This window comes from Peromyscus maniculatus, chromosome 9 (genome assembly GCF_049852395.1).
Source record: "Peromyscus maniculatus bairdii isolate BWxNUB_F1_BW_parent chromosome 9, HU_Pman_BW_mat_3.1, whole genome shotgun sequence".
NCBI lineage: Eukaryota > Metazoa > Chordata > Mammalia > Rodentia > Cricetidae > Peromyscus > Peromyscus maniculatus.
In genome coordinates, this window is record NC_134860.1 from 10,304,310 (window position 1) to 10,448,488 (window position 144,179).

A 144,179-nucleotide genomic window follows, 5' to 3' on the forward strand; every position below is an offset into this window, starting at 1 on the left:
TGGGAACCAGGAACTAAAACTCAGGACATCCTCAAAAGCAAGCAGCCAAGCCCTCAAAACATCTGCTACAACCCCAAGGTGACACAGGAACCCACAACAGCTGCTTTGCCTCTGTCCAGGGATGTCACTCACCATGGTGGTGAACCCATGAGGTGTGAAGAGAACTCTGTTATTAAGGCAGCGATTAGTGGAGGGGCCAGCTTTGTATGGCTCCAGGTACACACATGCTGGACCCCAGGGCCCACAGCAGATTCAGTGGGGGAAAGAAGTCAGTCCAAGGACAAGGAAATCAGAAGGGCTAGAGGCTCACACTGGGGGATAGGGGATCTCAGCCAGGGTGGCCCCAAGCCCTGGCCTAGAACTTCTAGACTGGGCATGGACTCACATTTGGGCTCAGTGGTTATTGTCTGTGCATCTTTGTATCTGTCTGTGACATAGACGTGGTGTGGTGGGGACAGGACAAGAGGTGACCGTGCCCCACAGGTAACCAAGCGGGCTAGGTAGAACAGTGTCTGCCAGCCTTCCACACAGGGCCAGCAGAGCAGCCGTTATTACTCTCTGTTCAGGGGCAGCAAGGTGAGGGATTTCTATAACTTCATCTCATTTGGATGTAGCCTTTCTGTTTTACAGGTGAAGAACTGAGGCCCACGGAGCTTAAGTTCCTGCCCAGCTCACATAGCCCATGAGTAGCAAAACTGGTTACTACCACAGATATTTCTGTCACTGAGGGTCCCCTAGGGAGCTCCTCTGGAGGCCATGGAATTCATCTGAGGCAGGATGCTCCGGGCTGCCTGAGATGAGGCAGAAAGGAGCTGTGTGTGAGGCTCTTCAGTGACAGAAGACCAGGGACCGGAGCCCAAGAAAACACTCTAACAGTGTGTGTGTGTGTGTGTGTGTGTGTGTGTGTGTGTGTGTGTGTGTGTGTGTGTGTGTTGGGGCGGGGGTGTTCTTCAGCGGCTGCCTCGGAGTCTTTAACTTGTTTATAACCAGCTGTGCAGAGTGACCAAGGATCTGTGGGTTGAAAGCAGGCTGATAGTCCTGGAGTCTACACACAGTGTGGGTCATCTGAGTGTTGAGACAGCTCTGGAGACTTTGAGCCCCAAGACTGTGGTAGAACTGGAGAGCAGTGTGTGGGAAGGGGGAAGCCTCTTGCCAGCTCCCCAGGAGGTCCTGGGTGAGGGTAGGTGTTGGGGATACTTAGGTGTATGGGTCATAACCATGGTCTACAGGCCATATTTGTTCTGTTGGTGTGTTTTATTTGGCTTGCAGAGGGCTTCTCAAAAAAAATTGGATTGTGTCTTGACATTTTTGTAGAAAAAAATCCAGACCTGCAGTAGTTTGTCTTGAAATTTGGAGGTTGGGGCAGCACTGTGAGAGGGGGGTATGGCCATAGGGAGCCTGGGGGAGCCCCCAGAGACCTGCTGTGCCCTGCAGCTCTCCTCTCTACCACAGTGCTTCCGGCCTGGCTCCCTCTGAGCTCGGGGGGACCAAGTCCCTGAAATGATACAGGTATCCTCTTGAGTCCGTGGCCCTTTTCCATGACTACAATGTACCTGTGAGCCTCCACTTCGGTCTCTTGTCCAAGCGGGACACATTGACAGTCACCCACTGTCATTAGCACTCATGATGCGGGACTGAGTTTACGAACCAAGGGAGGAAGGCTTTCCCTGTCCCCAAAGCCACTGAGTCACAGAGTTTGGGCAGGTGGCTTCGGGAGCAGCTGCTGTGGGTTAAAGTGTTTTGGAGGTGCGCCCTTCTCTCACGTAGAAGCAGGCACAGCATGGCTCAGAGGCGTCAGAATGAAGCCTGGAGTGGGGCAGTATGAGGGCAAGCATGGGGCTGGAGCTAGGCATGGTGGGACAAAGGGGAAGAGTGGCTATGATAGGATCCCAGAAGGCCTTGCGCACAGCTGCTGCCCGGAAAGAGGGTCTGACTGAGAAGCAGTGCAGAGGGGAGTATTTGTCTTGCTGCGATAAACACCATCACCAAAGCAGCTTGCGGGAGGAAAGTGTTTGTTTAGTTTATACCGCCAGGTTACAATGCATCGTAGACAGAAGTCATGTCATGAACACAAGCAGGAACTCAAGTAGACATTGTGGAGGAAGGCTGCTTACTGCCCTGCTCCTCTGCCTTACCCAGCAAGCTCTTTTTAAATAGAGCCCAGGCCTATCTGTCTAGGCATGTTCTGCCCACAAGGATCTGGACCCTGCTCCATCAATTAGTAATCAAGAAAATGCCCCACAGATATGCTCACAGACCAATTTGATGGAGGCAATTCCTCAGCTGAGGTTTCCTCTTCCCAGGTGACTAGTTTGAGCCAAGTTGGCAACTAAAGCTGACTATGTGTGCTGTCTAGTTTAATGTTAACTTGATATAAACTAGAGTCATCTAGAAAGAAGAAACCTCAAATGAGGAAATGCTCCCACCACACTGCTCTGTGAGCAAGCCTTTGGGGCATTTTCTTGACTGATGTGGGAGGGTCTAGCTTACCGTGGGAGGTGCCGTACGTGAGGTCCTGGGAGCCATGAAGAGCAAGCCAGCAAGTAGCATGCTTTCATTAATTGACTCTGCTTTGGTTCCTGCCTCCATGTTCCTGCCCTGTTTGAATTCCTGCTCTAACTTCCTTTGATGATGAACGATGATATAAAAGTATAATCAAAATAAACCCTTTGCTCCCCAAGTTGCTTTTGGTCATGGTGTTTCATCCCGGTAATAGAAACCCTGAACTAAGACACAATGACAGGGAGAGAAAGAAAAGGAGAGAGGGGGAACAGAGCGAAGGTGAGTGCGGGGAAGGGAAGAAAAGGGGACGGAAAGGAGGAGGTAGGGGTACGTCACTGGTGCGGCTTGGATTTGGAATGTCACTCAGAGGCATTCTCTTGGCCACCCAGGTGACTACTTTGGAGGCTGTGGAGCCTTTGTAAGGGGTGTCTAGCTGGATGAAATGGGTCACTGTGATGACATGGACGGCCTTTTGATGATGCCATGAGCTGGGCTGCTCTGCCGTGCCTTCCCAATGGCGATAGACTGAAGCTCTCTGTACCCACGACTAAAATGACTCTTTCTGCCTTTGGTTGTGGTGACAGGGATGGCAAACTAGCTAATTCAGAGAACGGCCTGGAGAAGCATCAGGAGGCAGGAAAACTGGACGGCTGGGAGGAGGCAGCTGCGCCTGGCTGTGGCCCTCATCTGACCCAGACCTGGGCCTTAGCTCTTCTTTCCCTCATCTCTCCCCGTCCAGAGTCCTACTGCCCTTGAATAAACAGGGCTAGGAGGTACTCTGGGCTGAATATGTTGGCTTCCGTCTGGTGCTCAGGGGCTTGATGTGACCATGGCTCCTGCTCTGTCTCCCAAGAGAGACCCTGGCTTGCCAGAGACAGCGTGTGAGGGAGTACCGGTAAAGGAGTGTGTGATGGAAGAGAGAGCCAGCCCGCACAGAGGTGGCCAATGGCCTCAGCATCAGGAAGGCAGGTCTTTCTGAGCCTAGGCCTCAGCCTTGGTCCTATCACAGAGAGTCCTCCAGGCCCCAGATAGCCTCCAGCAAGATACCACAGGGGCTTTGGGACTCACCGATGATAAAATCAGAACCACATTTTTCCTTGGAGGAAGGCAGAGCCATGATAAATTTGGAAAGTAATAAATATCAGGGCTTGCAAACCATTTCCCAGCATTTTCCAGCTGACTGGCTTCTTGTGGCCAGGGTGGTGTGCCCCGAAGCATGTGGCCTAGACCTGGGGCTGCAGTGATTAGGGAAGGTGGAGATTTGGCCAGGCCATGGAGTCACTTTGTCAGAGGTGATGAGGCCCTTCCAAGTAGATGGTTTGGAAGCCCATGCACAGGCCATGCTAGCCAAGCCATGCTTATTCATGGTGTGTCCTTTTTAGCTATTTCCAAACCTGCCTTTGCCAACTGGAACTCTGCATGAGTTAAGCCCCACCACCCCACCAAGGGACTCAATACTAGCTGTTCTTCTGTGATCTCTGAGTTTGCCAGAATCAGCTATGAAGGCTACCTATAGAAGATTCTGAGCCATCCTTAAAAATGAAAAGGCTTAAAGTCTTTATGGGCTCCCAGAGGACATCTGCTCTCTCCCATTTTTATGGCTAGTGATGGCCTTGGCAGGCTGTATACATAACACACACACACACACACACACACACACACACACACACACACACACACTTAAACTCCTCTGATGAATTATGAAAACAGAACAACAAAAAGCACCTTTGGGGAACATGCCCAAGGTGAGAAGAGGTTAGAAAATGTGAGGTACAGAGGTCTGGAGAGGCAGAGTGGAGACTTCACTGGCTCAAGCACCCAGTTTGAGGCCCTCCTTCCTTGCTGTTGCCTCTGAGGTGCCCTGTGCCCAGCACAACCTCTTGGCCCACCCCGGAAGCTGTTTAGATGGTACACAGAATGAAGTCTCAAGTTTGATTGCTCTGGGTCCCCCTTTTCTCTCCAGGCAGTATACCCTGCTCCCCTTCCTGAGACTGGGCCTCAAGCAGGCTCTCTTGTGATGTTGATTCCCATGGTAAGGTCCCCAAATAGAGACAGGTTGGGATGGGGACTGTCACCATGCTGCAGAGTGAAGGCATGCTCTATGAGGTGGTGGCGTCTGCCTGTTCCCTTTCTCTATCCTCTGGAGCTCTGAGGCAAAGGCCAAGCTCACAGACTTGTGCCTCCTATACACGGGCTGCTGGATGCCACAAACCCAGATATAAACCACGCAGGCAGAAGGTGCAAAATGTTTTTTCCCTGCTTCCTTCTCCATCATGTCTGCTTAAAACATGTTGTCCGCAAAGAACATGGAGCTTTGTCCTCACAGAACCCCAGCCTTGTTTCAGGGGGTTTTGGAAGGTCTGAGTGGCGCATTTTGACGTTAGGATTTGATCAGTCCATCCAAGCTGGTGTGGAGCGATGCCAATCCCAGCAGATGGAGTGAGCGCCACCTTATCATCCTTCACACCACGCACCACACCAGGTGGCTCTCCTTCACTGAGATGTAGATGTGGATGAACCGGAGAGGGCTCACTGACTGCTCAGAGAGCTCGTCCCCATTTTACAGATGAGAAGACCAAGGACATTCAGAGGGGTGTGAGTTCGTGCATACGGGCTGCTATGTTTGGCATCTGCACTGTGACTCTTCCCAAACACTTAGGGACTCGCTGGCATGGCCAGGTTAGCCACCTGGCTATGCACCTCCGGACTGTGGTAGAAGTGGGATGACTCCACGCCCCCCCCCCATTAGAACACAAGGGTTATGACTGTTCTGTGTTTGGGAACATGGGGAATAGCTGGATCAATATGTCTGAGCAAAGGTTCTAGGTTCTCGGCGAAATAAAGAAAGAGGGTCTTTGTTTTTAGTCCATGTGGCCATTTATTGTAAAGACTGATTGATGGGTACCAAAGACATTTCTACCTGAGGAGTGGGTGTGTCGGCCTCCCAGCGCAGGAATCTCACCAACTTCCTTCCGCTGGGCCATTTCAAAAGCGCACTTTCTTCTGATGGTTGCGGTTGTACATAGACAGACAGACAGACAGACAGACAGACACACACACACACACACACACACACACACACACGAAAAATCCACTGTCTCAAACTGTACCACTCAAAAGTGAATGTGTGCAGTGCTGTCCTGCTGGTTAAAACAACGGACAACGAGGAGGACATAGTTGTTAACACAATCTTTAGTTTACCATCATTGTGCTGGGTGGTGCTGTGGAGTCTCGTTTACTTTTCTGTCTGCTTTTCTCGTTATTTCTTTGAACAGATTCCTGGAAGGAGAAATGACAGGCCCAATTGTGTGTGAATGCTCTGAAGCTTACTAGCTGATTTGTTGCTAGAATGTTTGGATTACTTTATTGGCTCTCTAGAAGGCTGGCAGTGCCCACTATCAGTCTTCAAGAAAAGAATCAGAGCTCAAAAAGAACAGAAGTCAGTCTAGTGAGTGGGCATGAAATGACCAGATGCTGTAGTAGTACCTTTTGTTGTGACTGCCAGCCTGCAAATAACAACAGGGAGACTGACTATTAGTTATGAAAGTTTGGCCCTTAACTTAGGCTTGCCCCAACTAGCTCTTATAACTTAACCTGTTTCTATTAATCCACATTCTGCCATGTGACTCAGTTACCTTTCCTCTGTCTAGTATGTCCAACTTGTCCTGCAACCCAGTGGTGACTCCCATGTGTGCCTGGATTCATCCCTCTGACTTCCTCTCTCTCTGCCAGAAATCCCACCTATCCTCTCCTGCCTGACTATTGGCCATCCAGCTCTTTATTACACCAACCACAGCAACACATCTTGCCAGTGTACAACTAGCCCACAACAAGATGCCAGTGCAATTCTCATTGGTAGCAGCGTCCCCTGGCAAGGGCCTCTCAGCTTCAGTGGGAACTTCCAAAGCAGGGAGCTGGATGGGGCTCAATTCTGTACGCTTTTCGGTTGGCTCTGGGTTTTAAGGCCACCAGAAAGCTTCCCACCCGAGGCTGTGTGCCACCATGTCAGGTAATGCCCATTCTCCTATTTTGTATTCAATTCTGGGGACTTCTTTGACAAAAATAATACAAGATTCAGGATACAAATCTAGGTTAATGTTTATTTAAATGTGATCAGAGTTATAATGAATGACACTTTAGAAAAGCTGATAGATATCAACGATGTCACCAAATTCTTCTGAGACATGCTGACTTCAGACAAAGTTCAGTGACACTTTCCTTCTCACATTTTTGCTTCTGACCTTTGAATTCTCTTCCAGTTTCTAGTGTCAGACTAGACAAGTTATTCAGTCCTTCCTCTGGTAGGGCTGGTCAAACCATTCTGACTTAAGAAACGAAACAAAACAAAACCCTTGTCATAGTGAAGTTTCTTTCAACTGCATAATGAATTGTAGATGCCATGTGAACTATAGGGTCTTACTGTTGAATTTGAGGGACATTTATATCATGTTTCTACCTTGGCTGAGATGTACAATTCTAGGTGCTTAGGGTTTTCTGCGTGACCATTTATCTTACACGGTCTCTGAAGGATGGAGTTCATACATATAGACATGTTGTAATGAAGCTTGCCAATGTTGTCCTTTGTTACTTCCAGGTTGGTTACTTTGGTGAGAAATTTAAATACCTTCCCAATGTTTTCATAAGACACACTTCTCTTAGCTAATTATACCATTAAATATTCCAACAGACTGCTTATTATTTTTATTAGCAATATATCTCTTCCTGTCCATGGTGAAATTCCAACATTTGAAAATATAGTTTGTTCCATAGTTGTTTTTATTGACTCCATGGCTCATTTCTAGGACTAACACTTCCCAAATCTCTATCCGGATTTATTTTCCGTTTTTTAATTGAACACTTAAGTATGATGGAATCCCATCTCCATCCAAAGTGAAAGACTAGAGCTCACATGTTCTATGGCAATGTTTCAAAACACTTTCCTAACTTGTGCATGAAGAAGAATGCTCCTGATGAAGTTTCTCTGCTCTAGAGAAACGCCAAGTGATGAGGCCAGAGGCTGTGGTGGTTTGAATGAGAAAAGTTGTCCATAGGTTCATATATTTGACAACTTGGCCCCCAGTTGGTGATACTGTTTAGGTATCTAAAGGTAGAGCCTTACCAGAGAAAATATATCACTGGGGGCAGGCTTTGAGGGCTTATAGCCTCATTCACTTCCTGTTCTCCCTCTGTGCCTCCTATGTGTGGACGAAAATGTAATCGGCCGATTTCCTGTCCCTGACTTCCTGTCCCTGCCACAGTGTCTTCCCTGCCGTTATGGAATTGCGAGCCAAAATAAACCATTCCTTCCCTAGGTTACTTTTGGTAGTGGTATTTTATTACAGCAACAGAAAAGTAACTAATACCAAATATCATAAAAAACTGAGGGGAACAGCTAAGCCCCCTGGCAAGAGTGGAGAGGGAGCCTGAACTGGCCATCTATGTAATCAGATTGGTGACCACCCTAACTGTCATCAGAGAACCTTCATCCCCTAACTGATGGAAGGAGGTGCAGAGATCCACAGCCGAGCACTGGGCCGAGCTCCTGGAGTCCTGCTGAAGAAAGGGAGGAGGGAGTGTATGACCCGGGGTGGGGTGGGGGTCAAAGTCATGATGGGGACCCCACAGAGACAGCTGACCTGAACTAGTGTGAGCACATGGACTCTGGACCAACAGCTAGGGAGCCTGCATGGGACCAACCTAGGCCCTCTGCATGTGTGTGACAGTTGTGTAGCTTGGTCTCTTTGTAAGGCTCCTAGCAATGAGGTCAGGACCTGTCCCTGGAGCTTAGCTGGCTTTGGGGAACCTGTTCCCAATGCTAAATTACTTGGCCCAGCCTTGATGCAGGGGGAGGAGCTTGGGTCCTACCTCAACTTGATGTGCCATGCTCAGTTCAAGCCCATGGGAGGCCTGCCCCTTTCTGAATGAAGATGGAGGAAGAGTGGATGGGGAGCGGGGTAGATGAGAACTGGGGGAGGGGACAGGAGGAGAGGAGGGAGGGGAAACTGTAGTCAGTATGTAAAATAATAGGGAAAAAAAACTGAGAGGAAGTTCCAATGAAGAAAGGAAGAGAAAGCCCTCATATTACTTGAACCTCTCCTGGGGCTTTCAAAAGGGCTCCCATAACAGTGGCTAGTCCTGGACACATCACTGGCCTCAAGGTAAATCTGTCTGACATCAGTCCTGGGTGTCCTCCTCCCGTCTGTGGGGCTCTCAGCCTGATCTCACCTCTGCTGTGTTCTGAGGAGCAGTCCACAGGTACAGGGTGAGGAGAAGCTCCACTCCAAAACAGATCACAGGCAGCTGCTGGAGAGAAACTAATAGTGTTGTGCGCAGATGGGCTTTGGTGCCCACCATTTACCCTGAACTCTGACTGTATTTCCCTTCCTTTCCCAATACCTAGAGGGTCAAATTCTTAGTCATCTTGAAACTGGTCTTCAGTTCTGTTGCTTTACCTTGTCCTTGGGCCCCTCAGGGAACTCAGGGGTTGCCAAAATCACGAGCCCCAGTGGCCTGACAAGGTATGCTCACTGAACAATGGTAGCATGAATGTTATGGGAGTAACCAACCACTTTCTGATTGGATTTAAGGTTGATCCACAGATGGTGTTCATGCATGGTACCAGTAACTGGCCTAACTAGGACCCAGAGGAGAACCTAATGTTACTCTGCAAAATGGACATAGTAACAACTATTCCCTATACTCTTATCTTTATATACATAATATGTGTATATATACATGATATATGCACATATATATATATATATATATATATATATATATATATATATATATATAATATATCACTTAACCCTAATCACAAAAAAAAACCAACTTCTGCAGTAGATGGTGATTTATAAGGAGACCCACACTGGCCAGTATGAAGATCATAAGAGACTGTGGAGTGCTCAGCTCTACATGGAACATCCCATGTCCCACAACTCCCAAGCCAAGGGATCATTGAGGAAGAGAAGGCCGAAAGACTAAGAGCCACAGGTAATGGATATCATCAGCAGCACAGTATTCGCCCAGCATGGCAGGCTCATTGTGTGCATGGAATCGCAGCAGGTGGGGTTGCTTACACAATATGACCGACCTGCATACAATTAAGCTAGTCAAGATCCCAGCAGGGGTGGGAGAGGGGTTCATGAAGTCCCTTATCTGAGCAGCTACTGGCAATTGATGGCTGCTAAGAGAGGGAGAGCCAGTTTTCTCCAGCAATGCTGTCCAGAGAGGTTGCCACACTCTAGCAGATGGCCCTGTATCCATGCACATCCAGGCAGCACTGGATGGACTGACTTAGTGGCTTTAAAAAAGGAGCTCATGAAGTTGGGAGGGAAAGGTGACGATGGCAGATTAGGGAGTTATTGGGGGGGAGGGAATGGAGGCTGGGCCTGCTAAAATACATTATGCGCATGCATGAAATTCGCAAACAATAACAAATTGAAGGAAAAACAACAAATAATGGCATGGAAGATAAGGGAAGAATGGAGAAAGAAGTTTTACACACTGCTAGTAGAAATAACTGCCAGTCACCATGGAAATCAACGTGGTGTTCCTCGAAATCTGAAAATGAGAGTACCAGGAGGCCTGGCTATCACAACACTACACATCTGGGGGGTTCTCTGTCAGCAAAGTCTGGCTATTGCAACACCACACATCTGGGGAATCTCTTTCATCAGAACACAGGCATCCCTGCACACCCCTGTTTCCTGTTTCACTTTTCATAATATCCGAGACACAGAGTCATCCTCAAGATCCGTGAGTTCATGAAGAAACAATGGAGTCTTAACCATAAAGGAAAACAAAATTATGTCACTTGCAGGAAAACAACAGAACTAGAGATCATCTTTTTTTTATTAGTAGTAATTAAGCAATTTCTTTTACATCCCGACTTCAGCCTCTCCTCCTTCCTCTCCTTCCACTCCCTTCTCCCCTCTCCCCCTTCTCAATCTATTCTTCCTCTGTGTTCATTCAGAAAGGGGCGGGCCTCCCATGGGCAGCAGCAAAGCGTGCCATATCAAGCTGCTGTAAGACCAAGTACCTCCCCTGTGTTCAAGCTGGTCAAGGCAAAGCACCAGCGATAGCCCTGTTTCCATTGCCAGGAGCTGCACAAACAGAACAAGCTACACAACTGTCACATATATGCAGAGGGCCTAGGTCGGTCCCATGCAGACTCCCTGGTTGTCAGTTCAGACTCTGTGAGTTCCCATGAGCCAGGCTAGCCATTTCTGTGGGTTCTCCTTCAGTGTCCCTGACCCCCCTGACTCCTATAATCCCTCTTCCCTCTTCTCAGCAGGAACCTTTTCAGTTGTCCAATAATGATCCACAAGAGTGAGGAGTAGAGACTCCAGGCTGGTATGAAAGGTAAAAGTAGCCCTGAGAGGGAGCCAGTCCAGCAGAGGGAATGGAGAGGCCAGGCCTAAGACACCACATGCAAGGCTAGCATGGGAAGGGGAGGGACACTGTGAGGAACTTCTGGAAAAGTCTGTGACAGCAGGGATCAGTCCCGCAAGCCTGGTTTCTCTCCACCTATGGCAGGGAGATGCAAAGCACTTTAAGCAAAAGAGTGAGCTGTCAGCTTTGTATTTGAAGACATTGTGCTTTGATGGGCATGTACGTGGAAATAAAGGACTAGTTTGTGGGGTCATCAAAGTAACCCTGGCAAGAAATCACATCAGCCTGAGCAGAGGCCCTGATTGAGCTAGCGACATTTATATGCTATCCCCGTAAGACTTGGGTCAGGGTTAGATGAGGGAGTTGAGAAAGGAGGCGCATGTCCACAGACAACAAGGTGTTCTAACATGAGACAGAGGATCTGGGAGGAACAGCAGGTCAGGGACAGCAGATGAGGCCCAGGTTAGCATGGACCTTCTGACGTTCAGAGGGAGAGGGAAGTACGTGGGGGTTGAAGTGTGCATCTGGAGTCAGGGACATAAATCTGAGACAATAATTGGAGCCATGCAGCAATGAGATCATATACGGGGAACGTGTGGGCTGAGGAGAGCAAGAAGCAGGGCCATGGCCACCACGCATCTGCGGCCATGGGGAGACAGCCAGACCCCTCCTGCGACTACAGCTTGTGATCGAGCATGGTCTAGAGCCCACGTTTTCTTATGCTTTCCAGTTGGGCAAGACCCTAGGGATTCTCCAACCCAGCCAGTGACCTGAGAACAAGTTCCCTCCTACCCAGGGGGCTTTGCATTTAAGGGACAGAGATTGACATGGGAAGTCCAGAGAGCCAGGCTTAGACTCATAGGCTGATTATCATAACCTCAGGGAATTGTGGTGATCAAATGTCACGGCACATTTGCAGAGCACCAGGCATGGCGCCTGCCACATGGCTGCTGAGGCTTTAGGGGACTCATAAATAACACCCCATTATTCACCTCTTCCACTCACATCTAGCTGAGCAACAAGGCACTGGAGATCAATGGAGTCTGTGTGGAGGGGGAGGGCAGGGCCTTGCCGGGTGTCCTGGCTAGTTTTATATCAACTTGACACAAGCTAGACTCATCTAAAATGAAGGGACTTCTATTAAGAAAATGCCTCCATCAGATGGGGTTCTAGGCAACTATAAAGCAGTTTCTTGATTAATGATTGATGGGGGAGGGCTCAGCAATTGTGTATGTGGGGTGTCTTAGGGTTTCTATTGCTGTAACATAGGACCACAGCAGCTTATAAAGGGAAACATTTATTTGGGGCTGGCTTACAGTTTCAGAGGTTTAGTCCATTATCATCATGGTGGGAAGCAAGGCAGCGTGTAGGCAGACATGGTGCTGCAGAGGTAGCTGAGAGTTCTACATCTTTTTTGGTGGGGGTGGGGGGTGGGGGGGTGGGGTGGGGGGGTGGGGGGGTGGGGGTGGGGGGGTGTTGGTTTTTTCGAGACAGGGTTTCTCTGTGTGGCTTTGGTGGCTGTCCTGGATCTCGATCTGCAGACCAGGCTGTCCTTGAATTCACAGAGATCCACCTGGTTCTGCCTCCGAGTGCTGGGATTCAAGGCATGTGATACCACCGCCCGGCTGAGAGTTCTACATCTTGATCTGCAAATAACAGGAAGTGAATTGTCTCCCATACTGGGCATAACTTGGGCATATGAGACCTCAAAGCCTGCCCCCACATGACATCCTTCCTCCAAAGAGGCCACACCTACTCCAAAACCATACACATCTCCTAATAGTGCCACTTCCTATAGGCCAAGCATTCAAACACATGAGTTTATGGGGGCCATACCTATCCAAACCTCCACCTGGACTGGTGGCCCTGGATTCTGTAAGAAAGTAGGTGAGCAAGTCATGGGAAGCAAGCCAGTAAGCAGCACCCCTCCACGGCCTCTGTATCAGCTCCTGTCTCCAGGTTCCTGTCCTGTTTGAGTTCCTGTCCTGACTTCCTTTGATAATGAACAGTAATATGAAACCATAAGCCAAACAAATGCTTTCCTCCCCAAGTTTCCATGGTCACAGTGTTTCATCATAGCAATAATAGCCCTAAGACAGACATTGTCACCAAGAGTGGGGTTTTGCTGTGATTGCCCTGACCATGCTGTTATTTGAAGGAATATGCGAGACTTTAGGACTTTGGACTAGAAAAAATGTTGAACGCTTTAAGTGGGCCTTAATGGGCCATGCCAAGAAGCATGGACAATAGGGCTGAGGGCAATGTGAGCTATGGGGCCCAGCTCAAGGGGTTTCAGAGGGGAAGAATATTAGTAAGTAGCTTAAAGACTCTTGTGATATTTTGGCAAAGAATTTGGCTACTTTTTGTCCTTGTCTTAAAAATCTGCCTGAGGCTAAACTGAAGTTTTAGATTAACGTCTCTGGCAGAAGGGATTTCAAGACAGCCTATTGACTATGTCATGTGGCTATTAGTGATCTCAAGTAAATGGAAGTTTCTCTCCCACCTGCCTGTTTCCAAATACCCAGCAGCTGCTTCCCAAATAATTGACTTGGAGGCTTAATATTACTTATAAATGCTTAGCTGGTAGCTCAGGCTTATTTCTAACCAGCTCTTACTCTTAAATTAACCCGTAATTCTTATCTGTTTAGCCATGTAGCTTGGTATCTTTTCTCAATTCGACTTTCTCTTCTTGCTTCCTCTACATCTGGCTGGCAATTCCTTACTCTGCCCTTCCTCTTCCCTGGATTCTCCTAGTCAGGTGGCCCCACTTCTACTTCCTGCCTGGCTTCTGGCCAATCAGCATTTTATTAAACCAATAAAAGTGACAAATCTTCACAGTGTACAAGAGCATTCTTCCACAGCAATCTCTCTCATGCAGATCTGTAAGGAAAAGGAGCAAGTTGGACAAAGAGAAACATAAAATGTACAATTTGAGGAGAAAAGGAGCACCAGGAAATGTAATGGAGCTAAATCCTGTGCTCAAGAAGACAAAAAGTTTAAAAGATAAGCCTGATGCTGAATGGAATTAAGGGCAGGCAAGTGGTGACCTCAGGGCAAGACCCCACCCAGCTAAACTTCCAGCTTGTGAAAGGGGATTAAAGGAGAGCTTAAATAGCAACGCAATCCATCAACAACGGACAGCTGATGCAAATGTCATACAAGGAGTGGCCCAGGCTCTGTGGTTCTGGCTTTACAGTCAAGAAAACAAGAGAGGGGATGGTGGAATCTCCCGCTATGGGTAAGGAAAGCCACCCAAGCCAGGCATGTGGTAGGGCAGTCCCCAAATGGAGACCTATAGAGGTCATTATGTGAAGCGTGAAGGTGAGACCTGGATTGTTTCAGAGGCTCCAAGATGTTAGAGATGCCACAGTTGTGGAATACCTGCCATGGAAATCTGTAGATGGGTGTGGAACCAGTCCAAGAGAGAAGTGTGTTGCAGTCAATGAAACTAAAAGGAGCTGGAGATCTGAAGAGTGCTTTAAACATCAGACACAGAGATGCAGAGTTTGGAGTTTGTCCTGCTGGATTTAGGCCTGTCTTTGGTCTGATATTTCTAACTATGATCCCATTTTTTCCTTTTGGAATGGTAATGTATAGTCTATACCACTGTATATTGGAAATATGTGATCTGATTTTTGATTTTTGATTTTACAGGGGATTTCAGTTAAGAGACTGCCATGAGTCTCAGGAGAGACTGGACTTGGAGTTTTAAAAGTCTGTGAAAGACTATGGAAACTTTGGAAGTTGGACTAAATGCATTCTATGTCGTGAGCTGGGCATGAGCAGGGGACCCCTATGGGAGCCAGGGAGTGGAATGTGTAGGTTTGAATAAGAATGGCCCCCGTAGGCTCATGTATTTAAATGCTTAGACACCAGGGAGTAGAATTGTTTGAAAGGATTAGCAAGATTATGAGGTGTGGCCCTGTTGGAGGAAGCAGGTCAATGGACTGGGGATGGGCTTCGAGATTTCAAAAGCCCACACCAGGCCCTGGCGCTCGATCGCGCTCTCTCTCTCTCTCTCTCTCTCTCTCTCTGTGTGTGTGTGTGTGTGTGTGTATGTGTGTACACACACGTGTGCATGTATGTGCACGCGCACACCCATGCACCTGCAGATCAGGATGTAGCTCTCAGCTACTGCTCCAACTCCATGTGTGCCACCATGATGATAATGGACTAACCCTCTGAAACTGTAAGCCAGCCCCATTTAAATGCTTCCATTTATAAAAATTGCCTTGATCATGCATAGCACAAATCTTAAAGGGTCTTATTAACAAAAACAAACCTGGAGCCAGGTATTGGGGTAAAGCTGAAAGATCAGAGAAGCAGAACAAGCCACAGCCACCTCACCTCGCCAGTTCCTCAGCTGATCCTGTTTCCTCAGACTGGAAGCCTCTGTGTCCTCATCTGAATGTGTCTCAGCTGAACTGCTGCTCAAAAGCCTAAAAGCTTAACCAGCATCTAGTTCCTCATCCTCACTGTTGTGCCCAGATCGTGACCCCCAGAGAGACCACCAAAGACGAGCATGCCGGAATGCAAAAGCAAGGTTTAATTCTGGATATCCAAAAGCAATACAAGCCTAGGCAGGGACTTCGTCCAATACATCCAACGAAGTGGAGGCTGGAGGAAGCGCCCACCTGTCTGCAAGCTCAGTTTTTAAAGGGAAAAGTCACAAGGTTACATCATTTAGGGGTGCTAGTATGGATACAATTCTGATTGGCTCGCTTCTAGGGACTTCTAGAAATTACTTCTAAGGGAGTGGTTGCCTGCCACCATTTCTCATTGGCTGCCCTCAGGTGGGGGCATTTCTGTGGTCAGTTACCCTGGAAACCAGGGAGAGGACATTCCATAGTCTGGCAGGCATTACCTTGTGACTATCTTGTGACTCTGTACTTTTACACTTCCTGGTTTCTGGAATCTGAACTGACTGGTTTCAGTAACTAATGGTCTATTCCTAAAAGGAGAAATCTTAGGCCTTAGTTTTAGGGTGAAAGCATTTTGGTCTTATTTCTAAGATGGCTCATTTTGGTCTCACACTCACACCTTAAATACCTTTCTGCTTCCTGCCACCACTTCCTGGGATTAAAGGCGTGAGTCCATGCCTGGCTGTTTCCAGTGTGGCCTTGAACTCACAGAGATCCAGGTGGATCTCTGCCTCTGGAATGCTAGGATTAAAGACGTGTGTGAAAATACTATTTTCTGGCCTCTATATCTAGTGGCTGTTCTGTTCTCTGACCCCAGATAAGTTTATTAGGTTGCACGATATTTTGGGGAACACAACACCACCACAGTCATGGTGTTTCTTCACAGCAATAGAACACTGACTAAGACACTGTGGCATTGACTATGGTCATATGACTTCATCCTGTTTCAGCCTCCATAACACTGAGAACAGCCTGCTTGAAAATGTTGGGATTGGCAGCTCAAGCTGACCAAGAGAAGAGAAAGAAAGCCATAAGAAGTGAGTCTCATCTCAGAGATGAGGACCCACTCAAAGCAGTACTAAAACCAGAACCGTGACTTACCATTGCTGAGGGTAGGGGGACAAGATGACAGAGTATCATTCTGATGGACACGACATCAAAAAGCCAGGGAGAAGTATTCACCTACAACCAGCCATCTTCCAACAATAGGGAATTATAAATACAGACTCCCTTTCCCTTAGTACATATAGCTGCAATGGGGGGAAAGGAGGGGACCAGTGAACATGGATCGATCACGTTGAGAGTTTCTGCCCAGGGCTTCTGACACCAGGTCAAGCTGTAGGCGCCCACAGTATCGAGAGCTGCTGACTTGGCTTGGTGACCACTTCTTCTCTAATTTCCTACCCTTGTGTAACACAAATCTTAAAGAGTTATCAATACAAACTAACCCAGAGCCAGGTATTGGGATGAACGCTGAAGGTTTAGAGAAACAGAACAAGCCACAGTCAACCTCACCTGGCCAATTCCTCAGCTGATCCTGTTTCCTCAGACTGGAAGCTTCTGCGTCCTCACCCAAATGGATCTCAGCTGAACTGCTGCTAAAAGCCTAAAAGCTTAAAAAAAAAAAAAAAAAAAAAAAAAAGGCTCTAGTTCCTGGTCCTCACGCCTTATATACCTTTCTGCTTCCTGCCACCACTTCCTGGGATTAAAGGCATATGTCACCATGCCTGGCTGTTTCCAGTGTGGCTTTGAACTCACAGAGATCCAGACAGATCTCTGCCACCTGAATGCTAGGATTAAAGGCGTGTGCTACCACTGCCTAAACCTATGTTTAATATAGTAGCTGTTCTGTTCTCTGTCCCCCAGGTAAGTTTATTAGGGTGCACAATATATCAACCACACCCTTATGTCCTGGTCCTGAGGGCTTGTGTGAGCTGGAGTAGTGTGGAGGACAATATGTCTCCTGGCTTAGCATGCTTACCCCGGGAGCTCATCCTGCCCTCTGCTGTGGGTCTCAGCTCCCAGCCACCTCTCTCCACTCTACTCCAAGCAAGGATGTCAGATCCCTCACTGCTCATGCCCGTCACACCCTAGAGGTTTTTCCCTTCTTTGTGGTATTTGGGTCACTTGGTCAGGGTCATACGTATGCTTAGGACACACTGCTTGAACATTTTGGTGGCCGCACTTAGCCATGCTGGTTTGTCTGAAGCTGGATGGAAGTCCATGAGGTCCAGTCAGCCTCTGTCATAGAAATCCCCGAGGCCTATGATGTATGTGCCCTCCTCTCCTCTCCTCTCACCCTCTTCTCTGTCAGAGGAACCTGGCCTTTGCCAATCCCTCACTGGGACTGCGCATTTCCCTCAGTGCAAGTTGGGACTGCAGGCTCTTGAATCAGCTGTGTAGAGTAAGAGATGCAAACAGAGGAGACATGGAATTGGTGTTGGGGTCAGGACATGGGAACTGTTTGGGGAGCACCCAACTGGAACTCCCCACACTGGCCCGAGCTTAGCCGGGGACTGAAGCATTTCTCACCTGCCTGGAAGCCATCCAAGCCAAATAGTCACCTCACTAGAATCAACGCACGGTTCATTCAAAGCAGAAACAAGAATGACTTGGGTATAAGAGATCAATGTGCTCCCCAGAAACTGTTGGCTTTGTTTCTATGTGCCTGGACAGAGTTGCATCTCTGTAACCATGGAGACTCCCTTTGCATCCTGGCTTAGGAAAACCCCTGGGTCATTAGCACAGCAAATGAGTCCTGTGTTGCACCTGTCAAGGCGCAAGGCGATGATGCCCAGGGCCCTGCCTGCATGGCCTCCTAAGGCCGGGGCCCCTGTGTGTCTGGACTATCACAGCTACCCATGTGAGATTGGGAGACCCCATTTCTCCCCCCACAGAAGCCTTCGGAATAACAAAAATCAGGAATTGGGTGTATCCGGGCAACTTCTCCCCACCCTGTTGCAATCAGGAGAGAGGGAACGGTGCGGTGCGGGGGGGGGGGGGGGGGGGGGGGGGGGGGGGGGCTTCTATCATCTCTAGACCAGAGTGGGGCATTGAGGGAACCTACCAGAGGCACACTGCTAACATCTGCCCATCTTGCTTGGTTCTGACAAGTATGAGTCCATTGCTTTCCCTTAGTCATTTTTGTCAGATTTTAAATTTGATTTTATGTGCATGGATGTTTTAGCTGCATGTACATCTATGTACCACATGCAGTCCAGAAGAGGGCATCAGATGTCCTGGAACTAGAGTTACAGACAGCGGTGAGCCACCATGTGGGTGCTAGGAATCAACCTGGGTCCTCTGCAAGGGCAACAGGTCCACACACTCTCCACCTCTCCTGACATAATCTCCCTATCTTAATCTGGACATTGACCCTCTAGGTAAACTTTGTCCATTAAACACTGTAAAATAATGAACAATGAAGAAGATCACTGCATCTTCTTGTGTGCTTCCTTATTTTGTTTTCAGACAGACTTTCACTACATAGCCCAGGTTGCCCTTGAAATCTCAATCCTGCTTCCCTGGTCTCTACATGCTGGAATTGAGGCATATGCCACCCCTCCTGGCTTAAAACACAGCATATTGTTGAAACCTCTTGTTTAGAGAAACTTCCTGAAATGTCTGCTTGCTTGCTCAGAGTGCAGATTGACACTGACTCCAGGGCTTGCCTGGGCTGGAGATGGGTGGGGAGCTCTCCTGGGCTGGAGTTGGTGGGGGGCTTGCCTGGGCTGGAGTTGGTGGGGAGCTCGCCTGGGCTGGAGATGGGTGGGGGCCTCACCTGGGCTGGAGATGGGTGGGGGCCTCACCTGGGCTGGAGATGGGTGGGGGACCCGCCTGGGCTGGAGATGGTGGGGGGCTAGCCTGGGCTGGAGATGGGTGGGGGGCTCGCCTGGGCTGGAGATGGGTGGGGGGCTCACCTGGGCTGGAGATGGTGGGGGGCTCACCTGGGCTGGAGACGTGAGGGGGGCTCACCTGGGCTGGAGATGGGTGGGGGGCTGGCCTGGGCTGGAGATGGTGGGGGCTCGCTTGGGCTGGAGTTGGTGGGGGGCCCACCTGGGCTGGAGATGGTGGGGGGCTTGCTTGGGCTGGAGTTGGTGGGGGGCTAGCCTGGGCTGGAGATGGTGGGGGGCTTGCTTGGGCTGGAGTTGGTGGGGGGCTAGCCTGGGCTGGAGATGGTGGGGGGCTCGCCTGGGCTGGAGATGGGTGGGGGATCCGCCTGGGCTGGAGATGGGTGGGGGACCCGCCTGGGCTGGAGATGGGTGGGGGCCTCACCTGGGCTGGAGATGGTGGGGGGCTCGCCTGGGCTGGAGATGGGTGGGGGACCCGCCTGGGCTGGAGATGGGTGGGGGACCCGCCTGGGCTGGAGATGGGTGGGGGACCCGCCTGGGCTGGAGATGGGTGGGGGGCTCACCTGGGCTGGAGATGGTGGGGGGCTCGCTCCTGAGTTCTTCAGAACCAGCTATTCTGTTTTCTTTCACTGCTGTGAAGCGGCTGTGACTCTCCCGGCTTCTAAGGCATGTTTCCCCATCCTGGACTCCAGCCTTCTCCCCCTCACAGCCTTGTCTGCCTTGGGTTTCTGCTGGTAGGACCTCCATCTTCTACTGGTGGAGCCCCAGCTTCTACTGGTGGGGCCCAGCTTCTACTGGTGGAACCCCATCTTGTACTCATGAAACCCCATCTTCTATTGGTCGAGAATCCCATCTTGGCCTCATGCTGGGCCTCATTTCTTCGGGTTTCTAGTACTCAGTTGTGAGATGTCAGACCTGGACTCTGAGGTAAGCCGATGAGACCAGAGGCTTTTACAGTGCTTGCCCTGAGCAACTGAAAGACCATGTGGTGTTTAACCCCCTCTATTAAATCCTTCTGATGCCCACTGGGTCTTACTGGACTAAAAGAATGAATGTCTGTCTCATCCAGGCCTTGTGTGTGACTGAAGAAAAAGAAGAAAGGAAAATCAGCAACAACAAAGAACCATGTGCTCGTATTGTCGAACAATCAGACACTCAATGAAGGAGAGCGAACAGTATGAATCTAAAGACAAAAAAGCAAGATTTCAAAGCATGTTGTTGAGGATAGCTGTCGTTTTTTTTTGGTCTGGGCCCCGGAGTGCCCAAGTCACTACTCACTTGTTGGAAATAAATTGGTCTGACAATCAGAACCATGCTCACTTCACCAACTTAATTTTTTCCTTGTTGTTTCTTTGGTAGTGTTCAGAACTATATGTTTATCGAAGTTGTGCATGGTTCCGTGAGGCTTATAATGCAAACCAGCGCTCCCCTTCCAACGGAGCCCCTCTGCGGAGGCTAAGAATGCTTGCTGGTTTTTTTTTTTTTTTTTTTTTTTAAATGATACTCCCTTCCTCACTTGAAAATAGCCTGCTTAGACTGTCATTTCTTGATTTTCCAGTTCCTATGCTAGTTAATGAATTCCTAGAATGGAAGGAGGATTCCGCCCTGCAAGCCTCCTTTCCTGGCCCTTATGCACGCTTTCCTCTCCACTCAACCTCGTCATGGTAGTTAGAGGATAATGTTTGGCTACATCAATATTCACTATTTACATAGTTATGACTATGTTCACATTATTCACAGCTAAGCCGTGGGGTGCACGTTTCCTATTTTGTACAACTCTTCGCTTTCCCTTTGTTTAGTGTTCTCTTACTATTTGGCCCCGGGCTTTGGGCTGCGAGGGGGCTGCTGTTGTTGGCTGGGCTGTCTCTCCTGGTGACCTCTGTCCAGGGCCTGCCTGCTCCAGTGCAAACAGACTGCTCTCCACCAGGCTGCTCGACTGCTGTCTCAGGGTCTGGGAGGCCCCTTGAATTTCCGTGCACTGAGTCCCTAGTTGAGGACTCACTGGTCCCTTCTTGGTTTTTCCTAGCTTCAGTGAAGCATTTTCTCCCACAACGTCCTGAGAACTGTGTTGTTCTAGGACAATATTTTAAGAGCATGTGCTTGCACGCATGAGTTAGTCCATGCTTGTGTGGCATCAGAAGCTTGGATCAAGCAGGCTGGGGCAATGTCCATGCTGTGCAAGCAGGAGGACCGGAGTTCAGATCACCAGCATTCACATAAAAGGCCAGGTGTAGTGGCGTGTGTCTCTAATGCCAGTGCTGGGCCAATCGAGCAGTGAGCACCCAGAGAGGAGGAATCGCAGGGGCTTGTTGGGCAGCCAATCCAGTGAAAACACCAAGCTCCAGGGTCAACGATGAACTCTGTCCCCCAAAATACTGTGGATGGTAATAGAGAAAAGACATGTGATGTCAGTCTGACCTCCACACACACAGCATGGATAAGTACACACAACACACATGTGTGTGCACATGGCAGGAGATGGGGAGCATGGATTTTTGACCAGACTTCCAGCCAGCTCTCAGTACCTTCTGACTGGTGGGGCTGCTGTCTGGGGCCTGGGAGTCATTTTGATCCCATAGTAAGAAGACAGCATTCAGATTTTCCCTTTTCCCTTGGAGTTCACAGTGCGGGTCTCATTCCATAGGGGTGTTTGCTGTGATTTTTCTTTCCTCCTCCTCCATCGCATCCTCCTCCTTGACTTCCTTTTTTTTTTTCACTGCTCACAGCTAGGATCAAACCCAGTGCCCTGTGCATGCTGGGCAAGCTCTCCACCACTGAGGCCAGTCCCCAGCCCTGGGTTTTGTTCAGAGAAAACCCTGAGTGTAGCCCAGGCTATCTGAATTTGTGAGTCTTCTGCTTCGTGTCCCAAAGGCTGGGACTACAGGCATACAGCACCTACACCAGGCTCAATAGAGTTTTTTTTTTTTTCTTTTTTTTTTTTTCAAATGAGGTCATGATCCTCACAATCTGGTAAATATCCTTTACTTATTTTATTTAATTATTGACTCCCTTCCACAGATTTTCCTGTTCTCTTTTGTGAAACTCTGCTTCTCCGCTTGGGGGGTGGGGGAAGGGGAGGGGGGGCAAGGACCGAGCCGCTGATTTTTATAGCCGGTCTCTCCCAGGCGCCTTCTCTTTGTTTGTATTCTATCTTTTGGAAGATTTCCCCTGGTCTTCGAGCTGAGTTTGCTTTAATGCTATTGTTTTGGATGTTTGCCATCTTAATTTCCCTGAGCACTTTTGAAATTCAGAAGGATCCTTTTAACGTTTATTTTATGGCTGTTTTAACAGCAATCCGTTCCTACTTCACAGAGGCAGTGTCCCCTTGTTTCCTGGAGATTTGCTGGCCGTTTATTTTCCATTGTTTCCCCCTTGCTCTTCGAGATGTCCCAGCCTCCTCCGAATCCTTTTTCTCTCTTTGATAGTTTCCATTTCTGGCTTTATGCGAAAATCAGCACATTCACACTCTCTGCGTGTCTGGCTAGGGCTCTGCTGGAGGATGGCGGGGCGGAGCCATTTTCCTGAGGTCTCCCACAGCCTTTGTGTGCATGAATCTTATTGAGCTGTCAATGTCCTCCGAGAAGAAACACTCACTGCCGCCCTTAAGGGCTGTAAGCGGAGCCCCTGCGTCTCTGACAAGGGCTTCCCGTCTCATCATGTGGGGGGTGATTTCATATCACATCCATTTTCACCCTGGAATCCTGGCCTGTATCTGTGGCCCTTCTTCGTGGTCCATCAGCTTGGTTTCTTCTCAATAGTGTAGAGCTCTGCAGACATATTTCCCTTTTTATCTCCACCTGCTCTTTGCTCTCCTGTCTCTGAAAGGTTGGGATGTGATCCTTGTACACTGGGTGGCCAGAGTAAAGCATGGGGAGTAAACTCTGCCCACTCAGGCCTACACCCGCTCGCTCCCTCCTGCCCTCCACGGGCCAGGCACAGCTCAGCTCCTGCTCTGGTCTTCTCGCCTGCACGGTTCCTATAGCACCCCAGTGCCTCTCCTCCCAGATTTCCCTTCGTCCAACCCATTTTCCACACTAGCCTTTCTCCTTTTGAAGTTGCTCTCACCTTTACTAACTTTCATCACACAAATGTACACATTGTCATCACGGAAGATGCAAACAACGCTAACACTTGCTGAGAGCACATGACAATCCCTCTTCAGCAAACCTCTTCTTCCCAGCACCCACGGCCTCTTCAGATAGAACATTCCACTGTTCTCTAATTTACTTTCTCCATATTTAATTATGTGTGTACAAATGTCCAAATATAGGTATATACATACACCACTGATTTTGATGTAAATAATATTCTATATTAGATACAATTCTATGGTTTGCTTTTTTTTTTTTTAAACTTAACTCTGCCTTAGGAGTTTTTTCCATAACCACAGCTAAGGACTTTTGAAAACCAGCTTTGTACTATTCTACATGTGGATGTACTAATAATGAGCTTCACACGGATCACTGAGTGTTAAAATCTTACGGGTAGCACTGGACTGAAATGGCCCCACACTTCTGGGTCCTTCATAAGCACTGAGGCCAGTGTAAACAGCAGAATCAAACTAGAGACTCCCTAATCAGAAGCTTCCAGCTCGTGACCGAGGCGGACTGTGGACTGCAAGGTTGCCCAGCTGGCTTTCTTTGTCCCCTTCCTCTGTGCTTGTCACAGTGGAGTTCTCTGCATGACCTGATGCACATATTGTATGGTTTCTTTGCTCTGTAAAGTCCACTATGTTTATTTTGTCTAAATCACACTTTTTTTTTAGCAATGGGAACTGGGCTTCTAAACTTTCTCTTTTCTAATGAAGTGTGTATATATCTTCACTTCCAGGCTTGCATATAGCAAAATCTTAGAACATATTTCTAGAAGTGGAATTTTTTAAGTAGTGTATTTTTAAAAATTTAGGCAGATGAGCAATTTGCTTTCCAGGAGGATGACTTCCATGCCAGTCCTCAGAAATGGCTGGGCTGCCCTCTATGCACTTCCTGACCTCTCTGATAGGCTTGTTTGCTCCCCTGGAGGCAGGGCAACATTCTTTGGATTTGTGTTTTGATGATTGTTAATATAGGGGGATCCCTTCACACATGTCAGGTGAGATCCCTGAGGATCAAATGGAGACAGCTCACTGCTCCTCCTGGCTGCCCACTCACATCCAGTCAGGTTCCTACAGCGGTTACCAGCTGTTTTTTACATTCCGTCTAACCTCACACAGCCCACAGCGTAAACATAAAGCCTTGGGTTCTAATCCTAGCAAAGCATCCCCATCCCTCCACGTGACTCTTCTACCCACAGAGTGGATGCCATCGACCAAGCTTCTAGAAAAAGAGGGAGCTAGGAATTGAAGCCACACAGTTGTGGAATTTGAGACTCTTGGGTTGCTGAGTTGCTGTGACGCCGTTTCAGAGGGAGCTCACATTTATGATTTTCTCCTAATGGGGGGAGGACCTCTCATGCTGTGGGAGTAACTGTAGTGCTCTCCCAGGGCTATCCTCTGCTTGCCTTGTGCCCTACTGAGCAGATGTAGCCACATTCTGTCATGTTTGGTTTCAGGACAGGAGTCATTCTCCTGGGCCTATCTTGAGGTTCTGCTCACATGTGGTTCCCTGGGCTGATAGGCATGCACGTGCAGGCGTGGGTATGTGCCCGTGTATCTCAGAAAGTGCTCAGACTACAATCTGCCCTTCTGAGGATTCATGGAGCGCCCCTGCTCTCACAGAGCTGGGAGACATGGAGGGCCAGCCAGTCCTTTAGGCAGGGCCCACATGAGGCCCAGTGCCCAGACCCACTGTTCTAACCTTGAGGTCTCAGACCAAGCAAAGGCAGAGAAGTCATACCATCTGGCATCAACCCATCTCCACCCACTTTTTCTATTACGTGCTCTCTTGTTTCTGATTTGTAAGAGTTATTGTGGGCTTTGGATCCTTTGTCTGTTAGAAAATTTCAGATGTTTCTTGTTTTCTAATTTTTATTATGTGTTTTGGTCTGCGGAAGTGTTTAATTTTCATGAGATTGGCCTCTCAGCTGTTTCCTTTATGGCTTCTGGGTGTTGGATCTTCCTTCCGTGGGAAGGGATTCCCCACCTTAAAGTTGTAAAAATAATAGATTTTATTCTTTAAAACTTTTATGATTTAATTTTTTCCACTTAGCTCTTCTAAATCCTTATTTTTATTACAAAATATATCCTAACATGCCAAAAAAGACAACCCAGAACACGTGACCAGACAGTAGAAAGACCCCTTTCTGCTTTGTTCCAGCCTCCTCAGGAAGCTTTTTCCAGCTCTTTATAGTTCGCTTTTTTCTGGACACATCCAACTCTGTTTCCAGAGTTGATTTGATTTCATTTCACCAAGTAGTAAGATGATGTCTAGGTGCTCTGAAAGCATTTTTGTCACTTTATTGTGGATTTTATAGGGGTGCCCTTGAAATGTTAAAATTTACCTCACTTCAATCTGAGGTAAAATGAGGCTGTAAAAGGTAACACAGAGAGATCCTGTGTACCTTTTACATAGTTTCTTCCAACAGAATCAGATTACACAATTGCCACACAGTGGTAGAGCTAGTCTACCAGCTTCAGTATAACCCAGTGTGTGAGTGTGTGCATGTGTGTGAATATGTGTGAGCGTGTATGTATGTATGTGTGTGAATGTGTGTATGTATGTGTGTGAATGTGTGTGTGAGTGTGTGTGAATGTGTGTGAGTGTGTGTGTGCAGAGAGAGAGAGAGAGAGAGAGACAGAGAGAGACAGAGAGAGACAGAGATAGTCCTGTTCAGCACTGTTCCTTGTTCCTAGGAGAGCACCATGTCTAAACAGTGAAGAAAGGAGAAGCTTGGGAAAAGGGATCTTCAACCTGGGCATGGACAGGCCAGGTGAGTGTTATAGATCATTGGTTCTTTCTCCCCCAAGATTTAGTAAGTGGGTTAGCATTGGTTTGTTTTTATTTTTCCATATGAAAGAAAAATCATGGAAATTTTCCTTTTTGCTTCGCATCATCTTATAAGCTTGGGGGCAATCTGTGGGAGGATGATGTGTAACATTTACATTAGGTTTGAGGAAGGTGTTTATTTTTATAAATCCATCCAGTTGTCCATGGTCTCAACGGACGTGCCTGGGTTCCTGGTCCTACTCTAACCAAATGCCATGGCTTCTCATCTTGGTGAGCATGAAGTCAAAACAAGCAAGGCAGACGAGATGCCAGAGGGCAGAAAACTTTAGTACCTGCAGCAGGTGAGGAGATCATGGGAGTTATTTGCAAAGCTGTGCCCTCCTCCAACAAATGAAGCGTGTGGAATTTATTAGGTGCAGAGGGAAGACAGAGTCACACAGCAAAGCACCCCGATCCTGAGCATGCTCAATTTCAGAAGCACCTTACAGAGCAGGCTCTGTTTAAGGTCATAGTTCAGGAAGGGAAGAAAGCAGACAGCAATGCTTTAGGAACACTTGATTACTTTTTCCAAAAGGGGTTTAGCTACAGCCAACAGAAAGGACGCTCTGAAGGTGTATTAACGTAAGAGCTTGTTTCTTAGGGCTCCAGCCTCACTGAGCTAACAGCTTAACCACAAGATAACCTCAGGCCAAGGCAAGGGAAGTGAACTGGCTTCTAACCACCATTGCTAGGAGACAGGAGAGCGTGTTTAGTTGCTAAGATCGAAGATGTGTTTCAGCTGCTGTCCCTCTGGAAGTTCAGGACAGTAAGTGAGCTCACTAACAGCCTGTGGGGTTACCACCTAAGGTAAGGGGACCCTCAGGGCGGGAGCTGCTTACCTAGTAGTAGAAAGAATGATGCATCTGTCTGCTGGGTGCTGATGGAAGGTGTGGGGATTATCTCGATATAATAAAGGCTATATGTACCAAACCTATGGCCAATACTGTACGGAACCAGGAACAAAACTGAAGCATCTCCTCTAAAGTCAGAAATGCTAATTCGGCTCCTCTTACTCAATACTGGGGTAAAAGTCTCAGCCTTAGCCTTAGGGCAGGAGAAGGAAACAAAACAGATACTAGCAGAAAGGAAATCATCAAATTACCCCATCTACAGATGACAAGTACTATTTACAAAGGGCTCTAAGGACTCCTGCAGAAAGGGCCAGCTAATAAGTTCTCTCCACAGAGTAACAGGACACAAACCCATGTAAAAACAATAGCTTGTCCACAAGCTAGGGACAAACAAGATGAGACGTCAGGGAAAAAACAAAACATTCACAGTAACTTCCAAAGTTAAAATGCTCAGGAATGTATGTAGCCAAGGAGATGAAACACCTTTACAATAAAAACTTTAAAACACTGGAAAAGGACATTGAAGAAGATGCCAGAAGCTGGAAAGGCCTCCCATGTTCATATTGGCAGAATATGTTCAATACTGTAAAGCTGACTGTACCCCTGACAGCGAGGTAGGCAGTAGGGTATTACCCAGGCCCAGCAATGTAAGTCTTCACAGGCCTAGAAAAACAACCCTAAAGTTCATAGGAAAGCTCAAGCGACCTCCAACAGGCACAAGAATCCTGAGCGAATGAGTCATGCAGGAGAGATCATAACATCCGATTTCAAATTATACCAGAGGCCATCTTTACAAAAAGACTACGGTTATTAGCACAAAAAATAGATGTGGAATTGGACAGGAGACCCAGAAGCAGACACACCACCCCAGCTGTCTGATTCTTTTAAATTAAAAGAAAAAATATTCTGTTTTCATAATTTCATTTTGCATAATCTTTCAACCACTACCTGTTTCTCTCATCACAGAAGAAAGGGCCTGTACATTTCAACACCCCCCCCCCAAAAAAAAGATTTAAGACATAAAGTTGATCCATTGAAGTTTTTATTTCCTTTAGTGAGGCTACAGTTGCCTTCCTTAGGTTGGTGGTATATTTTATGTTTTATCCTCTAAACAGGTACAAAGGAAGTTCATGTGCTCTTTGTGGATATTTGATGTACAATAAAATACTTTTATTTATTCCCAGAACTTCCAGCCAGTGTTTGTCTTCATACTCTGAAATATATAAAAGAGTCTAATTATGCAAAATCCCCCAGATAACCACAGACGGGGAGGAAGCACATCTCCCAGAAATACTGAATAGTTATTGCAAATATATCCACAGAATTTAGACTTGCCAAGTAACGATGAAGAATATGATGGGAAAGAATTTACAACATAACAACATTTGAGTATGAGATATGGACTGTCAAGATTAGAAGGTCTCTTAGGAAGGACAGTGAAATGAGCATCATGGAAAGAAAGGGAGTGGAAATGAGGCTTAGCTTGCTCATCTCCACTTTGACTATCCTAGCACCCGTTCTCAAAAGGAAAAATAGAAAGTCCATGAAATATGAAAAGTTATTGCAAACTGCTACAATAATTTATCATCAGCAAATGGTAGCTTTAAAGATGACCCCTCCCCCAAATAATGAGAGGACAGGAAGTTTCTAATACCTAGAGCTAAGTAGTTGCTTTCATGGGAGGGAGGGAGGGAGGGAGGGAGGGAGGGAGGGAGGGAGGGAGGGAGGGAGGGAGGGAGGGAGGGAGAGAGAGAGAGAGAGAGAGAGAGAGAGAGAGAGAGATACATTTCCCCCTTTCCAGAAAGTGGAGATGCTCAAAGTGCTATTCTCATCTCTGTGGGTTGGCCATTTGATTCTTGACCAAGTTGACCTAAATATACAACGATAGAAAAGACAGCCTCTAACAAATGGTGCCTGGACTGATCATCCATGTGTAGCAGAGTGAAAAAATCCCTATCTCTCACCTTGTACAAAAAACAAAATGAAATGGATCAAATATCCTGCTGTAAGATCACAACTTTGAAACTATTAGGGGAAAATCTTTCATGGGCATGGGCAAGGGTTTTTGGAAAAGGGCTCTGATAGTACAGGAAATTCCCTTAGAAATTGGACCAAGAGGTCACATGAAATTTAAATAAGCAACAAAACCCAATGGACTCAATCCATTGAGCCCCCCCTCCCCAGGAGTGTTACTGTTTTGGAGGAATCTCAGATGAAGGCAGGGTCTGATGCTAGAGCCTGCCATTGACTCACTTGTATTCTTATCATTGTGATAAGGTACCTGACGGAAAAAGTCAGGGGGATCCACTTGATTTGCTTCGGAGTTTCAGTGGTGGGGAATGTATGGTGGAGGGAAGGACTCCAGGTGGTAGGAAAGCCTGTAGCAGGGCTTCTCACAAGGTGACTGGACCAGGAAACAGTGTGGCCCGACTGTAGTCACTGAAGGCCCAACCCATCAGCCTTGGCCTCAGGTCCCAAACTTCCCAAAACAGTGTGACTAGATGGGGACCAAGTATTCAAGCACATGAGGTAGTGAAGGATATTTCAAAGTCAAACCTGAGCATTCAGTCCCTGACTCCCAAAAGCCTCAGGCCATCTCATATTTGAAACTTGTTCATTCACTCTTCAAGAGGCCCCATAATTTGAACAATCCAAAATACTGCTCAAAAAGCCAGTCTTTCCTGAGACTCAAGGCAAACTTGTAGTGGGGTACCTCTGTAAAAGTAAAGTCCAGACACCTACTGGCAACAAATGGTGGCACAGGGTGAACATGCCATTACAAAAAGGGTAGCTTGAAGGGCCACATCAAAGCAAGACTGGGGATCAATGGGCAAACATTAAGTCCTATTGCTTGTACGCAGCTTTGCACTACGTTGGTGACACGATGTGAGATCCAACTTGCTTGGACATCCAGTCCCCATGGTCCTTCTACCTGCAACACACGCAGGCTCATCTGGGCTGGTTCCACTCCATGCCTGCATCTTTCCTTGGCTGCAGTATTTTTTGTCTCCCAGCAGTACCTGGGCAGACCAGACAAGGACATGACAGCATGAAAATGCACGACCTCTCACTCACAAACCAGGAAGGGGTCCTTTAAAGAGACAAAATAGAAAGATCATGTGCTCTCTCTTCTCCTCTTCCCTGTTTTTCATTTGTTCAATGTGGAGAGACTCCGGGGTGAACAGAGCTTGAGCCAGAGTTTCCTCCCCAATCACTGGACTAAAATATTGTCCCCAAGCCAGAGTAGGGGACATGAAGTCTGACATGTTCCATTCTTAGGACTGGCTGCCCAAAGCACAGTGGAAAGATACTCTGAGTATTGCTGTCTTTAAGTCAAGATGCTGGTGCATAGATTGGGGTCAACAGGAGGCTGAATATTCCATGGTGCAGTCATGTCCCCAGGTGTAGATAGCTGCTGCCATCTCTAGTCACTGATGTGGTCCACAGTGATCACATGGACCCCCACACTTGACCTTGACTTTTCCCACATTGATGGCTTGGCCTCCCATAGGGACATAAAGTGACCACTGGGCCTGGGTAGGCTGGCAGAAAAGGAGTGGGGCAACGTATGAGTTCAGGCTCCCAGCCCAGGACATGCTTTGCTGCCCAGTCTGAAGTTGTTAGAAGACAAGAGATAAATGACACCTGGTAAGGTGAGGAACACATAAGGACCCCTAGTGGCACATAGAAGAACATCTCTACCAGATGCACCAGAGACTTTCCTTGCTTGGGAGTAGTGTAGACAAGACCCCCACCAGGACAAATTTCATCCTGCCCATGTTAAGGAACACCCAGGGCACAGGAAGGAGGTATGATCAGGAGCGACTTTCCCTAGGGACAGGAAGTGATCGATCCCCAGCACTTCACTCTAAGTGAGATTTATGAAAGAAGGGAAAAGAGAAGAAAAAAAAAACAGAAAGTATTTCTGGATTTTCACTGACAGAAGAACCAAACTGGAGGGATCTTCTCCAAGTCAAGTCAGTGCAGAAGAGCAAACATCTCCGGTGTCGCTCCGGCTCTGGGGTATGGAGTGTGGCAGTTCCTCAACTGCCACCTTGGCATGTGTGGACGCTCACAGTAGGTCAGGCAGGTGGCCACACATCACAGCTAGTCACCATGTCAGCATCACATGGCAGACACAATTTTGTGGTCCCTTTTTGGAAAACAGAAAACAAAAACCTAAGACTCAGAAAGGTGAAGTCCATGAGCTAAGCCCATGAGGTCTGCAGTTACAATTAAACCCTAATGGCCCTGACCCCACCCCATGACCCTTGGCTCTGAATCCTGTTTCCTCTTCTCCATGTGTGTCCTGTGGATGAGTATATTCAGGGGACAAAGCTACTTCTTCAGAGAAACACTTTGAGAATGTCCCCGAAGAAGAGGAGACTGTAACCACTCAGGTTGTTTGGTGGTACCAGCTGGGAAAAGAGGCCCTGGAGACAGGGGAGATGAAGAGCCAAGGAAGGAGCAGTGGCCCTGGCTGCCTAAGCAGCATGCCAGAGAGTCATGACCTGCGAGGTGACTCTCAGAGTGAGCCTGCCCCTCCTCAGGTACCAGATCTAAGCTCAGAGGCCTGGATTTGGAAAACAGTTCTTGGAGGAGAAAGCTAGCACACCCAGGAAGATCTGGAACATGGGGAACTAACTGTCTAGAACCACAAAGTGACACAGACTTCTGGTTTCTCAAGTGGGCATAGTTTTAGGTAGTAGGGATACTTCATGTCACTCCACGGGTGGTGTGTGTGTGTGTGTGTGTGTGTGTGTGTGTGTGTGTGTGTGTGTGTGTGTGTGTGAAAATCAGAGGTATACTAGAATAGCTGATGAATACCTGGGAAAACCTAGGTTCTTACTACACAGTTATCCTAAACTACAGCTGGATGGAGTCAGGGCATTGGCATCTAACTCTTGTTCTTCAGGCACACTATCCACTGGCTCTTGCAGCCAGGATTTCTCATTTACTTCAGCCCAGTCTTTGTTCTTTGTATGATTTTCCTTATGAAGTACTGACTGATGACCTGCACACATAGAAGTCTTAATTGATATGTATTTCCCAGCTATTTTATTTCATAACCAGTCTGTATTTGTGGAACTCCAGTTCATTGAAGGAGTGACTATAGGCTCCTGCTAATGACCATCTTACACAGCTATGATTCTCATTCAAATACATCTATTAATCCCATAGGTCAAACACCCAGTGAATAAAGCTATGTGAAGATATTTATCTACCCAATGTCACCAGTCCATATGGTGAAGAGAGAGGCGGAAACTTCTAAACCTAGTAGGGGAGGATGAAAGGCTTCCTTAGTTTGGGGTGAAAATGTACAGGGGAGACTTAATTTTCATGAGCGTTTATCATCTGTCCAGTGTAACATACCTTAACACACACACACACACACACACACACACACACACACACACACTCACAGCTATGCACACATTCACACCCCCCCCCCACACACATTCTCACTTGGAATTTTCTTTCAATTATCTTTTCCAACTGTCTATGCTCTGGATCTTCTCATGGGTCTACTTTGTTTTTTTTTTTTCTGCTCTCCTTTTCCTGTTCCAAGCCAGGAAGAGAGACAATAAGGGGAATCCCCAGCTGACAGCACAACACGCTGCCCATCAACTTTGTGACAAGCTTTGTTCCCAACATTATCATAACTATCTCAGATGCACCCGGAGTTAAAAGCGCAGCATGGACACCCGAGTGCTCCCTACCTATCCAGTAGTCATTTCCATTTGGCCTCTGAACTCTATTTGCTTACTTTTGCTGAACCGTTTGTAAGTGGTGCACATCAAATTCCTGCGCCCTTAAACAATTCAGCTTGTATTAATTTTTTTCTCAGTATAATTGACACATTCATTATCACACCTAAGAATAGCACCGTGGAATAATCTCATACCCAGCAGCTCTTCACAAATTCTCCTAGCTCCTCCAAAAGGGAGATTTTATAGCATCTTTTAATCCAATGTGTGAACCGGGTGCCACGCCGAGCTGGCTTCTTCTGTCACCTCAGTCTCTGTCAATCTGTAGCCTCCTTCCGCCATCTTCCTCGTTCCCCTCACTGTCAGGTCCCAAAGGACAAATGGTTAACTATGGTGCCTGTGGACATACCAAAATGCTCACTTAGTACCCAAGGCTCCTCTCAGCTCTTCTCAGCACGCCCACTACCATAAACGTCTCCTTGCCCCTCTTCTGACTCCTATATTGCACAGCCATTTCCACCATATGCTCTCTTGGTTCTCTTTGCCTCCTTGGTCCTTTCTCTCTTCCCTTCCTATCTCACTCTCTGTCCCACCCCACGGGCTGGGTCAGTCTACTGGTCATGTTTAGTCTACTATTTTCTCTCCCTGCTCTGGACTTCTCCAGATGACTCTGTCTTTACTCTCCCTGAAATCTACAATAAGAAACTGTTTCCTCAACCATATCTTGGAGTGGTCATATCCTCAATTTTTGTGTGTTTTCTTTTCAAGTCTGAGACAGTTGTTTTACTATATAGTGGCCATGTAGTAGATCTGTCTTGAGTGTCTCTGCCCCTGGCTTCAAGGTTAAAATCTCCTACTATAGCAGTGTCTGGGTTCCTGGGAACTGGGCCACCCTCAGCAGGCCCGAGGAGAAATACATGGATGGAAAGGGAATTGCCAGTAGGGCTCTCAGCCTTGCTGTTTAAACGTGTACTCCCTCCCTGTTAGCTTCCTTCCAGCCAGTTCATGATACCTGCAACTTGTGAGGTTAGGCCTGAGCCTTGTTAATCCGAAGATTCACAGGAGAAAAACCGGTTCCACAATTTTGAGCCAAATTTGAAGCACACTTTAATTAAATACTGGCCAGAAAAATGGACTCTGCTCAGGTCCACCCCTGGATTCCCAGGCAGTGGCCATGGCCATGCGTAATGTTTTACAGGGCCTTAAAAAAGCAAAACCCATATAATTCATTGCATTTCTCATCAGGTCCAGTCAGGGGCAAGAGTACACCCTAGCGTATTTCTCACCGACATACCTCCTGATCCCATGTGATCTGACATACCTCTTGATCCCATGTGATCTGACATACCTCCTGAGCCCATGTGATCTGACATACCTCCTGATCCCATGTGATCTGACATACCTCCTGATCCCATGTGATCTGACATACCTCCTGATCCCATGTGATCTGACATACCTCCTGATCCCATGTGATCTGACATACCTCCTGATCCCATGTGATCTGACATACCTCCTGATCCCATGTGATCTGACATACCTCCTGATCCCATGTGATCTGACATACCTCCTGATCCCATGTGAGCAAGCACATCTGGTGCAGATGGGCCCGTAACAGGCTTTCTTTTTTGGGCCACCAATCAGCTCCCAAATCATGACACAGAGACTTATTATTAGTTATGAAAGCTCAGCCTTAGCTTATGCTTGTTTCTGGATAGCTTTTTTCTCCACTTTAACTTAAGGTAATCTGTTTCTCTTCGTCTACATTTTGCCTCAGGGGTTTTTGCCTTTCTTTCTGTGTACCCGACTCTGTGTCTGCTGGCTGGTGGCTGCCTGGCTGGCCCCAGGCAGCTCCTTCTCTTTCTCCCTTGTTCTCTTCTCTCTTCTTCTTCCTCTTGTTCTTTCTTCTCTCTCCAGCCTAGATTTCTCCCCCTACTTATTCTTTCTACCTGCCAGCCCCTCTTATCTCTCTCCTGTCTAGCTATTGGCTGTCCAGCTTTTTATTAGACCAATCAGGTGCCTTAGGCAGGCAAGGTGAAATAGCAGCACATCTTTACAGTATTAAACAAATGCAGCATAAACAACTGCAACACATCTTTACATTGTTAACAAAGGCAACAGAAACAAATGCAACACATTTTTACACAGTTAAAGTAATATTCTGCAGTATAAACAAACGTAACACATCTTTACCCAGTTAAATATTCCACACATGGATCAAACAAGCACAGGCCAAACAGCAACTTATTCTTAACTGTCTTAAGTACAAACAGAACCCTTAACCTGCAAAGGTCTATTTTTCCTATTTGGTCTCACATTTTCCCCTTGAGTTGTATCCTGAGTTAAATCCTTGACTTTGTGATGGGTACCTATTTATATTGGGATCTAATTTTCATAAACTTAATGATACCCAGACAAGAAACAGAGTCAAAAGCTCTGTGATGGCTGACATCAGAGTTACTATCTCGAAGCCTGGAAATGGATGGAACATCAGTCATTTATTTCATCTCAGGTTCCCTTTTTGCATGTTTCTTTGATTACAGCCAGATTATAATCCCAAATGGTTTGTGTAGAAACAACAATTTTCTCTTAAAGTCACATAAATACTTCCTTGTTCTGCATAAAGCAGGCTAAGTGCCCTATCATATTGCAGAACTATTTTAGTTGATAATCAACCTGTTGATCAATCTGGACTCAGTTTCCTGGTATGCCAATTGGCATTATAGGTAGCCATTTTGTCCCCCATGCCAGGGAGTTTCCTTTTGAGCTAACATTGCAGCCTGTTGGGGGATAAGGAATGATGTACTTCTGTAACTACTTCCTGCTAAAACCAAGATGCCATTGTTAGGGTCCAGGAAGTTTGGAATGCTAGTCAAAGGCTGGGAAGAAATTCAGACAATGGGGTATGCACAAGAAGCATCTGGTTAGCTGACTCAGCTGAAGGGACAGGAAGCAACCATATTGGCTAGTCTGGTTCACATCAACTTTCAATAAGTCTGGAGTTCAGCAGTTTATAGTCCACAGCTGATCCCTGGATGGTGTCTGTCAGCCAAGTGGACATCTGCTGAGAAAAATATAGACTAGGGACAGAAGTTAAAGCTTAAGAACTTAAATTAAGGTCTTAAATTTGAAACTTTGAGTCCCATAGTCATAGTAACTAGGGAGGGGGCAGTCCAAGGCCAAGGGAGAAATTCCACCCCCAGGAATAGGCAAATAGGGAAACTTGGGTTGTATTTATCTGGAGTCCCTTTGACATGTGGGAGGTGGATCCAAGTTTTATGACTCCCTCAATTCTCTGTAACTTACATGAATTTTTAGTTTACAAAAAGAGTTAAAAATTTTAGGTATATTATCATTTAATCTGTATTGAAATCCACATTGTAAAACAGCTGGGATAGAGTCATGCCTTTGAATCCTGGCAAAAACTATAGCTTTGAGTTAAGAAGGATGAACATTTTTTCCTTTGTTCAGAGAACCATATATATATAGTGGACAGAGATGTTTTTTAGCCCAATGAGAATCACCATTAAGTCTATACTCAGAAGACAACCAAAGAAAATTTAAAATCTTGAGCTTGTGACTGAATAGTAAGTAGTTAATGCTCTATGAGCTTATCAGAATTTCATTGATCAATGTTAAGACTCTGGACCTTTGAAATCTTAGTAAAACAATAGCATAAAAGGGGGAGAGAAATCTAAAACATCTCCCATTTTTTCATATCTCTTAAATCATTTTTTAGACTTTTAGAACTTACGTAGACTTTAAACCTTTACCTTTCCATTTAATCATTTACCAGAGACATGGGTAGTTATTATTGAGAACAGTCACTGCAAGGCATGTTCCTTTAGTGAAAAGTTACACCTAAAACCTGGTTATCCTTCAATACAAAGCCTATTAGCGAGGCAAACTTGTCTGCCTTTTCTTCACAAAAGACCTAGTAGCTCTAGATGAACTAACAAGGTGGCTGCAGGCTTGAGGGAAGGAGCTGGTTGTCTCCTGCTTTCAAGCTGACAAAGCTACAGTTAGCCTAGTCATCAATGCCAAGATCTGAGAAGGATAAATCATAACAGGAAGTATAATCCAAATGGCCCATGTATTAATTAAAATGACAGAGACTAGTCCATAGTCCATTCCCTAGATGATCATCCCAGGCTCCAGTGGTCTCCATGGCATTGGGTGGAGAGGTTCCAGAGCAGCATCAGTCTTTGGCCACCAGGTCCAGAAGATGAGAGGCTTTTCTCTGGAGGAGAAACATGGGAGTCTGGGCAAAGTAGGGCAATCAATACTCCAGTGTCTTGCTTGTCCACGGTTTGTCTGGGGTGCTGGTGGCAGGTGAGGCATTGGGACAGTTTTTCCCTGTGGTTAGCATTACCACAATCCAGGTAGAGTCGTCTTCATGCCCCATCATCTTTTGGAGACCTTGGGGTCACTTATGGGGGTCTCTGTCTGTCATCATATGTTTTTTTTCACTAAACATCTTAAATGCCATATTCAACAGATCTCTGACAAGTTTGAGGACCATTATCTATTAAGTATATCTGAATTAAATAAACCTTGTTTGTCTTTAATTACTTGTTTTAGGCTTAACCTTGAAAACATATACAGGAGGCTAAATAAGGCTTTTCCCTGTAATTATATTAGTACTTAGCATGACTACAAGTATAATTCTGAACAAGACTCCAATTTCTGAATTGAAACTCTTTTAGTACCAGAAAAATATTTTAAATCATGAATATAGTACATAGGGAGACCGGCAACTTTTCCTTCCTGGTCCTTACATAGTATACTACTAGAGGATATCACAGTTTCTTGTATGACTCAGTTTACCAAAATAGCTACAGCTTAACAATGTTAGCAAAAACAAGGAAGTTAGACATACATTCTTAAATTGGTCTCTGTTAGCCTGAATGCCCTTTGTCAGACTGCTAGGTTATTGTTCTGCTGCATCATAAGATAGGAATACCCTAGTCTCTAGTGTTTTGTGTTTACTCACAGCTGTGGCCCTAATTTTTAGCCTTTTATTTATCTATTTATCAAGATTAAAGACATCATAATAAACTTAAACATTTTAAAAGTTGTTTCTTAAAATATCCAGGCTTTTTAAATTTAAATTTTCTTTAAAATTCCATAATATCTTTTAAAAATAGTTTAAAATTATTTCTCAACTTTGTGCTCCTGAAATATCAAAATAAACTACATTTTTTAAAACTTCCAGAGTGAAGTTACAAGGCATACAACCATAATCTGCACAAGGCAAAATCAATCTTCAACAGTGAAAACAATTTAATGCTCAATGTCTGGGATTCCTCTGAGGCTTTTCCAAGGGGCTTAGGTCACTTTCTGGCCTCACTCTTGACAGCATACAGTTTGCCTTTTAGGTTCCAGGCAGCTACATTTCATTGAAGGTGGTGTTTTTGGTGACTGTCACTTGGCATCCAAACTGCTAGGGTCCCCTGCCACACACTGGCAAGTCTCAGCTATTCTCTGTGATCCCTTCATGTCTTCAAAACAAATACCATCTGGGTTACTCTTACGTTACAAAGTTTGGCTTCCAGCAAGGAATGTTGTTGTATATGAATGCATGGAGGTACAGTTTCAATACCGTATTAAACAAGTTTTGTTTAATCCTATCTTTCATAAATCTTGTTTTCAAGGTAGGACAGGAATTATCCCACAAAAATCCATCCTAAACCAAAGTATCTTGGGGACCTGTTGTTGGCTCCTTGGTCAGCCCACGGCACATGGTTACTCTTAATCAAGATGGTGGTGAAGCTGTATGACATCTTTACTCTCCAGCCCTAGCAAAAAATGGTTGCCAGCCATGTGGCTGCCTGAAGATGACAGCAAGCCATGTGTTTCTTACCTCTCAAAATGAAATCATGCCATATGGTTCCTTTGTGATTACCTATGCATAGATATTCAATTACTAACTTGTGTTATGAGTTTTAATTTAACTCTTTGTTATAGATATTACAGATTTTTCTTAGGCATAGAAAGTTCATATAATAATTTTAGGCCACTGAGACTTTAAAAGCATGTCTGCATCTGAAAAAGGGTGAGCCATAACCCAGTTCCAGAGCCAGCTTTTCAATAAAGTAGAACAGCATAAAATAACTTTAATAATGGACCCAAATGAAAGCGTAGAGATAAATTCTGAGCCCTGGCGGCTAGCAGCGGGAGAAACAGCTCACACACTCAGGACCAGTCAGAAACACACAGTGACTACTATCCATCCACACATTCAGCTGAGCCTGACACATGTCTGCCTCAGCTCCATGTGTGCACCAAACCTTACAGACACACCAGAAAACAGGCCCGTCCACAGGTACAAAACAGACAGACAAAACTTTCCAACAAGACCTCCTTCAGTGTTGCAATTCCAAGGACAGCCACCCTGGTAGCTGCTGTAGTAAAGTGGTGACAGGCTGTGGTGCTAGATCTGAAGCTCCAGCCACACAGCGTTGCTACAGCAGGGCAGCCTACCTGCATGCTTCGCCACAGGCCCGGGGCTTTTCTTCAAAGCTGCCCATCGAGCCCCAAGCCTGGCCTTGGGCACTGCATTCTGTGCCTGCAGTGCACAGACCTGCCACATACTGCCGTCAAACCCCATGTCCCCGAAGCTCTGCCATTTCTGGAGTGATGTTTGGAGCAGTGCCCCAGTTTATCAGTCTTATCATTTGTGCATTCAGTCACCGTGAGTCAGAAAGACAGGTACAGACCTAAGACAAAACACAGAGCCAAACTGACAACAGAAAACATAAGAACACCAACAATTGGAATAATTTAGAGGTTCGTCAGTCTGACCAAGAGAAATTTTCTTCACACATAGGAGGTCACTCTATAACCTCGCAGCACAACACAGATGCTACTAACCTATCAGAGGCTGGACTTGGCTCCCAGACTTACAGGGGTCCTCTCCAAGCCCTCATCTTAGTCCCCAGTGTCCTGAACTGGCCCCATGGTTCCTCAGCTTTGTTGTACAGCTTAGGCATTGGAACCCTATTGACAGGCATTCAGGTGAGGGCCCTCTATGAGTACTTCAGCTTCCAGTCTCAGGAGGGGGCTCCTCAGGGCTCTAAGGCAGGTCAGAAGAGAAAAACTGGTGGCTCTGTCTGAACTACAATTAACCATCAATAACCAGTGGGCCATCAGATGTCTCCCTTTGCCCTGATCAGGGGCACACAGACCTTGTTAGATCCTTCTCATTTCCAGATCAGGGTACCCAAGAATCTGAATCCAGAAAACCAGGCAGAAGTGTCACAAAAAGCTAAAAGGTCTTCTATGTCTTACCAAAAGGAGGCCTCAATAAAGAAAAAATGCTTGCGATCTTCTTTTTTTTTGCATGGCCATTCATTGAAGGGTCCAGAGGACTGAAGGCATGCCCTGGAACCTTGGATTAATATTCCAAAGTGTGCATCCCCAGGGAAGCTCATCCCCTTGAAGGTTCCAGAGTGCAGGGTCCAGTAGATGGTTCATCTTGCTGGGGCCTCCAAATATTAATCCTGAAATTCATGAGAGAAAAAAACAGTTCCACAATTTTGAGCCAAATTTGAAGCACACTTTAATTAAATACTGGCCAGAAAAATGGACTCTGGTCAGGTCCACCCCTGGATTTCCAGGAAGTGGCCACAAGTCATGTTTTGCAGGGGCTTAAAAAGGCAAAACCCAGAATTCATTGCATTTCCCATCAGGTCCAATCAGGGGCAAGTGTATATCCTGACACATTTCCGGCCCTTGTAGCTCCTGCCTACATCCAATCAGGGGTGAGCATATTTCCTGCTCACATACCTCCTGCATACATGTGACCAAGCACAGCTGGTGCACACAGGTCAAACCAACACAGAACAAACAGGAACTCATTCTTAACGGGCTTAACTGCAAACAGAACCCTTAACCTGCAGGGTATATTTTCCTGTTTCGTTATCACTCTCTGAAGGCAGAGGACTAGGATGGAAGGAGAAAGGTAGATGGACTAGGGTGGCCAGATGATGTTCTTTGTCTGTAGCTCACACTGGCAGAACATTTTGGGTATCAGTCACGGCACAGGCAGGGTGACATATACTTCATGTGAGGTGGTCAGAGACATCCCCTGTAGCTCCAGGAGAGACAACCTGGGGGCCAACAGCCTCTGGGGCTGCAGGGTTCTCTGTGTTTCCGTGACTGTGGTCTCAGAGCATGTGCAGAACTAGTGAAGCAAGCTTAGGCCGAGAGAGGCTTAGGTTTCATGTAGTTCCTCAGACAGTGCCGCAGACAGTTATATGATGGATGCAAGCATTTGCATGGCTCTATGGGTCTAAGCAAGGGGCTGCTCCTTTGTCTCCCACACTCCCACTTTCAGACATGAGTCAGCTCTAGGGTGGGTTGTGACCAGTTTGAGATCTGTAAGAACCCAACACTGTCAGCAGTCAGGGGACAGGGCTTGTGGGAGGTATTGGTTTTAGGGAGGCTACAAAAGGCCTCAAGGATGATACTCGGACTGTGAGGAAAATAACCATGCCTTTCAGCTTTTGAAGATAGTATACTATAGTGGTTTTAATTCTTTAAATGGCCAAGTATATGTAACTAATGAGTGATACTTCTCTAGAACTTTCTTGAGTATGATTTCACTTGTCATCCAATGAGGACAGAGATAAGAGAGGACAATACCAAAGTCACCCAACCAGAGATTCTCTGTGGATTCATTGTGGAAACAGGAACCCTCATGTTACTCTGCACTGGCTGTCTGGAGCTAGGCAGAGCTGGCAGACGTGAGCATGGCCCTGGGAAGCTCAGCCAGGCTGGCCAGCATCTGGATGGACAGAGCTCAAAGGAAGGCTGAGCCAGGCTGTGCTTATCAGCTCTGTAGTTCCAGGCACTGGTTTATAGGGCTCACTTTCTGAGCATAAAGAATTGACTCAACTCACACAAGTTCTTAGATGTGAAGACATTAAGGACAGCAGCATTGACTTTCTTTTGGAGCTCTAATGCCAAGCTGACCAGCCTTCTCATGGAAAGAAAAGTTTTAAGCTTTGGGCTTTAGCTCTACAGAGAACACGAGACTGGGCCTGGGAGCTGTGAGGTCAGTCCTTTAGATAGCCCCATGAAGTAAATACTGCTTTTATTTCCATTTCATTTCAAACTTCCATGAGAAAGCTTGCTAGTTGTCCAAGTCCACAGCTACTACACACTCAACCATTGTTTAAGTCTGGCCAGCCTGGCTGGGTGAACATCCTCATGAGTCTCCCGTTTTGTGCATTCTTGCTAACCTAGTGGCTCAGGCTGAATTCCCCACAAGCCATCCTCTGTTTACCTTCAAACACCCTGCAACTGACTCATCAGTAAGCTCTGCAGCTTTGCTGTGAAGACTCAGCCTCTGTGGGCCCACTTCCCGTCATTTGTCAACCTACCTCTCTTGGTTATAACGAGCTGGGCTGGCTCCTGACACAGACAGCGCTCCACTCATGGTGGCTTAAGAACCAGACTTATTTCTTGCTCTTACTCTATGAGCACTGGATTGCAATGGGTGTTTCTGCTCCATTTTATTCTCACTCAAGAACTCCCAAGGCAGCTACTAGAATATATTTTACCATAGTAGGGGAAAGAAAGAAAATGTGTCTCAACTCTCTCTAAATTTGAGTGTGTGTGTGTGCTAATGTTCATCATGTGCCCATGTCTGAATTCACAGGCTGGGGAGTGTGATTCTGTCATGAAAACAGGTAGGCAGCTTGACCTACTGTAGCAGCCTCTTTAGGGAGGTCTTTGTTGTGCACAGAACCCCCACATTCTTGACCTGGTTCTGATGGTGACCTGCAATCTCTTTTCCAACTAACAGCTGGAGTGATCTTGTAAACATAAACCACATCACTTTATTCTTGACCTTTGAAATCTCATCTATCTATCATCTTATTAAAAATAAGTGACATTTTACAATACGGTCTACAAGGCACCAAAATAAAGGAAGGCAAACAACAGTTCTCTGGCTAAGTCTTCAGACGCTTTTCGGCTAATTCATCTGGCCAAATCTGGCCCTCAGCCCATTGTTGTCAATAAAGTTTTACTGGAACACAGCACAAGCCATTCAGTTACATATTGCTCCTGACTGAGCTTTTGTACAAAGGCAGAGCTGAATGGAGACGATTATAAATCCACAAACTTTAATTGTTTACCATCTGGCCCTTCACAGAGACAATTGACTAACTCCTGCTTGAATAACCTGAGCCCAGTTTTCCCTTGGACCTCATCTTCCTCACTCTCACATCTCGTCCTCTCTCTCCCTTCCCTCTCAACACTGCTCATTACATTTCCCCATGATAGCACCTCCTTAGGGGCCTTCTGCATTTCTTCCTTCTACTAATCTCCTTGGCTTGAAGTTGCTTGGCAGGGCTATTCATGGGTTTCTGGTCTTCTCTTAGGCCCTGGTTTAGGGCTGAGAGACCTAGAGTGATTCAAGAACCCTGGCAATTCTCTCTTATAGCCTCACCATCTAGGCCTCTAATGCCAGGCTGACCTCTTGGAAAGGACAGATTAAGTTTGAGCTTTGACTCTAGCGAGAACATGAGAATTTTCATAGTTGCCTTATATCTGCGGATTTTTAACATTTGCATTTGAAGATCAAGGGCAATAATGTGTGTGTGTGTGTGTGTGTGTGTGTGTGTGTGTGTGTGTGTGTGTGTGTATGTATTATCACTTCCAACTTCCAACATATTTCAGTCATTTCTGGGAGGCAAACTTTGAACATCTCTGCAGTCCCCGAAGAGAACAATCTGCTTTGACTTTGAAGCCAAATAGGATTTCTGAAAAGAAAGTTACAGTCCATTGAGAAATCTCAACAGAGCGTGAAGAGCAGAGGGCTCCCTGTGGCGGGACTGCAGCTGGGCCTGCCCAACCTAGAGGGGCTGGCCCAACAGCCCAGGCACGGCTGCATGGGCCGCACAGGGCTAGACAGAGGCCAGGCCACTGTGTGCTCAGAGGACACAGCAGGGAAATGCATCATCCTTCCTCCTTGCTGTGGGGCTTGAACATTTTCAAATGAGAGTAGGGGAGTCTGGAAAGAAATTGGTGAGACCACTGAGCTTAGCTAGAATGTTTAGGACTAGGCAGAAACACAATCAGTGATGACAGTTAGGAAGGGGTCTGTAGGGACAATGGTCCTGCATCCCTGACCCTGTCCACCTCTGGCTTCTTCTACCCTTCCTGACTGTGTACAAAGAGGGCTGCTGTGCAGCTGACTGACTTAACCTGTCACTCAGTTCCTTGGCTGCCTACTCAGGTGCTGTTCTCTGGGCCCTTCTAGAAGTTTCTTGTGCTCTGTTTGCCCTGCTCCACCACAAATGGCCTCTCTCTGTTTTCGGGTGACACAGTTCTGGCTCACCTTCATACTTCAGGCTGTTTGCAGCCTGTAGTCAAGATCATCTCTGTTCTTTTCCCCTTCATGGGCTCGCCCTGCTTCTAACCAAAGGGCACCTGTCTCTCAGAACCTGATGCTTTCTTATGATCTGTCTTGCTCTTCCTTGGTGTCTCCCACCACTACCTACAAGACTGAATCCATCCTTCCCTGGCTGGCTCCACACCAGCTCTCCAGTGATGCAGCTTCTTCTCCTCTGAACCCCGTGGCAGGCATCAGCACCTCCTCCATCAAGCTGCAGACACAGGTGAAGTCTCTCTCCCTAGACGCTCAGTGGATCAGGACAGAGCTTGCTCTTCCTTATAGCACAGTACACGGACAACAGCAGTCTGGTGGGAAGGAAGGAGTACTAACTAGCATCGGCCGAATACTCAAAGTTGAGGACATGACACTGTAATTCACACTGACATAGAATGGCTAAGGACAGTTCATGGGTCTTTCCACTGGCCTGTCTTTGCTGAAGTGAGGGTAAAAGTGATGTAGTGTACAGTGTGGTGGGGAGTGTTGGCAACCCCACTGATCGGAGTTATTGACAGGTCCATAAGTGGGTACCAGGAGTCGGGTAGTCTCCCCACGTCCTGTGTGGGGAACTAGAGGGCTCTGCTAAGTGCTGGACTGGAGACTGGAAAGCTGTGTCCCCTGGCAGCCAGGGAGCGATCACAAACAGTCACACTGCTTGCAAAGGGATGGGCTCCAGGGAGGAGTGAGGCGGGCAGGCCTTGTTTGTGGGGCTCAGATGAGCAGAGACTTTGGAGAAGCCAGTGGTACCTGCCTACACCCTGCAGGTGTAGAACCCTGTGTTCTCTTTCATGCATTTTGGTGCCCCTTGAGGTATGCTGGTGACTGGCTTCTCACCTGGGCCCTCTGGTGAAGCCCACAGCCGCCCTGCAGTACCTATGACCGCTGACCTCCGTGTGGCTGTGAAGCACATCCCTGGCCTTGCTGAGTGACAGACACAGACCAGGCTGTTTTCTGTGTCCCGTGACTGGGCCTTTGCCATGCTCGCTGTCCCAGCACACCCATGTGCAGCCCCAGATGCATGGGAGCGAGCCCTTCCACATTCTAGGCCTCTCAGGGGCTGGAAGCAGCACCTCCACGGCTCCGTTTGTTTCCTGGAAAGCTTCCTTGGACACTGTTCTGAGGACACGCTGGGCAGCTGGCAGCTTGCCTGGCTCCTGTTCCCAGTGCAGGCTGTGCCTCTGCCAAGCACCTTGCCCACTGGTGTTTAGGAAGAAAGGCCCAGCAGGTTTCTGGATACTTTCAAAGGCTGCCGCTCCCGTCCACTTGCCGAAAAGAACAATCCCAGCCTTGACGTTCCCTTGAACTCCAGGACACGATGCCGAAGGAAGAAAAGAGCCCTATTGACATCATCAGGGGGTAAGGAGGGGCCATAGCATGGAGGCAAGGGGTCAGATAAGTGGGATGGCCATGGCAACCATGTGTGGGGTGGAGCCGACCAGGGAGTGTCTGGGCCCTCTGCCCCTGCTGGTTGGACCTGTAATTATCAACTTCTCCCCCATCTGGAAGGCCCAGCATCCAGAACTTCTCCCTAGTGTGTCTCCCCAGGAGACAAAGGGAGAAATGGCCCTGCAAGAACCAGGTGCAGGTGACAAAATACCACAACTGGGAAGCTCAGCCTTTCTCCTCCCTTTCTATCGGCAAAGTCCATTTGTGCTTCTGTGTTTTTGTTCTCTGTCTATCTGTCTGTCTGTCTGCCCGCCCACCCATCTCTGTGTGTGTGTGTGTGTGTGTGTGTGTGTGTGTGTGTGTGTGTGAGTGTGTCTCGGTGGGGGTGGTGGGGTGGTGGTTTTGTTGTTGTTAGTTTTGTTTGTTTGTTTGTTTGTTTGAGATAGATCTGGATAGTTATCCCAGGCTGGCCTTGAACTCAAAAAGATCTTCCTGCCTCGGTCTCCTTGCCTGCTGTGATTACAAGTGTGTGCCACCACACTGGGCTTGCAAAGTCACATTAGATCCTATGCCTTTGGGGTGGCGGGGTAGGAGAGTGCTCATGCCCCCCCTGGAAGTGGAGTGGAACCCCAGCCATACTTCTCTGTTCTTCCTCTCCATAGCTGTGCTGTAATAGCAGCTGGGGTGGGGGTGCTCCCGAATTCACCCCGACACACATCGACGTCAACTTTGCATCAGGTAGTGACTCCCACGCCCTTCTTTGGCGCCCTTTTCTCCTAGGCCTTTCCCGGGTTCTCTTCACTCATCCTAAGAATGTCCCTGCTTCCCAGGGCTTCTGCTACCCTTCTCCAGGAGCCTGCCTCCCATGTGTTACCCGCAGGCCCTCCCGTGGGCACCTGCATGTCGTTAGCTTCATTCCTGCCTGCTGATATAAAAAATAAAACCCTGCTTTTGAACCGGGGTGGGGGCTTACAGTTCAGGCTCTGTTGCGTCAACCTCTCCCATTCTGGGAACACACTGCCCTTTCATGACTTTTGATCCTTTGCACAGGCTGTTCCCTTTTCTGGAATATTCTTCCTCCCTATTGCCTTCAGGCAAGGGCTGGGGTGTGGGGAGGTTTGGCTTTGGCTCTCCAAAGGCGTTTGGGCTGGATGCTGCTGGCGGCAATTTTCAGACTTGCTCATGAAGCAGAGCTCCTGGAAGACATGAGCTGTCTGCAGAATTCCATGGACCCTTGGTCAATTTCATTCCATTCTGACAACTGGAACCTATTAATTAGATGGAAAGATAGTCTTCATTTATGCAGAGTGGTCACATCATGTGCACGCTGGTCTTGGCACACAGACAGGGTTTTAAAGAAAACACATTTCTATGTTTTTTATGTAAAGTGTATTTTCTGTTTGCTCAGTAAACCTCTCATCTGCTTGGCTTTGTAAATGTAATGCTCTGTGTGTCTCTTTCCATCCTTGTGAGTTTTAAGTATATTGTCCTTAAGCTGAGGACAGTGATGCTGATAAAAAATTTGAGTGGATTAAAACCATTGGAAAATGTGGATATTGTTAGGAGATGGTGGCAGCTTGTCTTCATCCCTGTCTGTATACATCCCACAGGCATCTCTAGTTGACACACTGTGGTCCAGAGCTCCTGGTGGAGACTTGTCTTTCCATGGCACATATTGTATTTAGGCATCCACATCCCTCATAATATACTTCAGCACTTGAAGAAGAAGTCTACCTCTAGAAAGAAGATCTAGGCCAGTGGTTCTCAACCTTCCTAATGCTGTGACTCTTTAACATAGTGCCTTGTGTTATGGTGATGCTCAACCATAAAATTATTTTCATTGCTATTTCATAACTGTAATTTTGCTGCTGTTATGAACTGTGATGTAAATATCTGATATGTAGGATATCTGATATATGACCCCCGTCAGACATCTAAGGGTTCACACCCCACATGTTGAGAACCACTGATCTAGACAATGTTACCCCTCAATTTATCACTATAAAAAGTGCTCAGATGAACTTTTCCTTCCTGTGTGAGGGAAAAGGTGGCATTTTGATTAGCACCATGGAAATGTCCAGACTCAGCAGTTCCTGTGGGTGGCTATTACATGTGTCACTTTGACCTTTCAGGAAGGACCTGAAGGGAAACAGTGAAGGATCCCTGTGTTCTCACTGGTCACAGGTCAGGGGGGACACAAATCCCGTACCCTCTAATGTTTCCCTAAAGGACTCCATAACTGTTCCTACCGGGTCAGATAGCTGCTTCCAGAAGCCACTTGCAGAAAGTGCATGGCTGCAAATCCGGGACCCTGGCGTGGGAGGGAGCTGTTAGAGGTGACGTAACAGCAGATGAGGCCTGCGAGCAACAGTGTCTGCCATTTTTGAGCCTTGCTCGTTATCTGCTTCTAGGCCTGTGTTACAGTCCGGCTCTCTAACAGCCCCTTCTCCCGCCCAGACTCGTCACTAAAGGCTTGGTTCCTAACCTGTGACGCTTTGGGAATCTGTGGGACCTTTAGGAGTCCGAACCTAGGTGAAGTTAAGTCATTGGATAAGTGCTTTGAAGCAGGTATTGGAGTACTAGGCCCTTGATATTTCTCTTTGCTTCTTGGCTTCAGTTTTTCCGTAGTTTGAGAACTTTGTTCTACTGTGTGCCCCCAGGATGATGTCTGTGTCAGCACAGACTCTAGAGCCTGGATCCTGTCACCGTGAAGCCAACCCCCCTGAAACGGCCAGCCAGACAAACCTTTCCTCCTCCAAGCTGGCTGTCTTAGGTAATTAGATGTTTAGGGTGAGTGGCAGAAAGCTCACTGAAGCACGTCACTAGGTATGTTTCTGAGCCTCTGTTCACATCCAGCAAGTGGGCACAATGTTTGCCCTTTAAAATTGGTGAGGAGAGTGGACACTGAGGACAGCTGATAACTGTGACCCTCTTTGGCAGCATAGGCAGATGCCATCAGAGCTGCAGGCAGGGAGCTTCATAGCGTCTCCCCTGAATGGGACCTGAAATTGCAGCAAAGAGAAATGATGTCCGTGGAAAGGATTGTAATGAGAACAGGAAGCTGAAAAGCAGAATAAGTGTTGGAGCCACAGGCATGGATTCCTAGTCCATACTTGAACACTAGGTGTGGTAACCCTTTGCCACGCCCATCCCAGGAGCCTCTTGGTCCCCAGGGCTTATTTTATGTGTGTAGGAGGGTCCATATGGGCGTACGGTGCATACGTATATGGGTATGTGTGGATGGTAAGGGAGTGCTTTCTGGAAAATTTTTTCCCCAATTAGTTATTTCTGCTTAGCTCACTAATGAGGTAACTGTCCAGAAAATCTAATTTTGAAGTTTATCCATGGTGTGGTTGTGTTATCCTCAAATAATCTGCGCATCCCCCGTCAAAGAAGGCTAATTGGATCCAGTTTGTTTGTAGTGAGACTGCTTGGAAGCAAGTGGAACCTTCTGCTGCCTGGTGTGGGCCACAGCAAGGACAGCTGTCTCTGGTTCTGTCTTTGGAATGCTTACTTAATGGAGGGAGGGTCACTGTCAAGACCTTGAAGGGCCAGGTCCAGTGCTCCAGCTCTGGGGACACCCCAGTTCTGAGGACAACGCAACAGGCTTGCCCTCTGCCCTTGATCGCCCTTTGCTCCTTAGGAGACAGCCTCTGCCTTCCTCTGTTCTCCCCCTCCCCACCTTTCCGGTCTCCTTCTGAAGACACAGGCCAGTATCCCAGAAGGAGGAGGATGGATTTCTAATGTGAAACAGAGTTTGGTGGAGCCAAGCTGGGAATGACTTTCCTGCTTAGGTCTTCTCTCAGGCAGGGATGGGGCCTCTTTCAGGGAATCACGCAAGAGCTGCCTTCTTGGTCAGCCGGGGTTCCCTCAAGTCAGACAGATGCTCAGGAGCATGTCTCTTAAACAGGGCTGCAGAGGACCTGCTGGTGCAGGAGGGTGCAGGAGGGTGCAGGAGGGTGGAGGAGGGTGGAGGAGGGTGGAGGAGGGTGGAGGAGGGTGGAGGAGGGTGGAGGAAGGTGAAGGAGGGTGGAGGAGGGTGGAGGAGGGTGAAGGAAGGTGGAGGAGGGTGGAGGACGGTGGAGGACGGTGGAGGAGGGTGGAGGAAGGTGGAGGAGGGTGGAGGAGGGTGGAGGAAGGTGGAGGAGGGTGGAGGAGTAGGCATGCTGGACCATGGCACCTGACCTAGCTTCTTCGCCCACTCTTCCATTCTTTCAGGGCTCTTCCCCCCTGCTGACCTTGAGCCCGGTGCTGGTGGTGCCCAAATGCCACCCTGAATGGGCTCTACCAGCTCAGCACCCTGGAACAGGTGCTCAGGAAACAGAGATCTGCCCTCTTCCTCCTCTAGGGCCAGGAACACAGCAGTGAAGCACAATAGTAGCAGCTGTAAGGGAGTCAGGCTGAGCAAGAATGAAATGAAAACTGGCCACAAGTACACCACAGAAGAAAAGAGGTCACAGTGAACAGAACACGTAGATGCCTATCCTCAGTGCAGGGCCGCTAGCGCAGTGGTTCTCAACCTGGGGGTTGAGACGCCCTGGGGGTCGAATGATCCTTTCACAGGGGTCATCTAAGACCATCATTGTGATTCATAACAGTCGCAAAATTACAGTTATGAAGGCTGGGGGTCACCACGACGTGAGGAACTGTAGTACAGGGTTGTAGCATTAGGAAGGCTGAGAACCACTATTCTATCAGGAAAGACTTGCTTCGCTAAAACAAAAAGAAAGCCCAAAGGTGAGCACTCAGAGCCACTAAAGAGAGCTGCAAGCACATGGAAAACCATCCAGTGTCTTCATGGACGTCAGCAGCTCTCAAGCAACTGGAGGAAACAAACGTCTCAGCTTGAGAAGGTTGGGTGAAGCCAGGGTCAAGACCTTCTGCCAAACTGCAGAAGAACGCTGAGCCCCACTGGTTCTTCCTTAGAGCACGCATGTGCGTACGTGCACACACACTCACACACACACTCATGCACACATGCAGACAGCAGCATCTTACTCTGCAAAGGAGCACAAGACTCAGCTTTTCGTACTGTAGGACAGAGATGGGAGGAAACAGACCTCAAACTATGCAGGGAGAATTCTTAGGGAGAGTTTTTAATACTGTATCAGAACACATAGAGGATCTAGACAGAACTGTCTAAACTAAGCAACAGACAGGGTTCACAAACAGCAAGGCATCTGTGCAGAATGTCCTACCCCAAGGGATAAAGGTGGCTGGAAAGGAAGGAAGGGGGTTAAAACTCACAAAAGACAGGTGTAGAAGATACCCTGAAAGAAAATGCAGTCCAAGAAAAGGGGAAGTCCCATCCAACATGTCCTGTATATCATGGCTACTGAGCATTTCCTGTGTAGCAGGTCCTGTTACACACACACACACACACACACACACACACACACACACACACACACACACACACAGGCTTAGTTAACTGCCTCGTGTAACTGTCACAGGAGCCCCGTGCAGGAGGATGCCACTGTAAGCGAAAGCAAGCAGGCACAGAGGAGCAGCAGGCACTACAAGCCTGCCCAAGGAGTTGGCCCAGTATTCCAAACCGTGCAACTGGGATCCAGGAGTCCTTATTTTAGCTGAAAGGCCACACTGTCCCTTGTTATACAAATCAGTGAATCAAAGCATAAGAGAAAAAGGTCACAATTCTGCTAGCCGGGACAACTATGGCTATTATGTTGCTGTGTCCACTAGGTATTTATCTCCTCTATTTGAAAAAATATTTATTGTATTTATTTTTGCTTTTATTAAAGAAAAATTTAAAATTACATGAACAATATTTCTTTAGATACAGGTGCATTTGTTTATATACTTATCGGGAAGAAGACAGAAAAGTGTTCACAGATACCTGAATATACATAGAGATATATACATAGATACACACACACACACACACACACTTAGACATACACCCATGGATACACACGCACATATTCATACATAGATATAATTACACACATCGGTGCACACACAGAGCTGTGATAACATCTACCTATCTTTATCTACATACAGTACCCATATGTTGGTGCAGAGTCAGTCAGCTAGAAATATGCAGCAGTGCGCCTACCCCTCACTCCTCATTTCTTTTCTTCAAATAGCATCACTTTTAAGTTTCCTGGACTCTTTTAGAACAACTTGCAAGAGCAATACATGTTTAGAATTTGTGAATGACTCTCTCTCTGTGTGTGTGTGTGTGTGTGTGTGTGTGTGTGTGTGTGTGTGTGTATTTGTCTACTCCAGTTATTGACTTTATAGGTCTAAGCAATTTGCTGTTTCCTGAGAGTCCCATCTTCCACATTATTTTGTTCTTAACTTCATCTAAGGGAATTGTTTTTATGTATTTATTCTCATTTCTTTTTCTGTTTTCCAATTTTCATTTCACTGTTATTTTTATGTCGCTAAAATGGATGCAATTTCATTTCCTACAGTCTTGGAGCCTTAATCTTGGATGTTGAAGGATTCAGAGCCTGCTGAGGAATCTTACCAGTGATTTTTCCCTCTTCATTTTAAATCCCCCACCTGAGGTCTTTGGTTCCTCCTCTCTGGTAATGTTAGCGATGAGAGTGGGAACAGAGACAGCCCTGAGGATGGCTGTTGGGATGGGATTGAGAAAGCTGGGGCCTTGCTTGCAGCAAAAGCAAACGGATCAGCCAAGCTGGCCATGTTCAAGAGGTCTGGGTTGACCTTAGCAAATCAAAGACAGAATGCTCCTGCATTATTCACGGCTCCTTGGGTTATGGCCAGTGGAGTGAAGAATGCTTGTAATGGCAATGGTATGGACTTAAGGCCGCAGGGACCAGAGTTGGGGGAGAGAGAAGAAAGGAGGTGGACATGCGTGCCAGCAGTGGCCTTTGAAGTGCCTTAGTAAGAATGCTAACAACATGCATGCATACACACACACACACACACACACACACACACGCACGCACGCACGCACGCACACGCACACGCACAGGCACACGCACACGCACGCACACACACACGCACAGCAGCCAACAGGGTTGGTGCCCATCTTGGGGACAGCCTGACCTCCTCACTGGCTTCTGTATTTTGTTCCTGGTTATTCAGAGTGAAGATGCACCTCATACTGGGAAACATAGTCACCGGGTAAAAAGTAAAAGGCACAGGTCACTCTACACTGTCATCCTAGCTTTGTGTTTGGAGGAAGTGGCAGTGACGAGCAGAACTCACACGTGAAGTGGGTTCCTGCTTCCCTAGTGTATTCAATGCGATTGGCAGTGTAGACAGACCCTGAATTGAGTCAGTTGTACATCTGTGATTTCAGAATTGCATTTCCTTTTTCCTACGATCTCTGAAGTCCATCCTTATAATTCTTGTGCTAGTACTTACTTTATTTCTTGTGTTCTGGCTTCCCTACTGCTCATATACTGGAGAATGCTCCTTGTTGCCTTCATAGTTCAACAAGCCCTCAGCTGTGTGTGGAGGTGATAATGCTCTCCTCCTGAGCACTGGGGGTGATTGCTGTACTGTCTTCCAGCAGTTGCTGCAGCTGTGGCAATACATGGAAAATGGCTCGCATTCTTTTTTCTTGAGCTAACGTATTTATCACTTATATTCGACTTCTCAACTAAGCATTTTTCTTTAAGTTTGCAAGTATTTTCTTTCTCATATGATATGTGCTTTTTATGTGGAGGATGATTTTTTCTTCATTTACATTTTTTGGTTCAATTTTGTAGTTCTTAGAGACATCATTTCCCATATCATATTGTTTTCATGATCTTCTCTCTCTCTCTCTCTCTCTCTCTCTCTCTCTCTCTCTCTCTCTCTCTCTCTCTCTCTCTCTCTCCTGCTTTTATCTATTCCCATGCAAGTATTTCTTTAAAAAATTATTTATTTTATTTCATGTATATATGTATGTGCCTGATGTATGTATGTGTAAACACATGTGTGACTGAGCAGGCAGAAGTCAGAAGACGGTATTGGATCTCTTGAAACTGGCGTTATAGGCAGCTGTAAGCTGCCATGAGGGTGCTAGGAACTGACCTGAGCCTTCTGCAAGAACAGTAAAAACTCTTAACTGTTGGGCCATCTCTCTAGCCCCAGTGCAATCATTTCTTATGTGTGACTTTTCTTTTAGTTGTGTGTCATGTAATATTTTTATTACTAGTCTCAGAAACACTCATAGACGATATGATTGCATTACATCCATAAATCATAAAAAGAAAAATCTTCCATAAACACCTCTTAGCATATTATCAGAAGACATGGAAACATAAAGAAAAATTAAAATTGTGTTTTCCTAAGTCTCAAAAACCAGTATAATATCTAGAAGAAATACAGAAAAAGGTCTACCTAACATAATCAAGATGCCAACTAGGAAGAGGACCTTGGACTATAGAATGAAATGCAGGGCACCAGGCATCCATCTGAACTTCAAAATGTCCAACATGACCAAGCAGCAGCAGGAAAATAATGAAATAGTGGAGAACAAAGCACAATGCTTCAGACGGAAAAGAGCTGAGGGGAGATGGGAGGAGAGTGGGAGGGAAATTCCAGCAGCACCTAGAGAGAGCAGGTAAGCTAACTGCAAGAAGGAGAAACCAGGCCAGCATCAGCAAGGACTGAGTGGATGCGGGAGAGCCTTCTGCATCCTAAGGGAAAGTTACTTCTAAATCCGAGAGCTGGGTATGGGAATGGGGAGGCCACTTCAGTTTTATACAGACTCAGGAAACTGGCCACTCACAAAATGTACCTGATAAAAGGACAGCCGTATTTCTAGATCGATTTTTATTAATTCTTTGAGAATTTCATGCCATATATTTTTAACATATTCACTGCCCCTTCTCCAACTCCCCTATTACCACCTTCTCCATCTTCATATTACTTCCTACTCTATTTTGAAATTACTTTCTCCTCCTCTTCCTCCTCCCCCCTCCTCCTTTGCCTCCTCCTCTCTCCATCAAGTCCACTCTGTGTTGTTTAGCTAGTCTTGGGCATCAGGCCTGCCCTGATGTGTGCTGAACCCAAGGGGGGGGGGTTGCATCATTAGAGAAAACGCCTCCCCTCTCCCAGCAGCTGTCAAATGCCAAGTGCTCTTCAGCTGGAATGGGATTTCATGGCTGCCTTCCCACCTCTATGCTGAGATTTTTGTCTGGTTGCAGCTTGCACAAGTCGCACACATGCTGTCACAATCACTGTGAGTTTGTATGTGTGCCTGTTGTGTCTGGCAAACACTGTGCCCTTGTATTACCCACACCTCTGAGACGATCCTTGAGCCTTGCAGAGAAGGTGCACTAGGCAAGTCCCATTTAGGGCTGTGCATGCCGCCGTGAAAAGGACATCAGACTTTATGAGGGACTATCCAGAAAGAAAACATAGCCATGCATCCTAAGAAGGACTGAAATAAACCCAGAAGGATCCTTAAATGACAGTTGGGCAGCAACCCCCCAAATCAAATGCACTCAACACAAACACGATTCAAAGCTCAAATATCTTACGAATGTAATTTAGAAGTCAAATGATCCCTCTGCCATCAAGCAAAATTAAAAGCAATCAGATTCTCTAGACAAAACAAAAACATCTTTAAAAAATGCCATGGCACGCATATGAGACAAGTATAAACCTGGCGTAAATTTATGAAACTTCTGGCATTTAAGAAGGGAAATCTATTTGACTTTAAATTTCAGAATATTCTCAGCAGAACAGAAAACATTACTACTGACCCAGAGGAATATTTTGATCTTTATGTAAATGTTTATTTAATAAAAATACATTACTGAACCATAGGAAATTGCCATAATTTTTGTGGATAAAGGTTTAGAATGAGGAAATTTACATGATTCAATGAATAATAATCACATTACCTCAAATTATATTAATTGATTTTTATTTTTAAAAGCAAAGTAAGTGAACCATACAGGATGCAATTATAGCTTCAGAGTAACTATAAATGATAATAAATCTTTGAAATTTTAAAGGCTGTGGTGCAGTCAGGAGATGGAAAATGGAGGACATTGCAGGGTGAGGGGTACAAGCTTATTTATTTCTCCAGTGAGGACTCACAGGATACCTGTTATAGTTCATGGATCATGAAACAAGAACTGTTGTATGATAAAGTGAGTGTATAAATGTAATAATGTTGGAAACTAGAGTTTTATTATGAGAAAAAGGGCTATGAATACAAACTATTTTTTTTTTTAAAAAAACTCTGTTCCACTACATTTCAATTTGAAATACCACTATAAATCTGTCTCTTGATGCATATCCACTCATCTATCTACCCATCTTGGCCTTCCTAGTTAGATCTACTTACTGAATGGATAAGACATCAGTGGCAACAAGTCCATCAAGTGACCTAGATCATTAGATCATTGTGTCTAAATACTGTCATCAGCTAAAATGCCAGAAGTACCTGGGAAATGTCTATGTTCTGAGTCTGGCATATAGAAATTGCAAGATGTATTAATCAGGTTCTCCACAGTAACAGAACTTTGAGAATGAATCAATTTCTCTCTCTCTCTCTCTCTCTCTCTCTCTATATATATATATATATATATATATATATATACATATACTTACATACATATATAGATATAGATGTGTGTGTGTATGTGTGTGTGTGTAATATACATGTTTTGGGTTTTTTTTGTGTGTGTGTAAGAATGACTTACAGGCTATGCTCTAGCTAATTCAACAATGACTGGCTGTGAATGGAAAGTGTAAGAATCCAGTAGATGCTCAGTCCACAAGTTTGGATGTCTCAGCTGGTCTTCAGTATACATTGGAATGCCAAAGAAGTAGGCTCTAATTCCAGTGAAGGGATGGACTTGTTAGCAAGGTGAGAACAAGCAGGCAAAGAGTAAAAGCTTCCTTCTTCCATGTCCTTACACAGGCTTCCAGCAGAAGGTGTGGCCTGGATTAGAGGTGGGTCTTCCTAGCTCAAATGATCTGGATTGAAGATATTTCTTCCCAACTCAAGATTCAGATTAGAAGGGGATCTTCCTATTTCAAATTAAGCAAAATTGCCTTACAGGTGTGCCCTCCATTTTTGGGTTTCATTTAACTCCAGAGGTAACCAAGTTGACAACCAAGAATAGCCATCACAATGGCCCTGTCATGTGAGAAAGTGAGGAGGTGCTCGAGGAAGAATGGAGAGATGGTAACAAGGACCCAGGACCCACTTGTATGATGTTTTGTTTGTGTTCAGACAAATAAAGCTTGCCTGGAGATCAGAGGGCAGAGCTAGCCACTAGTTAACCACAGAGGCCAGGCAGTGGGGGCACACACTCTTAATATCAGCACTTGGGAGGAGGAAGCAGGAAGATCAGAAGTTCAAGGCTACCCCAGGCTACATGAGATTGATCCAGTCTAAAAGAGAAACAGAACTGGGCAGTGGTGGTGCACATCTTTGATTCCAGCACATGGGAGGCTCATGCCTTTAATCCCAGCACTAGGGAGGTAAAGACAGGAATATAAGGCAGGTGGACCAGGATCTAGACCCATTCAGTCTGAGGATTCGTAGAGACAGGATGCCTCATTCGGTCAGAGGATTAGTAGAGGTAAGAAGTCAGCAGCTGGCCACTCTGCTTCTCTGATCTTTCAGCTTTCACCCTGATATCTGACTCCAGGTTTTTAAAAAGACTAATTAGGATTATGCTTCATCCACCTTTCATGGGTGGCTTCACTGATTATGTTCTTGACAACTCAATTGCATGGGTTATTTTTCTTATTGCTTTGACAAAATATCCTGAGAAAACAATTTAAGAAAGGTTTTATTTTGGATCACAGTTTGAGGGTGCTGTTCATCATGGTAAGGATGTCATGGTGGTTGGAACATGAGGCAGCTGATAACATCACATCCATAGTAAAGAAGCAGAGAACTGTTTCTTGTAACTACTCCTTGTGCTCCACTGGATTTCTCCTTTTTATTCTGCCCATGACCTCAGCTTAACAAATGGTACCCCTAAACTGGGGGTGGGTCTTCCCACTCCAATTAACGTAACATAGATAATCACTACGAACATGCCCAGAGCTTATCTCTTTAGTGATTTTAGAGTCTGTCAAGTTGACAATCAATATTAACCATAACATTAAATATCAAGAAGAACAACACACTGAAAAATGAAATCTATGAAGTTGTAGTAGTATGAGAAACACTACTTATATCTACAAAAATGGTCAGAATACTAGCTTTATGCATTTGTCCAAACTGGCAACAATCCCAATGCCATTAACAATAGAAGAGGTACTCAGACAGTGTGCACTACATAGCTTCGCCCTCCCTCTGCAGGTGCTCACACAGTACCTGCTACACAGCTTCATCCTCTCACAGTAGGAGTTCATGGTTCCTTCCATGGTAGCTTCTCTGAGCCCCAGATCAGAGTCTCCAGCAACATGCCTGCCACCTTGTTCAGAACTCATCCACTCTTGTCCAGCTCAGCCCTCCTGGATACCCTGACCAGTGGATCTTTGCCTTCACCAGGATCAATAGACCACACAGAAGAATTGTAACCATTGTTCATGTCAGCCAGGGCAGCAGGGCTTTCTAAGTCTTGCCCCATATTCAAATTGTATTCATGCTTGGTCCTCACTCCCTACATCATGATTCAACCTTTAAAAATTAGCCCCACTGAGTTACATTCAGTCAGAAATTAATTAGAAAAATGTGACCAAGTCTGACAAAGGAAGTCTGACTTGTCCGGTCTCAACAGACAATGTAACCCTGAACATGGCACTGCTTAATCCTGGCTCAGCAGAGAGGAAATATCACCCATTCCAAAATATCTTTCACCAGATTCAGCTAAACTTCGCATAATAACTGCGATTTGTTAATGTCACATATTTGGTGACAGTATCAATCAACAACCAGTATTTATTGAGTGTTTGCAATGTGTGAGCCACTGTCTAAATATTTCACATGTATTGCTCCTCATGTCAAATCCAGTTTCCAATGAAGCCAGCTTCAGTAATAGCTAACATTTGTGTTAGGCTGAGTAAAGTGAAATTATTGCCATTGGACCTTTTTTGGCCTACGAAACAGCAATTTCACATGGTTCAGCCCCATATCACATTGCATGACTGATGCCAGCCCTGCCAGGGCCAGGCAGCCGGGCTTGGACAGAAGCCCGGTGGTCAGAGGCAAGGGGAGAATTTGGACTCAACCTACATCTCAAGAGCATTAGCTTCTAAAAGTGAACAGAGTGTTGGGGTCCTTAGCCCTTAAAATCAGGGCCCCAACCCTACCAATAAGAAGTGCCTAGTTCCTGGGGATGAAAGGAGTCTCTATTTCAGAGGAGACTATGGCGGAGGAAGTGCCAGGCAACGAGGGAGCTCCCACCCCACGATTAACCTGGAATTTAGTCCGTGGCTAGGCAGGAAATGCTTCTGCCAGCAAGCTGATTTGGCCATTGCCCTGCAGGGCAGCACTTCAGAGCCTCCCAGGAGTTTTAACTGGGGCTGTGCTCCTCCTGAACTTAATGGAGGATACAGGGCAAGCCACTTGTCTTCAGGCTATAGCTCTTCACCAAGGGAACCACACTGGGGTCTGAAGAAGGCAGCTGACGTAGGATCCTAGCTTCAGGGGAGCTAGGATCAGGTGGTTTGGGGTAGGGACACGACCCAGAAGGAGAGGCCAGTGTTCCATGGCAGAGAAGAAATATGCAAGTGTATGGCATCTGAGAGGCAGGTGGAGACAGAGGTTGCCTGAGCCATTCTCCGTCCAGTATCAATTGTTCTCTATCTCTTTTTCTCCTTTGTTATCATAGTTTGGTTTGGGAAGACAGGCTCTGACTATGTAGCCCACACAGGCCTTGAACTTGAGATCTTTCTGCTTCAGGCTTCTGAAATTACAAACACACCCAGCTGCCAACTCCAGTGAGCCTTCCTGTCTACTAACAACTTCCCTGCCTCCTTGGGCACGTCCTGTGTTGAGAAAGACCACATTGTCTCATTTCCTTGGTTAGTAGAAGCTGTAGACAGAGGTGTTGATCATTGAGTGGGGCTGGGGATGCTTCTGCCGAAGGCCGTATCACAGTCCCTGTTTCTTCATTAATACACCCATAAGGCACTTGGGATGCTCCGTGTAGTCCGCCAGGTAGGGCTCTGACCCTGGTTCTCAAATCCACATGTGGTTTCTTTTTCCTCCAAGGTGTGCCCTTTCAGGAGCTGACTTTCCTCCTGAAGTCTCTAGGTTCATGGGAAGACCATCCTCCAGTTTTGCCCTTGCACATCATGTCACCTAAATACCCACTGGGCAGTTCATCAGGCTCCAACTGAGAGTCTCCCAGGTGGGGTAGAAATCACAATGGAGTACACTGGGCTGTTACAAAGCAACCAGCTAACTATAGAATTCAAGGTCCTCACCTCCAAAGCTCAGAAGTCATTTTCTTTCACTACCCACCCAGCCTGGCCATGGCGCTCAGGACCATCGCCCTGGAAATTTAGGATACCTCTAAAGGACAGAAGCTGGACCCATGGTTCAATCCCTTGTCTGAGAAGAAGTCAGAGCCAGGGCTTACCAATGAGATGCTTGTCCAACTCTGATATTAGGGGCCAAGAGAACTCTTTCCTGGGCCGTTGGGTAACTCAAAGCACCCCAAAGCCCCAATTTTCCCTTAAAGCGACTTTACTGTTCACACATTCTTTTACTCCAACAACTCTTCCAGAATGTTCTTTGCTAGGCATCATTAACCACACTTTAATTCCCCCCCCCCCCAGCAGTCTCTTTAAAGAAAGCTTTGCTATTCCTCAGCCACCGGTTGATGACATTTCGTTACCGCAGTCCCAACGAAGACATTCACTAGCTGAAGAAGCAAGCTGTTAAATTCCCTCTTCTGGCTGACAGCCTTTTGGATGATTCTGGTTGGCACTGATTGATACTTGATTCTTATCTTTCTTTGGGCATACTTAGGCTCCCTCAGAGACAAAGGAGGTGCCCAGTGAGCAGACATTGTCAGCTCGAAATGTTCCTCTTGAATATTACACTAAAATGTTGTTCCTTAGGTGCAGAAGGAGGTTGAAAGAGTGTGTCATGGTCCATTTACAGATGCCTAAAGGCTGTGTTCTGGCCCATAAAAATCCATGGAGTCAGGGAGGCCATGGGGAACCACCCTGAAGATGTGGACAGCAGAACCCCCCTGTGTCTAATTCCCATGATGGTCCTTTGGAGGGCTTCTCCACATGGCTCCCTTCCTGCTCTCTTTGTGGGAGGGAGTAGCTGCACCGTGGATGAAAGAGTATATTTCTGAGCAGGCTACTAGATCATGGGCCAGTTCATTCTGCCACACCTAGGACTTTATAAGACATATCTTCATTAGTACAATCAAGACATCAAACACCCCCATCATAGAGGTCTTGAAATTGCAATGAGATAATATTTTCAGTTCTTTTTTTTCATGGGGGGGTTGCACAACCACAATGATATATTCCTTTCTTGGGGTAAGGAACTGCCAAGCTCCTGGGCATATGAATTTTTCCATTCAGCAAAAACAATTTGTTTTCAGCATTTTCTCGTGGTTTTGCTCCTCCAAGAAATTGATACAGATCTTCAGTCAGTTATGATTTTTCTTCTGGACATGGTAGCAGATACTTGTAATCCCAGCACTTGAGGGTTGAGGCAGGAGAATTGAGAGTTTGAGGCCAGCCTTGGTGCCAAAGCAAAACTTTGCCTCAAAAAATTATTCAAAACACTTACACAAATGAATCTGATTTTTCTTGGCTATAAGAAGATTTTAGTATTGTTTCACATGATAATTTATATTTGTGTCTAGTCATGGCTTTTCTGAAATAGGCATTTTTTTAAAAGAATTTGAGGAGCTGGTTCAGTGGTTAAAATGCTTGTTGCTCAAATGTGAGGACAGGAGTTTGGAGTCCCAGAACCCACATAAATGCTGGCGTCCCCCCTGTAATTCCAGTTCTTGGAAGGTGGAGAAAGGGGATCATGGGAGTCAGCTAGATACTCAGACTGACTGCATTGGTAAGCTTTGAATTCAGCTGAGAGACACTACTTTAACATAAAAGTTGGAGTACATCAAGGAAGACCCATGACATGTCTCCAAACACATGTAAATACACACACACACACACATACACACACGTGTGTGTGTGTATGTATACACATACACACATGTGTGTGTCTACCACATATGAGAAGAAAGACATTGAAAAAAATCTGCCTGTCTAAAGAGCCTGGCACTAAGACAAGGGTGACATTTATCACTTCTCAGCTTCTCATGGGGCCAGAGCCCACAGACAGAGCTTTCAGGAGCCCATCAAATGTGCACAGCCACACAGGCCTGGGGGCTGCTCATCTTAAACCCAAACATTGCTCAAAGTAGCCTGTCAGGCTCTGTTCTGGCTCCCATCTGCAGAAGAGGAGCCCAAGACCAGGGAGTTAGTGACATGTTCATGGTGATACAGAACGTGCCGATGGTAACCTTTTAATACAATGCCTAGAATATTTCCTATGCAGTATACTCTGAATTCCCAGGAGAATGTAAATCATTACTTTTCTATAGCATGGGTCTCATGAATTAAAACATAGTGTATGACCAATCTAAAAAGACAGACCTGCTAATACGTGCAATACCATGAATGAATCTTAGAATAGTGTACTGAGGGGAGAGCCAGCATTTATAGAAAATTGTAGAAAATGTAAGCTGATGTGCACCTACAGGAAGCAGGGGGTGGCTGCCTGGGATGTAAGAGGAACACATGGCTAATATCATAAAGGAGTGGAAATGGAGCTGGATGCCCTCAGCCTTGGGCTACTGTGCCCCTCACTTGTAGAAGAAAGTGGGACTTTGAAAGAGCTCCCTTCTCAGGGGTGCCACAGTGAGAAGGCACCTGGTGGAGGCTCTGGGAAATGACAGGATCTGCTCTGAGGAGTCTCAACAGAAATGCTTTTCGGGGAAAGATTGCTCAGCCCCCTGGGGAGGACGCAGGAGACCGGACCGAATTTCCCTTCCTTCCAGCAAAGCTGCAGCATCAGAATGCTGTGGAGATGAGCCGGTCTTGTGGATGGGAAACTCTCCTTAGAGCCAGGAGCATTCAACAGCAGGCACTAGCCAATCCAAGGAGATGCCAGGCCCAGTACTTACTGGCGAATAGGTTCCTTCAATGTTGAGTAAGTCTCACTTACTATTCTGGCATTAGTGACCAGAGTTAGAACCCCTTGCCCACTGTTAGACAGCCAAGCTAGAAAAATAGTGATAACAGCATGCCTGGTCATAGGGCCAACATTCCTGCAAAGCCTTAAAGTGTTTGTTATAATACTTTATAATATTATATTATAATAAATTTGGGGGGGATTATGACATCATTGTATCATCTTTCCATTTCACTTCCTCCCTACAAACCCTCCTATGTACTCTCCTTACTCTGAATTTCATGGCCTTTTTTAAGTTGTCGTTACACACACACACACACACACACACACACACACACACACACATATAATTTTTATATATAATATTTCTTCCTAGATGCACAAATACAACTTGTTTAGTCTGGATAGTATTACATATATATCACATACGTGTTACACACACACACACACACACACACACACACACACACATATATATGTGATATATATATATCAGATAACCAGCTAGTGTGCTCTTCCCTGGGGAAGACCATTTCCTCCCACTCAGCAGACCTTAGTGGCCTGTCCTTCTTTTCCTAGGGTTGAGTTCTCACAAGCTTTTCCCTTCCATGGTAGCATATCCAACAGTGTCCCCTTGTTCAGGTCATGTTTAGGCAGCTATGCTGGTGAGACTTCATGAGTGTAATTCTGACATTTCTAGGAGACATTGCTCATGTGGTTAAGAATCTGATACATTCCATTTAGGATTCAGTGCTCCAAAGTCTCTCACATTCTGTGCATTGACCTGTTGATGGTCTCTGTTAATTCCCATATAATGCAAGAAGTTTCTCTGATATGGGCTGAATGAGGCACTGACCTGTGGGTATAGCAGTATGTCATTAGGAGTCAAATTATTCCTATGTTCCTCTAGAAGAACAGTAGTAGGTCTCATCCTAGGCCTCAACCTATCTAGTATGAGGTTCTTGGCCACTTTTGCAGTGTTAGGTTCGGGGTCAATCCCAGGGAGTGGAACTTAAGTCCAATTAAAGCAAGTGGTTGGTTACTCCCATAATTTTTGTGCCATGATTGCACCTGCAGTATGTCTTGCAGGCAGGTCACTATGGTAGGTCATAGAGTTGGTCACTATGGTAGGTCATAGAGTTGGTCACTATGGTAGGTCATAGAGTTGGTCACTGTGGTAGGTCATAGAGTTGGTCACTGTGGTAGGTCATAGAGTTGGTCACTGTGGTAGGTCATAGAGTTGGTCACTGTGGTAGGTCATAGAGTTGGTCACTGTGGTAGGTCATAGAGTTGGTCACTGTGGTAGGTCATAGAGTTGGTCACTATGGTAGGTCATAGAGTTGGTCACTATGGTAGGTCATAGAGTTGGTCACTGTGGTAGGTCATAGAGTTGGTCACTGTGGTAGGTCATAGAGTTGGTCACTGTGGTAGGTCATAGAGTTTGTAGCTGGGTGATATTTATGATGACCATTTTCTTCTGGTAGAGTGCAGATTACTTTGCATTACCATGAACACTGTGACTGGCTTATTTCAATCAACATGTCAGCATTCTTTCCTGCTACAAGAAGATGATGTCTTCTTGATAGATACTTTTTTTTTTAATTTGCCTGAATGCAACATTTTCCTTCTTTTGTGCTGAAAAATTCCAACAGTTTGGAGTTCTGTGAATTTTGTCACATATAACGCTGGGTTTTCTGAGCTGATAATGAGTGAGGTGTGGCCCTGGGCAGTGACATGGCTGTCTAACCATCATACTCAGCTCTGGAAGACCACAGCTCAGTGTGGCGTCATCGTTCAGTCCTTGTTACATTGGAAACTCTTCTTTCCCATGGAATCCAGGGTTTTCTTCATCATAGCTCTCCATCATAGACTTGACCATGAAGGTCAGGGCTGTATCTTCATTGGCTTCGAGTTTCCGGAGCCTGCACACAGGCCACTCCCCCTCTAACTACTCCTGAGTGGGCCGCTAAGAGAATGCATGTGAACACAGGAAGCACACGAGGCAGCACACCATCTGGTTGGTTCATATAAATTCCCTCAACATCTTGGCAATTGGGCAAAAAAAGAAATTAATGAGTAAAAAAAATATAAAGTGAACCCTTAATTCAGAGCAGAGGTTATAAAATATGTTTAGAGATCCACAGTCCGGTATGCTTTGAGTCTAACCAAGTGGCATGTGTCAGCAAAACAGATGCCCAGCTGACACTCATGAGCTGCTGGCTGCCTGTCAGACCCTGTCCTGATTTAGTCCTGCAAGACGCCTAGTACATGGACACCATTGCCCTTCCCCATACACGCCAAGAAACAGCTGCACCAAGTCAGACAACTTCTCTGGCCTTCATCAGGTCTCCTAGAACTCGAATCTATGCCCACCTGACTGCAAGAAAAGAGATGCTCCGCCTGAGAGGCACAGATGAGAACTGTCCCGGGGGACAAAGTGGGCATTCCACTTCCTTGTGCCATTTGAACCCTTTCAAACACTGCTTTGTTCACAAATTTCCTGTGGTATGGATGCATCGGCTTTGTGTGTCCCTGGCGCAGGGGGTGGGGCGACTGCTGCATGGCTAAAGAGTCTCAGGCAATGCTGGGTTTCTCTGGGCCACACAGGAGGAACAGGTGCTGAGGAACAGACAGGCTGGCTACAGGTCAGAGCTTATCAGGTTGCTGGGTAGATTTAAATTCAAGCAGAGGATGTGGACATCCCAGGATGTTTGCACAGCCTTCTGCCTTTGCCTTGTTTTCCTGGTGTTTTCTACAGTTGGGGCAGGAGGTAGTTATAGAAATGTCTACCTCCTCGGAGCCAGTTCTGCCTACAGATTACTTGGTGGAGGATTGTATGGATTCATCAACTTAAGCTGAGACACAGCGGCTCAGAATCCACTCAGCTTATCTGACTCCGTGCTCTTGGATTAGGCCATGAAGCCCTTGCAAGAGACACACCCAGCTTCCAGTAGTCCTATATACCCACTGACTTGCTCACATCCTCCCTAGCTGTTGACCTCAGGGAAGGAGAAGATGCTCCCCTCTGTGAACTCACTTCCCCATTTGGATGGGGAGATGATGCAATACAGCAAAGTTGCAGGACTGATGGATAAGGTTCACATGCCTCAGGAGAGGGTTACATTCCCAATTGCTTGGAAATCACACACACATACACACACACACACACACACACACACACACACACACACACACCCTTCCAAAATAAGAGTACAAGATCTCAACAACCAACCATGAGCCGTTTGGCACTTTCCTTGGTCTGAGTTTGGGGGGCAGCCACAACCAACCATGAGCCTGCACAGTGCCTAGTGCTGGACAGTCGGGTACCATCATGGCAAGTGAGTACAGGATGAGGAAGGAAATGGGAGAGAGAGTGAACAGAAAGACTCATGTCCTAAGGAGAGTGGTAGATCTGGAGAGGAGAAGAAGGTGAGGAACAGGTTGAAATATATGGCTTTCCTGCCACACAGGTCTGTGGTGATGTCTGGGCTCAGGCTGCTGCCAAGGACCATGTCTTTGTCTGTGGTCCTGATGCAGCCATGGGGTCTGTGTTGACGTCTGTGGGTCCTGTTACTACCCAGTGTCTTATGGACGTCTGGAGTCTGTGGCTAGGTGGAGTCTGTGACTAGGTCGGTTTCCAAGGGATGTGCCTCCACAGGGGCCATGCTGATCTAAGAGGCCTGAGCTGCCACTGGGACCATGGGGCCATGCTGATACAGGAGGCCTGCTTTGCCACCCGGGACTGTTGCCAGGGTCCTGTCTGGGTCTGTGGCCCTGCAGCAGCTAGGCTCTGAATTGAAATCTGTTCCTCCTATTGCCACCGAAGGTCAACAAAGTCACATGATCTGAGCTGGCATCTGGGTCTATGGCCCTACTACAGACCTGGATCTGTGTTGTCCTTGGCTCAGGTTACTATTGAAGGCGAAGCAGATGCCTGGGGTCTGGGCTGCCACCTGGGTTCATGTTGGCATTCGAGGGCCACACTGCCACTGGGGCCAGGTTGATCTGGGCGATCTGCAATGCCAACTAGGGTGCTGATGACATCTCGGCCTGGGCTGCTTCCAAGGACCATGTCTGGGTCTGTGGTCCTACAGCAGCCTGAGTCTATGTTGATGTCTGTGGCCTGTGTTGCCACCAAAGCCCATATGGAGCCCCAGGATCTGGGCCGCCACCTGTGGCCATGTCGGTGTCAGAGGGCTGTGCTGCTGCTGGGCCCATGCAGACCTGAGTGACATCTGCTGTCACCCAGGGCCATGGCATTGTACCAACTGGGCTGTGGCTGGAGCCAGGTCTGGGTCTGTGCCCCTGCCCCAGTCATGGTCTGCATTGATGTCCGAGGTTCCTGTTCCATCAAAGGCTGTGTGGATTACTGGGGTCTGAGCCGCCACCTTGGGCCAGGTGGTGAGTGTTCAAGGGCCATGCTGCCACTGGGTCCATGCCTGTCTGAGTAACTGCACTGCCAACTGGGGCTATGGTGGCATCTGGGTCTGGGCTGTTACCAAGGACCATGTCTGGGTCCATAGTCCAACTGCAGCTGGGGTCTGTGTGGATATTCATGGCCCATATTGCCACCATGGGCCACATGGAAGTCAGGGGTCTGGGCCACCACCTAGGGCCATCTTAGTGCAGAAGGGCTGATCCTCTCTATAGGGCCATGCAGATATGAGTGGCCTGTGCAACCACCCAGGTCCATGGTGTCTTGCCTGGGCATGGGCTGCTGTTGGAGGTCCATGGCCCTGCTGCAGCCATGGTCTGTGGTGAGGTCCATGGCTCCTGTTGCCACCGTAAGCAGTGAGGATAGGGCTGTACAGAGCTGGCCCTGCACCCTCTGGCTGCAGCACTAGGGAGAACTGGCCCTGCCCCTCACCAACTGCAGCATTCAAGAGAGTGGGCCCTGAACCTCGCCTGGGCAGCACAGCAGAGCTGGCCCCCACCCCCGTCATCGCCCATGTGGTAGCATGGGTGAGGTAAATATGCCCTTTCTGTTGGTTTTCCACGGTGCGCTTACCCTTCGAGGAAAAGTCATGAACGTGGCAAACCCACTAACAGCAGTTTTATTAAAAAAAATAAAAAATTTAAAAAAAAGAAAGAAAGAGAGAAACAAAAGGAGATGTGCTCAGGCCTGTGGAAAACACGTGAAAAGAGAGGGCAAGGTATGCAGGGCTCGCCTTTTAAGGACCAACCTGTGCGTGCACACTCGGGTCCATGCATGCACATAGATTACATGGTCACGCTGCATGCAAATTATGTGACCATGTAGCACATGAGTTTACATAGGACGTATGACCAGAAATGACTGTCCTGCCAGAGCATGCGCAATCACTGGGGCGTGACTATCACCGCCCCTCCGCCCCCACCCCTTGCCACCTATGGTGGGCAGGAGAGCTGGGTCTGGGGACAAGAAAGTGGGAGAGCTGGTCTTGCCCCTTACCAGCTGCAGCACGTGGGAGAGCTGGCACGGCACCTCACCTGGGGAGCACACTAGAGATGACTGTTGGCAGAGGAGGGGGTGAGCCAGTCCTGTGGATGTGAGAGCAGGAGAATGGCACTTCCCCCCCCCCATATGCCATGTGGCGGCATGGGTGGGGGAAATATGCCCTCCCCAACCCTTGCCAACTGCAGCAGGTGGGAGAGACAGCCTTGGGGGCCAGAGAACAGAAGAGCTGGCCCTGTCCCTCATCAACTGTAGCGATTGGGAGAGCAGGCCATGTACCTCGCCTGGGCAGCACAGCAGAGCCGGCTCTGGTGGTGTGAGAACGAGAGAACTGGCCCTGCTCTTTGCTGCCTAGGGCGATGGGGGATCGAGCTGGGGCAGTGATGGAGGACTTGCCCTGGTGATGACAAGGGAAAGCTGGTGGGCTGACCAACTCAGCTACCACCCAGGCCCAGAACCAGGCCTGTGAGTTAGCCCGCCCGACATCCACCTCACCTGTGAACTGCTGGGATATGTGAAGGGGCTGGACCTGCAGGTCCAAAGCTTCAGGATCTCCATGACAGGACAACAGGGTATCGAGGGGGAGTCCCAGTGAGAGCCCAGAGTCAAAAGAGTAGCAGAAGCCAAAGGCCTTGAGCCAGACCAACGATTCATTGCAAAGAGCACTTACAAGTAAAGATGTGCGGAGTAAGGGGTAGACTGTGTGACACTCACTGGACCACACTGTAACTTCTGTGCCGAAACTTCCTTCCTTCCTTCCTTCCTTCCTTCCTTCCTTCCTTCCTTCCTTCCTTCCTTCCTTCCTTCCTCCCTCCCTCCCTCCCTCCCTCCCTCCCTCCCTTCCTTCTTTCTTTTTTCCTTTCTTCCTTCCTTTTGTTTTGTTTTTGAGGCTATACTTGTAAATTTTGTTTTGTTTTGGGGGGAAGTTATAAGGGCAGAGGGCCGAGGTTTGGAGACAGGGAGATGAATGGGATTGGGATGCATGATGTAAAACCCACAATCAATAAAAAGTTAAAAAAGAAAACCATAATAATTAGATCTCAAATGTAAGGAAGGATAGTGTTCTGATAATAAAATTGTACAATGGTGAGAGAGAGGCCTTGGGGTGGAGCCAAGGTGCCCCACAGTGGGTGAGGGAGGCATGCCGTGCAGACACTGCGGGCAGCGGGCGAGGGGGCGTGGAGGAAAGTCACTCAGACCATGCGGACACGGCACCGACATGGAAAGTTTTATTAAGGGGGGAATGGAGGAGGGAAGAAAGATAAAATGGGCAGGGTCTGAGGAGAGGAGAAGTTGAAAAAAGAAAGAGAAAAGGAAAGAAAAGGAAGGGAGGGGGCATGCGCTACCTCATGACCAGAGAGGAAGGAAGAGCCAGAGAGAAATGGAGGGGCTTCCTCTTAAAGAAGACTTTATGTAAGATGGCGTTGTCAGGGCACTAGGCGGGCTAGGGGTGGGTCTGAATGCTAGCAAAAATAACTTTCTATGAAAAAAAAAAAAGAGTGAAAGGTCTCTGCTATAATTTGAATGTGTCCCCCAAAGTCCAAGGGTTGAAGAAGACTTAGTCTCCAGATTCATATGCCAGCGGTGTTTGGGAGAATGGCCTTTGCGTAGAAGGCATGAGGATGAGATGAGGTCTGGAGTGCAGGTCACTATACTGGCATTGATGGCTTTATAAACAGAGGAAGACAGATACAAGCTCACTGTGGCTGTCCTGTAATGGGTTAGGATGCAGCAAGAACTACTTTTAAACTAAATCGCTTTGTCTCTTGTACCTGGTTATAGCAACAGAAGACAGTACCCATTGGTAATACAGCTTGCTGTGTGACTGACGAGCTGAGAGATGCAGACTGAACCCACTGCTCCCCTCACCTAGCATGAGGCGTGGTTTTATTTCACACTCTTCTGCTGCGTGGTAGAGCCAGAAGCCAGAGTTCCCCTCGTACTTTATGAATTCCTCTAGCATTCTAAGGGGATTTTTCTTTTTCTTTTTTCTTTTCATTTTTTGGCCCAAATGTGTCCTTCTGCATCCACAATTCCCAGGTACCTCAGCAGCACATCTGTAAAGCCCAAGATCATATATCACGTTTGCTGACACTTCCTGTGACTAGCTTCCTGCAGGATCTTTGCCTCCCTTGTGAGGGTCCCAGGCCCAGCATCTCAGCTCCCTACTTCTGTGAGCCTTCTCTCCCAGACTCCTGTCTGCCAATGGGCTCTTTGTCCTGATGGGGCACCTAAGGCTCTGCCTCCCTGGGAGAGTGATCCCTGGTCCCCAGTGGCCTCTAAGTTTTGCCTGCTCACTCCATCCCCATTTTCTGAGCAGAGTTGAGTCTTGGACTTTGTTTTTTATGAAGTGTGGTTATTCTTAGCAAGCTTTTTAATCATGCCTCTGTCATTCAAAAGCATTTTTCTTAGAATATATGAGCTGGTTTACAGAGCCTGTTTGTGGTCAAAATTGTGTGGTTTTTATATACACGTAATTAGAGGCTAATGTCACAAGGAAACTATAAACCCGCCAGGGACATCATCTCTCTTCTACATTAAAAAATAAACTCACGCAATGTAACTGTTGCTTGTATCAGGTGGGAAAGCCTGAGTGTAGAGCTCTCTCAGAGAGTATGGCAGCCTGAGTGTAGAGCACCCTCAGAGGACATGGCAGCCTGAGTGTAGAGCACCCTCAGAGGACATGGCAGCCTGAGTGTGGAGCACCCTCAGAGGGTGTGGCAGCCTGAGTGTGGAGCACCCTCAGAGGGTGTGGCAGCCTGAGTGTGGAGCACCCTCAGAGGGCGTGGCAGCCTGAGTAGGTAGGTGCCCGTGGTGGGGCTGACGGCCACTGTTAGGACACATCTGCTTTGTGTCTTCTGTCTCCTATAACCTTCATATAAACTATGTATTTCTTCCTTGTTCCACTGAAAAGGAAAAGGATCAAAGATTGTAATTTAGTGGTGAAGACCACAGGGTTTGAACCACGTGGAGGTGGGAGCTGACTCAGGTCACGTGACTCTTCTCCCCTCACTTGCAGAAGCAGCTGAAGCTCCTTGCTTCTGATGTAGTATAAGAGCTTCCCTCTGCACACAGGAGTTGTAAATGTAGCTTCAGGACTCAAGGTCTCTCAATGGGGAAGCCCTTGCCACCCAAGGCCTTGGTTTCTTTGCTGTGTAATGTGATATCACCCTGTTCTACAAAGAGTTTGCTGTGGTTTGTATGGGTTCCCCAATGACCATATGTCAGAAACCGAGTTCCCAGTGTGCCAGTGTTGAGAGACGGGACCTTTAGAAGGGTGATTGGGTCATGATGGTTCTGCCCTTGAAGATGGATTAATGTGGTTCCCCTGAGAGTGGGCTCCTTATCCCAAGAATGACTTTGTTCCAAAAGTTGGGTCAGCTTCTGTTTGCCCTTCCTTCAGCCCACATCACAGATCGACACAAAAGAAAGCCCTTGCCAGATGCCAAGACCTTGTTTTTGGATGTCCCAGCTTCCAGAAAGATGTGAAGTAGCTGATCTTGATTAAATTATTATCTGGACTGTTCTGTAGTAGTGATGCTGTAGGACTGAGTTCTAGAAGTTTCCAAGGAGAGGGTGCATATACAGCTCTCGAAGCCTGCTAGGCTCTATCCAGCAGGTTCAGTCCAGAAAGAGTCAGAGCTAGGCATGGGTTCTGCCATCGCCCTCCAGCCCTTTCCTGACCCTGAGCTGACTCTAGAAGCCAAATACCTCCAGAGTAATTCACACAAAGGGCAGGCACAAAGTGAGGCCTTGCCTCTTTCCTTCCTGTAGATTTTAGGGGATTTTTGGATCAGTGAAAAACATGACGGATAGTATAAATAATCTCACTCTGCTAAAATTGAAATTAAAAAGCTCGAGGTCTGATGGCCATGGGCCATGGCTTTTTCATGACTGTTTTGAAATTAAAAATGTTTGATTCAGCAAAAACCTTCCTCTATGGGCTCACTCTTAAGTTTTCAGCCCTGTTATACATCAGGGGAAATGTAAGCCTTTCACTTCCGATCCATTCATCCTTAAGCCATTTGAAGTTCTGCAAGGGTAGTTGACTGTTTCAAAGCTCCTTTCTCAGGACAGAAAATTGCACTGAACTTCTATTGAACAAACTCAGATCCCCAAAGACTGAGAAGGGCTAGAAGCCCTGATTCAGAGGGATTTCAACAACGGGCTTGGCCTTCTTTGGCTATACCTATAGTAGTTTATTTTAGATTCCATGTTCCTTTGATGTAACACCTCAGGAGAAGCCACCAATTTCTTGATTCAAGAAGTCATCTCCCGAGTCTAGTTACCAACACAGTAACATAGGCAGACTGCCTTTTATTCCCCAAGTGGATCTAGAATCCCAGCACATCTCTCTGGTTTCTTGTTTCTAGATGGGCCAAGAACTGGATTAGAGTCGGGGCTGGGCTGGACAGTGCCTTTGACTCTGTAGCTCCTGGAATTGCAGATCCCTGTGTTGCTGAGGAGACTTTCCAATATGGTGGAATTCACAGATGAATGGGAGACACTTGCCTACGAAAGAGACTGGAGAGTGAGGCTGGAGAAGGGTGCTGTGGACAGGGCAGGGAATTTGCCGAGGGTTGGTGCCTTGGGTTTTCTGAGTCACTGTCTTGGGCTTGGTTCTGGTGTCATTTCTCCAACTGAGCTTCCTCTTTCTTCTAGTCTTCTTGTGAGAATAAAAGTGTCTGGTTTATAAGGCTCGGGACCGCGAGGGCTTGTCTGTGCTGTTCCCTGGGGCATCCATGATAGACTCTTCAGGAGAGTCAGAACTCAGTCAAATGTTTGTTAAAAGGCAGACGGAATGAACCCCACCACCCCCTCACTTTCATTTGTTTTTGGAAACAGTTCTTATCACAAACGGGTTAATGTGTTATCTTGGGAGTGGGTATGTTGTTTGTTTTTGCTCTTTTGGGGAGCCTACCACCCGCTCCCAAATAAATCACACGGAGGCTTGTTCTTAATTACGAAGGCCTAGCCTTAGCTTGGCTTGTTTCTTGCCAGCTTTCCTTAACTTAACCCGTCTATCTTTTGCCTTTGGGCTTTTCCCATTCTCTTACTTCTGTACATCTGTGGCTTGCTGTGTAGCTGGGTGTCTGGCCCCTGAAATCCTCCTTTTTCTCTCGTTCATTCTTCTCTCCTCCCAGATTTCTCCTTCCATATATCCTTTCTGCCTGCCAGCCCCGCCTATCCTTCTCCTGCCTTGCTATTGGCCGCTCAGATCTTTATCAAACTATCAGGTGTTTTAGACAGGCAGAGTAACACAGCTTCACAGAGTTAAACAAATGCAACATAAACAAAGTAGCACACCTTAAAATACTATTCTATTATTTTGGGGCGGTTTATCAGGTAGAGGCTTTGCTGCCAAGCCTGCCCACCTGAGTTCAACCCCCAGGACCCACATGGTGGAGAGGAGAACCAACTTCCCCAAGTTGTCCTCTGAGTTCTATACACATGCTGTAGCATAAGTGTGCATGCAGCTGCACACACACACACACACACACACACAGAGAGAGAGAGAGAGAGAGAGAGAGAGAGAGAGAGAGAGAGAGAGAGAGAGAGAGAATAATTGTGGAAAGAGTAGGGTTTTGATGCAGAGTGAGTCCATTCTGCCCTAGTCACTCATCCTTTCTAGTGTGGTCCAGAAACCCCCTAGTTTAAGTCTTCAGACTTAAAAAACATTTCTCCATTTGTAAAGTACCCAAGGAAATTGCAGTAAGACTTCATTTGTATTTGGAATTCTTAAGGTCTCCTCTGATGGCCCTGAAATAAGGAGAGAATTTCCTTCATTAGCTGGAGCTGGGGAAGGGGAGAATCAGCTAAGAAAGAAACGTCCTGGATTTATTGTTCAACCTTATAAACGTTGACAGGAAGACAAGGAGGGAATAGAAGGAACCTGGCCAAATATACCAAATAATATATGCAAAATAACCATCGCTAGACAGACGGTAGGGAATTCCCATCAGGCAAACATTAGGAATGTTGAGCTTATAAATTATGGTTAAACATGGAGTAGTGGCTATGGATAGTATTTGGGCTTTTTGGGCTTGACAAATGTTAAGTTAGTCCTAGACCCTTAGGCAGATTCAGAGTTCAACCTCTAACATACAGGAGGGGCCTCCTCTCTTAAAGGAACATTGCTATATCCCAAGGGGAGCAGAAATTCAGTTAGTAGGAGTGGAACACAGGAGTGGTCTCCAACATGACCTAACTAACTTTTCTAAATGCACCTACCTTGGCCCTGTTAGGGTGCTGAGAGGAGATGGGCAGAGGAAGGCGGAAGAGGCAAGCCCTATCCCCAACTCCAATATCTATTCTCACCGGAAGTGGTCCTTTCTTACCATGCTTGACTATTTGCACATAACAGCTGAACACAAGGCCATCCTTCTTTGAAAGTCAAGTTCTTCCAAGTGAGGGCACACTTTCAAGTAGTAGCCTGGATTGCCTGACAGTGTTTCTGCCGACTCTGGTACCTGTCATACATGGTGAGTCTTAGCAGTTAACAGCCTCTCTCACTGTGTTGTGGATCCTACAAATCTTCCCTTCTTTGGCTATCTCCATCTGGGGCTCATTAGCATCCTGAGAGGCAGAATGCATTGCTTGCTGCTGAATGGGAGCCTTCAGAAGGTTAGGGGATTTGTACAGGGTGACAGAGCAGATAAAGACACACCATGTCTTCTTTCCAGCATGCCACCAAAGCCTTTCTAAATTTGAGTGTTGGAAACAGAAATGGAACAATATTTCTTCATTAGAGGAGTTTATGACTCCAGAAATACTGAGAACTTTGTGGTCTACTCCCCAGTGGGTCCAGGATAATGTTTAAACATAGGGCAGAAAGATGCAGAAGGCTAGTAGCCCTTTGTGCAACTAGCTGGATAATCAGAAACATAAATATGAGAGGAAATATGAGGGGGTGTCGTGCTGCCTAGTGTCATGTTAACTTGACACAATTGCAGTCATTTTGGAAGCAAGAACCTTATTGAGAAAATGCTCCTACCAGATTGGCCTGTAAGCAAGCAGTGCTGCATTTTCTTAAATAGTGATTCACATGAGAGGGCTCAGACCATTGTGGGTGATGCCACCCCTGGGCAGGTGGTCCTGGGATACATAAAGAGAAGACTGAGCAAACCAGTAAGCAGCACCCTCTATGACCTCTGCACCAAATCCCACCTCCAGGTTCCTGCCTTGAATTCCTGCCCTGACTTCCCTTAGCAATGCAATGTGATCTGAGTTATAACCTGAAACAAACCCTTCCCTCCCCAAGTTGTCTATGGTCATGGTTTTTTTTTTTTTTATCAGAGCAATAGAAGCCCCTAACCAAAACAGATGTGTATCCAGTCAAAGCCTAGATGCTGTGGCCTTGTGTCTCTCCAATGAGTTAAAGATTCATGAGAATCCTATGCAAGCTGTGTCCTTGACAGTCTGAACTTTGCTATTGTCTAAACATTCATTCTGGGTTTCCCAAAGTTGCTGCTCTGGGATTATAATCACCAATGTAACAGCATTGGGAGGTGGAGCCCAACAATGGCGCATCAAGATGTAAGGGCATTTCCCTCGTGCATGAACTGATGCCCTTATCTCAGGAGTAAGTTAGTTGCCTCTCAAATGGATTTGGTATAAAAAGGCATGCCGCCCTGCCTTGCTCAGCCACCCCACTTGCCCTTCTACTTTCCACCATGTGCTGATACAGCAGGAAAGCCCTCACCAAATGTCAGCTCCGTGCTCAAAGACTTTCTAGCCTCCAGAACCACAAACTGAAGCAACCTCTGTTTTTAAATTGTTTATTTATTTGATGTGACTCTGTGTGTATATCGTGTGTCTGTGTCTGTGTGTGTCTGTGTATGTGTGTGTCTCTGTGTGTATGTATGTGTGTCTATGTGTGTGTGTGTATGTGTGTGTGTATCTGTGCATGTGTGTGTCTGTGTATATGTCTGTATGTATGTATGTGTGTCTACGTGTGTGTGTACGTGAGTGTGTGTGTGTGTATCTGTGCATGTGTGTGTCTGTGTATGTGTCTGTGTGTATGTATGTGTGTCTACGTGTGTGTGTACGTGAGTGTGTGTGTGTGTATCTGTGCATGTGTGTGTCTGTGTATGTGTCTGTGTGTATGTATGTGTGTCTATGTGTGTGTACGTGAGTGTGTGTGTGTGTGTCTGTGTGTGTGTGTGAGTGTGTGTGTGTGTATGTGTCTGTGTGTATGTATGTGTGTCTACGTGTGTCTATGTGAGTGTGTGTGTGTGTGTGTGTGTGTGTGTGTGTGTGTGTGTGTGTGGTCAGTGCCCACTGTGGAGAACAGAGGACAACTTGTGGGAGTCAGTTCTCTCCTTCCACTATGTGGGTCCTGGGCTCTCTTGAACTTGGGTGGTTAGGCTTGGTGGCAAGCCCCTTTACCTGCTGAGCCACCTCGCTGGCCCAAACTTCCATTCCTTATAAATCACCCAGTCTAAGGTATCTGTTAGAGCAGAAGAAAGCAGTTCTCACACCAGAGCTGACCCCGGGATCCAGATCGTGGCCAAGCCTCTCCACATTGCCGTCTCCAGCAATAGTCATCTTGGCTTCTCTGTGTCCAGCCTTGCGTCCTCTGCTGCTACTGCTTCTTTGTTATCTGAGGTTGTCCCGTCCCCTTCATCAAGAAGCTTGATTCAGTGGGACAAACCCACAGAGAGTTCAATCCTTCCCAGCCACAGAGAGTAAAGGCTGTGGATATCTAAGCAAGGGATTAAGTGTGCTCAGTAGAATCTTCTAAAGCATGCCAAAAGAAAAAAAGCAAGCAAGCAAACAAACAAAAACCCATTTTATGCACGATGGTCCATACCCCAAACAATAAAATTGGAAATAACCAGAAAAAGTGGGACCTAAAATTATCTAACCACAAGAAATCTAAAAATAGTCATCCAAGTATCAGCCAGGCAGGGAGGCTTTTCAAAGAAAGCAAGAGAGCATTTACCAAGCAATTGAAACGTAGCTACTCTTAGAGTATGTGGACTTGGATCAAACCATTCTCAGAGGGAAAGCAATTTCTTTAAATGGCAGTTTTAAAGAAATAAAAGAGTGCTCATGTGGCCTTCAAAAGTTTACTAACAGGTAACAATGCTGGTTTCTAACTCGCTCCTCCTTGAACCCTGCCTGTCCTTCTGTTGTCCTTGCTTTCATTTCAAATGACTGTGATTTTCACTTGCAGATGTCTGCTTTCTCCACATGTGCTCAGCACTGTGATGGTCTCGGATATGGAACTCACCATTTCGGACTCTTAGTTTTGGTTGCCATTTTTTCCTCTCTCGGGAGTTGATCTGTTTTAAATGACTTGGCTGGGAAGACAGCTCAGTTGACAAAGTATTAGCCTTGCAAGCATACAGACATGAATTTGCTCCCTGGAGTCTAGGTTTAAAAGCCTTGCTTGGTGATGTGCATTTGTAGTCCCAATGCTGAGTCTGTAGAATGGGTGGCTCCTTAGGGCTCGCTGAGAGCCAGCCCAGCCTACTTGGCAAATTTCAGGCCAGAGAGATATCTTGGCCCCAAAATGAAAAGTAGGGGCTGTGTCTGAGGAACAACACTTGAGGTTGTGCTCTGGCCTCTACAAACAAGTGCGTGCATATGTATGTGCCCCTCCCTGACACACACACACACACACACACACACACACACACACACACACACACTAAAATAAATAAGATAAAATGATCTATTTTAAGCCAGGCATGGTAGTGTATGCCTTTAATACCAGCACTGGGGAAACAGAGACAGGCAGGTCTCTGTGAGTTCAAGGACATTCAAATAGTGTGTAGAGTGAGTTCCAGTACTGTATAGTGAGACCCTGTCTAAAACTGAAAGTCCATTTACAGTATATTTTATTATTTCCATTTTCTTTGGAGGTGAAGCCCTGTTTGTGGGGTTGGTGGACATCACTCATAGTGCTACACTCTTGTTCGTTTCATACTTTTAGTTCTTACTTTGAGTTTTATTTTTTGTGATTACTATTTTCAACGTTTTCTTTGTAAGCTGTCTGGTTACTGTAAAGTGATTTCCAGAATCCACCAGGCTCCTTGTGGCTTGAATTTCAGAAGAAAATCTTATAGAAGGGCCCAGAATTCTGCCTTCTGGGCCCTTCAGTCAGGCCCCGAACTTGTGAGCGACGGCTAACGCACCATGGCCACCAATCCCAGGGACGATGATGGTGAAGAACTGTGCGGAGCAGTCCTGCTGGTGGCCCGCCCACTTCCCGTCCTGGGCCTCCCTTTCAATCGCCCTCCTCCCTTTGCATGACAGTGATCTGAGCAGCAGAGAAACCACTTGCCTGAGGAACTCCACTAGAGGAAGGTCTGAAGCCTGCGCATTTTCCTGCAACACTGTGTTGCAACTCGGAATGAGTGAAAGCTGTGATAGAAATCAAATGGGCCCCTCCAGTGTGGCACCAAAGGCATGTCCAGGATCAACTGAGAATGGATTCCTCAGATTTTTCCGTGTTTGTGTGCGTGTTTGTGGGGAGAGGGGTGATAAGAATAGATGCATTGGCACGTTATTGCCTCCAGATTGTGGCCTGTCTGCAGCAATTGCTGGGTCAGAGGAGTCCTGAGAGGACATGGCGTGCCGGGCTGAGCCAAGACCCGGAGCCATCGCTGATTCCTGCAGTTCCTTCCACCACTACAAAGACTGAAAGGGGCCACTCTTCTCTCCTGAGAACTCTCTCTGGGCTTCAAACAGCCATGGGTCATGTTACAGTGTTATTGGATGTGATTTTTCAAAACCACACTTCACTTTGAGTTTACATCACTGTCAGCTTTCTCCTTGGCTGCGGAGCGAGAGGATGGAGCCTGGCTAAAGACTCAGTAAGCATCCGTATAAGCCTTTCCATAGTTCCTCCCTTACAGATGACCTTACAGGGTGGAGTTGGGGTTCAGTAACCCCGGAAGTGTTTATTCTTGGCAACTGGGACTTCCCAGGGCCACTGGTCTACTAATAAAGGTCAGTGTTTGAATCTCTTGCCCAAACTCAAAGAAAACATCTCAAGGCTGCCCTGAGACCCAGCTCCGATGTAGTGCATCAATTCTGGGAAGATAGTTCATATCTACTCATTTGCTATGCCTGTCCTGTGGGCTTAGTTGGTCCCTACCTCCCATGCTTAATAAGCTGCCTTGCATGTGGATAGCTCTCAGTAGCCAAAATGAAAACCCTCAATAATAAACCAATCCATTGTCCTATCCAAGCACTGCAGAGGGATGAAAAGCAAAGTCATTCATTTCCAGCTGATCCACTTTAAAAGATGGCAATATGCAGTTACCCTGGGCTTTGAAAGTAGGTGGGAATTTTTTGCTAAAGTTTTAGAGCTGGAAAACCTCAAAGGAACATGGCCAAACCTTTCTTAACTTTTGAATTTTAGTATATTTTATGAGAAACACAAGCTGCCTATTTCAGATTCACTTACAGTACCTGATTTGTCCAACACCTTTTATGACTGGGTGCTCACTGTCGAAAACTCCACATGACCTGTTACAAGTGTAGCGTCCTGAGGCAGGGGATCGGTGCTAGTGGACAGTCTTTGACTCCCAACCTGGTTCGAGCCCATTTTCATTTTCCTGGGGGCCTCTGAGGTTCAGGGCTGCATCTCTTTCTCACTCTGGGGGAGCTTGATGGGAATTTGAAGTGAAGGAGTTGTGGTTAGTTATTCTTAGATCTTCGACCAAGTCTTAGAGGTTTGGCCAGACATCTTGAACATCCTTCCCAGAGGAGAGTAAATACAGCCTTATAAAAATACAGCATTTGTGCTGCTGTGACTTGATGAAGTCTGTGTACTTGGAGTGCAACATGATAAATGAATGTGTTTTTCTGTGGTTATCTCTATTGAGTCTGCTGCAGAAGGGTCAGCATTCATGTTCATAGTATCTGAAAGAACAGGCTCTTCTTTAAAAATAGATTTCAAAATTGAGGGAGAATTGTTGTAGTGAAGTATATATATCTTGCACATATAAGCTGAAGAATCTTGACAAATCTATACCCACATATAAGCAACAACTAAAAGTTCAGGATAGCCATCCTGATTTTACCACGGTAGGGTCAGTATCTAAATGAGCTCTGTTGACCTTTCCAGTGGTGTTTAAGACTTTGTGTGTGTCACCCTCTACTGGAGTATGGGCTTTGCCAAGGAACTTTCTGTCTCTTCTGAGGTTGGTTACAAAGACATTGTGATTTCTGTCTTCTGGGTCCTTTTTTGCACCAACTCCTCCAGCTCTGGTTCTAGGGGGGGCATTCTGAGGAGGCTAAGTGTAGACAGGAAATGATGGCTACAGCCAAGAGCCATCGAACCTCAAGACTTGCTACAGCCTCATGAGTAAACGTGGGGGCAGATGCTCCCCTACCGAGTTTTGAGATGATTGACCTGGTCAACACCTTGAAGAAGCCTGTGGGAAATGCTGAACCAAAGGCATCCAGCCAAGCTGTCTCTGGACTCCTGACTCACAGAAACTGTGATATAATATGCAATTATTAGTTGATGCTGATAACTTTGGACTTTCTTTGTTACATAAAAAGGGAAAAAAAGCTAACACAGTCACCATGGATTAGTTTCGTTCTTGAGAGCCAGGCAAATGAAATCATTGAGTTTATGTTCTTTTATCCCTGATGTCATTTTTAACATGATGTTGTCATGATTTGTTCATATTGTGTACACTGGTACTGTTCCTTGCCTGAAGGTAGGACAGTTTATCCACTCTCTTCTTGCAAATCATTTGGATTGTTTCTACACTTTACAATTTTTGAAATTCAAAAAGTGCTACCATCTCTTTTAAAAGATTTATTATTTTGTTTTATTTTATGTTTGTAAGTGTCTTCCTGAATGTGTGCATGTGCACCATGTATGTGCCTGGTGTCCCATAGAGGTCAGAAGTGGACACCAGAACCCTAGAACTCAAGTTACAAATGCCTGTAAGCCACCATGTTAGTGTTAGGAACTAAATCCAGGTCCTCTGTAAGAGCATCAAGTGCTCTTAAATGCTGACCATCTCTCTAGTCCACCATGAACATTTTTATGTAAGTCATTCTACAAGCATGCAGTATTTTTTAGTAGTAAAATGCTGGATTGTTACATTAATATTAGAAGAAACTTCAATATATGTTCCAAAATGGTTATATATTAACTTATTTTGTGAAGTCTCTACTCAACAATGACTTCCACTTGATTTTGCGACAGGGTTTCATATATTACAGACTGGCCTTGAACTTACTCTATAGCCAAGGATAATGAACTTCTGATTCTCCTGAATGCTGCTGTTACAGACATATACCACTATGGCTTTTGTGGTGCTGAAGAGTGACCCCAGGACATGCTAGGCAGGCACCTGAGCTACATCCCCAGTTTCACTTATTTCCAGGATTTTTACTTAAAAATTTATATCATGATTATATAAATCATCCTTGAAAATTGTTAAATCGATTTTTATGTGTCTGGGTTATTTGCCTACATGTACTTCTGTGCACACATGTGCGTGATAGTCAGAAGAGGGCTTTGGGTCCCCTGGGACTGGGACTATAGATGGTTGTGAGCCACCACGTGGTGCTGGGAATCGAACTCAGGTCCTCTAGAAGAGTAGCCAGTGCTCTTAACCACTGAGCCATCTCTCAGGCCCACATTTTTCATTTTTAAATATACACACAAAATTATAAAGTACTTTGAAGTATACTGCAATTTTTTTAATTTTTGTGATATTTATTGTTATTGATTCCTAATTTCATCATAGTCAGAGAATATTTTTATTACACTTCATTTTTAAAAAAATTATTAAAAGAGTGTCTGAAATGATTCAGTGGATAAAGATGCTTGTGGCCAAGCCTGACAACCTGAGTTCAGTTCTCAGACCCACATGATAGAACAAGAGAACCAATTCCTTCAAGTTGTCCTCTGACCTCCACATGTGGATGGACACACACACATATGCATATACACATATATACAGAGAAAGGGGAGAGAGAGAGAGAGAGAGAGAGAGAGAGAGAGAGAGAGAGAGAGAGAGAGAGAGAAAACAAAGTAGTTTTAAAATGTATTGAAGCATTTAGTGGCTCACCATATTGTCCAACTTACAAATGTTCAGTCTGATTTCAACGGTGCACATTCTGTTTGTGTTTAGTATGCTGTTCTATAAATACCAGTTAAACCAAGTTGGGTCTTAGTTTTGTTTAAGCCTTGTTTATGTTGCTCTGTGTGTGTGTGTGTGTGTGTGTGTGTGTGTGTATACTTCTGTTACTTACTGAAAGGAGGAATTAAACCCCCATTTAAAATTGCATACCTTTGTTTTTGTTTTTTATTTATATATTTTGGGTTGTTATAAGACTTAACAGTTTTTAATTTTTAAGTATACTTGATCAGTCGATTCTTTTATTAGTATAACATTATACCTCTATCTCAAGGAATATTTCCTGTCTTGGAGTCCACATTCATTTCTGATTTCATTATGTACATACCTGCTTTCTTACATTTCCTGTTTCCATGAACCTTTTTTATTGTTTTGCTTTCAATCTTCCATGTATTTGTGATTCAAGTGTGTCTTTTATAAACAATCTATAGTGAAATCTGTTTTTTTTCCATTCTGAGAAGATCTGCTTACATATTAAAGAAAATGTTTATATTTTTCCACTCTTAATTTCCCAAATACAAGTGTCTATTTGGTGGAATTTCCATTCAGCCTAAAGAAATTCTTCAGTAATTCTTATAGTACAGCTCTGCTGGCCACACATTGTTTTAGTTAGAAGCTTTCATTTATGTGGAAAGAACTTATTTTATCCATGCACTTAGAAGATAGGCTGGGACACATAGAATTGTGAACTGTACTTCTTTTTTGAAATCCACCATTTGAGAGGTTTCACTCTTCAGGTTGTCATTAGTTATGCTAAGTTGGCTGTTGTCTTGGTTACTTTTGCTTTGCTGTAGTGAAACACAATGACAGAAGAAACTCAAGGGAGAAAGGTTTATTCTGGTTCACAGTTCAAGAGGACTGTCCATTGTGATGGAGAAATCAGCAGTCACACCACAGCCATAATCAGAAAGCAGAGGATGGGTGTGTGCGATCTCTGACTTCCCTCCGGAAGTCAGGAGTCACACCACAGCCATAATCAGAAAGCAGAGGATGGGTGTGTGTGATCTCTGACTTCCAGATGATTCTAGAGCCTTCCTGTTGTTTGGGTTTTTTTTAAACTCATTTACTCTTTGGCTCATTACTCTTTTAAGGGGCCCACCAACTGGCTCCCAAATAAATACACACAGAGACTTATTCTTATTTTTGAATGCCTGGCCTTAGCTTGATTTGTTTCTAGACAGCTTTTCTTAAATTATCCTACCTTTCTTTTGCCTCTGGGCTTTTACCTTTATCTATTTTTGTATACCTTTCTTTAAAAAAAAGATTATATATACACATATACATATACATATACATACATATATACATACACACACACACACACACACACACACACACACACACACACACACATATATATATAATGTTCTGCCTGCATGTATGTCCACATGCCAGAAGGGGACATCAGATCTCATTATAGATGGTTATGAGCCACCATGTGGTTGCTGGGAATTGAACTCAGGACCTCTGGAAGAGCAGCCAGTGCTCTTAACCTCTGAGCCATTGCTCCAGCCCTGTATACCTTTCTTCACTTCTGACTCTGTGGCTTGTTGTGTAGCTAGGTGGCTGGCCCCTGGAGTCTTCCTCCTTGTCCTGCTGCTTGATCTTTTCTTCTCTTTTCCTCCTTCTATTCTCTCTGCCTGCCATCTCTGTCTATCTTTTCCCCTGCCTTGCTATTCACCATTTAGCTCTTTGTTAGACCAATCAGGTGTTTTATACAGGCAAAGTAACACAATTTCACAGAGTTAAGCAAATACAACATAAAAGAATACAACACATCTTTGCATCATTAAAACCAATGTTCCACAGCATATACAAATGTAACACACCTTTGACTAATATTCTACAACACCTTTCAAATCGACAATCACCACTAAAAATCACTACTCTTGTCAACTCGATACCCAAACACATCACTTTTGAGGTACAACCTTCCACTCCTTGTCCCCATAGGCCCAAGATTATCTTACAATGTAAGATGCCTTTAGTCCAATATCAAAAGTTCCCGTAGTCACTAACGGTTTCAACGCTTTAAAATCCAAAGTCTCTTAACTGTGAGCTCCTCTAAAATGAAAAGCATATTACATACTTCAGACACATGGCACCGCAGAATAAACATTGCTGTTACAAAAGAGAAGAACAGTGACACAGTAAGGAAAAAATCAGACCAAATAAAAACAAACAGCAAATTCTGTATCTCCATGTCTAGCATCTAGGACTCATAATCAACTGGGCTCTAAAGATCTTGGGTAGCCCTACATGTAGATTCTTTCTTGGGCCATCTGTCTTTTGTGCCTACAGCCTTCCCTGGTAGATATCCCTGGGTCCTGGTATCATCTCCAACACATTACAGTCTCCATTACAACTTAACTTCATCTTTACAGCCCCACACATGGCCCTGATGGCCTCCTTTCAGGGACTGACTTTGTCACACATTGTCTGGTCTCAGATGGCTGCTCTCTGAAGCCATGAATGACCATCTCTTATGCCTCTAACACCATTATCACATGGACGACCCTTCCCTAATCAGCTGCTAGCTCAGGTGGAGTCTGCCCTGCTTGAATAACATGTTATTCTCTATGTGTAGTGAGTCTTTTTTCTTTACTTACTTAAAATATATCCACACACTTTAGTTCTCAATAGTTTGACTATGATGTGGTTTTCTCTGCACTTATCTTCTTTATAGTTTGTTGAGTTTCATGAATCTGTATGTTTTTCACTAAATTTTCCACTGTATATTGGAATTAATGGCATTAATTTTCCAAATAGTTTTAAATATAATTCTATTATTTTATGTGTGAATGTTTTTCTTACATGCATGTTTATGCACCATGTGCTTGCAAGAGCTCTGGAAACCAGAAAAGGGAATCTAATCCCCAGGACTGGAGTTACATAGTGGTTGTGAGCCACTGTGTGGGTGCTAGGGACCAAACCTAGCTCCTCTATGAGAGCAATAGCTGCTCTTAACCACGGAGCTGCTGGGGAGCTCTAGCCCTCCAAGTAATTCTTCTGCTCCACTTTGTATTTGGGACTCAAATAATGCATATGTGTTATAGAATATTATTTTAAGATATGTTATGTCTATTTATACTCCAGAACATTTGTTTAATGATTCAAAGATGTATTGCATTCCTTTATGTTGTATTTGTTTAATTCTGTGAAACTGCGTTACTGTGCCTATCTAAAACACCTGATGGTCTAATAAAGAGCTGAACGGCCAATAACAAGGCAGGAGAAAGGATAGGCAGGGCTGGCAGGCAGAGAGAATAAATAGAAGGGGAAATCTGTGAGAAAAAGAAAGAGAACAAGGAGAGGAGGACATTAGGGGCCAGCCACACAGCCATACAGCCAGCCATGAAGTAAGAATGAAAGTAAGATATACAGAAGTAAGGGGAAAAAGTCCAGAGGCAAAAGGTAGGTGGGATAATTTAAGAAAAGCTGTCAAGAAACAAGCCAAGCTAAGGCTGGGCATTTATAATTAAGCATTAGCCTCTGTGTGTGATTTATTTGGGAGCTGGGTGGTGGACCCCCTAAAAGAGCAAAAACAATAACAACAACACATATGTTAGACCATTTGGCTGCAATTTGCAGGTCCAACTGAGCACAAGCTTGTCTGGTTTTGCTCTGCTTCTTAGATTGGAAATTGCCAATTGATCTGCATTATATTAACCAACTATTTTCTTTGGCAAATGTTTATGTGCTTTTATTTCTAACAAGTTAATTTTTTCATAGATACTTTTCCTTCTGTCTTTCTCTCTCTGTTTCTGTCTCTGTCTCTCTCTTTTTCGACAGGATTTCCCTATGTAGCTCCAACTGTCCTAGAACTAGCTCTGTAGACCAGACTAACCTTTAACCCAGAAGTTTGCCTGCCTCTGCCTCCTTAGTGCAAGTATTACAGGCATTTACCACCACTGCCAAGCTACTTTTCTTAATTTCAGTTTACCCATATTTTCCTTAAATTCTTCAGTATACTTAAAATTGCTATATCAGTGATCTTGCCTGTTATTCCAAGCTTGAAGTATCTTGGGTTGTTTCTATTGAGTATTTTGACCCTATTACATATCACATATCTATGCTTCTTTGACAATGAATTGCATTCCAAGCTTCTTCCCAAATCTGGGATTTTTTTTCTCTCACTGTTCAGCAGTTTCGATGATATATTGTAGGACACTTTGGTGTGCTGTTTTCTTTCCACTGCAGGGTAATGTGTTTTGCTTTGCAGGCAGTTAAGTTACCAATAAATAGTTTCTAGGCTTCCAGACTTAGTTTCAGTCTGTTTAGAATGAATTAAGTGCAGTTTCATTATTGCTTATTGGTTTTGACTTTGAAAATAATTTCCTCAAGTAATTCTAGGGCAAGCCCTTTACTCCGGGGCATGAGCTCCTGTAGGCGTGAACTTTACCTAGGCTGGAACTGTGAGGTGTCCCAGGGCTGTGCAACCATGATATCTTCACTAAGCTCCACTTCCACAGGGTTAGATGTCTTCTAGATCTGTGAGGTTTCACTTTGCTCACTGGAGCCCAGCTCTCAGGAAAGATTTAACCAGGAGGAAAATCCTGTGCAGATTCTCAGGGCTTGCTGGGAAATTCATTTTACTTCATTACTCTGAGTCTCCTGGACTTCTCATTTTTTCCTTCCTAGCTCAGTGAAGCCCTTTCTCCCTGAAACGTACTCCCTCATCCTTCCCCAGCGACTTAAAGTACTCCCTGAGAGGCAGAAGACAAAATGTACATGAAGCTCACTGTGTGTGACTTCTTCTCTTAAGTACCACGGGTCTCTGCTTCCTTTGGCTAATTACTAACTTTCTTTGTACTTATTTGATTAATTTTATAATTATTTTTAGCAGGAAAGCAAGTCCAGAGCCAATTATTCTGTGATGACAATAGATATAAAACCTGGCCAATCAGCTTGCATTTTGATTCAAGTGTTCTGCCCACTTTCGTGCAATCTTTTTGACTTGTGTTTCAATATTGGCCCCTTGTATTTGTTTTTGGGGATCAGTCGCCTCCAGCTGTGACATGAGCTACTAGAGGCGTAGCTGTCCCTGTGGAAAGAACATTCTTGTGGAACTTGACTTCCTTCCTAGACTAACCACTTAAGTTATGATAAAAGATAAGTTAGATATAAAACCTTAAACTCACAAATATAAGATAGATAGGATATCTTCTTTAATATTGTAACTGTAATTCTTGCTCAATAATTGTTTTGTTATATGTAATTTTACCATGTTAAAGTTAAAATCTTCCTTAAAAAAAAAAAAAAAGAAGAAAAGGGCAAGTGCTGTGGATATCGCTCTATATAAATAAAACACTGATGGCCAGTGACCAGACAGGAAGTATAGACAGGACAAGGAAAGAGGAGAATTGGGGAAACAGGAAGAAGGAGAGAGAGACACTGCAGCCACTGCCAGGACAAGCAGCATGTAAAGACACCGGTTAAGCCACCAGCCACGTGGCAAGGTATAGATTTATAGAAATGGGTTAATTTAAGATATAAGAACAGTTAGCAAGAAGCCTGCCATGGCCATACAGTTTATAAGTAATATAAGTGTCTGAGTGATTATTTTATACGTGGATTGTGGGACTGCGGGGCTTGGTGGAACCTGGAGAGAAGCTCTCCAGCAACAAATGGCAACTTACAACTGTGGAACAATTAACTAATCACTCTGAGCTCCAAAACAGAGCTGAAAATAGAGGCAGCCGCACTGACCACTGACAGGTGCTGACACTGTCACTATGTGACGCTTACCTTAGGCCAAGAACAGTCTTTAACGCTTCTCAATCACAGGCTCACTGTGAGAATGTGAACAATGCTGTGGATGGTCAGTGGTTCTGGTTTGGAAGGGACGGAAAAAAGGGTGGGCACTGACAGGTCCAGGGACCAATCACTGCATTATCACCCAGGCTCATTCTTCTTTCTAATGGTCCCATTTTGTCCCTACCAACAAGAACATGTAACTCCTCCAAGGGTGGGAGACTGGCCAGTTCCCAAATTGGGTGTGTGTGTGACTGATGGCTATAGATGTTATGTGCTAACTTTCTATAGGAATATAATCATGCCATTAGAGCATTGTATATTCTCTGGTACATCTACAACTAAGAGCATTCATGATTTAAAAAGCCTGAAAAAATAAATGATTTAAAGTAGGATTTAGTAAATGAATGGTTTCCATGGGGCATTTAATTTTCTTTTCTTGGTGCTCAGGAAAGATAATAGCTTTCTTCATCAGGGCTGTTGAATAATCCTTAAACCTGGTATCAGTTAGTGTAGCCTTAGTTTTAGTGATAGTAATTCTCAACCCCCAGAGATTTGGTGTAATTGCTATGGACTAGGTATTTGTAATTCCCTCAGTTTGTATGTTGAAATCCTAAGTCCTAAAGTAATGGTATTAAGGCTAGGCATTTATGGGGGTAATTAGGTCAGGAAGACAGTACTCTTGGGAATGATATTCATGCCCTTACAAAAGATACCTACGAGTTACCCTCTATACCATCGCCTCTACCCTGTGAAGTTATGGTAGGAAGATAACATTCTATGAACCAGGAGACAGGTCTTCATTGACACCAAATCTGACTGCACCTTGATCTGGTCTTCCCAGAGTGCTTTGCTGTTGATTATCCAGTGCATGGTGCTTTGCTTTAAAAAACAAATACTTTAAGGCAGACATTGGTCTATTAAGGGTGATGCTATTGTAATAAATGCTGAAAAACCGTGGCTTTGAAATTGGGTGATGGGGAGAGACAGAAGAGTTCTGAGATCTTCCTAGAAAAACTATACTGCTGTGAATGAACCTTTGGAGGTGAATTGGTGAGGGCTCAGGGAAAAAAATAAAGCTGTGGAGGAAGACTTATTTTCTTAGAGAATACTTAAGTAATTATGGCCAGAATATTGATAGGCATGATGATCTGACCATCTTCAGAGGTGTCAGGAGATGCAGGGTGGGTTTTAAAATGGTAAAGAACTTAGGTAGATCCTTTTCATGTCCTAGTGTTCTGTAGAAGGTATATGCATGGGCCAAACTGGGTGCTTGGCTGAGAATTTTTCTGTGTTGAAGAAATCACTTCATTTGTCTTGAATGCAGGTTACAAAATGCCCAAAAAGAGAGATGATTTCAAGGCAGGCTGCAAGGGGTATCAATGCTCAGAGGCACTGGAGGACAGAGCGTCAGGTAGGGATGACTGCTCTCGATCCTTGAGGGTAAAGGGAATTGTCCGGGCTTGCACTAGAACCCAATCAGTCCCTCCTTATTAGAAGGAGAATATCCATCCCATGCTTCTCTCCCTACTTCATTTTGGAAAAATCTGTTTTAATATAGGTACTGAGCAGAAGAAAAAATTGTCTTAGAATGGAAAACTTAAATCGAGTCTTACCTAAATTGTACTTAAGTGATATTGAAGTGAGACATTGGACTTGAAGCTTTTGTATTGATGGAACAAGTCATGATTTTAGAGCTTATTGGAATGAAGTAAATGTGACTGTGTGCAAAGAGAGTCTGGATTTTGTATACTAGGTAAAGAAAGTTTGTGTCCTCTCCAAATGCAAATGCTCAAGTTCTTTTTAAAGATTTATTTTTAACTATATGTGTACACATGAGTGCAGGTAACTGCAGAGGCCAGAAGATGCTAGCAGATCTTCAAGAGCTGGGGGGACAGGAGGCTGTGAGCTGTCCTGTGTGGATACCAGGACTGGAACTTGGGTCCTCTACTCTAATTGCTGAGGCGTCTCTCCAAGCCAATCATGTGCTGAGATTCTAGCCCCCAATCTGATGGTGTTAGAAGGTAGGATCTTTGGGAAGTGACAGGTCAAGGCCAGAGCCCTTATAAGAGAAGCCCCAGATAATTTTCTTATCATTTTCTACCATGTGACGTTCCAGCAAAAGGACTGCTCCCCATCTTCCACCAAGTGTCTGGTACCCATTTTCCACCAAGTTCATAGCAATCTGTTCTGGCAGCCTGAACGCATAAAGATGACACCACAGCTTGTTTCTCATCCCTTCAACTCAGTTTGTCAGATCTGGGGACTGGTGGGGGCGGGTAGAAAGTCCTGCTTCCTGCAGTTCAGTTTGTCAGGGCTTAAGGCTATCAAAGCTCCTTTTCTCCATGCGCCATAATCTCTGAGACAGTGGGGAAGAACACAACTCTCTTTGTCAGCTCTGGGCTTTGCATGTTTCATAGAATAGGCGAGTCTTTGAGCTACACATAACTTCCAAGGGATAGCAAAGGATATTCTCAGGCAAAGAACATTTGTGAACAGCTCTAATGACTACATTGTCCTTTCATGAGCTTCGCCAATCCAGGTTGGCCCATTGCAGCCACATTTCATTTGGCAACACTCACGTGTGCTTTTGCCAAAAGCCACCATGACTTTAAACTGGCCATTTGTCTCATAGACACATGTTCCATGCTTTGTCTTTAAAACTCTCTTGACAGATAAGAGTACATCTCAGTCAAGGCTTGTACCAGAGTCCATCTTTTCTAACAAATATTTTATTTTTAAGGCCATGAAGTCACATTTTAGTTAACATTAAAAAGATGTATCAAAGATAAAACATTTAAGCTTTTGTTAGAAAATAGATTCTGTGAGCTTTCATTGGCTTCTCTTTCTCCTAAAGCTTTCTTTTTTATTATTGCTGCATGATTTTATTACTATAAATACCTAAAGCTTCCTTAATTGACCAAGAATTCCATGTAAACTTTCATTCATTTGTGTGTTAGTTCAAAGAACTTTTTGTACCACAAGTAATTATCTTCAATTTCCTCACATTGCTTATAGAGTGAAGGCTTACAGAAGGGATAGCCCTCTGATATGTGAGATGTACAGTATGTTCACACTCGGCTGAGAAACTTTTTCCATCAGAAAGAGCCAGAGGACATTATAAAGTGCACAGTGAGAACTGAGCGGATATGAGTGTGTTTGGAGAATGAACTTTAATTATTTTAGTAGTACCTGTGCAGAATGATCCTAGGCTCTAGTTCTGACAGCATGGATTACAGGGACACGTCTTTCTCTGGCACATCTGGAATACGTCACGTGTCAGTCTCATACTACCTAGTTATAAACACTGTTAATATCAGGTCACGGAAAGTGATTCTTTTATATAGAAAAGCAATTGAGTCATAGGAAAAGGAAGACAAAGCTGTGGAATTTGTAACCTAAACATCAACCCCAAAATCCTACTCCAGTTCCTGTTCAGAAGAGGTCAGGGCATAGTTTGACAAACTTTGGACAGCATAATAGAGAAGGCCCCCACCCACTGCTTCTAGGCCTCCGGTTGTTCACACCGTGTTAGGCGATGTAATTTCCAACACCTCCAAGTTAACTGAGCTTCTCCCTCACTGCAGTGGTTTTCCCGGCAAAGCTTCTGCTCCGTCCCAGTACACACGCCTGTCTCTCCTAGCATCATGGCAGCTGTTTCTTTTCTGCCTCCCTCCTCCGCCTCCTCCGGTTCGCAGGTGATGGAAATGCTTCTATCAGCAAGGGAGGCTGCTCATGGACTTGATACCATCTTCTCGACTTCATTCAAGTTCTGCTAATTCAAGGAAATGAGCTGAAATTTAGTAAGGGAAAGGAAATCAGAGACTCTGGCTCAGGCACGCATCCTTCTGGATTGCTCTCTTATGATGATGTAATGCATCTATTGTCTCTAGTCATTTTCTTTAGTCTGAAAGTAACTGACCTGTTATTGATATAGGTTACCCTGAGTTTTCCTTATTAATATTTCTGGAACATACTGTCTTCTCCTTTTCTTTTTCTTTCAGTCTAAGTCACTGAATGTGAAGTGGGTTTCTGATAAACAGCTCACAGTTACAGTGTGTTTTTAAATAATCCACTCCATCGATCTCTGTTTTCTAGTTGGCAAATTTTGTTTTCTTGGTTTCTCTTTTCTCATCTCCTGATAGGTTACTTGAACATTATGGTTGTAGTCTGACATACCCCTGTCAAGTCCATCCTGTCTTGGATTTTCCTGTGTTTTCTCAGGATGTTACAATATATGTATGGCATGTGTGGATCAGTTTCTCCTGTTCTTCCCCCACCAGAAGTGATGGAAGTAAAATGGAGTAAGCAGAGCTTCAGAAGACTGCAGGACAACTGGTAAGTATTGGATCCTCAGTTATTTGGTATCTGCCACCCACTGATAAAATAAGCCAATCAAGCCTAATTATTAAGTTCAGGTTTAATCTGAGCAGAGCATTCCTGGGTGGTCCCAGGGGAATAGGAGAAGCCATGAGGGAATACCATGAAGGGAAGTCTTAGGGCAGTCCTTAAATACCCTCTGGGGGTGGAGCTGCTGTGTGGTGAGCTTTCTCAGCAGCAGGAGTTTGGAGAGGGCAGCTGAGGGCGGGGTTTGGAGAAGGCAGCTCCAGGAGATAACCCCCCAAACAACTAGAGAACAATGTTCCTATCCTAGATGTCCCAGAAGGAGAGAAGAATGAGACATTGATTGAAAGAGTGTTTGAAGACACAATGGCCGCAAGTTTCCAAACTTTGCACAGATTTGAGAGGTTTAGCAAATGCAAGATATGACGCATTCAAAGAAATCCCAGCCAAGGCATGTCATAATGAGTTCAGAAAGTGAAAGAGAGAAATTCTTGGAAACAGCCAGAGAGAATCACAGCCTCTAGGGAACCATTCTTTAGCATAACACGGAAATTCTCTGGAACCTGGCACCCACTAGGAAGCAGCACCACACGTCTGTCAACTGTGATTCTATATCTGGACAAAGTATCCAGAATAAAAGGCAATAAGGACATTCATGGGCAGAGAAAAGTTTGTCAATGGCAATCCTGAGATTAATAGATGCTTGAAGTCTTTAAAATAGAAAGCACATAGAAAAGAATTTGGAGCAGCAGGAAGATAGAGCAATATTATAGATCATATCTAAGTATTGAAATAAAAGCAATAACATCACCTGACAGTCAAGACAATGTAGTCAAAAGTTTAGAAAATAAGCCATCCTAGAAATTAAGTCAGTGCTTCACTCAAAGTGGCAAATTATTGAAGACTGCCAATGAAGCAAAAGTGTGCTCTTGGAGAGGGATCAATGGAGTTGAAACCCAAATCAGGAAGGAAACAGGCTGTCACTGCAGATTTTGCAGTCATTTAAAGAATAATAACAAAATGTTATGAGAAACCTCACTGAAAGAAAATTCACAACTTAGAATAAACTCAAGCCACAACTCGGGTAGGGTATATTCTATTGTGACGCAAACAGTAAAGTGGTTACCTGGACCACATCATGGGACCAAGTGCTTCCCCAGCACAGTGTTAGAAGATGGGCGTGGTGACACATCCAGGGCTGGCCTGGCAGACAGGTGGATTGCTGAGGCATGCTGGCCACCCACCCTACCCTGTTTGGAAAGCCTTTGGTAACAGTGACACCTTCAAAACCCAAGGTGAGTGGCTCCTGGGGAGCAGCAGCAAAACTACAGTATTTTCCTGATACCTCCTTACAGTAAGTAAATTGCAGTGTATTAAAGCACAATTTGTTGGACCATTTTCCATGCAATTAGATTTTCCTTTGAATATTAAGAGATTTATCAATAAGGATGAACCAAATAACCAAGATTTTGGTCACTACTATTTCAATACCACTAATTAATCATTTCTTTTCAGTATTTAGTGACAACTTATTTCATTCCCCCCTCAGAGTGGGTGGTCAGTCCCAAAGATCCTAGCAATGCTTGTGGGGCACGGAGTTCACCACCCTGTGTGCATGTTAACATCACCTGGGGCCTTTAACAGAATATGTCAGTCTGACTGAGTCTGTCTAGGGTTGGACCCAGGGATCAGTATTTATAAAACATTCCTGAAGGGTTTCTAAACATTACGGGGGATGTTAAAATGGAAACTGAGACACATAAAATTTTAACGAGTTTATTTATGCTAACAGGGATTCACGAGCTGTGAAACATCCAACCGAAGCTGGTTTAGGGAATCCACTGAGGGACGAGAAGGGGAAGGCTTTATTCGGGTGAACACAGAAGGAAAGAAACACGATTGGCTTCAGTTATACAGCAGTTCTGTTTGATCTTGCTGGCTGGAAAAAAGTCCCCCCATTATATGTTAGTTGGCAGTTTCTGATTACTTAACCTTTGTTCCATTTGTTTTTACAATGAAGGTGTTTGTGGGCTGGCGAGACGGCTGAGAAGCAAGTGGTTGCTGCACAAACCTGACAAGCTGAGTCTGAACCCCAGAACTCAAGATGGAAGAAGAGGCAGGAGTCTTGACGGATGTCTTCTGACCTCTGACACATAGATACACTACTGATTAAAAAAAATTGAAGTAAACAGAATAGAGGTATTGGTATGTAGCTCATGGGCGTTACCCAGTGTGCAGATAAAGCAAGGTGATGGTCGCTTGTGTGGTTTTGTCTTCCTTTTGGGTCTGGCTCCCAATTTAATCTAATGTAGCAATTCAGAGAGGCAGAAAGTATGTGACTAGCAGAGGCTGAGTTTAAGAAGAGGCTGTTGGAGGAGGAACTTTGAGAATGGCCATGAATGAAAGTTTGATTTCCAAACCAAAGTGGTGGTATGGGAGGACCACATCTGGGCCACAGCTGCAGGAATATCCTTTAGAAAAAGTGCATGTCCCAAAGCTTAAAGGGAACATCTTCCCTGGTGCAGTACCTTATTGAATATTGCCCAGTCTCCTTGTACTTCTCAGGCTTTGGAAGAAAGTCATCTTCCTTTTGTTAAAACATACAGTGGTGTCCTTACAGGGAGCCGCAACTAGTTAGCAGGTGGAAGAAGAAAGACATCTGGGGGTTAGGACTTAGCCAAACTTAGCCAGTACTCAATACACACCATGCATCATTACTGTTGTTGTTGTTGTTGTTAAACTGTAACTTTCAAAGTCTCCAGGAGCATTTCCTAAGGAGCTGCATCATGAAGGGGACCATCAGTTTCTGAGTACAATTAAGAGGAGAGTGACCATTCCAGGCAGAGAGAGCAGGATATGCACAGGCCCAGAGACAGGAGGTGATGAGCAGTCTTAAAGGAAATGCATATGGTTTGGGATTACTGGTTCATGCATGATGGAAAGAAGAGAGAGGCAAGAGTGTGGTCAGGTCTTGAAGATCACAAATGGAATTAGGAAGTATAGATCGGATGCACCAGCAAGTCTGCAGACCTCCATTCATTTTCCATAGGCATTCTGAGGAAAGTGTGTTCTAGAAACAGATGAATGCTGGGGCTTCATAGCTCTAGTGTTAAGGGATCTTTTTTTTACAGTGAAATTTTGCATTTGGAAGAAGTTTTAACTGAACACAATTTTTCTTTTTCTAAACATAATTTTTTAATTGATTCTTTGGGAAATTCACATCATGCACCCCAATCCCACTCATTTCCCAGTCCCTCTGTATCTGCCCTTTACCCTTGTAGTGTCCCTCACAAAGGAAAACTTCAAAATAAAGAATAAAAATAAAATAAGACTAAAAGTAAAATAAAAAATAAAAATAAAAACACTGATTTAAAAAAACAAATGTTGTAGTCAGAAGGTTTCTCCAGTCCCACCAGTCCCCCACAGTCCCATGGCCCACTTATAAAATAATCACTCACACTCAGAAGCTTATATTAATTGTAACTGCTCGGCCATTAGCTCAGGCTTATTACTGACTAGCTCTTACACTTAAATTAGCCTATAATTCTTATTTATGTTTAGCCACATGGCTTGGTACCTTTTCTCAGTTCTGTCTTGTCATCTTGCTTCCTCTGTGTCTGGCCTGTGATTCCTGACTCTGTTCTTCCTCTTCCCAGCATTCTCCTCGTCTGTTCATCCTGCCTATACTTCCTACTTGGCTACTGGCCAATCAACATTTTATTAAAAAAAAAAAAGTATGCAAAATCATTTTTCCCACAGCAAATAGTTAAAAAAAAAGCAAACAACAACAACAAAAACAAAAAACAAACAAACAAAAAAAACCAACAAACCCACTTTATTCCTCCATCTTTCTGCCTCTCTATCAACTCTTCGTTCATCTCAGTAGCATTGGGAGCTGCTGTGTATCATTCAGCATATCCTTTGTTTCAAACAGCTTCACTTGCAAATGTTCATTGTGTAATGTACTGTTGGTCAGGTTCAAGGCCTCTGGCTTCTGGTATACCATCAATACTGGACCCTCACTGTATCTCCTCTCAGAGATCCTGTTGTTGACCCAAGACATGGAGATCCTGTAGCTCTGGTTCCATAGAGTTAGTCCCTTCACACACTCCAGCGGGTCATAGATGGGGTATGTATTCAGATGTGCCAACTCAAAGCCCTGGATATGTGCCTGGGTGGTAGGTGAGCTGGTTAGTCTGGGCCTCTGGGACCAGCTCCTCCATGTAAAGGGTGAGGCTAGCTCAGTACTGCCCTTCTACTTCAACACATGATTCAACACAGGGTTCCCATGGATCTCTGTGGTAACCTGGGCAATGGACCTCAACACAAACCTAGCTGGAAAAGAACCATGGATCCAAATATAACCAGCAGCAGCTTGGGCCCAGATGTCACAGTGGGCCAGGTGTAAGTGCAGGCCTCTCAGATTGGCATGGGCCCAGCAGCAATGTGGTCCCTGGACTCCAACATGGCCCCAGGTGGCAGCCCAGACCCTGGACAATTGCATGGTCTTCAGTGATAATAGGAGCCACCAACATCAGTGCAGACCCTGGCTGCAGTGGGGCCATGGACCCGGGCATGGCCTTGGATTGCAGCCTGGACTGGACATCATCATGGCCCCAGGGGGCAGTGCAGGACATTTGATCTATATGGTCTTGGCAGCAGCATGGCCCTCAGATACCAACAGGGCCTCAAGTGTTGGCCCAGACCCCAGGCATCTGCACATCTTTGGTGGTATCAGGAGCCATAGACATTAACACAGACCCTGGCTACAGTAGAGACATAGGCACAGGCATGACCTTCGGCAGCAGCTCAGGCACAGACAACATCATGGCCTTGGGTGGCAGCTCAGGCTACCCAAATTGGGATGGCCCCCAAGGCAGCATGTCCCTTGAATACCAACATGGCCTTAGGTGTCAGCCCAGACCCTGGGCATCCATGTGGCCTTTAGTGGTAACACAGCAGTCATGGACATCAACGAAGACCCTGGCTTAGGTAGGGTCATGGACCCAGACATGGTCCCTGACAGTAACCCAGGCCTGGACATCACCATGGCCTTGGATGGCAAGCAGGCCTCTCACATAAGCCCAGTTGAACACAATTTTAATTTTATGAGTTATGGATCCAATTAGAGCACCTCAAATTAGGGCCCTGAGTCACCCGGAAACTTGTCAAAAACTCTTAAGGAAACTCGCTTGCATGTGTGTGTGTGTGTGTGTGTGTGTGTGTGTGTGTGTGTGTGTGTACATACATGTATTTCATATGTATAGAACCAGCCTGGGACTGCAGTACTCACAGCACTTGCTGTGGTTGGAATGTCTCCCTTCCAGCTCACATGTTAGAAAGTTAATTCTCAGGGCAGCAATGCTGAGAGCTGGTGTCTTCCAGAAAGGATTGGGTCATGAGGACTCTGTCCTTCCTTTTGGACTAGTGCTCTTCTCACAAAAGTGAGGTCTTTTAAAAATATTTATTTTATTTATATGTGTCTGAGTGTTTTGCCTGCATGTATGTATGTACACTATGTGCATGTCTTTTGGATATTCTTTGGCCCATCACTGTCAGTATCTGTGCTTCAGATGGCTGGAGAGGTCTTTAGCATGTCAGGTAAAAAGGCAGAGAAATGCAACCCCTCTTGACCCTTCAAAGGAAGCTACGCTCTCCTGAAGCTATCAGACCCACTGGCAGTCAGGGATCTGCATCCAGGCGGCGGCCATCTATCTCCCTTGGCATTCATCAAAACTCTATGGGTGGAAGGATTAGAACACAAGCCAGATGGGACATCACTTAGGAACTCTGCTAGGATATCATGGGTCCAGGGAACAGCAAGGTAGCTACTCCAGTTCCCTTCCTTCCTGTCACCTCTCTGTCCTTTCCCAACCTCCTCAGCTTGGGCCCCCTGGAAAGGGATAAAGGTATGTCCTCAGCTGAATGGCACAGACTGTTTCATTTATCTGGGGGGACAAACATTTTCTTTACTTGTTCTCCCAACTTTCTTCCCAAGGGCGCAGCTTGGGGAGCAAATCCAAGGCTGCATTCAAACTCTCCAGTCTACTAACCGGGTGCCTTTGGCAAGAGAACAGTGCCTCTGTGCCTCTGTTAAATGGAGAACGTCAGCTGTGAGGCTGCCTTGTGATGGTGACTGAAGACATGCTGGCACACAGTAGGCAGTTTGAACACATAAGATCTCCGTCCTGTCTTCTCTGCTAAATCAGCTCTGATCACTCTATAACTGCCCCTCATGTTCCTGACTGGGGATACGGCTTTCCTTCAGGCAGGGGGTGGAAGCTGAGATTCGGATACCAAGATGCCTTCTCGTGGACTCCGGGACACTTTGGGGACTCTTGGCCCCAATAATGTTTCTTCCTCATAGGGCATCAAAAGAGAGGACACAGGAGGCTGGAGAGAAGGGTCAGTGGTTAAGAGCACTAGCTGCTCTTCCAGAGGACCCAGGTTTGATTCCCAGCTCCTACATGGCAGCTCACAATCATCTGTTACTCCAGTCCCAGGGGATCTGATGCCCTCTTCTGGCTTCCATGGGCACCAGGCATGCACATGGTACACAAAAACACAGACAAAACAACCATACATATAAAATAAAACATTTCTTTAAGATTAAAAAGAAAAGAAAGGACAGAGTCCTGAAGCAATTCTTCTATGAGTTGCTGTAGCTCCCAAAATAACCTACTGTGTTCCATAGAAAGGTCAATTTTTGTCACTAATGTTTGAGTGTTATGATAATTTAGCCCACGTTGCTGTGGCTTATGATTCTGACTCATATTTCTATTTCAGGGAGGGAAAGAAGGAGGGAGAAACAGAGGGAAAGCAGTATCTATGGATCTTTATCTATATACACATAGATATATCCAGACAGACAGACAGGCAGACAGATCCATCTTTGACCAAGCTCTCAAGTCCGTGACATTTCTCTCCTTGTCAGGGGGATTTGAGGGGCACAGGGCTGTGGGCAGCTGCAGACAAGGCCTCTGCTAACCATCTGCCTCTGGCACTAGGTGGAGGCCTGAAGGCTCCGCAGCTCTACAGCTGGCACACGTGGCCTGGACATATAATCGTCCTCGGGACCTTCTGTCCTTCCCACTGTAAAAAGGTCCTCTGCAATCCCAGCACAATCTGAGAGGTAGGGTGTGCGTCCTCTCCTTCCTCCGCCCTGTGGGAAGCACTGACCACAGAGCTGGGCATCCAGGAGTTTGCATATTGGCCACTATTCTGCCTCTTTTCCTGAGCCCTAACTCTAGTGTATCCCACGGGTGTTCCTGCAGGATAGGTAGAAAATGTAAACCACACCAAGCTCCTGCTTGACACCTGGAAGGTGCTTGAGGCATGTTTTATATTTTTGACAATAGCAGCTCATGCATAAATTGTCAGAATTAGCACTTGCTAGTATTAGTGTCCTGCAGGTGTCAAGGCCTCTCTCCTCACTACATTTATGGAGTGCAGCAGCAGGTGCCATAGTTACCCCCATCTGAAAGACGAGCAACTGAGGCCCATAAAGATTAGAAGCAGGAATCCACAGTCTGTTCCTGTGGCTGTCATCAGCAATACCGTCCTTTCTGGATCCCAGCATCGGAGCAGACTGGGAAGATTGTGCCTGGCTGAAGGGAGGAACGCAGCTTAGGGCAGGGTGCCACTGCTTGCAGGAGGGATGGGGTGAGGGGAGGCAGCAGCTTTTCAGCTTGATGGATTTCATGTCTGAAATTCCCCCCTGATGCTCTCCAGATGCAGGAAGTGCTTGAAGTAAACATTATTCAAAAGCTATCCCAGGTGAATAATGCCATAATAAACCAGAAGGGAGTGAAGGCTGAGTGTCGGGGGATGTCTCCTGCAGTGGCGGGCCAAGCCGTAGGAAGGCTGTCCCACGCCGGGAATGCAGGAATGCTCTTCTGCAGTGTGCTGCTGCCTGTATGTACTGTCACACCATCTTATCTTCATGGTTCTGAGACGTGACAGACAGGGCAAGCCAAGGGCAGACTCCGCTGAGAGCAATATATAAACAAACTTCTGATGATGCCCGTTTTTGTGCATGTATCCTATAAATTCTAACTCCATGTTCAATTCTCAGCCAACAGAAATTCCAAATTGACCTTATAATCTGGCTTGGCGTTCTCCAGCCTATCATTCACCCTGCTTCACCAAGGTCAGAGCATACCAAGAGGTCAAAGTGTCACATCTAGCTGCTAGATTCAGGTTGAAAAGGGAGCAGACCCACACAGTAGGCTCTAGGGTCAGCATTTGGCTTGCAGAGTTTGAAGAGAGACCTGTTCTCACCATGGTCCTCCTGCTTCCTGACAGGGTGCTGAGTGGCAGGAGCTTAGAAGTTACAGCCCTTAGCTTTGACTGACATCACAAACCTCATAAACCTTGGTTCTCTTGTATGCCACTCAAAGGTAGCATCACTGAGAGAGGGGACTGACTGGCTGTGGTGGTGATGGGGAGAAGTCAGAGACCAAATGGTAGATATCCTGGGAGAAAGGAGCCAGGGAGCCAGGGGTATCAGAGGTGGGGAAGAGATCCTCTGGCAAGGCCTAGGAGTTGTCTTAGTTACTTCTCATTGCTGGGACCAAACACTAACAAGAAGCAACTTGAGGGAGTGAAGATTAACTCTTGGTTAGAGGAAATCCGGCCCATCGCTGCAGGAGCACTAAGCAACCAGTCACATATCTACAGTCATGAAGTAGGGACAGGTCATTGGCTGTGCTCACTAGACCTCTGCCCTTTCCACCTTTTACTCACTCTGAGCTCTCAGCCCACAAGTAGTGCATGTCTTCCCTCCTCAGGTAAAACTCTCTGGAAACAACCTAACAGACACACTCAGAGACGTGTGTCCTACATGGTCCTAAGTGCAGTCAAGTTGACAACGAAGATTTACCATTCTACCCTTTATCAACTTGACACCCAAACATATCAGTTTTAAAGCATGACATTCTACCCTTGGTCTTTAAAGGCTGTAAGGCCTGTAACTGTAAGGCCTGATTAATTCAAAGTGTTATATTTTTAATATACAATGGAACAGAATAAGCATTACCATTTCAAAAAGGAAAAATGAGGATGTAGTAAGGAGATCCTGGACCAAAGCAGGGTCAAACCTCAGCGGGGAAGACACCAAACACTGCTCCATGTACAGCATCTGGGGCTCTTGCCAGCATTACATGTGCCCTACGAGCTTTGGTAGCTCCACGTCTCTAGCTCTGTTGCCTGTGAACATGGGCCTGAAGCTGTCCTTTAAGAGCGTTCCACATATCCGGCATCTCCAACAGCCTAAGGGTTCCACTGCAACTCTGGCTTTTCCTTCACAGCTTCGCACAGAGCCCACTCAGAACTTCCACACAATGAATCCATTCTAGCACCGTGTGGATGACACCGAGTTCTGCTGCTAGCTCCAGATGTAACCTGGTCTCCTTTCATGGCTGCAGAGTCCTCTGGGTGACTGTCTTGCTGAAACTGGGGTGCAGTTCCCTTGCCCCAGCAGGAAGACTTGGGGGTGGGTGTTCAGGAAAATTCAGCCATTTTCCTTTCAAGTGAAAGTTTAAGAATTTACATCATTACCCTGCAGCTCAAGATGGGTGGGTCATATCCATCCACATACCTGTTGTCAAAGTGCAAAATATGACAAGTTTTTATTTAATTGTGGGAATCTCTTTAATTGTAGTCAGTTTGTTCAAACTAGCCTTGTTTACCCTGCCCACAACTTCAACCGACTTTTGCTCCTTTCTTTACCAGACTGCATATTGTTTTAACATCTTTGTCCTTCATTTTCTCCCCATAATTGTGACTGATAGCAGTGAGCAGCAGTCATGCTGCACATTGAATACTACGATATCTTGGAATTTCCTTTTTCAAACAACTTCATTCACTCATTACTTTTGGACTCAGCCTCACTCAGATTTTCATGACGCAGACTGATCCTATGCCATAAGGTAACACAAATGGGTTCTAATCCAGGTCCTGACGGGGCTTTTGTTCCCCTCTGAATGTCCGAATACAGTCTTGACTGTCTTTGTTTCTCTCTGCATTCTGGTCTTCTGAACTTTCATCGGAATGGCCATTGTGCTGTGCTTACAACACTCCAGGGCTTCTCTAGTTTGTGGCTTCTAACTCTTCTATCCTCTTCCCACAAATCCACCTCAAAGAACTTCAAATCACCTGATTTTAGCCACAGCCCTGTTTCTGTATCAGTTACATTTCTTTTGCTGTGACCAAATACTTGGTAAGCAGTAGTGTAGGAAAGATTTATTTGAGCTTGTGACTTGAAGGGGTTCAGTCTGGGGTTGTTAGATCAGGAGTTGTCTGTTCATACTACATCCTCAGTCAGGAAGCAGAGAGAGAGATGAATGCTGATGTTCACCAGGCTTTCTCCTTTACATCTTCTGTTCAGTCAGGGCCCTCAGTACATGATATGATGTCACACACTTAAGGTGAGTCCTTCTCAGTTAAACTTCTCTGGAAATACCCTCATAGGCACACCCACAAGTATGTCTCCTACAAGATTCTAAAAGCAGTTAAGTTGATAATGAGGGTATCATCCCAGGGGTCCACTGCTGATGGGACATTGACCCAGGTCCAGGAAGCAGCTTGTCAAGGTCAGCAGAGGCACTACTATTCAGGGGTGTTAATCGCACATCCTTTTCACCTGGCTGTGTCATGCTCAGTGCTCAATTTACCCCAGAACTCATGGTATTGCCTCCCCAACCTCACAACCCACTGTCCTCTGCCCATGGCCACTGCCTCCAATCCAGCACTGCTCCCCCCTCTTGTCATCGTCATTCACCCCCTTTCCACACCGTTGTCTGCTTCCATTTAAGTGAACAGTTTCATTTTCAACTCATCTAGGTTTATTAATGCTCAAGGGATGGAGACAAGATCCTTTCCAACCAGGGTCCCTGTGTAGACTGCTCTGCCCTTGTCTATAACCTCTGCCTCCCAAGCACCTCCATCCAGCACGGTCATTACCATTCTCCTGCCTGCCCAGGATCTTCACAATGCTGTTGCTTTCTCTAGGCTCCTTAACTCCTCCTCTTTGGGGTTCCCATTTCCTCCTCCAGATTCTCTAATCCCTAACAAGGAAGCAGATCGCAGCACAGGTGCACCCCCATCTCTTCCCAGCTCTCAGCACAGGTGCACGCCTGTTTGTCCCCAACTCTCAGCACAGGTGCACGCCTGTTTGTCCCCAGCTCTCAGCACAGGTGCACCCCTGTCTCTCCCCAGCTCTCAGCACAGGTGCACCCCGTCTCTTCCCAGCTGTACAGCACAGGTGCACCCCCGTCTCTTCCCAGCTCTCAGCACAGGTGCACCCCCGTCTCTTCCCAGCTCTCAGCACAGGTGCACCCACGTCTCTTCCCAGCTCTCAGCACAGATGCACCCCTGTCTCTTTCCAGCTCTCAGCACAGGTGCACCCCCGTCTCTTCCCAGCTCTCAGCACAGGTGCACCCCTGTCTCTTCCCAGCTCTCAGCACAGGTGCACCCCGTCTCTTCCCAGCTCTCAGCACAGGTGCACCCCTGTCTCTTCCCAGCTCTCAGCACAGGCACACACCCGTCTCTTCCCAGCTCTCAGCACAGGTGCACCCCTGTCTCTTCCCAGCTCTCAGCACAGGCGCACCCCCGTCTCTTCCCAGCTCTCAGCACAGGTGCACCCCTGTCTCTTCCCAGCTCTCAGCACAGGCACACCCCTGTCTCTTCCCAGCTCTCAACACAGGTGCACCCCCGTCTCTTCCCAGCTCTCAGCACAGGTGCAACCCCCTCTCTTCCCAGCTCTCAGCACAGGTGCACCCCCGTCTCTTCCCAGCTCTCAGCACAGGTGCACCCCTGTCTCTTCCCAGCTCTCAGCACAGGTGCACCGCGTCTCTTCCCAGCTCTCAGCAGAGGTGCACCCCCGTCTCTTCCCAGCTCTCAGCAGAGGTGCACCCCCGTCTCTTCCCAGCTCTCAGCACAGGTGCACCCCATCTCTTCCCAGCTGTACAGCACAGGTGCACGCCTGTTTGTCCCCAGCTCTCAGCACAGGTGCACCCCTGTCTCTCCCCAGCTCTCAGCACAGGTGCACCCTGTCTCTCCCCAGCTCTCAGCACAGGTGCACCCCCGTCTCTTCCCAGCTCTCAGCACAGGCGCACCCCTGTCTATTCCCAGCTCTCAGCACAGGCACACCCCTGTCTCTTCCCAGCTCTCAGCACAGGTGCACCCCCGTCTCTTCCCAGCTCTCAGCACAGGTGCACCCCCGCCTCTTCCCAGCTCTCAGCACAGGTGCACGCCTGTTTGTCCCCAGCTCTCATCACAGGTGCACCTCTGTCTCTCCCCAGCTCTCAGCACAGGTGCACCCCGTCTCTTCCCAGCTGTACAGCACAGGTGCACCCCTGTCTCTTCCCAGCTCTCAGCACAGGTGCACCCCCGTCTCTTCCCAGCTCTCAGCACAGGTGCACCCCTGTCTCTCCCCAGCTCTCAGCACAGGTGCACCCCCGTCTCTTCCCAGCTCTCAGCACAGGTACACCCCCATCTCTTCCCAGCTGTACAGCACAGGTGCACCCCTGTCTCTTCCCAGCTGTACAGCACAGGTGCACCCCCGTCTCTTCCCAGCTCTCAGCACAGGTGCACCCCGTCTCTTCCCAGCTCTCAGCACAGGTGCACCCCGTCTCTTCCCAGCTCTCAGCACAGGTGCACCCCCGTCTCTTCCCAGCTCTCAGCACAGGTGCACCCCCGTCTCTTCCCAGCTCTCAGCACAGGTGCACCCCTGTCTCTTCCCAGCTCTCAGCACAGGTGCACCCCCGTCTCTTCCCAGCTCTCAGCACAGGTGCACGCCTGTTTGTCCCCAGCTCTCAGCACAGGTGCACCCCTGTCTCTCCCCAGCTCTCAGCACAGGTGCACCCCGTCTCTTCCCAGCTGTACAGCACAGGTGCACCCCTGTCTCTTCCCAGCTCTCAGCACAGGTGCACCCCCTTCTCTTCCCAGCTGTCAGCACAGGTGCACCCCTGTCTCTCCCCAGCTCTCAGCACAGGTGCACCCCTGTCTCTTCCCAGCTCTCAGCACAGGTGCACCCCATCTCTTCCCAGCTCTCCGCACAGGTACACCCCCGTCTCCTCCCAGCTCTCAGCACAGGTGCACCCCCGTCTCTTCCCAGCTCTCAGCACAGGTGCACCCCCGTCTCTTCCCAGCTCTCAGCACAGGTGCACCCCCGTCTCTTCCCAGCTCTCAGCACAGGCGCACCCCTGTCTATTCCCAGCTCTCAGCACAGGTGCACCCCTGTCTCTTCCCAGCTCTCAGCACAGGTGCACCCCGTCTCTTCCCAGCTCTCAGCACAGGTGCACCCCGTCTCTTCCCAGCTCTCAGCACAGGTGCACCCCCGTCTCTTCCCAGCTCTCAGCACAGGTGCACCCCTGTCTCTTCCCAGCTCTCAGCACAGGTGCACCCCCGTCTCTTCCCAGCTCTCAGCACAGGTGCACGCCTGTTTGTCCCCAGCTCTCAACACAGGTGCACCCCTGTCTCTCCCCAGCTCTCAGCACAGGTGCACCCCGTCTCTTCCCAGCTGTACAGCACAGGTGCACCCCTGTCTCTTCCCAGCTCTCAGCACAGGTGCACCCCCTTCTCTTCCCAGCTCTCAGCACAGGTGCACCCCTGTCTCTCCCCAGCTCTCAGCACAGGTGCACCCCCGTCTCTTCCCAGCTCTCAGCACAGGTACACCCCCATCTCTTCCCAGCTGTACAGCACAGGTGCACCCCTGTCTCTTCACAGGTGCACCCCCGTCTCTTCCCAGCTCTCAGCACAGGTACACCCCCGTCTCTTCCCAGCTCTCAGCACAGGTGCACCCCATCTCTTCCCAGCTCTCAGCACAGGTGCACGCCCGTCTCTTCCCAGCTCTCAGCACAGGTGCACCCCATCTCTTCCCAGCTCTCAGCACAGGTGCACCCCTGTCTCTTCCCAGCTCTCAGCACAGGTGCACCCCGTCTCTTCCCAGCTCTCAGCACAGGTTCACCCCCGTCTCTTCCCAGCTCTCCGCACAGGTACACCCCCGTCTCTTCCCAGCTCTCAGCACAGGTGCACCCCCGTCTCTTCCCAGCTCTCAGCACAGGTGCACCCCCGTCTCTTCCCAGCTCTCAGCACAGGTGCACCCCATCTCTCCCCAGCTCTCAGCACAGGTGCACCCCTGTCTCTCTCCAGCTCTCAGCACAGGTGCACCCTGTCTCTCCCCAGCTCTCAGCACAGGTGCACCCCCGTCTCTTCCCAGCTCTCAGCACAGGCGCACCCCTGTCTATTCCCAGCTCTCAGCACAGGCGCACCCCTGTCTCTTCCCAGCTCTCAGCACAGGTGCACCCCCGTCTCTCCCCAGCTCTCAGCACAGGTGCACCCCTGTCTCTCCCCAGCTCTCAGCACAGGTGCACCCCTGTCTCTTCCCAGCTCTCAGCACAGGCGCACCCCCGTCTCTTCCCAGCTCTCAGCACAGGTGCACCCCGTCTCTTCCCAGCTCTCAGCACAGATGCACCCCTGTCTCTTCCCAGCTGTACAGCACAGGTGCATCCCTGTCTCTTCCCAGCTCTCAGCACAGGTGCACCCCTGTCTCTTCCCAGCTCTCAGCACAGGTGCACCCCTGTCTCTTCCCAGCTCTCAGCACAGGCGCACCCCTGTCTCTTCCCAGCTGTGCTTTCCTGACTTTGGGAGGGAGCCTCCTGATCAGTCAAAATCCATGTCTTTTAGACATAGCAGAGTTCCGGAGCCCTGGTGAGGTGTTAACCATGGAATATCAGGCCCCTTACAGCTCACTTAAGCACTTGAATGGCACAGGTTTTGGAGAGAGAGGGGAGCTTTTTGTGTCCTGTGTCAACTATAGACCTTGTGGAGAATCAGCGCCTCTTTGTTCTTGCTGGAACATTCTGGCTGTTTTTGACAAACAGAGCAGAGGGAGGTCACACTGTCAGGGTGCTAGTGAAGGCATCCTTGGTCAGGATGGAGGCACCTGGCTTCCCACACCCTATCACAGAAATATAGATGAATGCATGTTTGCTTGTCTGTTTTTGCTTTTTGGGGGACTTTTAATTTTGATTTTGATTTTATGTGTATGAGTGTTTCCCTTACACTCTTTCTGTGCGCCCCACCCACCACATGCATGCCTGATAACTGTGGATGACAGAAGAGAGTGTCGGATGCCCTAGGACTGGAGTGGTTGGGAGCTGCCATGTAGATGCTGGAACTTGAACCCAGGTCTTTTGGAAGAGCAGCCAGTGCTTTTAAGCACTGAGCCATCTCTCCAGCCCCAACAGCCCATGCTTGTAACATATGCCTCATACTCCTTGAGGTAAGCCCCAAATTGTAATGTTCTAGCCAGCCTATTTTCACCAGAAACAAGAGTGAGTGTTCTGGAGTTTGCAGATGGCCGTATGTGCTTTTCACATAATTTTATCTTCATGTTTTTAAGACATGAACTTAGAGCAGGTCAAACGGCAGATTCTACCACATACAGAGAAACTTCTGGAAGGGCTTTACCGAAGGGCATATTCCGGGAGGGCCCAATTAGAACACGAAACTTAAACACTGAATGAAAAAAAGAAACAACAAAGGAAGGACATGACTGTTCTTAGGTATGATGGAGGAGAAGGTTTATTGTAGATAAAAGAGAGAGTGTAGTCAAAGGCAGAGACAGCTGCAGAGTCCAGAGTGAACATGACAGGAGGCCAGGCTGTGTGAGGAGAGGGAGTAGGGGAGAGGAGACAGCCAGACCAAGAGGCCAGGAGGGTATGTGAAGGCCTAGACTTGACTTTACAGGCTCCATACTAGGGAAAGGACCACCATCTCAGACCACCCGCTGTACTCAGTTCCAGGAAGGACCTCAGGAATGTGCCACGACAACTTGAACAGATACAGGGCAGTATGCTCCTGCAGACATTCTGTCTGTGGTTTATGGCCCTTGAAGATATCCAGATAATCCTGCTGAGCAGTCCAGATAATCCTGTTCAGTGGGTTGTGGTTCCCCGCCAAAAGTCTAACCCAATGGTTTAAAATGTGGTTTTGTGCCCAAAGTCTAGACCAATAGTTTCAAAAAATCACCTTGCCCTATATCCCTTCTACCCAATCCCAAGTTGCCAATTCCTGGCTTGCGGTTTTTCCCTATAAAAACCCTCTACTCCTGGGCTCATGGCCGCCCCCACATCTCCTTCCATCTGCCGTGCGGTGGCCCAGGTTGAGCCTGAATAAAAGGACCCTTAAGTGCTTGCGTTGGAAACCAGCTCCTTGGTGGTCTCTGGGGGTTTCGCCAAACAGGTACAACAGGTAAAGGGTACACCAAATGGGGAAAGAGCCAGGTAATCAAAATGGCTTGATTATATAGGGAAGGGAATCTGGGGGAAGGGCACCCCAGTTCATGGGCTGAAGAAGTTTAGGGTAGGGGGCAGGCAGGTATTGGTGAAATTATTAGAGCCACTCCACATAGTTCAAAGGAAGGTTTATTTTGTGGGGTAACTTACAAGTGAAGGGATAGTTTACAGGGTCTAGGAAAGGTGTAGCGCAGTCTGGCGGTGTTCTCTGGAGAACTCTGCTGGGTCTACCTCCAGCGTCCAGGGTCCAGGAACCAAGAGAGGTGGCGCATCTGGATCTTGGGTCTTCAGGGTCCTCTCTTGGCCCGCCTTGTAGGCGTGACAGTTACTGAAGCCTCAGTGGGGGTTGGAACTTCCAGATCAAAGCTGGAATGACTACCCACTACAGGCAGGGCATGTCAGCCATACCCTGTAATAGGTAGAGGCTGAGGGATGCTGGGAGAAGGTGGCAGGCATGTCCTGCTTCGTTATGTTAAATAGACACCTCAGCCATTCGTCCCAGGTCTGAGACCGAGAGCAAAGCGCATGGATGTTCTAGAGCTGCCTTTGGCTGTTGGGCGCAGTGGCGGGAAGGAGGGAGGAGTCACAACTGGCTCCAAGGGAAAGCTGTGGCAAGACCGAGGAAATGACTGAGCCCAGCGCCCGGCGAGAAGAATGATCTCCAGGGCAGCCTGGAGACTCCGGTGAAGTCAAGACAGGGCGGTGTGGAGAGTCAAGGGGCATGTGGCATATTTGGAATGTGATCACCAGGGACCTTTGAGGGAAGTGCTGGGGGACAGCAGGCTCACACGACTGGGCAGAGTGAGAGCTACTGAGAGACTTCACCCAACTTCAGTAGGACAGGTAACTTTAACAGACACCAGGAATTCTCCCAGACCAGCGGTCCTCAACGTTCCTAATGCTGCGACCCTTTAATATAGTTCCTCATGTTGTGGTGACCCCAACCATAACATTATTTCGTTGCTAGTTCATAACTGTACTTTTACTACTGTTAACATAAATAACTGATATGCGGGATAGCTGATATGTGACCCCAGAGGAGTCATGACCCACAGGTTGAGAACTGCTCTCCTGAAGGGTGGAGGAGGGGCCTGGAATTGAGAGAAGCCAGGGTCACCATGTAGTAGGGAGAAGGCCCCAGTGAAGGAGTCCCAGAAGCAAGCAGCAGGGAAGGAAGGGGAGGGGGCTGATCCCGCAGCTGCTTTGGGCTTAGCTCCCCCAGTAACAGGGCCCGCAGTGGTGAGCACGCAGCCAGGTTATGTTCACATGGTCTACTTCTAGAGAGTGGCACACAGGCCGGGAGGGAGGGCCGTCAGCCATAGGGAACGGCTCTAGCCCTCAGAGACCATAGTCCAGGTGGCCCCTGAGTGCTTCAGTTACACCCCAAGACGTCCACTGTAGAGGGTCCTTAGTTCCTTCACGTTGCCACGATGCACTCATAAGGGCTGCTCAGGACGGACTTCTTTACTGTAACAGGAACTGGTACTGGGAACCTAGAGGAAGGTGAGATTTGGTCCTCCTCTCAAGGAAGCCACAGACCGGAGGAGCAGGGAGACAGAGGAATGGACACAATGGAAGATGTGTTTACACACTGCAATAAACACAGAGGGAAAGAGGAGAAAGTACCCTGAGAGAAAAAGATGACGGGGTGGAAGGGCATTCCTAGATGGGGACTCAGGGAATAATTGTCTGCGGAGCCAAATGTCAAGATGACTCCGGAGAGACCACTAGGATACGGGCAGGTAAGTGAGAAAATGTTCTTGAGGCCTGAAAACCACAGGACAGGGTTTGGAGGAGGTAACGAACAGGTGTTCAGGGAGTGAGGAGCAGTGTAGAGAGGTGGAGCCTGGTGCTGAGGGAGAAGGAGGGGTGAAGACTGGAAAGCAGCCTAGAGAGGTCCTGAGGAACCCTGGTGAGCAGTGATGAGGTTTGGCTCTGTGAGGTGTTGATCAGGCCATCTTGCACCCTTCTCAGGTCTTGGTGGCTTCCTGAAAACCCTGCTGAGCCCCAGCAAGGGCCTGTGCAGCCAGGTAATTCTGAGGATTTGAAGCAGGGACCATGTCTGAAATCTGGGTCATGCTAAGCACCCAGCCCCAAGCAGGCAGTCCTGATAACCAGCTTTACAGGAGATTGGATGTGTTGTCTCCCCTTCGGAGGTGAGGATGGTGCATTTGGGGAGGTGTGGGCCTCACAGAAACTCCCACTGGCCATGCCCTGCTGTCTTGGACCTATCTGAAGGAGTTGGACCTGGCAGCTAACACAGACCCTTTGTTAATTACTGCCTGACATTTTAATGTTCACATTTAATTACATTCTCCATCACTCAGTGCAAAAACCCAAAAAACACACAAAGCCTTGGAGACCTATAAGCCAAATAAGAGGACTTTTGTAAAGCCCCTTTGAGTTCCCGCTGAACCCAAATGTGTTTTTCTTTTTGAATGCACCATTTGTGTGATGGGGCAATTGAAATCAGAAATGCCTACAGGATCTGGGAGCACACTCATACTAACTCCAACACACATAACATGGAATAGAGACACCTAAAAACCCATCATCCTGCTACTGCCTCCCCACTCCAGTCCACATGGGTAGTCTGTAGTGACTTATACGTAACCAACAGTGGAAGGGATCCTGCACAGTTCCAGAGTGGATCAGAAGAGACTGACTCTCCCTCTTGGTCACAGCAGCTCCTGTAGGATACTGCCTCTTGCATCCCATTGCCATTCCACGCAAGATCCAAGACCAGCTGAGAGTCAGCTACCAAACGGGAAGCCAGCTTGTCCCAGGCACCAGACTGATGAGTAAAGGTATCTCCTGAAGATGCCTGCCTCCAGCTAATCCCAGATACCAGGAGGCAAAGACAAGTAAGCCTCTATGTGTCCTGACCCTCAGAATCTATCAGTGATTAAAAATTATTGCAAATACTACTAAGTTCAACAGTAGTATATTAAACAACAATAACTGTAACAGCCATGTGGTATACAGATGGTATATTACTAGAGGTTGAATTGGGAAATGGGAGATGGGTGTGCTGTCATACAATCTTTAAGCCTGGAAAGATAACAGAGACTGAGAGAAACACTAGATATCTCCGTGTCAATGCCAATATTGATAGATCAGAGCTAGAGATCCAAAGTGCAGTTCTGGTTTCTATAGTGATGGTCCTACTTGGTTACTGTAGTGATGTCCCTCCTTGGTTACTATAGTGATGGTCCTACTTGGTTATTGTAGTGGTGGTCCTACTTGGTTACTATAGTGATGGTCCTACTTAGTTACTGTAGTGGTGGTCCTACTTGGTTACTGTTGTGGTGGTCCTACTTGGTTGCTGTAGTGATGTCCCTACTTGGTTACTATAGTGATGGTCCTACTTGGTTACTGTAGTGGTGGTCCTACTTGGGTATTATAGTGATTGCCCTGCTTCACCATTTCTTTCCTTTCCAACACTGCAGGGGAGACTTCTGGGTTTGGCTTCCAGACACCACAGTTTATGTCTCTATTGAGTCATTTTTCCAGCTGCTTGACACTGATACTATACCAGATAATCTTCATGAGTCATTTTCTAGTCTGAAGAAGGAAAGAAATAACTAAAAGTTTTAATTATGTGTATCTGTCTCTATCTCTCTCCCTCCCTCCCTCCCTCCCTCCCTCCCTCCCTCCTTCCCTTCCTCCCTCCCTCCTTTCCTCCCTCCCTCCCTCCCCCCCTCTCTCTATGTGTACACATGAGTGAAGATGTCCTCGAGGCTAGAAGAGGGTTTCAAAGCCCCTGAAGCTGGAATCACGGGTGGCTGTGAGTCACTGAACATAGATGATGGGAAGTAAACTCAAGTCCTCTGCATGAGGAGTCATTTCTTCAGCCCCATTGTCTTTAAGCCACAGTAATGAAGCTCTTTACTCCACAAGGTTTGAAAAATCGCCCTGAAGGCCCCCTCAGTGACTGGTGCATACTGATTCCGGAAGGCTCGGCTATGTGCGGTATCCAGTCTGCTTGCTGCCCTGCTCCTGCGATGTCTTCCTTGTGGGCTCTGCAGCCGCTCTCAGCCTTCTTGGCTAAGGCTTTTCTGTCTCTTGTATGATTTTTTTTAATCTACCAAAGCTTAGTTATTGACCACGTTGATAACCATAAAAGTGTCTACATGGCCAATTAGAAGTCAGGTGGGGACAGAGTGGGTTGAAAATGTTGCTCAAGCAAACACTTGCTTTATTATAATGCTGTAGACTGTCTGAAGGACATAAGGAGAGATGCCACAAGTGCAAAGACCATCTAAAGACGGCATGGGTATGATGACTAGGATCACTTAGACCCAGACATAAGAAAATTGTCGAGGACAGGGGATGATACTGTGTAATAATAAATTCTCAGGGAGATATAGCAATGCTACATATTTATGGACCAAACAATGGAGCACCATAATACAAAAAAAAAAAAAAACAAAGATAGAGCTGAATGTGAAAGTCCCTAACACCTGATCTTTCTCTTCAAGTCCGAGCTCTGAAAAATTGTCACTAATGAGAGGAATGGAAAGAGAGCAGATAAATAAATATAATGTGTCTGGGGGAAATACTGAAGAAGAAAGCAGCATTGAATGAAACATAAGGAAAAATGAATAAATGGTGGGCTTGAATAAAAATGTGCATCAATATTAGTTCATTGGCTGTGATAAATAAGGAAAATGGGTGTGGTATAAATGGAGATGATGCTGTTTTGTACTAGCATATGTTAAATACATACAACAATGGTTATGTCATGGCATTTTTGTACATACTGATCGTGTTTCTGTCGTATCCCTCTTGGATGACGCTCTCTAGCTCCCCTCCCACTCTCCATGGTACCCTTCCTCTTCTTACCTGGTCCCTCCTCTGCTTTCATGTCTACATCAATTTATTTGATGTCCCAGTGAGGTTCCTTAGGGCTGTTCACAGGAGCACGGGGCTCTCACTGGTGACTACCCCACCGAAGAAAATGTCTTTCCTTCCCCAGCGACCATGAACTACTTACAGATCCTGGGGAGCCCTGCACACTAGCTACCACTATCTGACTCAGCTCAAGTGAGGCCGCAAGGGCCTGTCTTCCCCGTGGTAAGAGGCTGACAGGACCAATTTGCACAGGTCTTGCGCTGGTAATAACAGCTGCTGTGATATCAAGAGTGAAATAGCGATGCCATGTCCTGAAGACAGGGTTCCCCCTCCTCTTTTGACTGACATCCTTTCCACCCTGTCCTCTGCAGTGCTCCCTGGACCTGGGAGGGGCTTCTATAGCAGTCCCATTTATGGCTGAGCGGTCCACAGTCCCTTCTTCTCCGCGCTTTGATTGGTTCTGAGCCTCTGCAGTTAACATCCTCTCCACTGTGGGTAGGAGCTTCTCTGACCAAAGCTGATACTAACGCTAATCTATTTGTATAACCACAGTTACTTAGTGACAAGTCAGTGGGGATAGCTATGTACTTTTGTGGTAGCATAGAAAGACAGTGAAATCTTGGGGGACATGAGAAGAGGAAAGAAGCCCCCACCCCAGGAATCTAGTTGAAGTCTCTGGCCAGTGAAGACAATTTTAGAATAATTGGAAACTATTTAAGACATGTCTCCCTTCCTGAATGTAAACCTGCAATTCTCTTAAAGTCTCATTTACAGGAAAAGCTATGTATTAAAGCCCTTGTCAAGGCATCTTCAAATCCACTATATTATATATAATCTGACTTATCCAAAGAGAAAGAAAAGGGGCAAAAGGATTCTTAGAAACCTTTTGAGATGAAACTTGAACGCAACCAAAATGGTCTCTGCAGCTAATGTTAAGGTGAGTGGTTGCAAATCTCCCTGGAGGACACTTATATTTTCACTTAGGCATGAATTCCTCTCCAACAGTCTTCTTTGAGACATATCTGTACTCGTGATTGTGTCTTATTTTCTTCAGAGTTCCTCTGTGTCTCTTAGCCCTTGTGCTTAAGCCTATATTAAAATAACTTCAATAAAATCTCCAATCCTGCTTCCAATTGGGTGTGCCTGAAATGCTTTCTGTGTTAAAGTCACAAATCCCAGTTTGGCTTGAGTGGAAACCCCTGGATGGTTAAGGGGACTCCTCAGGTTGCTGAGTGTGACCATGCTCAGCTGTCTGTTCCCTCCTCGCTGACACTTTTAGCAAAACTGTCACAGCAACTTCCCCATGGGCCTATGACCTCTCTAGCCCTAAGCTATTGACCAGGTTTACAGTTCCAGACAGGGATTCTTCATTGTGGAATGGGCCTCATATTCAAATCAGAAAGCAGTTGGCTACCCCATTGCTGGCTTGCCAGGGTTGCACCAGCGGATACTTCTTGACTGGCCAGCTGGTAGTGTAGAAGACAGGGTTCACGGCTGAGTGGACATTTGATGACAGTTCTGCCCCAGCATCCTTCATAGCTCCTTCTGACAGCACTGTGTGAGCTAGCCAGTTTGAGGAAGTTGCTAAAATTCAAAAGTTTGCTTTTCAAAACTGACAAAAAATTACCACTATCCTTTTGTATGTTCACTTTAGAAAGTTTAAAAAAAAATGGTACATTAAAATGTTTCTACTGCTCATTCACTTTATTCCCCTGCTAAAAGGTCAGAGTGTTATGGATTCCACTTCTGTCTGGGCTGTCTCCTCCAAGACTCAAATGCCTCAGTTCCCGGTGACCTTCCTTGGACTGAAGCAGCTCCATTTTCCCTGGACTGACGCAGCAGACTCCTCATGGATCATCCTGCTCTCAACCTCATCCTTCTCTTCTCTCCATCATCCAGACTCAGGAGTTACATCACCTTCACATCATAAATAATAGCCTCAAAATGTAAAAAGGGTCTGCTTCCTTCTCTTAAAAATTTCCCATATCTAGTCTCCACTGACTTCAAGGAAAAGCCAAGGCTCCTTTACACCTTCAGAACCCATGCTAGTCTGCCCACCTCTCCAGCTTTAACCCATTGCCCACAACACTCACTTTGTCTCTGATGATCTAGGCATCTGGAGCTACTCAAGATCTCCCTGACTTGCAAAACTGTCCAGACTTCCACACATTGTCTGGGGCTGCATCCGCCAGTGTAGTTCATCTTTTGTTCATTCCATGACTGATTCTGTTCAAATATGCTCATCTCTTATCATTTAGACCCAAGGGAAAGGTGCTGAACTCAAATTATTACCGTCTCTGCATCCAAACCAGAACCCCAATGTCCCCCTCCCCACAGAGTTCTTGGGAAAATCACACATTCCCACAAACTCTGAAAAAATGAGTAGCATAGATGATGTGTCACTTATTTTTGTGTCCCCAGCATCTACGACAATGAAAGGTAATGGAGTTTGATATGGCCAAAGAGCCCAAGAAATGACAGCCAGGGAGCAGGAATGCAAATCAATCCCAGAGAGCTGCTGCTGGAGTGAAGGGGAAGGGCATAAGTGCCTGGATGTATTGGGCTACACTGCTACTTCTGTGTAAGGGCTCAGGAGAAGGCTATTCAAACAGTTCTAGTCACCCAGAATATCCAGCAGAGCATCTGTGTATGACATATGCCTTCCCCTTTAGAATGCTTGCCCCTAATCATTAGGGCCTAACGAGTCTTTGCTGAACTGCCAAATATTCAGTTCAGTTCATTTAATGGTGGTTTTTCCCCTAAGTCTTGATTGCACGCAAGGAAGCAGAGCTCGACAAGGGATTGGACCTAGCTGTGGCATTGGCTTCCTCCTGCCCCCTCAGCCTAGACACCCTTTTCATGAAAGAACACAGCAGCCAGAGGCTCACATGTGAATTCTTTATGTGTGTTGTGCATGGTCCAAGCATCTGCCTCCCATTCTCCACTCACAGCTGGAAGCAAGTGTAAGGAATCGGAGGAGAGCTGGAGGTTTGTTAACGTGAGGTTTACTTTGGCACTTGGATGCAATTAAATCCAGTGGGTTACAGGCTTCTGGATGCATTACCCTCTTTTAAACAGGCACTTTAAGACAGTGTTTCTACAATGAACAATATTCACCACCGATGTTATATATGGCTTCCCTTTCCCTCAAACAATGCCTTCTTTCCTCAGAGAACAAAGCTGCTTTCCCTTCATCGTAATTGAATCCAAACATCTGTCACCCACAGAGGAGGCATGGTTTAGAGATTGGCTAATGGATATCTGGCTCACGGAGCAGACAAAACCACGCTAATTCGCCACAAACTCTCACACCCGGGTACATGCCCCAAATGCCTCTCGACCGGAAACAATACTTCTTGGTTGTCATTTATTTGAATAAAAGTGAGACAGACACGAAGAGATATAAGGAGAGTAGCAAACAGAGCTAGGGCTTGAGGGGTGGAGATCTGGGGTCTAATCATGACCTCTTAATTAGCTACAGAACCTTTGATCAGTTGGCATTACCTCACTAGCTGCTTCCACGCCTGTGAAAAATGGGAATGAAACAACTTTCACCATTTAATTATTGTAATCCACCCACCACAGTACAATGTCTATGCCTGTGTGCCTTTGTGCGGCAGACCCTCCGCCAGCTGTGGTCTACATCAGCTAGAGCCAACTATCCATTGGCTAGCCTCTAAGCTGTGTCTCTGTGGTGACAGATGCTTGGATCGCATCATGAATCTTAAAGACTTAGCAGATAGGCTTCCTCGCCAGGGAGGCTCACCCTGGCTGCCACATGCAGTTACCATCTCCTTCTTAATCATCCCAGAATCATCACAGTGAGGCACAGACATACTTACATGCCAATGGCCTCATTACACTCCCAGCCCACATAGAACAGCCAAGGTCTGATTTTTCTGTTTCTTGAGAGATCGAGGGCAAAGATTAGCTCAAGACAGAGATTGAAAGGTTAAAAGGAAAAGCCAAACCGACCAAGTAATGGCTTGAATGACAGTGCCCACCATTTGTCACAGTGTTGAAAGATCTATGCAGTTAGTCACAGAGAAAAGCATCCTTAAAGCCCACTCTGTGGCCATTAGGTCTTCAATGTATTCGTAACTCATTGCACATGAGAATATACACATACATATGTATGTTTTTCTAAATATACTTCCAATAATATATATCGCGAGGTTTGCACAAGTTTGTGTCTTAACCTATAATGAAGCCAGAATTTGCTTGAGTTTTATTTTTATCCCTCCTCCCCTTGCACACATACTTTTGTTGGTTCTGGATTTTAAATATAGATAACTCTTTTGTAGACAGATTATGCTTTAATTTTAATGATCCCATTTTATTATTTTTATTTCTATGAAATAGTTTCCAATATTCACATCACTTACTATTCCTATCTTTTTTTTACACGTATTTCATCATTTAATGTCTCCTCCTCTTCTGTTATTCTCTTTGTGCCTTCCCCCTCATTTCCTACATCCTCTTGGATTAATAATCTTGGTTTTTCCTTTTTCCCATTTAGAGCAAGTGTTTCTTGGCATTTCTACTTAGAACTACATTCTCCTTCTTTGAGCAATGTCTAATCATATTCAGTGTCTCTGACCTCATCCCAAGCAAGAAACTGATTTTAGCAGGCTCCAAAACTCTCCAAACCCCTGTTTCGTCATCTGTGTTACTGCCTTTCACGACTCCAGTACACTTTTCCTATCATGACTGATGGTGTCTATCAACAGAGTTTTTCTTTGAATTCTTCTTTCTGTTCGCCACTTCCATGGCTGCCTAACAGTCATATTATTGTCTGTATCCAACCCCTGGTGTTTGTGGACCAGGGTTCCCTGGCACATGTTCCCAGGTCATGACCATCTCTCCTTCCATGCTGGATGACTAGCCACCTCTATCAATCCCGCCACCCCAGGGACAGATTTATCTTTATCTATGGCCACAGATAATGTGGCCAATTGGATCTCAGGTCACTGTGCCCAAGAGCCCCTCCTCCTCATGGGCTTCCTGTGTGGATCCTGACTAGGAACCACTCCTGAGAGTGGAGGAAATTTGGTCCCATTTTCTGGGGCAGTTGGCTTGGTGGGGCCAGCACTGGTTTCTCCAGCAACAGTCTGTGTTGTGTGGGTTCATATTCTGCCTCTGGCCTACAGTAATACTCATTCTGTTTATGAATATAATTCTATTTTTACCAAAATTTAACTACATCCCTAAAATGACTATTTTTTAACCACCCTATTGTCATGTCTATGAGTTTCACAAATCTATTTGAAATTCAAGAGTCAGGCATGAACACTGCTTGCTTTCTGAAATTTAGCTTCATGGTCCTCCTTTTACTCATCCCCTGGGTGTATGCCTGCCTTAGCCTGATCAGATTGCTGTCATAGAATACTTCAGATTGGGAGACTTAACAACAGAAATGCATCTTCCCACAGTTTGCGAAACTGTAAGTCTGAGGTTAAGGTGCTGGCAGCGTGGTTTCTCCTGAGTCACTCTCTGGCTTCTACACAGCTGCCTTCTCCATGTCCTTATGTGGCCTTTCGTCTGTGCACTTCCTCCTGGGGTTCTTCATTTTCTTATCAAGACGCCACACTTACATTGGATTGTGGTGTGCTTCTGACTTCTGTTAGGGCTGGAGCTGGAACTGGACAGAAACGGCATGGCAGATGGAGACTTGTGCACTTATATTTCCCAGAGAAAGCTCTCAACAAGAATAAAGTGTTGTCGTCTACAGTTTGAGCTTAACTGCCCCCAGAGCACATACCTGCAACCTCTAAACACCCTCCTTGCATTCTGAGTGTAAGAGGCAACGTGACCGAAGGTAAAATTGTTTGAGTAAGATGAACCAGGGAAGACATCCTGTTACCTTGGGGACAAAATCTTCTGGAAAGCAATAATAGCAGCAGCAACAACAACCAAGAAAGTAAACAAACCACTTAAAAATCTTACTGGAAATTAGAGGTTACACAAATATGGTAGTCTTAGAGTATCCATGGAAGACTGGTTCCAGGATCCCCATAGACACCAAAGTCATAGATGCTGCAATTACTGGTATGAAATGATGAATGTTTACACAGACTAAGTATCTCCTCCCATACACTTTAAATAATCTTTACTTAGAACACTCAATAAATGTGTGTACCATGAAAATAGTTGTCGTACAGTGTGGTTTGGAGTGCAGTAGAGAAAAACAGTCCGTGAATGTTCATCCAATACAGATGTGATTATCATAGACCTAGGTACATTTTCAGTTCCATGATCTGTGGTTGCTTAAATACATAGATGTGGATCCTGTGGACATGAGGTTGACTGTTGTCTTGGTTACTTTTTTGTTGTTGTGGTTAAAACATCATGATCAAGACAACTTATAGAAGGAAGGGTTTAGTGGGATTTCAGTGTCAGAGGGTGAGCTTATGACCACCATGGGAGGTAGCAGGCAGGCAGCAGGCAGGCAGGCAGGCAGCAGGCAGGCAGCAGGCAAGCAGGCAGCAGGCAGGCTGGCATGGTGCTAGAGCCGTAACTGAGATTTATAAACAGGAGACAGAGATGAGAGGGGGGGGGAAGGAGGGAGGGAGGGAAGAAGGAAGGAAGGAAAGAAGGAAGAAAGAAAGAAAGAGAAAGAAAGAAAGAAAGAAAGAAAGAAAGAAAGAAAGAAAGAAAGAAAGAAAGAAAGAAAGAAAGAAAGAAAGAACTAGTAAGCTAGCTGGGAAATAGTGTAGGCATTTTGAAACCTCAAAGCTCATCTCAAGTTATATACCTCCTAATCCTTCCCAAACAGTTCCACCAAGTGGGGACCAAGCATTCAAACATTTGAGCCTAAGGGGGCTATTCTCATTCAAACCACAACAGTGTGTGTTCCCTGTTTTGCATTAGGACTGTTCTTTTAACCAGTATTCCTGGGGAAGAATCAAGATCTCAAGCCCTCCCTTCTAGAGGCTTAACGCCAGGGAATGGATTGAAAAGGGTGGCTCTTCCATTAGTCAGCTTCCTGTCACTATTAAAATTAGCCCCGAATACTCAATGTATGAAGATAAATGTTTACTTAGTTCCCTGGTTTCTGATCAACTGGTGCTGTTGCTTTGTACCTGTGGTATGACAATACTGAGGTAGGAGGGGTTAGGGAGGCAAAACGGGTTACCTCAGGGTAAGGGAGCAACAGAGGAGGAGCTTAGAATTTCCGTTTCTCTAGGTGACCTAAGAACTTCCCACTAGGCTCTGTCCCCTAAGGATTCCTTCATCTCCCACTAGCACCACGTCAAGCACCAAACCTTTAAGACATCCAGTATAGCACCTGTATTGGAAAGGACACCGATGCTCTTGAAAGGAATCCATAGTGAACGAGAGGGGAAGGCTCATCAACCTACCCCACACAGACTCGACATGGCCATGACAGGATGGGCTGGAACTAGACGTCCCTCCACACAGTCTCTAGGGCCATGTCTTGGGATCATGCATGGAAATAGAGGTGGGTCTCTGTGTACATATGTGTAAACTAGCTGAATTGGCTGGCCACCTGAACCATTTAACCCAGTCAGTCCAAGTCTGTCTAAGAGAATCCATCAGCGCCGAACATCACCTTAATTCATGATCCAGTGTAGCCACTGGACTCAAACCTCCTGTATCTGTAAAAGAATCGCAGAAAATGGGTTACATAGCACAGGAGACATTCAAAAGAGACTCGCCACATGGCAGGTGGTGGTTAAAGACAATCTTAAGCCCTGGTGGGTTGAAGCAATTTCCATGGATTTGGGAGCTAGTGATCAGTCCCAGGAGAACTAATGCTCCTTGGAAAGTATTCTGTAGTAGGGTTCTATTGTAAAACTTAAGTATCAGAGGGATACTTACGAAGACTTCAGCTTATATACCAATCGTGTGAACTGCTACTGCTAAATGAAAGTCAAGACGACTTGTCTTTGTGGATCTAGCATGTCATTTAGCACTGACTTTGTACTAGGAATTGAGTTAGTCAGGGGTCACTAAGGATCTGCATAACCTGCCTGCAAGGAATGGCTTGTTGGGTAGAGAGTACCGTAGTCAATGCTGCCTAGGTATACACAATGCAGAGAAGCCTGGGATGCTGGGAAGTTGGACTTCCTGGGAGAAGTGGCTCTGGACAGAACTTCAAGGTGACAAACGCCACAGGAGAAACTCCTGTGGTCAGATTTCAGACACACGTCTTCCTTTTCCTTCCCTGAAGGCAGATTGGACACCTAGAGTTGGAGCTAAGTACAGACGTTCCAGTAAGAGGCTCATGGTCACCCACTGGCCAATGTGTGAAGTCTCCAGTGGGGGTGTCCGGGTGTTTGTGTGGTCACTTCAGCATCAGAACTCCCCGTCCTGGATTCTGTGTGTTCCTCCACAGGCAAAAACATTTCCCATGAACTCAGTCAATCTGGAGCTCACGATGGAGACACAGGGACTCCCCACCCCCAGCCTGGCTGCCTCTCTGCCCAGACTGGAATGCTCCCCAGGAGGAACCCAATCACCAACTCCTGCCTATGTCTGCTTTCCATCACCCTGTCTTCTCAGCCTCCCCCTGACACTGACAAAATACTTTGCAATAGCCAAGTATCTGCTGCCTGTGCAGAAACCTCACCTTCCCAAGGGAGACAGATGGTAAAGTGCCCCCGACGGGGCAATTCAGTTCATCAAGTTTGGCTTAGGTCTAGGGTGCTGTCCTGGTGCTGGCGAGCCCTCTTCTCTGCTTCCCACTTTCAAAGCAATTTGGTTAAGATCAATTGACCACTCCTTGGGGCCTCTGCTGGCAGCAAGAGGCTTCCTGGAAGAAATCTCAGTTATAATGAGGCTCTGTTTGTGTCAAGATCTCAGTTTGATACCCTGGGGGGAGAATGCTAACAGACCCAGAGAACACTCTGGATCCTTCGTCCCAGTTTCTTAAGTTGCTATCAATAGGACTTTGGCAAAATCGGATCTTCATCTCCCCCAAACACGTTGTAGAAACAGCAGTAGGTCTCCGCATCACACATGTCAGCCATCAAGTGAACTCCCAGGAGATGCCGCACCCTGCCTGCACAGTGTCACCGGGGTGCCGACCTCATTTGAAGCCAGGAGCTCAAAAGCATCCAATGTGTTGGAAAGGGAGATGTTGTCATTCAACCTTTTAGGGGATGTCAGAATACTTGAGGATTTGCTACAACAAAGGATAGTAGAGCTACCGATATGATGGGTAGTTCAAATGCTATAGAAATTCCTTACACAGACCCTTTGTCCAGTCTTTCCCTGTGGTCTGGGCTGGGATTTTTAATAACTGAGAGGCCAGACAGAAATTGGACCAGTTCATGGAATATGGGTCAGCTGAAGACACCTTCCACTGGCTCAGGGCCAGGACCAACAGGTACTGCCTGAGGAGAAGCAGGGGCTGGAGCCAGCAGAGTTATATTACATCTAGGAATCATAGCCATCAGGCCTTGTACCAAGAGTCCATCCATCGGAAGTAGGAGCATGGGGGTGGGGATGTATGAAAGGGTTGGCCATGTTCTCGAGGCTGTATTACATCCATTGCTGTGCTCATCAAAAGGCTTACTGAGGGCCAGGGACATGGTTCCTCAGTGACCAGATGGATATGAGTGGAGAGTTTTTCTAAGGGTGAAAAATTTTATAGAAAATGTATTATATCCATCATAGTGGTATTCCAGGCCACCAGACTTCTTCAAAAGGAAGTGGTACAATGTAGGAAAGCATCCTCATCTTGGACAAGGCATGGAGAGAAAGGAGATTCACCCTGAGGGAGGAACACTCTTATCTACCAAGGCATATGACAAGCTGTGAGGCAACTTAGGTCAAGTACAAACTGATAAATACTGAGTAGTGGGAAGTACTTCTTACAAACGAGGGCTATAGGCATCCAGAAGCCCAGGAGAGGTGCAGACATTCTAACTAACTGCTCCTACAATCAAGCTAACTGTTTCCACCATGCTCTAGCACCATCTATTGAAAGGGTTCTTTTCGCTTTGGAATTACTTTTGACAAACAGTCAAAAATCAAACGGGCATATTTGCTTGGACATGTTGGTCATCTCGCTAGTGTCTAGTCTCCTCCTGCCCCCCAACTGATATCACATAACCTTGATTACCATTGTAGTGATAGTGTTTGAAATCAGATAGTCCGGCTCTTTTCTACACATTATTTTGACATTTTCCTTTGCCGTGTGTGTGTGTGTGTGTGTGTGTGTGTGTGTGTGTGTGTGTGTGTGTGTGTGTGTGTAAAAATAAAAGGAGTAAAAAGAAGAGGAGAAAAGAAAAGGAAAGAGAAGTCTTGCCGGAGTTTTGACAGAAACGCATTAAATATTCCTGTAAACTTGAATGAACTGGTATATTATCTCACAATGAATCTTCCAACCTATGATATGTTATCTTGTCAATTTTGTGAACTTCTTTTGTCACCAATTTATAATTTCCAGCACGTCCTGTACAAATGCTGTCATATTCATACCTAACAATCTTATTTTTTATAGCAACTACCCATATTATTCATTTGGTATATTTATTTTAAAATAAAACTGTATGTTACTCCCTAAGTAAAAAGTATGTATCTGTTTGTGTTAATAAACGGCATGCATCAAATTTAACCAAAACAAAACTCATGACTTCAAAAATTGTTCCATGAACTTGATAGACTCAGCCGATCATGCGCGGACTGTGCTTTGGAACACAATCCAGTCCTCAGTGACTTCTGACTCACTGTGCGATAAGACATGCCTAGATTATACACCTCAGAGGGCTTTCCACAAAACCATCCGTGCTGGGAAATTCGTGACCTCTGACGTAGTCATGCTGCAGCCACTTCCAACTGCGGTGAACCCTTCCCTTCCAGCTGAGGAGAACATCCCAGTTCTGGAACCCATGATCAGATGCCACTGCTAACTTCACAGGGCCCCCCAAGGACGACTGGGTAGTGTGGTCTCTGTCTGGTACACACCACACCTGGAACGAAGGGAGCCTGGACAATCTTGGGAGCCTCATGTCTGCTCTCAGTGTCTCACAGCCTTTCAACCGAGCAGCTCCCAGCCTTTATTTGCTCCTTTGTTCTCGGCTGCTCAGATATGGCTGACTCTGAGCATGCCCATCTTTGCATCCTATGTGTCCCTCAAGGAGACGGGGGGTGGGGGTGGGGGTGGTTAGCATCTGGGAACAGATATGGGGATAAAATACCGCCCTGGCCTGTGTGAGCTCAGAAACACCAGCAGCCAGCACACTCTGCTCATGCGTCACCATGTCTGAGGGGTCCATCAGGGCCAAAGGCAGCAGAGCCCAGCTGAGGAAGCAGCCACACTGCCCTGGACTGTTCGGTTTTATGAGGGGTCCTGAGGGAGAGACGGTCATGCTGGTTCCATAGTTGATAACATTGAGACTTCAAGCCTTTCCCCAACATCACAAAGTCGGTAAATGACAAAATCCAACCCCCCACCCCCACCCCCTGCCATTCACTGAGCACTTGGAAGGCTCATGGTATTTGCTGAATGAGTGGGAAAAGGTCAAAATGAACTGTGCCCTGTCTGCTGAGGTGTTTCCCAGAGGTAAGAAAGCAATTGCTCTCTGCCCTTCTGGCCTTTTTTATTAGTTACCATACCCCTGTCCCAGGCCTCAGGAGCCCGTTTTAGGGGCCCAGGGGCAGCAGCACCCTCACAGTTTGACTTCACCTCCCTAGAAGACCCCTACTTCTCCTCACACCCTCCTGTCTGGCTGGTTGCAGTTTGCTCACTGGTGAATGAGAGTCTCCCCTGGACCTGACCCAGGGGAGCCAGGGGGCTAATGCTGAGGTGTAAGAAAGCTCGGGGCAGTTGAGTGGCAACACCAGCGTTCTCAGGACCTGCTGCCAGAAGAGGCGATGGAATGTGTTCGAGGACCCATGCCCAACCTTCCAGGGGTCCAGATTCAAACGGAAGGTTAGCCTGGTCTTTTCTGTGCTTCCATATGCTCCCCACACCCCTCAGCTTCCACGTGCAACTGGGCTTGCTCAACAGAGGCTTAGGGACAAGGTGGAGCAGTCACCTGAATGACAGAGACTATCTATAGTGGCGTGTTGCCCTTGGCGCTGCAGGGGCAAGGGACCATGCAGCTTCTATTTACCCAAGATGATCACCTGCCAAGGCTAGCCTTGCCTGCCCTGGGAGTCCTGGACAGGGGCCCCTTCAGGCTTCCTCCCCCGCAGAGGCCTCAGTACCGCAACAGCTCAGACTGGCTCCCAGTGAACCCCGAGTGACCCCTCAGGGGCTTTATTTTCATTTCTTCTTGGCAGGACGTAACTTCCTGCTTCTAAGAAAAACATCTTTAAACAGAGCCATGAACCGGTTCCAGGGTGTCCCTCACGTCCCCCAGCTCCAACGGAACACCATGATGAGCTGAATGGAGCTCATTGGAAGCACATGGTGCCTGTTTCCTTTCAAAGCCCCCAAGAGTCTCAGGCCTGGAGGAGGGGGAGGGGGAGGGGAGGTTGATAAATCATGTTGCAAGTGTTATCTAGTCTCGTGTTTGAGAGCGGAGGCCAGGAGGAGGAGGAGCTGAGGGACCTGAATGCACACAGGGAAGAGAGGGGAGCAACATCTGCCCAGGCTAACTGGTGTTTATTAGGCATCTACCACCATGAAGCCCAGGAGAGCAATAAGCCTAGTACCAGTGATGACCTGTGTAGAAATAGCTTCAGAGCGTGTCATGGAGGAGGTGCAGAGTCAAGCTTCGTAGGGGAATGCTAGCCATGAGGCAGAGGAAGTTCTTCAGGGAGTAAAGTCGAGGTGTCCCGGAGCTCCCTCTACACTCCCTTTGTATATCAAGGAGGCCTCAATTTGGTGATGCTGGAAAGAACATTCCAGTTCTCTTCCAATCTTCTCTGGCAGATTCGTGTCCCCGTCCCCACACTCCAGAGACTCGGGAGCTTCAAGTGACATTAGACAGGGGTTCAACAAACCTACCAGGGTAAGGCGCTGGGCACAGTAGCCTGGGACAGAGAAGAACCTAAAAAAAGGAAAAGCTGAGAACTCAGGAGCACTACACTGGCCAGAGAGGCATGTCCAGGAGGGAAATTCTATTAACACTGGCTATGGACCCCTCATAACTAGGGCAAGCAAATGGCCTTGCTCACTGTCCTGGCCTGGACATAGGTCAGGTGTGGGGTTGGTAACTACAAGAGTGTGACATTCCTTCATAGCCAGTACCCTTGCGATCTTGGGGAAGCAGCATCCTGCCTTGGAATTTTACTCCGGATCTTTTGATAGGGGTTAGGGTGCTGCTGGTGTCTGCCATGGATTTGCTTGTCTGTGCAAGGGGAGCAGGACACTGCTGTGGTAGGGCTTGTTTGTTTGGGTGTCTCCTGCCTTGCTTTAGTTTTCTGTTCATCTTCTTGTCTCAAGAAAGTTAGAGTGCTTCTGAGTATATAGGACAGAATAAAATGATACAAAAATGGAGAACAGGAGAGAAGCAATGGTAGAAAGATATAAAACCAGTCCAGGAACGATTGAAAGCCACATAACATAATTTGGGTCCTGCCATTTCCCAAGGGCACAAGCTTTACATGGAAGGATTCTCCAGCACCCACAGGAGAATGGGACACAATAGTTCCACAGTTCAAGGTCTCAGGAACAAGTTCCCAGAGACTCTTAACTGTTCCTTGTTCAAAAAGGAGTGAGAACTGAGCCTGGCTGTGTTTTTTTAATATTTGAAATTTTAATTTTAAGTAAAAAATACAGTTAAATACATTTATGAGATATAAAATGGAGTTACGATCTATGAGTTGAGTGGGAACTAATTAAGTCAGGTAAGATAATACATTCACCACCTCAAATCTTGCCTTTTGGAGGCACACATGGGGAGTAGAGTGAATGAAAATATTTCTTTCCCTATTAGGCCTTGTGTTCCTCCTCCCCATCTTCTCATACTCTCCCTCTCCTAGCCAGGTCCAAAGAAACCCAGGACAATGCTGACTACATTAGCAAATTAGCACAGCAAAGGGCAAGCTGGCCCCAGGCTCTCTCAGCATGCCAGTACCTGCTACAGTCCATGCTGGCATCCTGGCTCCTCTCAGCTCTTCTCACCCTGTTCCCCACCCTAACCCTCTCCCGCTCACAGGTTTCCCTTCCCCCAGCTTCTGATTCCTCTATAATCCTAATCCCGCCATTTCAGCCATGCACTTTCCTGGTCCTCTCCTCTTGGCTCTTGCCTCTCTCTTGGCCCTCTTGAACCTCTCTCTCTTGGTCCTCCTCTTTTGCTCTCCCCCATTTCTCCTCTTATGGCCCAGTTCAGTCTATTGGCCATGTTTAATCTATTATTTTCCCTCCCTGCTCTGGATTCTTCCTTGCCTTGCTTTTTATGTCTCATATGCACATATATATGTTTATGAATACACATATATTTTAATATAGAATCCACACATGAACAAAAATATGTAAGATTTATCTTTCTGAGTCTGGCTCACTTCGCTTAACATGATGACCTCGAGTTGCTTCCATTTTTCAGCAAACAGCTTTGCTCATTCTCTTTATGGCTGATTAAAATTTCATTGTGTATGGCTACCACCTGGTAGACTTTTAAAGAGGATGGCATGTGAAGTAATGAACAGAAGCCTAGGATACGTCTATCAGCTTCTTTCCTAAAGCATCTCCCCAGGCTGAATAAGCATGATAATATAGCAAAGCCAGATGGCGACAATGGTTTCTTTAAGTTCCTGGTGGCCAGCTCCTTGCTAGGCTGAACTGATATTACAGTGCTGGGAAGAATGAAATTGCTGACAACCTTCTAGGAGATCATGCCTGTCACATGTCAGCAAATAGAAGATCGTCCTCTACTGGATGGGTTGCTAACTAAAAGCAAGGTTTAAGAACTTTGATAAGAAGTTGCATAGAGGAAGAGTTGGCTGCCTCCTGAGAAAACTGAGATGCCCAACTATGAGCCAGGTCTGGCTTCATGCTGAGAGAGAGAGCGGGGAGAGGGAGAGGGAGAGGGAGAGGGAGAGATCTATAGTCTTTCATGGAAAATTATTTCAGATCCGCACAAACTATTATAGGCAACCAATTTCCAAATATACAGATTGCTTACTAAATAGACAGTTTCTGTCTCAACATCATTCAAAACAAATGAATTCAGTTAATGGCCACAATAAAAATCAATCTCCATGAAGCTCTCCAAATTTGACTTGGAACAATGGTGCCTCCCAGGTCAACGTTTAGTGAAATGGTCTATTTGAAGAGCTATTTGGGGCTGGGGAAATTGCTGAGTGGTCAGGAATGCATACTGCTTTATCAAAGGACCTGAGCTCATCCCAAGCACACAGGTCAGGCAGGTCATAAGAGCTCGTGACTCCAGCTCCAGGGCCTCTGACACCTTTGGGCTCCCCACAGGCACGTACAACCACTTTCACTCACGTGTGCATACATAGACACACAAGCACGCATATAGGTAATTTTTTAAAGAGAGCTTTGTTTGCAAGCCCCGTAGGATAATTTTAGGTTAGTTGGGTTGCCATAGAAGTGATGCACAGCTCTTTAGGCCATTGCTATATTGTCATGATATACTCACCATCTGACCTGAAGATGATATACTTGCCTACATTCTCCATCCCAAAAGGTTATGATTAAGATGATTAGTAAACGATTTGAGGGTTTTCAGAGATGGGATACATTTGGTCCTAATGACTCAATCCTATAACAGTGATACTCATAATGGGGAAACCCAAACAATGCTGAACGTTTGGGAACTTCCGCTTCCCTTCTCCCTCCTCTCCAAGCATGACAGCTTTCCAAAGTCTCTGCTTTTACCGTCCCTGGCCACGACAAGCCCTTCATAGCTACAGAGAGCATGCTCAGAGCACTCTTTCTTGACTTGACAACTTTCACCAGCGCCTCTCACCATCCCTCATTTAAAAAAAAGTTTAAATCATGTACATCATATTGTACTTACATCAAGCTTTATAGCGATTTTAGTTTGACTTTTGGTCTTTTAGTTTTATGTCTTTAAAACATTCTTGGAGCTGTGTTTTTAACTTCGTTTCCAAGACACCATTTTCCCATCCACTGATGGGGCAAAGGTGTGGAAGTGTCTGCTCTCCATGCTCCCTCCCTCTCCTCTGTTCTTCATTCAACTCTTACCCATTTTATTCTTGCATAACACTCTAGATCTATCTATCTATCTATCTATCTATCTATCTATCTATCTATCTATCATCTATCTATCTATCTATCATCTATCTATCTATCTATCTATCTGACTATCTATCTATCTATCTTTCTATCTATCTATCTATCTGGGGGTATATTACTTTCATTCTCTTCTGTCTGCTCATACATTCTGTCTTTATTTCCATGATAATATTAAAAAAAAACCACTTCTGTATTTCTTTATTCACAGTTCCTCAGAAAATCAAGGAACAAAGAGATATTAATAAATACAGATGATGTATAGATGGGTGATAGATTATCACTAGATGCTATAGATGGTAAATAGGCAGACAGATAGATAGATGATAACTAACTACTGAGCTAGATGATAGTTAGAATGGGTAGGTGGACAATGATTTTGAACTAAGCTTCACCACTGGGGAAATGGAAGGTTCTGTTGAGAGATTATTCCTGCTGATTGATGGTGTAAGTTCTGTAAGTCTGGGCAGTGATTCAAAAGCAAAACTTGTTGACCTTAGGCAGCCTTTTCCACATACAAGTTACAACGATAAGTTAAGGGTCGCTGCAAGGTCCATGAAACCCACTGACAAGCCACCATGATTATGATGTTCTCCCAAGTGATGAGCAGATGGACTTGAATCTGTAATGGCCAGCCCTCTGGCTGCACGTGGAAAACATAGGCTTGAAAAAACCTGACCTAAAGTGTCTCCATCGAAAAGCAGGGCGGGTCTGAATAAAGCTTTTGAACATGAAGATGAAAACAGTTTTTCTAGACATTCGTTTCACTTGCCTGCATCACACTGACCTGTGTGTGTAGAGGCAGCAGGGGTGAATAGAGGCTGCAGAAGCCAAGCTACCCCCACCCCACCGTTCTGAGGTCCTGTGAGGGCCCAAGTCTGTAACCAGCTCCTCGGCTGAGGCTCCCCACACCGCCACAATGAGCTTGCATTAGTCAGCTCTGCTGCCACAGACTGGGAACCTGAATAGAAGTGATCTGCTTTCTCACAGCCCTCGACATTGAGGAGTCCAAGATTCTGGGAGGCTTCTGATTCTTGTGAGGTTTGTCTTCAGGGGTTGCAGATGGTAGTATTCTCGCTGTGTGTTCTCTCAGAGGGCAGAGGCATGCTCGAGGGAGGGAGAGATACCTGCTATCTTTCTTTTTTAAGGATCCAGTTCTATATAGTCAGGACTTGACAACCATCCTCAGTCAGTTCTCCTGAAGGCCTGGTTCCTAATTCAGTTACGTGAGTAGCACCTTAGGACTCTGGCATATGAATTTTAGGGACGCCATCAGGTTGGCAGAGGTGCCTCAGGAGCTATGTAGGGGCCAGTGGTATCGTGTGCACAGAAGAGCAGAATGAACCTCAGGTTGATCTGGGTCTTCCCGACTCCCCGAGTGTCCTCTGGTGAGTCCTGACTGTAATTGCTTGTTTCAGCAACCCTACCCCTAAGGCCTGTCTCTGATAAGGGACAGCAGCTCTGCGACTCTAGTTTTTTTTCTCGTGTCTACCCTCCCCACAGCATGCTGGAGCAGCAGCGTATGGTGTAAGACCATGGATGTTTCTAACCCAGGGTCTACTGGCAGCTGCTTTTGTGAGCTTGGGTGAGTTGCTGCGCTCCAGCCTTACTTTCCTCATCTGTGAGATGGGAAGCCTAACCCCCATCTCCAGGCTTTTGGGACATTCAGTAGTCTGGAGCTTGTGACACTGTGTATTCACACCTGCCCCCCCCCCCCCGCTCTTTTCCTGCCTTTTCAATGGCCAAGGACTTTCTACAGTTCTCTCCTCTTTGGAAGCCTTACGAAACATATGTGTCCTGAAATATTTTCAAGTGTCCCCTTTCACAGGGCTATTTGGATACAGCTAGGTTCTAACTGTGCTTCCAAGGATAGAAGCCATGCTCCTTCTGGTCCCCTGTGTGGCAGCAAGCCAGGTCCCCTTGGTTTTCTTTCCCACCTTCTTGTGAGGTTGTTCCACCTACAGGTCTGCCTAGCCTGGCAGTCCACCCCCTGTCACCCTTCAGGAAGTTTCTAGAGCAGGGCATCTCAAGGTTCACCTCCAAGCAACAGCATCCTGGATAGCTCACACTGTGGAGCCCTTAACTAGAACCACTGGCCAAGGACCCAGGGTGGCCTGTCCACCCCTGTCCTCAACAGCTCCTTGAGGCTGTCAGTGCCTGTTTAGTGCTGCTTGGGGGAGTGACAGAAAGGCAGATAGGGACCTGGCATCACTGAAGATCACAGGAAGTACTTGGAACCGTGTCTGGCCCACCAGTGACACTCCATAAATGGCACTGAGGTACATTTTCCCTTAGGGCATCTGCTCTGACCAGGGCCCTCCTTGCAGCATTTTTTTTTCATTTGGTTTGGCTTTGCTCACTGCCCCAGTACCAAGAGAAGTGTGCTGGCTGATAATGATGCAGGATAGGTACTTACAGAATGAAGGATTCAGGCAAGATCTCAAGAAATGACTTATCATCATCACGTGACCTCAAGGCGTAAGATGAAGCATGTATAAGATCTTGCCAAGGGACATACTTCAAAGATCACACTGTGAAGCATGGGTGGAAAACGAGAAGCCGTCCAAAAGCGATAAGACGGTCAGAGTGAGCAAAACCAGAGGTTCATAAGGCTTTGTGTGCACACTCCCTCCCCCAGGCACATTCAGTCTTACACCAGCAACCTTGGGCTATTCAGAAAAGTCTCTGCCTTGCCCAGATGTTAGAGTACAGCAGTCATGAGGCCAGACCTGAACTTAGACTCTTTAGATACCGTACCATCCATTCACTCTGCCTATAACAGCTGGGCTCGGTTCTGCAGCTGTTCACGTCTCCACCCTAGCAAATTGCACACCCGAGTAATGGAGCTTTCACAAGCCCAAGTCAATTGCTTGGGCTTGAATCCCTTTTATTAATTATGTCACTTTGGTAAATCTCTGCCTCCATCCCCCTTTCTCTGGTTTCCCAGGGCCTTTGATTCTTTCTACTAGTGACTCCTGTTTTTGAACACTGGCCTGTATGTGCAAATACCCAGCCATACACAAATATGCTAACAGTGACCATGCTCTCTCTGCATCACCATTCCCAGCCTGGTGGACCTTCGTTAAACAGTGTATGAAAAAGCACATTGCTAGTGGTCAATTTCCATGCAAACAGAATGCCATTGTATAAGGAAAAGCTCTGGACAAATTAAATTGAAGTGTTTAATCCTGGAAGGAAGGAGACAGGAATTAGGTATTCTCAGAAACAGAGCAAGCTCAAAGGTCCCTGGCTTATCTTGTGGCAGCAAAGTGTTCGTGGACAGAACACTGGAAGTGAGGGAAGGCTGTGAGGTGCAGAGATGACCAAATGGCCATGGCTTGGAGGTTGCCTCATTTGGGCACCATTTAAACATTTGACAGTCTGTGATTGACTGAAGCTTGGCTGCAGTTCAACTATGGTTCCGTGTGTGTATTCCTAATACGACGTCGGCTGGTTTGCAGGCTACGTTAGGCTTCAGCTCATTGTGTAAAAGCTTGTATGGAGGCCCCCAAGGCCAAATTTCATTTAATACTACCAAACATCTAACCAAATGAAACGTCTAGCATAGCTCTGACACTGACTTCCTTCTATCCTCAGGATGTTTACTGAAATAACGAAATATGGTTGAAATTTTCCAAGGGTAGAGCTGAAGTATTTTCAGTATTCAAGAACCGGAGTCACCAGTAGAATCCAAGGCCCCTGAGCATACGTGAAACCCGTCTGGGGGAATGGAGGCAGAGATTGCCAAGATTACGTAGTTAACAAAAGGGACTCAAACCAAAGCAATTGACTTAGGGTTGTGCAGGTTCCATTGTGAGGATGCAAGAAACAGACGAAAGAAAGTGGCATGTGAAGTGGTGGAGATGCTAATCAGTTCGTTGTGGGCATTACCTCACAATGTGTGTTACAAAACACTGAGTTATACATTGCTGCATTGTATGCCTTAAACGTATACATTTGTATTGATCAATTAATTATACTCCAATAAAACTGAACAGAAGGAAGACTCAAAATGCTAAGGTAGCGTACACATACTGAAATGAGAAAGGAAGGGCTCATGTACTGTGAACTCCATCTGTGCCCCGCTCTTCCTCTACAGCACCCCACCCTGCTGTGTGAGAGAGCATGTGCCATGTCTCTGTGTCGTCCCATTGGCTGAGAGAGCCGGCCAGTGCCTCCTGGCATCTCCATTGTTGGCAACGAGGTAGAAGCATGACCAAGAGATGTGTCCAAGCGCCCGGGAGCTGCAACACCAGTGATGGTATCTGTTTGATTTTCCTATGGTCAATTAGCTTTGCTTTCCAAACAGTCTGGGGTCACAGCCTTCCATCAGGCGGCCTTTCCATGCCCTGCCTGCTCTTTTCAAGACAATGATAGACTTAATGAAGATTGATGGCCTGGTAAGGCCCCGCTGGGCTGCCTTCTCCACGGTGGGGAGATGAAGCTAGGAGGGGCCTGCTCAGAGGAGTGCAGATGTTACTGGGGGCTACCACACCATGGTTACTCCTCCCACAGCTCATCAGCAAGCCCTATGCCTCCCTGCTGGCATGTATAACCAGGTTGAAAGCAAGTCACAAATGAATGTGTTTGCTGATGCCAGTCCCGCAGCCCTCAAGCATCTTCTGTATCCCTGACAAAAAGTCTAAAGTGCAAGCACAGAGCCTGTGGCAGCTCCCAGCTTGAATACCTTGTGTTACAACCTTCAGGTTAGAAACTGAAGCTGTCCCACACAACTCCCGGGGGCAGGCTTCAGTCTCTCTTTCTTGTCTTCCTGCTCTGACTCCTTGAGCACTTCAACAACTCCGAGTTGACGTTCGCTTCTAGGCTGTGCTGCCCTGTCTTTTGGTGGGGACCCACACTCCCTATGCCCGGGTGCCCACGATGAAGTGCCCTCCTCCAAACTGTTTGACAACCACACTCCTGTCATCACCAACAGACATCCTCTTTCTCCAGCTAAGCCTTTGCTGATCTGAGTCAGTTCCCTCACTCCACAACCATCTACTCCAAAACTGTCTACATGTCTGCTAGTTTAAGTTCCCTTTGCCTCGTTAACAAAGGGATGGACTTTTATTCTAAAATACAGAGTATAGCAATGCATAAGTTTAAGAATGGCCCTTCCCTGCATTTCCACTAATACCAGTATGCATTGTAGATACTCTGGGTTTGTATCGCTCTCTTATAAGCAAAGATGTCTGTGGTAGAGTGATTTGCTTCCTCCTTGCTGAAGCTCCACCTGGCAGCAATCTGTAAGGGAGAGCTGGAGAGTAGAGATTGGAGGCCACCACTCATTCTCCAGATTCCCATCTAAAGCCTATAATCCTCCTCCTGACATCCCAGACATGCGTGTCTTCTCTTAGACCCCTCTCTTGATAAGTCCCCCGGAAAAAGGCACTGTGAGATAAATTCCACGGCGCAGTTCGAGCGCAGAGCGGCCTTCCTGACGTGGTTGTTTGGCTGGGATGAAGTGAGAACTCTGACTTTAAATCTATGAGCTCATGGGAAATGAGTAAACCCAGACCTCTGACCCAGGAGACCAGTAAAGCTGATCAGACCTTTTGGAGCCACAGGAGTCAAGAAAAGGACACAGTGAGAACCCCAAAGTTGGAAGGCCAGCTGAACTGTGCAAGCCCAGGCTGCTCTGGTGCCCTCCTGCCATTTGAACTGCTTTCCATCAAGTAACAAAAAGAGTCAGATTATCATGAGGGAACTCAGTGTCCAGTCAGAGATGGACATGCAGACAGATGATTGCATGTCGGGGTGAGTCACGCAATTATGGCCTCAGTGAGGAGCCATCAGCTCTTGGATAGGTCTGGAAAGTCATCAGAGATTATCTTCAATGTGCTTTCCATGCATCTTACACTCCTCTTGGCCTTTTTGAGACCAGATGGTCATTAACCTTAAACATATGGGATCTTGTCTTGGCCAAGTGTCAAAAGTTGTCTTGATCTCAAAGTACCATTTGTGGTCTTCAGATCAGCATGCACTCAGCCAACAAGGCTTCATGTTAAGTAAACAGGTGGAAAATAGCACATCAGGACTCACACCAGCCAAGTGACAGCTCGTGGCAGCACAGCCTACACATTACCAGGCCTCACGGAAATGTCCGAGTGTCTCCAATCACCATACGTGCTCTGGCCACTCCAGGACACGAATAGTTTCTACATGATGTGCATACTCATTTGCAAGATCCGTGGCCAGCCCAGAAGGAAGGGAGCCTGAATCACTGAGGGACAAGCCAAAAGATCCTGGTGCAGATATGGGTTTTAAGACAATTTGAGCTTTCTCCCAGACTCTTGATTTGCCCACGTGACTGTAATCCCCAAGTTCATAGTCTACCTTCTGAAGACCTCTTCTCCACACCCGTTCCCTTCCCCACCAATTCCTCATTTCCTCTCTTCCCTAACAGGTCTCCCAGGGAGGGAAACGCGAGTCTGAGGGAATGGGCCAAAGACTCTTCTGCCTAGGGAACATGTGCTGATACTTCGATTGTTTGGAGGTCCCTAACTCCCAAATGGAGCAGCCAAGCTCTTTCCCCTTAATTTCAGAGGCCCACGCACAGTTTAGAGAAAATATGCTCCATGTGTTTCTGATCCATCTCCAAGCAGCTCATCCAAGCGCTGGGTTTTAATAGTTTGTAGATACACATGATCCATTTGGAGTCAACTTTACAAGCCTTCCATGCTTTCATTTATATTGCAGGAGGAAGCTGGGCTCTGCCAAGAGTAAGTGTCCTGGCATCTTCGAAGGTTCACATTAGGTCTGTAGCACTGAGACCAGGTTGAGTGCATGTGGTCATTTGAGAAGGGGCTTTCTCCTCTCTGCCCAGGCTGTAGGCCTCAAAAAGGAAGTTTTCATGGGGGCAGGGTGAGCCCGATGTCTCCAGATTCTGTGTATTTCACCCTCCTTCATTTCAGCTCTCCTCAGAGCCTAACAGTGTTAGAATGGAATCCAGTAACCCCAGAGAGGCTCATCTATCATAGTCTTTGGAGGTAGTTGAAATGAACTTTGAGCATAGAACCGTTAATGTTGTCTTCTTGTTTGGAGGTGTCGTGGGGGGTCCAGGGCAAGAGGGGAAAGGGGCAACACTCCCTGGTGCTAACAGGTACAATTAGCTCCCCAACTGTCAACACATAAAATCCCCTGAGGGTTACGGCAGGGGACAGCCTTGAGAATCAGAATCCAGCCCATTTTAACGTAGTATCAGTAGCCAAGAAGAATGGAAGGAAATAGCCTTTCCAGAGAGCCACATACTTGGAACAGAATGAGGGAGGGACACAGGCCGTCAGGAGAGTACAGCAGACTGTGCATCCCTCTTTCATGTAGGAAGACTTCAGCCAAAGTATAAAATGTGCTGCTCAGGGCCTGCTCCGATCTTCCCTCAGCTGTGGAACAGATGCATGGTGTCTGTGTGGAGAGAGAAGAGTGTTCGTAGAATTTAAGGTGCTGGGAACCATCCTGCCTCACCCCATCTCAGGGCCAGCATGGCGGACAGCAGGTATACAGCAAGGCTGGCAGTCTCAAGATCCAGAAGAATGCAGATTTGCCCCTGAATCTACCATTCAGAGTCTAAGTGAGCTTGGTCAAACCTCTCCCTGTTTCTGCCTCTGTAACTTGAGTCTCAACGAAGCAGCCTCTTCAGTGACAGGAGCAGGCAACACAAGGGTACTCAGGAAAGGGTGATATGTGAAGGGCGACAGGGCCACCATTAGCAGGTGACAGACCACACTTCCAGGGGGCTCTACTTTGCAAGTCGGTTATGGGGTCTTAGTCCATCCAAAGGGAGTCAAGGAAAAGTCTTCTTCAGAACTTGTGCAGTGGGCATGCGTACCTCAAGGAAGGGGCATTAATATGGGAGCCTGAGGCCCCCGGGCCCTAAGTTTATGTCTCTGCCCTGTGATGTAAGGCAAGCTGCTGGCTTTCTCTGGACCTTGGCTGCTACAATTGGATAAAAGGGGCTATGGCAGGGATTACATGAGAAAACCAATGTAAAAGTGTCAGGCGCCACAAAGCCCTCACTAACATGAGCCCAACAGCTTCAGGAGCGAGGGGTCACCAGTGAGAAAAAGTGGGGAGTCACAGGAAGGGTGTAGAGATGAGAAGGATGCAGGTGTCCTCACTGTCGACTCTAACGGGAACCGCCTCCCTGTGGGATGCAAACAGTACAGAACATCTGCTGGGTTTGAGTGTGAAATGTTCCCCCACAGGCTCACGGCACCACCTGGTCCCCTGTGGATGGATGATGCTGTCTAGGGAGCTGGTTGAACCTCGAAGATGTGGAGTCTCATCTGATGGACACAGAGCTGCAGGCACAGGCTTTGAGGGTTCTCGGCCAGCCCCATTTCTGGTCTGGCTCTCTGCTTGCTGACGGGCTGAGCTGTGAGTGGACCACACACGCTTTGGCCACCATGGAGCCACCCCCCACCATGCCTTCTTTCTTGGTCAGAATGGACTGTGTGCCCTCAAACCATGAGCCAGAAGAAAGCCTGCCTTCCCTAAGCTGTTTCTTGCCGGATACTTGGCCGCAGAAAAGAGAAAAGTAACTAATATTGCATCTCTGGGGAGCTACGGTGCCCAACCCCTACTCGGGCAGCAGAGACCTCACACTCTGTGTCCACAGTCAAGGACAGAAATCCCCCTGGGCTTGCAAGCATCATCAAGTCAGCATGGTGTTGGCCAAGTCATTTCCCTTGATTTCCTATCTGAAAAGGAGCACATCAGAGAAGATGAGGGAAACCCTCAGCCAACTCCAGCTGGATTCTCAGATGCTAACCTTTTTCTTCTTGAAAAAAATAAGTCAGACTGTCTTCACTTTTTCTTGGTGGTGATTTCTTTGTGGCCAAATATACAAAAGTCAGGCTCACTGTGAAGCCTTTCTGCTGGCTGCCTGCTGGAATAGATGAGAAAGAAAATGAAGACCTGGCCTTGGTGGATTCAGATCGCTTTATTGGTTCAACATAAAAACAGATGTCCAGTTGAGATTGGTAGCACACACCTGTGATTCCAGCACTCAGGAGGCTGAGGCAGGAGGATGGAGAGTTGGAGTTCCAACTAACCAGGCTTGCTGGTGAGACAGTTTGTCACAAACAAAAACAGACAACCTGAAGGGCCTCCCTCTCTCCCACTCCCCTGCTGCAGGCAGATGCTGGAGGAGGAAGGCCCACTTCCTCAGGGACAGGGGCTCCTGCCCGCTCCCCGGCCGGTCTTGCTTCAGGAGGCTGCCAGCTGCTAACAGAGCCCCTATTCACGGCTGCCTCCAAAGAGCAACAGAGCGTTTCCCTATGGCATGCTCGGCTCACAGACACCAGGCTCACAAGGAGTTATTTTCTTAAGAGCAGATTTCTTCAAATTCCATTTCCTTCTCTCCTGTTGGGGCCCAACCCCCACATCCTCGTGACCGAACAGGAGGCTCTGTGGCCAAGCTTTTCTTGGATCGTGTGAATCAAGATCAATAAATATCTGTGCCCGAGCATGACTTACCCTGGCGCCTCGCTGTGTTCTAGAACAAGGGCCCTGGCTGTGTACGGCAAGCAGCCTCCGTGCAACCTGAACTCTTACACACGTCTGTGCTGTGTAGGGATGCTGGGCACTCAGAGGGACATGACCCTTCCTGGGTGGAAATGAACCCAGAGGGCACCCTCCCAAGGGGGATTACTGGTCTCGATTTTTAGGCCATGTGGCAGAAACTTTCATTTTCAGATTTATGGAGTATTTCAGGTGTAGCTACACAAATGCATGCTCTGTGAAAGACCAAGAGGAACCTGCCCTTCCTGTCTGGCTCCGGCTCCGTGTCCACTCTTTAAGCCCGTCTCGCCACCTCATTGAACCCACAGCCGCCCGTCTCGCCACCTCATGGAACCCACAGCCCTTTTTGAGTCAGGGTCTCCCCATGAAGGCCACGCTCACCTGGAACTCCCTGTGCATCTGAAGCTTGCCTCAGACTGTCCAGCCTCCCACCTAGGATTGAGCCATCATTCCTGGCTCAGTGATTGATTCTTTATCCTCATTTGACTTAACTTTTCAGCAACATTTTTTTGGTTGATCTATTGTTCACCCTTTGCAAACACTTTCCCCTCACTGTGTCTCCAAAGGGTCACCGAAGAGCATGGGGATTCCTCTATCCTTTACCACCCGGCCTATATTCTCCTCTTACTGGTTGACCTAGGAATATATGGATGATGGAGGGCTGAGTCACCCTTCTCTATACCTGCCCCTAGGTGATCGTGTACAAGCAATTGGCTTCAAAAGCTATCATTCTCCTGCATTAATCACTTCAGCCCCAACCTCTTACACAAATCCACATCAGTCCAGATCAGCATGCAGCTATCCATCTGGAAACTCAAACTCAGCATGACCCCAAAGCAACTGGCTTCTCCCTCCCTCTCGGATCCTAGTGCTCAACTCTTCCTAAAATACACGGCTCTCCATTCTCTTTCTTTGTTTTATCTGAATCTCACAATCCAAACTCAGGGTTTTTTTTTAATTCACTTGTTCCTTGTCTGCCTTCTTCGCCAGATTGTAAGCAATCCAAAAGGATAAGCTGTAGCATTTTATGTGCAGTCCCATGACTCACCCACTCCAACAAAGAGTGTGTAGTGAATGAATAAATACAATAACACTGACCTTTGCAGATTGGTTTTCTTTGCAGTTCTCGTTAGAACAATAAAGGCGTATCTGTAACATTGCTTCAACACATGATAAGTTTTCTTCAAAAAAAAAGTTACAGCCCAAAAAATCTTGGCAGAGCAGTGTCTTACTAGAATTGAATAAATGTGCTTTATTTTCATTGTATTTTTAAATATAGTTCCTTTCTACTTATGGGAAGTATTAATGGTTTCCTATTTATACTTGCGGCATAAAGTTCCCTTTCAACTTTATTTACATAGGCAACAGCAGTGGATAGCTTATAAAGACTGAATTAAATAAATAAGGCAAAGTTGGACTTCAGTCCTGGGTGATCAAAAGGAGCTGCCCAAAGCTGCAAGTGCCAAGAAGTTAAGGACCAGACACTCTAGCCTGTTCCGTGAACTCACACATGCCCTTCCGTTTGCAACCTCCTACACCCTTTCATAGGCACCAGATCTTGACTGTACCACAAGCCGAAAATACAATTAATTCATCCAGGCTCCTGAGCATTCCAGCTGGTCTAGCAAGTTCTCAGCACATTTGCATTAGCCTACAGTGGACAAACCCCCCAGCACAGCCTATGTTGTAGCACAGGCTTGACTGTCTCCTGTGACTTACTGATTGCTATACTGAACATGAAAAGCAGAATGGCCATAATGGATATACTTTCACACTCTTGTCAGGTTCAAAGCTCTTAAAGCCAAGTCCTCATAAACTACAGTAGGTGACTCAGCAAAGCCAGCTCTTCTGCATCTTCTTAGCAATAAGAACATGGAGACTGGCCAGCCACCTCCCTAGTCTAACATCTGCATGAAGCTGTATGTACACGTACAACATCCAAGAAGACATGGCTTGGGTTTGGCCTCAGACATACTTGACATAGGAAAGGAAATCTGCCATAAACACCTATACCATATCTCACCATCACACCTCACCAGGTTGCCCTGTGGACACAAGCAATCTCCAGATACCTGGGTAACTAGACTCACCTGATGTTAGTCCTACCCCATTCCTCAAGTTGGGAATCTGGCCCACTCACCAACTGTGGAGAAGTCACCCTGACAACTTGGTATCTGATGCTTTCTGGGCTTTCTCCATCATTCATGTACCACCCAGGCCAGGGAGAGTTGACAAAGGCCTGTCTGATCCCTTATCCATCTGTTCTGGGTTCCCTGAGCCGAGGACATACCTCTTCCAGGAAACCTGACTACACGGACCCCTCATCCGTCTTCCAACAGCTCCGTTGAGTGCAGACATGGATAGTAGGAGAGCAGAGGAAACCACAGACTGTTGCGACTTCTTTGTAGGCTGCAGGCTTTGTCTGTCCCAAGTGATATCTCAGGAGTACATTGACTTTCTGGGGGCTCTGCAGCAATGAGATCTTGTAGACTATAAAATCTAGCCAAAGTGTAGGGTATACCACCGAGACCAAAGGAACCATCAACCATGCAAAGGAAGGCCTCGCCCCAAAGCCAAGCAGCCATGACAAATCAGGCACTAGCTCTAGATCAACTCAGGCATCATCCAGATGCCCTGCAGGACAGAGGACATCTGCAGAATCATAAGAGTGAAAGGCACAGTACCTACAGATGAGATGGGTCAGCAGAACAAGGGTGCAGCACAATAAGGTAGATGGAGTATAAATAGGTGGGATTGTGCTGCCCTACTCAAGATACAAGACCAGGCACCAGATGAAGCCAGGGTGTGGGAAGCATACAGGGTGATTGCCTCTAACTCGTCCACAGTGCAGCAGCCAGGGCCCTCAGGAATGGCGAGCTCTCTCTTCATGGGCAGACAGCAGATAGATGTCTGTTATATATGATTTCCCCCTAGTTAGCAGGTAAGGTTAGTTAGCTGACCCATGATACAGGTCCCTTGCAGGTCTCTTTGGATTCCCCAGTTCTAACTACTGCAAACTGAAGCAAGGAAGTAACAGAAGAAAGTTACAGGGCCCTTTGAGCTCTAACTCCACTTGGGCTGTGGTATCACAGAAGCTGAGAAAGTCCAAGGAGGTGAATGACTCCATACTGGGTTCCTTCCAGGCTTTGTTAAGTACCTCCATGATGGGCAGTGTGACATTCCCGAGAGGCCTTGCCTGAACAGTGGTGACGGTTGACTTTCCTGGGGCTCACTTCTAAGATGAAGAGGCATTTCTTGGACCTTAAGATTCCAAAGCATCCTTACAAACTACAGCTGGAAACCAAGGCCAGGTTGTTGTAGAGGGTCCAGCCCCATGCTCACAACTTATACTTCACCATGCTACATAACATGATGTATTTACTGAGTCACATTGCTGCACACATCACTAGTTAATCCTTTCATTGATAAGTAATATTCCATTATATGGATGCACCATTATGCACTTATCTATTTACTAAGCATAGGCATTTGGGTGGACTCCAGTTTTTAGAAACTGGTATCAAATATCTAACCATTTATAGTAACCACATATCTATAAACATTTATAAACAGGTCTTCGTATGAGATTTTACTTTGTTTTCTCTTAAGTAAGAGACATCATTATTGGGTCCCAAAGCAGGGGTGGCTGGAATTTTATAATCAACTGTTACATTGCTTTCTAGAGTGGTGTAATTTTGTATTGCTACTGAAAAAGAGCATTTCACTGTGTTAACATCTTCACCAGCCCTGGTTGTAATTTGTCTTTCCAGGAAGTTTGTGGTATGCAAGGAGTATTTTAGTCTTTTTTTCACTTAGTGCACATTGCTACTGATTTTGTCTTTGCTTATTTTTTGAGCAAATGGGAGCCTTTTTTACCTGTGTGCCCCAGAAACAGTATGATGAATGGCAGCATATCCAAACCCATTATTCTGCATACCTGTCCCAGTTAACTTCCTGGCTAATGAGAGAACACTCTGTGGTCAAATGAACCCATATTAGATTCAAGTCACTATCGGGGATTACTGCATGACCTTGGATCTGTTAATCACTCTTTATGCCCTCTGTAGACTGTATAATGCGAGCCCAGTTTCATGACTAAATGTGGACATTCCTCAGTTTATAATGGACCATCCTGGAATGTTGAAAACACATTAGTTGAAACTGTAACAATCTAAATACCATAGCTAGCCTAGCCTACCTTAAATATGCTCTTCATTTTCTTTGGCCTGTAGCTGGACAAAATCATTTAACAGTGTCTTCTTTATCTAAAGAATGGAGTAACTTAGACATTTTGTTGAATTGTGCAGGAAAAGTAAGGAACAGAAGGGTTGTGTAGATTTGCTTTCCTGTCATTGTAAAGTTGAAAATGTTAAGTTGAACCATGGTTAATTGGAGTGCATTTGTAACCAGGATCTAACCCTTGATAACCTTTCCTGAATTGGTCTGTACAATGGATCCACCAGTGTCTGCCTCTCAGGCCCCACTGTGCATACTAAGTGTGACTGTGTCAGGAGGATGCCTGTAAGTGATGAAGTTATGAGCAAATGCACATGAACTGGGGGACTCAAAGCAGAGAGGGCACAGGCCACTACAAGAGATGAGACCTACGGAAGAGAAGGTGTTAGAGTTGAGGAATTGCCTGGGATAGGACCCAACCCCTTTAGAAATCAGAGTGTTCAACCACCCACCACCCAGCTATTCTAAAGCAGAGGGAAGAGATGAGTGAAGACCCTGAACTACTAAGTCTCCTTCACCTGGCAGTAGGGCAGAATCCATTGGGCCAGAATTCAAGAACATTTACCTTTGTCTTTCCACTACACATCTTTCCACTACACTCCTCCCTCCCTCCCCTGACCCTGTCTCCCTTTGTAACCTATATACCCATGTAAATATATACACCAGACAATTGGATCAGGGTCTATAACTCCAGTGCCCTAGAGAAGAGGCTGTTATCTGGTCTTGACACTCAGAACGGACTGGGGTGGACTTGCCCCTGCACTCCAGAGATGCATGGCTTAACCTCTAGCTTCACACCAGGACCCTTCCTCCCGCCCTCCTCTGCTCCCAGAAGGCTGCAGGTGCTGGCAGGTGGAGGGGAGGTGTCATGGGCAGCAGCAACTGTGTCTCCTACCGCAGATGGCCCAGAGGTACAGAGGACTTGGAACAGGAATGTTTCTAGAAAACATTTTCAGAAACAT

At 46.5% G+C, this 144,179-nt stretch overlaps 1 long non-coding RNA gene across 1 annotated transcript; it reads left to right on the forward strand.

Moving 5' to 3' along the window:
- The first annotated feature begins 45,192 nt into the window (after positions 1-45,192).
- On the forward strand, positions 45,193-95,425 carry LOC121832039 (uncharacterized). Its single transcript, XR_006075555.2, has 3 exons — positions 45,193-45,407; positions 92,103-92,157; positions 94,184-95,425. It is a non-coding gene; the product is annotated as an uncharacterized LOC121832039 (long non-coding RNA).
- Positions 95,426-144,179: the final 48,754 nt, after the last annotated feature.